The following is a 144179-nucleotide window of genomic DNA, read 5'->3' on the forward strand; positions in this document are numbered from 1 at the left end:
GAAACACAGTCTGGCTTCATGAGGAACAGACATAGTTCTAACAATGTCAGACTAGTATTAGACATACTTGACTACTCAGACTTAATAACTGAGGATAGCTTCATATCACAAATTTGTAAGTCGCTCTGGATAAGAGCGTCTGCTAAATGACTTAAATGTAAATGTAATATTATTTTTAGATTTTTTAAAAGCATTTGACACAGTAGAGCATCAGTTTCTCTTCCACTCCCTTGAGAGACTTGGCTTTGGGGATTTTTTCTGTAAGACTCTCTATGCAACTGGTAACAGCTCTATCAAATTGAAATATGGCACCTCACCTAGATTTGAGTTATAATATAATAATAGTTAAAGAGAGGAATTGGGCAAGGTTGTCCTATCTCTCCGTACCTGTTTTTATTAATCACCCAACTTCTTGCAAATTCTTTAAATAATAGTCCTGTACAAGGTATTTCCATAGTTGGTAAAGAAATTATTATAAGCCAGCTGACTGATGATACTACACTTTTTCTGAAAGACGCTAACCAAATTCCCATATCGATCAATGTGATACAATACTTTCCCAAAGCGTCTGGTCTATATCCTAACATTAATAAATGTGAACTCATACCTGTCAAAGATTGTGTGACACCTTCATATTATGGTATTCAAGTAAAAGAAGAACTTACATATTTAGGCATAACCATTACAAAGGATCAGAAGTCTAGAGGCTTACTAAATGTTAACCCTCTTATTAAAATCCCAGAAGAAGCTAAATCAATGGCTACAGAGGGACTTATCTTTAAAAGGATGAGTCCTAATAACCAAGGCTGAAGGTATCTCTAGACTAACATATGGCACTCTATCTTTATATCTTGACAGTAAAATAAGCAAGGAGATAGACCAGATGCTTTTCAACTTTCTTTGGAGAAACCGTACCCATTACATTAGGAAAACTGTTGTAAATGAACGCTTATGAGAATGGTGGACTGAATGTTCTGGACTTTACTACTTTAAATAATACTTTTAAGATCAATTGGATAAAACAATTCCTAAGAAGACCCACTTCTATCTGGAATCTTATTCCTCATCATGTCTTCTCTACTTTTGGTGGCCCTAACCTCATGTTGTTTTGCAATTATAATATTGACAAATTTCCAGTGAAACTTTCTGATTTTCATCGGCAGGTTTTCTTATCATAGTCCTTAATTTATAAACACAATTTTTCTCCACAGAGATATTAAAATGGAATAATCGGGATATATTGTATAAAAATACTTATTTGTTTTTAGAATATTGGTTCCAAAATAATATCCTATTGGTGAGCCAACTGGTAAATGTAGAGGGTCTTTTACTCAGTTATAACGAATCCTTATCACTTTACAAGGTCCCTGTAACACCTAAAGATTTTGCAATTGTTTTAGATGCCATTCCCTCAGGTGTTGCTATGTTATTCAGGAACGTGTCAAGACCTGACCCTCAGAGTCTACCTTCTATTGACCCTGTTGACTCATCAGTAGGAAAGATTTGTTTCTCTTTTGGTCCATTCAACAACAGAGCGATACAAACCTTGTTTCAATCGGGATGTTGTATCTATACCTTATGTCATGCGTTATCGGAATGGATTTATTGATAATATCTGTTGGAACGTTGATTAATGTGCACTGTCCCTGTAAAAAATATAATAAACTCACTCACTCACTCACTCACTCACTCACTCACTCACTCACTCACTCACTCAACTACTTCAGGTCTCAGAGTGAGTGATGTCACCGATTGAAACGCTATTGGCGCGCACCACCGCTAACTAGTTAGCCATTTCACATCGGTTACATGTGCAGGTCAGTCAAGTTTTTCCACCCCAATCTCGACAAACCATTTCTGTATGATCCACGCTTTGTGCACAGGGGCATTGTCATGCGGAAACAGGAAAGGTCCCTCCCCAAACTGTTGCAACAAAGTTGGAAGCACAGAATCGTGTAGAATGTCATTAAGATTAAGATGTCCCTTCACTGGTACTAAGGGGCCTAGCCTGAACCATGAAAAACAGCCCCAGACCATTATTCCTCCTCCACCAAACGTTACAGTTTGAACTATGCATTGGTGATGTAGCGTCTCCTGGCATCACCAAACCCAGATTCTTCTGATGGACTGCCAGAGGCTGAAGGACTTGTCACTGCTCCAGATAACTAATCTGTGCTTGGCATGGAATCCATTATGCTAGCTAGCTCATTTTAGGACAACTTGCCCTTTTGCCCAAAACTTTTGTTATTTCGCAATGTTATGTTTTAGTGACGTTGCTAATTATTGTCCCCGAAAATGAGGCTTTCTCACGAAATTGAATACGCGTCATCACACTCCCTCATTTGATTGGTTGAGTAGGCGGGTCTTCTGAGCCAGCAACGCGTCTTCACACTCCCTCATTCTGATTGGTTGAGTAGGCGGGCCTTCTCACTTCGTGGCTGTGGTAACTGGTGATGACCGTTGTGTTGTTGCTTCAGGAAAGGATCCTGGATTCAAGCGATTAGAAAGCCAAGGAGAAATACGGTTTGTTACCAAACTACAAGTGAAACGTGGAGGTAGCGTGTAAATGAAAACGTGGGTTGAGATTTAGTCGTCAGCTAGCCACCCGTTTTTTCCGAGATGGTTGGCGAGCCGCTAGCTAACAGCTAACGTTAGCCTGTTGCAGGCCAATTGTGATAGCGAGCTAATCTAAACTTTGCAACTAGGCTTGAATGTAACATAGTTTAAAGATTGGTAGTTCGATTTTTTTGTTGTTGTAAGAGTCAGGTAGCGAATCAATGTTTTCAACTTGAAGAGGTCAGTCCGGATGCCAAGACAAAGTCAATTCTTCTAGCCAACGTTCGCTGGCCAGCAATTTTGGTTAGTCAGTCCCACAGTTGCTGGGTGGGGCCGCAGCTAACTTGCTAAAGTTATGTTCGATAAACGACAGACCTGACAGTCTTCAAACGTTAGTAAATAAAACAATGGTGTTTTTCGGATGTGTTGAATGTTAAGATAACATTCTCTACCGCCTCTCTACAAACCGTACTAGCTATGTAATTTATCGAGCGCACTGGTTCAAGTGATAGCGAGGCAAGAAGATGCTGATGATGCTGCTCAATGCTATCATTCATGGCTTGACCACAGCACAGTAGACCAGTTACTGTACTTCGCGGCTTGATTCTTGCCAGCATCACTTATGTTGGAGCTCATGATGTCCTCTTTACTTCTGTTTTTTAAAATCGTTATTTTCTTATTTTATATTTGACCAATAAAATACATTTTTGTATGTTTGAGGTAGCTAGCTACAGTCCTTGTTAAGCTTACATTTCCTGTTGCAGAAGTCTGCATTTACATGAACACTACTTGACAAGCTTAATTTATTGGGTGTTTTTGTATGAAAATGACAATGTATGAGTTTTAAAAAGTTGCATCAACCACATTGTTATCTCAAGGTGGTTGATCAAATTTAATGTACTTCATGTAATGTGCTTTAGGCCATCTGAAAAGGAAGGCTTAGAAACCTAATTCATTATAAAGCTCAGAGACCTCCATTCATTGTCTTAAGTTGTGCAATTAAGTCAAATGTCTTAAAGTGGTCCCCGCGTTGGGTGTTGAAAGGGTCAGGTGCTGTGAATCATATGAGGGCTGATCAATGCTGTATACAGAATGGTAAAGCCTCTCTTGAAATTATCAACCTAATCTCTCTAAGAGCGCACTCTGAAGTTGGTTCGAGTTGAGTAGACAAAGGTGCATTGAATGGGGCTTTGGACCAGAAAATTATTTTACAGGCCAGGTGGTCAGGACCCTGCTAATGGCAGAGCATCCAACCTTTCTCTGTCTGGACAGTAGAGTGTGCTCTTGAGCCCTATCTGTGCCCTGCTGAACATTCATGATCAAAAACTAGCAGTGGGCCTGCTAGTTAAATGGTTTGACCTGGCAGATCAGAGCAAAGGAGCAGGTGCTATTCTCGTTGATTTGAAAGGTTAAAAAGGAGTGATCTTATTACACTTTCAGAGCAGCTCATGAAATGCAGTTGGCGAAATTGCTTCTGACCATACCCAAGTCTATATTCCAATGTGTAGCCTAACTTGGGGCTATTTAAAAAAATAACACCTGTACAAACGATGGAGTTTTCAGATTTGCCGACTGCTGTAAAATGCTGTAGGTCACCTATCTTGTTCTGAAATGCGTTTGTGTCCTACAGTGTTGGCATCATGTCAGACAAAAGCGAGCTGAAAGCGGAGCTTGAACGGAAGAAGCAACGCCTTGCTCAGATCAGGGAGGAGAAAAAAAGGAAGGAAGATGAGCGCAAAAAGAAAGAGGTAAGTACATGCTTATAAGGAGGGACTTGAAATACTGCCAGAACTAGACTGACCAAAATTGCAGTGTACATTCTGCTCAAAGTATCTGAGTAGGCCTATTTCACATTAGTGAAGTAGCTTCGATTTGCAGGGAAAATGCACAGATTCTAAGGCTAGGTTAATTGTTTTATTAAACTAGAAGTACTGAGCGACTATTGCTTTTTGAGGTGGTTTTGGTTCGAGTATTACATTTTTTTTTAAAAATGTTATGCATTATGTGGGTTGAATGCTGTAGCACCACAGAATAAACAATTAACACAAGTTGGTAGTGACTGCCCATTACTGCTTATCTCTTATTAACCTTTATTTATTCAGATTACTTTAATAAAATATTTCAGTTCTTGTGTGTATTTTTTTATTTGATGACTTAATTCGGGCTTGATCTGATTTACTGCGCATTGAGCTCACAGAAGAAGAAGGAAAAAAACGAAATACAATTAAAGTAATTGAACCGACGTCGGTCAATTAGTTGTTTAAAAAACAAAAATAACCAACATTTCAGTTAATCACCCAGCACTATAAACTAACCAAATTCAGACAACTCTCCATCAAACCCTCTATTCATCATGCTTACAGCCAGGATACTAACCAGTGTACCGGCTCTGGTTCTCTTCCAGGCTGACCTGAAGAAAGATGCCGCCCCACTGGATGACTCGGATTTGGAGAAAAAGAGACGTGAGACAGATGCCCTTCTGCAGAGCATGGGCATCACATCAGCTGATGTCCCTGTTGGTAAGAAACCATCTACCACCAGTATTAGATTTTTTAACAAATCTCTGTACATGAGCTTTTTTTACAAGTATTGAGTCTCTGGTGTAGTGTAGGCCATCTTACTATTGACTGTACATTTTTCTAAACCAAGATTTATGTGAGGATATTGTCACCAAGCTAACAGAAGGGGGCAGAATTGGTCCATAGTAGATTAATTTATATTCCCTTATGGCTGGCTTGGTCTGTCAGTGTGATAAAGAAAAGTAGGGAACTGATGTTATGAAATCAGAAAAGGTCATATTATTTTCTATGGTTTGCCATTGTTCCTTAGACTTAAATTTAAATAGTTTAAATGACATTGACATGATTATTTACTTTGTTTGTATTTTTGAATTTGACGACACACTCCACATGTCTCATCCACTTACTTTTGGTATGTTGATTGATGTGTGACTAGCTATTTCTAATACTATTGGTATTTGTCTTACTGCTGAATTTTCACTTGTGTTTTCGTAGTATATGGGGTGAAATATAAAATATTTCAATTTTTAGAACATTTTGCCGCATTTGTATTTTTTTTATACCACTTCTGGCACCCCAAAACTGACTACCTTTGCACTATTGTGAACATGCCAGCCTCTTCTCATAGTAACAGGGGATACCTGTCATTTTTTTTATTTGTACCTTTATTTAAATAGGTAAGTCAGTTAAGAACAAATTCTTATTTTCAATGACGGCCTAGGAACAGTGGGTTAACTGCCTTACTCAGGGGCCGAACGACAGATTTTTACCTTGTCAGCTCGTGGATTTGATCTTGCGACCTTTCGGTTACTAGTCCAACGCTCTAACCACTATACTATCTGTTTCACTATCTAGTCCCTCCTCCCATGTCGCCGACCTCCAAATCTGTGGGCACACCAAGCGAGGCAGGGAGCCAAGACTCGGGCGACGGGGCCGTGGGATCCAGGTACAAACACCCCCCAATCTAACGTTTTAATGTCAAAATGTGTTAGTATCTCTCTGCAAAAAGCCTTCATCCTCTAAGCACAGTGCAGCGCAGCTGTAATTTAGATTGCGATGCATGCCGGGGCTTTTATTGCAGGAATGAATGGGGAACTGTCTCTCCTAATATCTGTGTCATTTTAAAGGATTTGTGTTTCACAGGTTTGAACAGGTTTCTTCTCTATAAATCCATGTCACAGCTGGAACAGTCAATCCCATATCTAGGTTTTTAATAAGATATTGCCAGGGTTCTTACAATGAAATTTAAACTACCTTTGCATGCGTTTTACTAGACGCACACAGGTGCTTATGTAACCATTTGCCTTATAAACTATGCCTATAAACATGTCCAGTTTCGAGAACACAGTACCAGTGTTCTTCTCCAAATAACTCACAAATGCCCACCAACAATACCATTTGAAGATCACGATGACTGGCTTATGCCGAGGGTGTGCATGCTTATTTTGTTTGTGTGCTGTTGCATTAGGATGGTCCTAAATGAGCTGTAAAACAACAGGGCTGTGGAGATGCCTGGGGGACCCCTAATTAGAGCCCCGGTCCCCCTGCTGAAACTCTAGCTCCCCCAGTGTCCCATCAGAGCCAGGGAGCTCTTCCTCCACCCCCAAGGCTCTACGTGTTGCCTCGTTTCCCTCCGCAGCGTGGCCATTTCCTCCACACATGGGAGGTCATGTTTCCCCCCCGCAGGGCGCTCCCTCACATGGGATTCCGAGCCGTTGGCGTGACACAGTTCAGGCCTGACCAGCCCCTCAGGCTGCCTCATTAGACCCAGTGTCTTCACACTCTTAGGACCTGTGTCCAAGCATTTTTAAACAGATACTGTCCTTGTTTTTAAAAAATATATATTTTTAGATTCAATATGCAAGTGCCTAATAGAGGGTTCTCGTGGTAACTGTGTTTTTACCACCCTCTGCGAAAACGTCTGTGTTTCTGAAATGTCCTGAATTGAATAAAAGCTTGTTTTGTCACCTGCATTTGTCAGTATGGCCATGTTCTAGGTTCTAACTTGTTTCCCCTCTTGGTTTATGCCTCTGCTTTGTTGCACTAATGCTGCCTTGTTGCTGTGACAACTAACCAGGACTCTACACTGGGACTCTGACCCGTCTACTCTTCAGCTTCACTCTGACTCCGAGCTGGGGTACTGGAACTCTACCTTCCTCCTTTCACTTCATCCCTCCCTCAACCTCTAGCCTCGTTGCTCCTCTTGACCCTCTCGAAAGCCATGGTTTTAGATCAGGGGAGGAAAAAAAGTCATGCCGGCCTTGTGTCTCTTGGTGGCGTCTTTCTTTGACCTACAGACGCGTTGTTATCCTTCCTTTCCTTTTCCATAAATAAGTGATTATCAGAAGACAAAATCGCACATCTGCCTTAAAGGCGTCTTCGGCTTTTGAGGGGCCAATGAAAAGGCTGGAATGTGATAGTAGTACTGTTGCGTGTTGTGCCTGGGTCGCCCGGGTTCTTGTTATTGTTTCAGCTCTCCGTGGCCCTGCCGTGAGTCTGAAGGTGTGCTCTGCTTTTAGGCGTGGACCTCTGAAGCTGGGCATGGCCAAGATCACCCATGTTGACTTCCCTCCAAAAGAGACGGTGTCGTACACCAAGGAGACCCAGACGCCTGTGACGACCCAGCAGAAAGAAGGTGAGAACTCTGACCCGAGTACATAGTTACTTTTAGGATTCTGTATTTTCGGCACAACTAAAGCTGCCTGGCTCGTTGACTGCAAGGTCAGAGAGCAGTGCAGTCGATCTATCAAGGTTTCCGAAGGCTACTCTTTTTTTATTTTTTTATTATGTGTGTTGTGTCCGGCCGGCTGGCTGGGTTGTCTGATCATACGAGTGGGAGCAGGAAGTGAACACAAAGTGGAAATGATCCGACCTTACGGAGCACTGAGATGAAAGCCGTGGGAAATTGCAGGGGCCCGGGAAACATAAGAAGCCAAAGGAAAGATTAAATTCGCACACGTAGACTCACTCCTCTCAAAACCCCCCATCCTCAAACCAATAGGGCCCTGCTACAATGCATGTGCAGGATGAGAGGGCCAGGGGGAATTGGGAAGAAAGGCAGTAGATTGGGGCTGAATATGAAGCACCTCGTTCATGCCCGGCTAATGCATCTGAACCATGTCAATATGTATGTAATTGCTGCACAGCAGCTTTCATGTGGTCCTCTATGCGTATCTTCAAAAAAAGCATGTTTACCCATAACGTCCACATGTTGAGCACATGTGCCACAATATGCAATATTGTGATTACACCCCTAGTTTTTTCCCCCCTTCTAAGATGTAGTTCAGAGTGTCTCATAGGCTGAAATCTGTTGTTTACACTGCTTCATCAGAAAAACATATCAGCGACTGCTATAGAGTGCTATGTAGTCTAGTCGCTTTGTTATTTACACTGTGTGGGAGTTTAAAGATATTCATTATTTATGCTTGATGGTTTGTGTTCGGAGGTTTGGGGTGATGAACAAAGATTGATTCCCTGCACGGGTTACTTGTCTCTTCTAAGTTCCCCCTTCACACTTTAGACGGCATAGAACCCAGTTAGATCCCGGTCAGATCAATCTCCAGTGGAAACTAGCCAGAGGACTTGGTGATTTGTCATTGAGGAATGTGAAATGCAAGCGGTCTGGCTGTGAACAAATTGGGATACCCATACCCAATGAGTAAAGGATAAATAGCAAAGCTCGTTCTGTTCTGTGGAGGGAGACATAGAGACTCTGTCTTTAGGGCATTGTAACACTGTTAAACAAGGATGGTTTCTGTTGGCTGTTCAACACTAGACCCCCCTACCCCACCCTCCACTCTCTCTGCCACTCTGTAATCATTTCATCAACTCTCTCGCTTTCCTGTCTTCTCCCTTCACCCAATAGGCACATAACAAAACACACTCAGTGACATTGTGCGCTTTCGCGTCATCACTCCTGGCACTTGGTGAGGCGGGCGTCCCCTCGCCTCCTCACACCCTTCTGCGCATATTTGATGTTCGGTGTGGCGTTGCTCGCGTGCACTGATTGAGCGATTCATCATGTTGTCAAGAGGAGGCGACGGCACTGTAAACTCAAGGTCAACGGGCGGTGGCATTGGAGGAAGGTGCTGCTGTGCCAAGCTTGACAGAGAGCGAAGAAGAGAGATGACCCACCATCTCCAAAAAAAAGCACAACAAGCTGATTAGTGTTCTTTTATTTTGGGTAGGGGGGGACTGGTCCTTCCAGTTCCCATCCTCTAGAACAGGGCTCTCCAACCCTGGTCCTGGAGAGCTACCGTCCTGTAGAACAGGGCTCTCCAACCCTGGTCCTGGAGAGCTACCGTCCTGTAGAACAGGGCTCTCCAACCCTGGTCCTGGAGAGCTACCATCCTGTAGAACAGGGCTCTCCAACCCTGGTCCTGGAGAGCTACCGTCCTGTAGAACAGGGCTCTCCAACCCTGGTCCTGGAGAGCTACCGTCCTGTAGAACAGGGCTCTCCAACCCTGGTCCTGGAGAGCTACCGTCCTGGAGAACAGGGCTCTCCAACCCTGGTCCTGGAGAGCTACCGTCCTGGAGAACAGGGCTCTCCAACCCTGGTCCTGGAGAGCTACCGTCCTGGAGAACAGGGCTCTCCAACCCTGGTCCTGGAGAGCTACCGTCCTGGAGAACAGGGCTCTCCAACCCTGGTCCTGGAGAGCTACCGTCCTGGAGAACAGGGCTCTCCAACCCTGGTCCTGGAGAGCTACCGTCCTGGAGAACCGGGCTCTCCAACCCTGGTCCTGGAGAACCGGGTCGGTGTGGTTTTATCCCCAGCACTACACAGCCAATTCAAATAATCAAAGCGTGATGTTTAGTTGGTTATTTGAATCAGCTGTGTAGTGCTAGGGCAAAAACCAAAACGTGCACCCAGGGAGGGCCCTAGGAGAAACCCTGTACTAGGTTTCTAGGAGTCCAGTGTAGACACATATGTTGTGACCTGGTGGGAAAGAATCTATTAGTTACAGACGTTTCCCCATAAATCGTAAGTTCCACCAATATTTATAAAAGCAATACTTGCTGTTTTGCTTGGATGGTTGTAATTCCCACTCCGGGTCGTGCAAGGAAAGGCAGTGAATCAGGATAGTGTGTAGAAATCAAATCTAGCGGTAGCCTATATATAGAACACTGTGTTCACGCTACAGCAGTGGACTTTATGCGACGTCAGTAAGTGCTGCTTAGCTAGATGTAATTATGGACAAAAAATATATGGGGGAATTCATCGAGTGTTCTGCCTGAAGCTCTGTTTTAAAAAAGGCTTCAGGCAATACGAGAGAGAGTAGAGCGTTTGAGTAAATTTGAAATGTAATTAAATGTGATTTGTTTCAATCACTTGGATTCGGGGGAAGGTCGTAACTTTTAATCACTAAAGGAACTCAACTCAACAGCCTCTTGTTTGAAGTGGCACTCTTTTTGAACATTGTCACCTTTCGTACTCTTGGCACTTGTCGATTAGTCCCCCTTAACTGACTGTATTTGTTGAATTACATGTAGGCATAGGCTACCATTTTAACCACAGTTTCAGCATGCTCATATCAATTATAGTAGAGTTTATTCAAAGATGCGAATGTGAGAAAATAACCACAGAGATTTTATAGGGTAAAAACATTTGCTGAATCCCTATCACATCTTCACAGAAAGGTATTTTTTTCCCCTTTTTGTCTCAATCCTCTGTCTGTTGAGAGAGAGAGAGGGGTAGATACACAGAGAGAGCGAAAGAGGTAACCAGTGCTCCAAGTGTGTAAACTCAACAAAAGCCTCCTATTTCCCAGCTGATTGAACCCTGATTAACCTGCTCGTCAGAACGGCTGTGTAGGGCGACTGCTGAAATCTCCCGGGTTGTGTTGGGTCGCGGTGGCTTGGATGTATTTTCATCTGCTACCTCACACAGAAAGGAAACATACCATGGCCTTTATGCCAACGGGTCGTTGTCCCTTCAGTAAATCCCTGTCTGACACTAGTAAAAATGTGACGTAGGCCTGTGCTATGCACGTAAAGATACTCTGATGGTACTTGCAAAATACGTATACATTTGCAGCATTGTGAGTATTCTTATTTTAGCCTTTTCTTTTCGCTGGCAAATGCATGAAATAATAAATGATTAAAGGGAATGTTCTCGTATGTGATTTGTGAGCAGTTATGAGTAATGCTGTTTACTTTAGACTCGAAGGGAAGTACATTTTAATTTACGGATTGAAAAGGAACCGTGAATCCAATGAAGCCATGGTGTCCTCTGTGTTTAACACTAAGTAGGGCCTCTCTGTACTGACAGACCGTGTGCGGTCTACTCTCCACACTCCTCTACTGTAGCTAGAAAAGACCAACAGTGGACGCTGGTTTTGGTGCAACAGCCTTTAGTAAAACCGGCATGTGGAAGTCCGATTTGTGTTGTCCGTTCTGTGGATGAGACGAACACACCTGCAGTGGGGAGTGAAGGTCATTAGTTTTGTACTTGAACAACACACTGGGCCCACTTTGCTTTTGCATTAATATAGTGTCTTGACAAAGACCTGTGATTACACCCCCACCCCCAAAAAAGTGTTTCTTTTTTTAAAGTGGTACAAAAGCCATAATTGAGCCTGCTTTGAGGGGAGGTGTCGGTGTGCAGTACATGGTTGATCCGGGTGAATTCTGTTAAATGCCCCCTCCCCCTGGTTCTGCCCCCCCACCCCACTCCCTCCAGCATGGTCACCAGGATCACTAGATTTTCTCCAAATGGCCGTTTTGGCTGGCAGGTGCATTATACCCTTTATTTTCAGATTGTCCTTCCGCTCCTAATGCCTGGCAGGTTGATTGCTCTGCCTGCCTCGCCGGGGGAAAGGGCTGACGAGCGCGGCTGGGCCCAGCTGAAAGACAGTGATTACTGTTTTCCTTTAAGCCTGATTGAGGCCCTTGAAAGGAAGGATTTTAACCTTCTCCTTTGGGTTCCAGGGTATGGCCATCCATTGAAATGGCTTGTCATCAGCCCAGTTCTGTAAACTCATCAGAACACCCAATGCCCCCCCCTCCCAACCTCCATGGGAGATGGGAAAGAGAATAACTTTATATAGGCAGATGTCGTTAGGTGTCAAACATCCAGCCTGTGGGTGGTTTGAAAAAACAACAGTTAAAAAAAAATATATTTTACCAAATCAAAACTGTGTATAAAATTATAATGGACAATTCATACCGTTTCTTGACTGTGCCCAGATCACTAATTATCACCCAAATCAAAGCTATTGACAGCCAGGGAGCATAGAACATTCCCCAAATTATTTTTTTATTTTTGTTTTAGCTAAATTTGACGGTGAGGAAATATAACCAGTTTTCAATGGGGCCCTTGAGACCTTGTTGAAGGCCGACTGCGGCTCCCGGGGCAAAATGTGTTTGGCACCCCTGATTTTAGATGATCTCAGTGGAAATGGAACAGTTGTGTGCAACACTGCTGCCGTCATATATTAACTGTACCTAGAGCTCTAAAAGGTAGACAACTGTACATTTTCTCATCCACATGAATGTGTTTGTTTTAAACAATCTATTCCTGCGTTGAATGGAGAGGAGACGGCGAGGTGCTTGTTTGAGATCGGAGAGTTAGCGTGTGAAAGTCTGAGCCAGTGTGTGCTTTGCCAGCTGGTCCGGCCTACGAGCTGTATTTTTGTCGTACGTTCTCCGAGGTTGAATAGACGCCTGTGGACCCCCTGGTGGGGCGGTAATTGCACAGGCTTGCCGTTCAGAGAGACTTGTCTAGGGGCGGCCAGGCGGAAAACCTCTGTGCCATCCTCATGCCACCTTTCTGAGGCCAACAAGACAATCAAAGCAGCGCCATCTGGCTAGCACCCGTCCTGTCAGCTGGTCGGACCAATGGGAGTGGGCCTGGGCAGCTGCTCCTCGTCCTCTGTCCTGCTGACCCCAGACCCTGGCCTGGATGGAATGGGGCAACTTGTTACTGGGACATGGAGGAGATAGCTACACTGAGAAGTGCAAAAAAGAACCCTTGTTGAATAGCTGGGTCTCATTATCAGCGAGGGGGGCGACACAGCGGGGGTCTGGTCCTAGGGCCCCCCCTTCACACAAATGACAACCTCCAGTGCTTTAGAGGGACAGGTCCTTTCAGAGAGGTGACATTTGAGTTGGCAAACCTAACAAATGAGAGGCAGAGGCACATAATGATTCCATTCCCATACCCATGCTAGCCTGCTTACCATTCAGTGTGCTTGTTGAAGAGAAACTATGTTGCAGATGGAGACTAGTTGTAGACATTAGGAATGAACCAAACATTGACGCAGAATTGCAGGATCAATTGTCACTTTAAAACCATTGTCATTGAAATCGTCCGCGGTTTGTAACGTTTCTCATTAGTCACTGTCGCATTTGGCATCTTGTATAAACCATGAAATGTAAAGCGTTGCTAGTTCTTTTTATTTTTTCTTATTTTTTTCTTATGTAGTGTTGAATTGAAATCATCCACCTTTTTACCCAACAGAGGAAGACGAGGAGGAGGAGGAGGAGGAGGAGATCGCTCCACCACAACCAGTGCTTGAGATCCAAATGGAGAAACCAGACCAGAAAGAGGAGGAGGAAGGTAGGAGTTGTGGTGCGAAACGAGTAACGATTGAACTTCTTTGATGTCATCTTCATTGAAGAGTCCTACCAACCATTTTGTCGGGATTTTGACTTCCAAGTGTTGCATGATGGCCCTTTTTTTTTTTTTCTCAAATATAATTTGAATAAGACGACCCCAATCTGTTAGATGGTTCTGTATTGTTTGTCCATAACTTTTACTGTCCCTGTCTAGCACCTCCACAAGAGCTGACTGAGGAGGAGAAGCTGCAGATCCTCCACTCCTCAGAGTTCATAACCTTCTTTGACCACAGCACCCGCATCGTGGAGAGGGCCCTGTCCCAACACGTGGACGTCTTCTTCGACTACAGTGGCCGGGAGATGGAGGAGAAGGAAGGGTAGAGAAAGAAGACCTTTTTTTCCCTTCTCTCCCTTTGGCATCACTTGAATAGTAAAGGCAGAATACAGTCACTGTTTTAGTCATATGAAGGAGTGCGTTATGATTATGACTGTGACTATGCTGTTCCCTAGTGAGATCCAAGCTGGGGCCAAGCTGTTTCTGAACAGACAGTTTGTGGACGAGCGCTGGTCTAAGCATCGCGTGGTCACCTGTCTGGACTGGTCCCCTCAGGTAAAACACGCTCCCGGGTGAAGTTTGTCCGTGGTGCAGATCTAGGATCAGCTTCCCCTGACCCAATCCTAACCTTAACCATTGATGGGGAAAATGCTAAACTAACCCAAGATCAGCGTCTAGGGTGGTGGAACTTCACCCTACACCAGTAAAACACAACACTATCAGTCACCATTGACTCATCGTCATGACGCGACCTTTTCACTGACTTAGTCACTGAGTCAAAACGCCAGCAGTAGTTGTTCATGGTTTCACTGGCCCCTGTGTCTTTGTGAATCATGTCACACTGCGTCGTTGCGTGTCAGAATTCAACCACAAGTGGTTTGCTGTAAGAATAAAGTACGTTAACACATTGTTGACAGTCTTTAGCTACCTCACCACTGCCCTAAATCTGTACCATAAACACAGCACTCGTTTTTCATATTAGACATTTAGCCGCGTTCCCCCGGGAGCCCGGGAGCGTGTCGTTCACAAATTGTCACTTAGTATGAGCCCGTAATCAATTGTTTCCCCTTGTGTCTCTCTTCATTTGATCCTAGTTCTACAATGTCTTCTGACAGTGATTGAACACCGACTCATTGTTGGCCACTGCGTTGCTCAGAGGGGATATCCATTCCCTTGTGCTAAATTGTGTATTCGCCGACTGTAAACTTCAGTTGTTCCAATATGAGAAGCAGCAGAGGTTAAATGGTTTGTTTACATCTGGTAAGTGTTTGAGGGCAGGTCTTTCGAGCCTTTCTTTCCTCGGCCGTTTCTCCCTGCGTTTTTGTTTTAGTGTGCGCTGGGGTTTGTGTTTCAAAGGTCTCCAACGACTTGCAGTGGCCAACTTTACTACCGTGGTTCACTCATCTCTCTCAGAAGTCTAGTCCCCTAGTCCTTTCACATTATGCCAAGCCGTAGCATCCGAACGTTATTTACCAGACTGCGCTGTTGGGGGGGAAAAAGTTTCCCGGCCATAAATCTTGTTGGAGAAGGGGGTGGTTACGCATTCTCGTCGGCATTCACCGGCACTGCTGAGGGCAGGGGAGGCTTGTTCACATGGAGCCAAGCCTGGAGGCCATGTCTACTTCCTCTTGACATTCATTTGGGCTGATTTGTCTGTCACCAGTATCCTGAGCTGCTGGTTGCATCATACAACAACAACGAGGAAGCCCCCCACGAGCCGGACGGGGTGGCCCTGGTCTGGAACATGAAGTACAAGAAGAACACGCCGGAATACGTCTTCCACTGCCAGGTACTAAAGCCACCCAGGACCCCTCTCTCTCTCTCTCTGCCCACTCCCTCCGTTTCCTTCTGCCTCATGGGTGGCTCTCTCCCTGACGGGTGTGGCACACCGCCAACCATCCCTCCCACCTCTCTCTGTCTCTGTCTCTCTCTCTCTCTCTCCCGCTCTCATCCACATTGTGATTTCACTGGGCTGGCGTTGACCTCCTTCACATGTTAGTGAGGTGCCGGAGAAGAGCAGTGGTGCAATAGCTGGCCAGGGTGTAAGGGGCTGCAGCAGTAGTGTTGCGTGTGCTGTGCTGCGCAGGGCTGGAGTGGTTATCATGTGTACCTAAACAAGGGCCCTGTGTTCAGCAGACAGAGAGAGAGAGAGCAGCTCCTCCACTCCTTATTATCCTGCGTGCCCTGAGGTTCCCAGACCAAGACGGGTTGAGTAGAACCACATGTTGCTGCCGCCAGAGCGGATGTCGTCCCAGGCACATTGCTTCGACGAAATAAAACTGAGCAGAAGTGTGAACTCATTTTTCTCTATGCCTCCAAGTGAGAGGGGAATGTGTTTTTGAAATATATATATTTTTTCTTACCTTTTTGGAAAACAAAAAATCTACTTGGATGGATGAATGAATGAATGATTACATATGGCTAGATGTGTTTCAGGCTACAGGGAAGGTAGGGCTCAGACCAGGCAGCCAAAGACCAAGTAGAGAGACCACACATAATATACTAGCATGAATAATGTAGACATGATATATCCTGTCGTGAGCAGCCTCCAGCAGGAGGCTCTGCCATGAGGGGTGAAGTGGGAGTCATGGAAAACACAGGATAGTTGAAGTGTAAATGAAAATGAGCAGCTGGCTGTACAGCACACTGGCATCCTGCTGCGCTACCCTGAATGGCCCAGGTCTGTATATTATTTTGAGCGGGTCTGAAATAGAGGGGGGTTGATTGGAGGTGACATAGACGCACATCACCGGAGAGCTGTCACCGTTTCACCGTGCGCTCGTTGGTCTCAGCAGACGCTGACATGGCCCTGTCTCTTACGCACACTCTCTCTCTCTCTCTCTCTGTGTGCGCGCCAGTCTGCAGTGATGTCGGCCGCCTTTGCCAGGTTCCACCCTAACCTGGTGGTGGGGGGCACCTACTCGGGGCAGATCGTTCTGTGGGACAACAGGAGCAACAAGAGGACCCCCGTGCAGAGGACCCCTCTGTCAGCAGCAGCTCACACGGTATAACACGACACACTCATCTGCCAATCAACCATCACCAAAATGATTTTTATCTCAACAGTTACATTGAACACACGGTCAGACGGTCAGAAACAATGGTGACGCCGGTGTGTTGTAAACAGACTGATCGCGGGGGGGCTTTGTTCCCCTGTCTCCCCCTCTGTGCAGCACCCAGTGTACTGTGTGAACGTGGTGGGCACCCAGAATGCCCACAACCTCATTAGCATCTCTACCGATGGCAAGATGTGTTCTTGGAGCCTGGACATGCTGTCTCAACCGCAGGTAGGTACCGCCCATCACACTCCGCCTATTCTCCACACACGTCACGTCGCCCCATTTTTATAACACCAGGACCTCACTAAACCCATTTTTTGTTTCAGCCGTTTCTTTTTTTTTGGGGGGGGGGGGGTACTCTCTATTTTTGCGCTCAATTTTGTTCTTTTTAAATCAAGGAAATGAACTCTCCTAGCTGTCAATCCAACAGCTGCCGAACCCACACGTCAAATGTTAATCATTTATTTAAATTGCTAGATGAATTTTGATTATGCAGTGTGTGTTAACACCCCCACCCCCCCCACCCCCCACTCTATAGGACAGCCTGGAGCTGGTGTTCAAGCAGTCGAAGGCCGTCGCTGTCACCTCCATGTCTTTCCCCCTCGGAGATGTCAACAACTTTGCGGTGGGGAGCGAGGACGGGTCCGTCTACATGGCGTGTCGCCATGGAAGGTACAACGATATTAACCAGAAACCCCACCCACCCAGCCCCCTGCGTCCCCATTGCCTCCTGCTAGGCAGACACCTCCAGGAAAGTGAGGAGGCTTTTTAGTCCCCGGTTTGAAACAGTATTTCGTCATAGGTTCCTGCCTTTCTAGGGAGTTTTTCCTAGCCACCGTGCTTCTACATTGCTTGCTCTCTGGGGTTTTAGGCTGGGTTTCTGTATAAGCACTTTGTGACATCTGCTGAGGCAAAAAGGGCTTTATAAATACGTTTGATTTGATATGTCAAATAAATACACCCCCTCCCCCCACACTTCCCCAAGCAATATGAATCCAACACTTGATCTCCTGCTGTTTTGAGGTTTTCACTCCTACCCCAGTCATCCTGTGTTGCTTAGCTTCTGTCAGTTATGTTTGTAAAGCGAGGAAAGATATAATTTCTTCTGGAGGAGTCCTCCTTCGGAGTGAGGGAGTTTGTTTAAAGCCGGATGTCCCAAAGAGACTCAAATCTGAGGATCGTTACACAACGCTCTCGTTTGACAGAGGGTGGCCCAAGCAAACAGTCAGTGTGTCCACTTGTGAGGCGACAGAGCAGCATGGCTTGACTCGAGTGCTTCCTGCCTGCGATGGAGAGGCAAATCTCTGCTATCGCTTATGTCCCGTGTTATGCCCGGAGATCGCCGAGAGGGGGACCGTTGCTTGGTTCTGCGTTGCATGATCACCTCTGTAATTGAGGGACTAATTGAACACCTAATTCTCTAATGGTATGATACTCTCATCCCAGTTAATAACGCATAAGCATCTCTCATGCTGGGTATTTATCTCTCGAGGTAATTATCAGAGCCACAGCCTAGTAACAGCTCTGCAACATGTGGCTCTTAAGATGAAGACTGCCCCTCTCTCACCACTGAGCTGGGAATCTACATCCGTTGCACATTTAAAAGGGGAGTCCTTTCAATTGAAATGTTATTCCCGACGTAAATTGAGGCAAAAGGGGGGGTCTTGACCAAACCTTGTGTTGCTATGAAAGTCAGAAATATATGCTCGACTATTTCATGTGTATTATTTTGGTAATGATATCGCATTATATATGCTAATGTTTCATCAGGGGGAAATTAATGCAACGTGGTGTCGGCTCAGTGTTGGTGTCGGCTCAGTGTTGGTGTCGGCTCAGTGTTGGTGTCGGCTCAGTGTTGGTTTCTTATCCCCTGTGTGTTGTATGTTTGGTCCACAGTAAAGCAGGGATCAGTGAGATGTTTGAGGGCCACCACGGGCCTATCACAGGGATAGACTGTCACACAGCGACCGGGCCCGTCGACTTCTCCCACCTGTTTGTCACCTCCTCCTTTGACTGGACCGTCAAGCTGTGGAGCACCAAGGTACTGTACCGTCTCGCCACTAGAAAACCTGCGGTTACTGTTGTGCGTCCCACATGGCACCCTATTCCCTACGTAGTGCACTACTTTTGACCAGTGCCCTATGGGTGCCCTTTAGGAAGGAACATGTATGGTGAGTGTACAAAACATTAAGAACACCTTGCTCTTTCCATGACAGACTGGCCAGGTGAATCCAGGGGAGAGCGATGATCCCTTATTGATGTCACTTGTTAAATCCACTTCAATCAGTGTCGATGAAGGGGAGGAGACTGGTTAAAGAAGGATTTTTAAGCTGTGAGACATGGATTCAAAGGCCCTGAAATCTTTTGTCTTACCCATTCACCCTCTGAATGAGCAAGACAAAAGGGTTAAGTGCCTTTGAACGGGGTATGGTAGTAGGTGCCAGGCGCACTGGTTTGAGCGTGTCAAGAACTGCAACGCTGCTGGGTGTTTCACACTCAACAGTTTCCTGTGTGTATCAAGAATTGTCCACCACCAGGGTCTAAAATGTACTTTTTGGTCCATCAGCGACTATGGCAGGTAGATTTTTAAAAGTCTACCAGCCATTCAGATTTTTTTTTACATGCCAAAATATTTTTCCCCTGCAAAGGTGGGATCAAGTAACTATTATTTGAGTCACAGGGTCCGCGGTCAAGTGGAGTCCCAAGTAGAACGGGAGAAGACTTGAGTACAGTCCAAGTCATACATTCTAAGAGCAAGTCAAGTAAAAACAAAATCTATATATGCAACTACTTGTTCGATGACAAATCTTTCTGTCTATTTATTGACGCGACCAGACAGCCCTTTTCATTATTTTGTCTACAACATATCTTTAGTAGCCTATGAAATTGTAAAATAGGGACATGTAGCAGTCATAAGGGCATGAAATCAGCAGAAGGCAAGGCAGGTTGACTTGATCAGAGTGTACATACAGTATATTTACAGGTCTTGGTGATCCAATGGTGAAAGCGCCATATCATACAAAAAATACGTAGTAGATTGACCAAATATACATGACAATAGCCCAAAAGAAATAGCCTCTGTATCAGGCTTAACCTGTCCTATCTGAATGGACACAGGTAGAGGGCAAGACTGTACAGCCTCCCCCTGAGAAACCAAAAAGGACTCTGTCTAACAGGAGCTTCAACAGGTAGGCCTAGATTAAATCAGCACTGGGCCCCCAGGACCATACAATTACCCAATTTTGGCAATTACAACCAACAAAACTGGTTCTACAATGTAAAAAGCAATTTCCACATCTATTGTTACATTGGGACATTCGTCTTAATGATTTATTAATGATATTTCAACACCGTGCTTAACTTGGAACAATCGTTTTCTCTTATTCAACGTTCTGACTCCGAAGCGTGGAGCGCAGGCCACGTAGCCTATTGCAATGCTCACTGAGGTGAGCACAACAAAAATGACAGAGACGTAGGACTTATGCCGCGTTCAAAAAAAACAAAAACTGTGAACTCAGGAATATATACAAGGTCAAATCATCACGTCAGTGATCTTCAGGTTGGGCCTTTCCAGAGCTCAGACTTTCCGAGTTCCAGATTTGGAATTCCAAGTTGGATGACTGTTCAAATCGATGTCGTCCCCCCAAGTTCCCAGTTGTTTTGAATGCGGCAACAGACGCACGGAACTCCGGAAAGGCAAATATGAACAAAGGAAACCATACATTGAATTAAATAAACAGAACTTCTACCTCATGAGTCTTGCGAACGTTCATGTGCAGTATAAACTTTGCGCCCACTCAGAGCAAGGTAAGAAATGGTTGGCTATAAAATGAAAATGTATCGATAGCCTATCAAACATGAAACAGAAATGTCTACATGTTGCAATAAATGGTATGGGGATAGAATGATGAAACGCTAGTAATTATTGTATTAGATGGAATAGATTTACCAAATAGGGCCTGCATTTAAACGTGTGAAAGCAGCAGCAAACATTTTCAATAAGCGGAGAAAAAAAGCACTCTCCATTCGTATGGTGTGTCTTCGCCACAGTAATACTTAATTTTAACAACAACATTCCAAATGCAAGCTTTATAATTAAATGATACATTTCAAGCAGTTGTTACATACCAAAAAAACAGTAGGCCGATGCTAGTAATTGTTGCCCTATTGCTGGTGAGCTTGCAAAGTAAACAGTTAATATTTTTGGAGCTCCATATTTATTTAATATGGCAATTCTCTCCCTAAAATTTGATGTTTGCACTGCACCCGATCCTATAGCTGTACAAAAAATCAGCAATCTGTTCGCTAGCTCACCGACCTGTGTTGATTGACAGTTTGCTGGTCCAATCTGAGTGTCTCGTGTGCTTTTCACTAGCCAATCTGTTACAGCTTTTTATTTTTTTGCACGGTCAATGCTGCGGTTATACTGTCTCTGGCTGCGTGTAGAGTAATTCCACAAAATGAGAGACAAAACATTACCGAACCTGGCCAGACATCAGTCTCAAGTCAAAGTCTAGGCCCAAGTCTTGAGGGTCCAAGTCAAGTGTCAAGTTATTTGCTTTTCAATCAAGTTGAGTCTCAAGTCATCACATATTTTTTACTCAAGTCGGACTCGAGTCTACAACTCTGGTAAGAAGTAATGTGGTATATTGTTTCATTTCATTTTTTGTGACCGGAGTTAACCAAAATATCATAGATGAGACAAAAAACCTGCCCCTTTAAGGGGACGGGAGGTTATGTGGTAATGCGACTCTAGTCATGTTTGTGCCTGTAAGATTGAGTCTGACTTAGTAGCAGCGTTGTGTTCTCTTCCCTAGCAGTTGAAACTCAAACATAGAAAAACAACCCAGCTTGTGAACAAAACAATGTAAATAGCCAATAAACACAAGGACAGTCTCACTTCAGTAGACTTTCATTTCAACTAAATTAGGCCAACTTTTATGCCTTAGAAAAATGAATCTTTCATGTGAGCACAGCCCCCCCAGCTAGGCAATGTTGCAGGGTGAGGTGTGATAGACTATATAGGATTTGTAGTTCTTTGACTTTGTGCGATTAATTTACCAGCTTTGAAACAAAAACTGCAGAAATACTTGGAAACAGCTACTGCAGCATTTATTTTACTATAGCCAACATGACTGGTGAAATAGACATTCGCTACAACTGTGGGAAGCATTGGAGTCAACATGGGCCAGCATCCCTGTGGAACGCTTTCGACACCTTGTAGAGTCCATTCCCCGACGAATTGAGGCTGTTCTGAAGGCAAAGGGGGGGGGGGTGCAACTCAATATTAGGAAGGTGTTCTTAATTTTTGTTTGTACACTCAGTACATATGTGGTTGAATTCGGACTCCATGAGCCCCACAAAGATCTGTGTGCGTCTCTGTTTTAGCTTTAATCCAGATATTCGTATTGCGCCCGGGTCAGGTCAGAGTGGATGTGTGTTTTCACGCGCCGCCTCTGTTTTCTCTCTTCCAGAACAACAAGCCACTGTACTCGTTCGAGGACAACTCTGATTACGTCTATGACGTCATGTGGTCCCCCACTCACCCGGCTCTGTTTGCGTGTGTGGATGGAGTGGGCCATCTTGATCTATGGAACCTCAACAACGACACGGAGGTAACTTTACCTGGCACTCTTTCACATGCCCCCCCCCTTCTTTAATTTTTTTTACAAGTGTTGCAGCATCTATAGAGGGGGGGGTCCCGGACACAGATTCTTCATTGAGAATGTTTTTTAGTCTAGGACTAGGCTTGATCTGTGTCTGGGAAACCAGCCCATAGTGTCACAGATGTCAGTGAATCAGTATTGGTGTTGACAAAAAAGTTTTTTATTTCTTCTTTTTTGTAGGTTCCTACAGCCAGTACCACAGTGGAGGGGAACCCAGCCCTGAACCGCGTGCGCTGGGCCCACTCTGGAAAAGAGATAGCCGTGGGAGACTCTGATGGACAGATCCTGGTCTATGATGTTGGAGAGGTGAGTGGGTTAAAAGCTGTGCCATTTAAAATACATGGCATTCTTCATATGTTTTGGTAAGGGTAAGCTCTGTGTTGCATTCAGACATTTTATCCAGAATTGAGATATAAGCTAAATCTAAAAAGGTTTGTAAAGGTACTCCATTTCAGGCAGAATAATACAAATAAGTACTTAATATTAATAAAGTATTGAAAAAAGAAAGGCACTTCTTTGAGAGGTTCAACAGGGTTATTCCTGTTTTTTTCTCTAGTGGAGGTGAAGGGGTTCTGGTAATAGTTTATGCTCCATTTCTTCGGGCAACAATTAAGCCATTGTCTTGTCAGAGGCTAGCTATCTGAACGGAGATGTCTCCTGAGGGTCTGAGTTTCTGTGCCAGTCAGGTCAGTGAGTGGTGAGCTGCAGATAGAGAGCAGCCCCCCTGATTTCTGCCACTGACGGGTCAAGTCTCTGTGACAGTTGGAAGATTGCCAGTGATCCCCTTCCCCCTGAGTGTCCCAGCATCAACAATATGTGTTAGTATTTTCACCCATATCAATATTTTTATCCCCCCCCCCAGCAAATCGCTGTTCCACGCAACGACGAGTGGACCCGTTTTGTCCGAACCCTGGCGGAGATCAACGAGAACCGGGATGACGCCGAGGAGCTTGCCGCTCAGCGCCTCTCTGCTTGATCGACCATGAAAACGACAGTCTAGGGACCCGCGGCAGGCTTCATAATGTCAGCCTCGTTTTGATTGGAGAAAAAGGCGCAAATATCAACAGTGTTTAGGCATGTGGACATCCTTTCTTTGGAGATGTACTCTGATTTAATACACATACTTAACTTCTCCTTTGGCTGGTTAAGCACACCAGTCTGATGGGATAACTAACAGGGCTATCTATCAACCTCAGACACGACGAGAAACAAAGCCATCGTCTTACTCTGCAATACAAATCAGTTGAACTCTAGATCCATCATGCCTTAAAGGCACCGTGTCAACTCCATATGGTAGTGTTGTGGGTTTAGCTGCAGGTTCAGTTTCACTGGCCCACTCTAGTTGTTTGTGGTTACACAACCCTGAACATGTTTGCTGTCATCATGACTGATATTTGTTGTTCACTCTGTGCTTCAATGCCCATGTCCACTTCAACTGTAGTAGACTAGATCTATCACATCATTACTGCTCACAGGAATGTAGTGGTGTCATTATACTGTTAGACAGTGTTTTGCTATGTTCCTTTAACCTAGATGCGCCAAATGTCCACTTGTTTTGTAATACATCCCAAAATGTTACCACCTTTCTTCTGAATGTCTTTGTACATGACTATTGCTCTTCAACAAAATGTGACACTTAAGTTATCAGAATCTGTAGAATACCTCAGGATATAATGCTGTATTGGAAATGTGCTTGATATCTGCGGTATGGATTCAGTATCCATACTGCCTGTATGTAGTGTCGAAGAAGGGCTTCCCTTTGTGTGACCCAGAGAGCATCTTCCACATATCGTGTCATGAATCTCAGAATGTACTTTTCACACAATTAAAATGTATCCGTTGATGATTTATTTCAACAAAATAAATTACATTACAATTATTTCCCAAGACCCTGGTCATGATTTTAAAATAAATACTTTTGAGAAAAAAAAAACATGTCCTTTCAAGTCTCGTCAATCACATTTCAGAGACATCCTCACCAAAGCCTCGCTTCAAGAAACATGGTAACATCACTCCTTTTCAATGCTATAATGTCTCTCTGCTGAGATGTACAATATGTACAGGAACAGCTATTCAAAGACAAACCAAGGAAGCACTGTTCATGCGCCATTCAAAGAGTGTTTCAGATGCCCATGAATGAAGAAGAGGTGCCACTTTTTTTAAAAACCATTTTGAAAGGGATGATGGGACAAAGAAATGTAAGACGCCCTACTCAGAGTTGCAGCCATTTAGCAGTAAAGTGTTGAGAGGGAAAGACAGCCTACGAAGCTGTAGGCTCCTTTTTGGGCACTGCTGGGGCTTGGCTAACAGACAACGCACCAGAAGACTTGAACTTGGGCAGGTGTAGACCAAACTTATTCTCCACGCCAGCGAACGTGGCAGCAGCCAGACGGTAGCCTCCAACGTGGTCGGCACTTACAGGGGGAAGGTCGGAGATCCTCGACTTAGGAGTTGGCTCGGAGCCCGTGGGGCGACTGGGGGGGAGAAGATTTGGGAAGGATAATTCACATACAATGCCAGACATCCTTGTAAGTGTACTTCAGTTCACTAAAGGTGAACCAAGCAGAAATACTCACTGTCCTCCGAAGTCAATGTAGAACCATCTCTGCAAGAGTTCATAAGTCACCAAGGTTACACCAAACTGTGGCGAAGACCTGCAGACACGGGCTGGTGGGAGAGAGGTTCAAATTACAATGTGGGATTTCCCATTTTCTCTGGTATCTTTAGAGCAATTATGGGAGCCACAGAGTGCCTAATTTCCCAGTCATAAAACCGCTCATTTGAGGAGTCTGTCCCTACCTCCAGCTCCCTTCCACAGGGCCCTGAAGCCCTCCTCAGCAATGATCTTCCCAAAGCAGTCTATGACTCCGTTGTATGTGGTCTGGCCTGCGCGGGCCGCCACCTGAAGCCTGGTCTTGACGACATCGGCAGGGGTCACCAGGGAGGCAGCAGGTATACCTTAGGAGGTGTTGCACAACCCACATAATGAGGCACTCTCCCTATGCAGGAATAGTATCACCACTGACGGCAAGCAGTGCAGTACATTGGCAGGTTTAAAATAGAAAAGGAACAGAATATCCAGTCATTTACTGTTCTAGAAAGTAGATTACAATCACATTGAATATACAGTATATGATTACAAATTCTTAATTGATTTGAAGCATTTCTTTGGGGCTAGTGTCGATGCTATGTCTATAGGTTGAGATGGTGAAGTTTGTAGCTGTGGCTGTTAGTGCTAGCTACCTGCTATGGCACCAGCAGTGAGCAGCTGCAAAGGCCCAATTCTGCCCTGTTCGTCTGCAAACTCAGCCTTGGTGTGGGCGTACACCGGGAAGTAGATGGCAGAGAATGGGATGTCACGCAGAAAACAGGCTTTTGCTCCCTAGGACACACAAACGCAAAGGATTTATTACCTGTATCCCAAAATAACTAACATTGCGTTTTCATGTTACATGAAATGTAAAATGCATTTAGACCTGCCTGGATCTCTATAAGATATTTTCCCACGATAACGCTTTGAGTGCTCTAGAAAGAGATTCTATACCGAAAATACAGTACAGTATATTGCACAATGTTAATGTGGAATCATCAACATCAAATGAGTTAAGTAGTGTCGACATCTGGTCTCTTTAGTCCAGGTTCAGACTACTGTACTGAATATTCTACTGTAATTCATATTTTCCAATATGTTTGACCCATGTTTGACCCTGGTGGTGTCGAGGGTAATTGCAGTGGTTGAGGCAGCCGCTGTGGCTATGGGATCATCTGGCCTGGGAGCTCCAGTGGATTATTGTTGGCTGGCTGTGAGCCTCAGCCGACCCACAGAGGAGCCTGGCGGTGCGGTGGGTCACAGAAGAAGCCAGAAGGCCCCCAGGCAGCGCTGCTCCCCCGTGGTTTCCCCCGGGGCCCCCCAGGGAGCTCCCTCCCAGGCCCAGCACACAGTCTCTCAGACACACACTGAGACGGCATTAACATGGACCCGTGGTCTACTGGGCCCATCCACAGGGAGGAAGTCAGTCTCTTTTTAACAAGCTCCATATTGTCTGCTTCTCATTAAAATATGGACCATGAACACATTACTGGAGATGTAAGTAAAACCACAAGAACTTGGAAAGGAATAGTGGCAAAGCATAAACCCCCCTAATTTTCTGTTGGTTGTTGGCAGCCGTGGTCTCTGCATGTTAAACACTGTTTTGGAAAGACATAATATGATTGTAATAGTCAGTAGGGAATCTAGCTAGTCATCCTACTGAATACTGTGCCTGCTCACCAGAACTCTCATATAACTTGTGTAAAATGCAATATCTGCATTGTTACACAGTCATACAGTTTGTATTGTTCAACATCCCAGCAGCATAAGCTGCCCTTTGGGGTGACATCATGCAGAGGTGGTTGAGTTGGGCTGTAACAGAGGTTTTAAGAGGTGACGTGTGAGTGGCGCTGCGATGTAGAGGTCTTTACCCACCTTGTAAAGGCCAAAGAGGCCCAGGTCCCTGACCACGGTCAGGGCACCGACCCTGCGGGACGTGGTGATCTCTCCGGCCACCTGGAGACGGATCTTGACTATCTCCAGAGGGTTGGTGAAGATCACCTGGGAGCCTCCGGCCTGCAGGACACAACCCAGGTTAAGGGTGAGAAGCAACAGTACATGTCACAGAGCACCAGTAACAGCAATGTTATAAGATCTTGGGTCTCAATCCGTCGAACCACTTGAATACACTATTTCCGTCTTACTCACTTTCCATCTCACAAATAAATCTAGATTTACAATGCTAAACTTAAATTGTCAAATGAAAGTACTCACTTATAGTAATTCAACCCTTTTATTTATTTTTTAACTTGTGTCCTATGATTAAGGGGTCAGCCCATGGTGAGGATGATAATGAGTTATGGTGCCTTAGTATTTCACCCCAATAAGCATTTTCAAATTAGCTTCGTAAACTTAAACACAAAAGACACTCTTTTCTAAAGCCAATGTCGCGCTGTCAGAAAGTGGCCTTGATGGGAGCAGGGGAAACAAGCAGGCATTGAGCGAGGAAACGGTGGGGTAAGGGAAAGACAGGCGTGGTGTGAGGAGACGCCCGGCTCAAGGCTGGAAGGCCCTGACCCCGGTACCAGCCCTCTGCCCCTTCCCTCTTCCCCCAGGCACCTCCTGTAGAGGGCCTCGCCCCGCACACTTCCTCAATTCACCCCCACTCCCAGGGGAGAGCGCTGACTCACCCTGCTCTGCTCAGGGCCAAGGCAGGGACGCCCCAGGGCACAGCCCCTCTGACTCAGGCACATTTATCACCTTCTCCAAATCTAATCAGGCCCCTGGAAGCCTGGTGACACAGAGGGCAGGGCTCCTATCTGTAAACATCCGAACGCTGTCCTAAAAAAAACGCTCAGGCACGTTTAGTCATTTTCAAAGTGGAAGGGGAATATCCGCTACTCTGAAGATTCATGCATTCATCCCTCTGTCGCTATCTCCCTTATATTCTACACTTATTATTTCAGTCAGTCAGGATAACATTACAGTCCATCTCAAAAAACTAGCAGAACATTTTCCCCTTTACAACGAGGTTATTCAACCAGGGGTCCGGGGACCACTAAGTACTGCAGGGGGTCGGTCTATGAATGTTTTTATGAATATCGCTAGCAACAACAGAACACATTTTTTTCTCTTTTTACACGCCTACAGTAAAAAAGAGAAGAATGCAGGATCTTCTTTGTAATGATGTGAACTTTTTCTCTACTCCTAATATTCAGCAAATTACACTCACCGGAGTATTTGACATTGGCTTTGAAAAAGCACTCACAAATAGGCTACTAGTGTGGCAAGTTTTGCTGGCTGCTGGCTACTGCTAAGCTTTCTTGACTTGGCCATTCATTTTTTTGCCAACACATGGCTAACCAGCTAAACAGATGCTCTTTTACCAAAAATATATTTGGAGTTACCTTTCTAGCTAGTATGTTAGAGTTAGAGTTTACACGTCCTCTTCCAATTATAATGTGGGGAGGTCAAAATAATGAAACTGTCTACCAAATCTATTCATTTTAAAATGTTGATTCTTCTCCTTGCCAATATCACTCACCTAATGATAAGACAAGCTATGTGATTACTTTTTTTGGTAACATATGGTGGGGTCCCAGGGCAAGAAAAGGTTGAAGACCCCAGCTCTACAACGCAAAACCACTTTACATAAAGTCCAGGTTCATCAGACGAAGAGATTAATACTATGGGGAAAAGCTCACAAACATGAATATCAATGCTTATATAATACATTAGGGAAGACAATATTGCAGGGTGGAGTCCTGTCAAAAAAAAGCTATAGGGTGCATGCTAGGCTAGTTGTTGTACTTGTATGGTGTGTGGACCTATGGGCCCATGGCAGATCAGGCCTCAGGTATGTGCAGTCCTGTCAAACTCAATCACAGTGAGGTAGAACCAGCTCCATCCCATGGCCCTCCAGCCCTTCTTCCTCCAATTACAGGCTGACAGAGGTCATAACCCCACAGACCCTGCCCTCCTAGGCAACCTGCAGGCTCTCCTACCCACCCTGTCTGTTTCGTTTCACTTGGACTCATTTAGCAGAGAGGTAGGCCGAGGGAATTGCGCGCTTCTTAACCAATGCGCTCACCAAACGTTAGTGTGCCTAATTAGCACGCTGAGGTAAAAATAGTCCATTCACAGGCATCATTTCTCAAATTGTGCCCAATTATAGGGTTCAGAGACCAAAGAGCACCTTTCTATTCAGTCCCCCCTGCTTATTTAGGATGTCAATACACTGGCGGGAAGCTTGAATTAGAGATTACATTTATATACAATAACTCAATATCCATAATTCAAATTGAGAAGGAAAAGCTTATAATTGTAGCTTCAGATCAGTCAGAAAGAATTAAGCTAAATCTTGAAGTTGAAGGGAGTTTGAAAACCACAACAATTTCCCCCGTTCTTGGCTCCAATGTCTGGAATTCAAAATGTACACCCATGAGATGCAAATGTTCATAAAACTGAAAGAGAACATCTTACAGAATGTTTGAGTTTCAACAAAAATCTTGTTCCACTTACCCCACATTCAAGGTCAATTAGATTTATGTGAGTCAATGAAGCCGCTGCCAAGGCTTTCCTTTCGCTTTTGCATGAAGCACGAGAGTATTTTCAGCCCTCACTCTGTATGGACAGACTGTCTATAGGAAGACATCCTCGCGCCAATACTTACAGTGGCACCAGCCAGGACTTCTGCAAACAGGGGAATGGTGTTATCCTCTGTGGTGAATTTGTCTCTTACAAAGTCATTCATCTGTAAGACGAGAAGAGAATCAGACAAGCACAAGGCGCACTTACGAAGAAACAAATGCTCCAAGGAGAATGACAATGAGTACATCTGGTCACCTCTTGGATTTTTGCAAGACGTATTGTATTGTTTTGTGCGATGGTATTCATGATTGACACCCAACGTTTCCTTACTGTGCAGTGAAAGTGAAGGCACTCTAAGGGAAATGATTGTAATGACTTGCCGTGAGTTTGATCGCTTTCTCCGGGGCAACACCGATAAGCTGTGGTACGAGACCTGCAATGGATGGAGTCCGTTTAGATTACCTGACAGAGGAAGACACTGACTGGAAATGAATAATTCCATTGACAGTCCCTACAATGACATCAGCATGGTTCTTGTCTGGGTAAAATAAACAATCAATATCTCCAGGTACGGCTGATGCATCTGATGCAGCAAACGATAATGCCTCCCGTTCAAATGAACAAAAATATCAAACATGACACTGGCAGTTGTATGGGATCAGCATTGTTGTGGCCTGATCCCAGTGTGGTGTGGAACAGAGAGAGCTGTGTGGCCCTGGTGGTGGTGGTGGTGGTGGGGGGGGGCAGTGCTATAGCGCTTGATAACCACCATACTGTTTCACCGTCCGTCCTTCAGTGAGCCAGATAAAACTTCTGAAGGAGCTAGTGAGTGACTGCTCATGGTACGCAGCCAGAACACCGTCAAGCGTGTCTGTCTCTCGGTCAATCCTCCTCTCACCAGTGTGGAAAGATAAAGAGGGAGGAAGGAGGACAGAGCAGCGAGGACGAACAAAGAGCTACAGTGGCGGAGGCAGCAGTAGATGGCAGTCTTGACTTCCTTCGTCTGAGAGCCCTCTCACAGTGGGAGTGTTACATTTCACAAACCTTCAGCACCGTTATCACTACACTGGAAAACATGGATCTGACAGTACTACATGAATTCTAGTTGCGTTTTTACTCTGCGACGCTTTCAGCTAGCTAGGTAATGACAATGTGGCCCTCTTTGGAATTGGTGAATTTAGAACATGAAGGCAAATGTTTCTGCTGCTATGCAAACCATGCAGATGATGATGATGATACTGGCAGAACAACATAACTTGTTTTGGAGGACCCGATGACTATATCTAGAATTACATCATAGAAACACATTCACCAGGCTTCAGTTTATACCTCTGTAGAATCCAAAGAATCCCTCATATCGGAGCACTTTCTTGGCACAGTCGAAGCTGTTCTTGTACATGAGCTCTCCTACGAAGGAGCTGGTGGAGCGCTGGTTCTGCATACGGGTCTTCACCAGGTCAATGGGGTACACAGCCGTCGCACCCGTGGCTGCATATCACACACCATCAACAAACTGTATACACACCATCAACATACTGTACTCACACCATCAACAAACTGTATTCACACCATCAACATACTATATTCACACCATTAACATACTGTATTCACACCATCAACAAACTGTATTCACACCATCAACATACTGTATTCACACCATCAACATACTGTATTCACACCATCAACAAACTGTATTCACACCATCAACATACTGTATTCACACCATCAACAAACTGTATTCACACCATCAACATACTGTATTCACACCATTAACATACTGTATTCACACCATCAACAAACTGTATTCACACCATCAACATACTGTATTCACACCATCAACAAACTGTATTCACACCATCAACATACTGTATTCACACCATCAACAAACTGTATTCACACCATCAACAAACTGTATTCACACCATCAACATACTGTATTCACACCATCAACAAACTGTATTCACACCATCAACATACTGTATTCACACCATTAACATACTGTATTCACACCATCAACAAACTGTATTCACACCATCAACATACTGTATTCACACCATCAACATACTATTCACACCATCAACAAACTGTATTCACACCATCAACATACTGTATTCACACCATCAACATACTGTATTCACACCATCAACAAACTGTATTCACACCATCAACATACTGTATTCACACCATTAACATACTGTATTCACACCATCAACATACTGTATTCACACCATTAACATACTGTATTCACACCATTAACATACTGTATTCACACCATCAACATACTGTATTCACACCATCAACATACTGTATTCACACCATCAACAAACTGTATTCACACCATCAACATACTGTATTCACACCATCAACATACTGTATTCACACCATCAACAAACTGTATTCACACCATTAACATACTCTTCTTGGTGATAATGTTCTATGATGTTCATATATTCACAGCAAATATCTGTATCATTATTTTAACTATTTAGCAGACAGTTTTTAGGTACTAAAGATTGATTAGTATAGTATGGCTAAAGATTGGTGTTTTATTGTTTTGCTGTGGGCATATAAACAAGAAAAACAGTCATTAGGCCCAGACAGAGTATTTACTATGGAGTCTGTGGGAGAGCCGTTGTGTAAATTGTGTCTACTGTCTGAGGAGGAAGCCATGCAGCAGGTTGCCCTAAATGCAGCTCTTAGCCACAGCGGCTTGTCATGTCTTGTCTCTGACATCAAAGGCCTTGTAATGACTCGGGCTCTCAAGCATGCAGAGAGCTGACACCCTTCGTCAGCAGGAGAGGTTGAGAAAGGTCTCATCATCGCCATGGAGATGCACCATTTTCCCTCAACTGCCCATTGATCATTCAGTGCTGATCACCTTCCTCGGCTGCTGGTTCAGAGACCCACAGCCCACACAGACATAGAATCTTAGGAAGTTGCATGTTGGTTGCACACACACACACTCTCTCTCTCTCTCTCTCTCTCTCTCTCTCTCTCTCTCTCTCTCTCTCTCTCTCTCCTCTCCCTCTCCCTCTCTCTCTCTCTCTCTCTCTCTCTCTCTCAATGGCTGTCATGTCAGAGGTTCCTTGTATCAGTTCCTCCCAGTGTAATTAGACGGAGATTCCAGAGCGGTTCCGGAAGATTTGTGTCATTCCAAAGCTCCGGCTCCAAAGACAGCCTGGAGCCGCCAGTGGCACAGCAGCACAATGCGGGAGCCTCAGATCAGAGCACCTCTCCCTGCAGCACAATGGGCTGACCCGGCCCCAGGGACTCAGTGCGCCAGTCTGACCGGCTTGGGTTACCCCTCAGTGGGCCGGGGGCTCTTCCGCAGACATGTCACTCACCTCCAGCGAGTGCGCCCAGACCGAACCTGTAAGCAGACTCTGCAGCCTGGAGCAAGACAGACCGATGTGGATCCCCGTGAGCTTGCTGTGGAGGGAGAAAAGACGGGGGATCAGCACACCAGGAATGAATCGACTTCTATTAAACTGTAGTGAACCAGATACATTGTGGAAAGAGAAATGTTATGGACCACTCAACAGAGGAGGGAAGCTATGGAATGTAGACATCTCGTCGTGGTATAAGTCTTATTCATAAGCCAGTATTGTATGTCACTGCATAGACACTCTGGCTACGGATACAGTACATGGCTGTGTAGGAGAACTTTCCAGAACTAGCCATTGATTACGGTGAAGCTAGTGAGAGGTTGGAGGCTTCAAGCTCAGGCAATTTTTTCCCCAACTAAGCATGATTTTGAGTTATCTGCCTGACCTCTGGTTTTGTCCTTGATGTTGAAAGTGGAGCCCCCTTATTTTGTCTGTGGTGCCGTGTAACGGGTTAATCTCGCAAGCCCTTCCCGTGTAAAGATATGTATCTACATTCATTAATACACCGTTTTAAGTAACAGTTGGAGTGTGTCTGCCCTCCTTGGGGCAGTGAGCAACATCTCCCAGATCAGGACCATCCACCTCCCCAGCTGCTTTCACTGAAGGCCGCATGCTAATGAGGCCGAGGCCTTGATCAAAGGGTTTAAGCAACTACCCTACTTCCACAAAGGGCCAAGACCTGAGAACGCCAACATGTTCTCCCCCAAAAAAAAAAAAAAAAAAAACACATTCCAGACCTCTGAGCAGAAGTCCCGGAGCGTGAGTGGACCAAAGGCCTGACCACAGTCTGATTTACAGAACTGTGTCGTCCGTAAAGATAGGAACTTTCCCCGCCTCCAGGAGCCACATCTCTCCAGCACTCTCACTGTGCTCCTAGCCTCCTACTCTTAACCGACTTAGCCAGATAAAAGCTTCCCAGATATGTGATAGCGCCTGATGTATATGTCCACACGGAATAAAATGGGACAGGCTTTTAGAAAAAGGGAACATTGCAACAATCCATTCCTCTTTTGTACCTATAATGGGGGGGCTTTTATCCTAGGTGTCCGTAATGCACATTCACAAAGAAAGAGAAAACATCAGCACTCGGCTAATTCCATCATCAAACACTCCCTTTCGTTGCTCCCTAATGAGAAGTGGGAGGAGAAGGTATGCAGTAGATAAAAGGAAGCAAGTAAACTCTGTGTGGACAGTCAGTCGGGCAGGGTACCTGTCTTTGGATCTCAGCCAGGTGGTATGGGAGTGCGCCCTCCTCCAACGGTGCTATCCTCTCGATGTCGGCCAAGTTGAGCTTTCTTCAGAACAGCAGGGGAGAATCACAACTTTACGCCAGGAAAACCAACCCGGAGGTGATGCAAGATTTTCCACAGACATTTTACGGCCTCATAACTTGAGGTTATTGCAGCTTTAATATGCGTTTGTATACACAACAGACAAACAAAAGCTGGATATATGCCCACAACTTAAGCAGTAAACAAAGCTGTCTTAATGCCAGCGATACACAGATATTCCCCACTGGCCCAACGCATCGTAAAGTCTGTATCCATGCTTACGTTTCTCTTGTAAATCAACTGTTGGAGCCACAGTTGTAAAACTGAATGGCAATAACTTACACATTTACATCCAATAAATATTAGATGTAACTTTTTTTTTTCCATTCACAGATTCATCAGAAAAAAAGCTATTTAAAAATAAATGTGATAAATATATTGAATTCATGTGGAGGACAGTAATTCAATATTTGGCAGCGCAAAGGCCATGTTGTATGTGTGTGAGTAAAAAGTACCAAGCAGCTGTGATGTGTAACTGAGACAGGAGAGAGTTTTAAGCCTTACCCAGAATGAGCGTGGAGGCCAGAGAGCTGGTACAGGATGTCAATCTCCATTGGATTGATCTGACCAAACTTGTTGGCAGCACTAACAAACTCTTCTGTGGAACAATACAGAACAGAGGAAGGCATGTTATGTAACAGAAACCAGGCAAGGGGTCACTTGTTAAGACCAGGGATGTAGAGATACAGTGGGTGGGTAGACCTGCTGCAAGGGTATCCAACCACATCAGCAGTACACGACAAAGGTGAAAGGGCAAATATAACATAGATAACTATCAGAACAGGGTCAACTATCAACACCACAGATCTAAGGGAACAGACTAAACTCATGGCACATCATATTACAGTGTTCATTTACCTTATTTACTTAAGAGCTAAGGGGGAAATGATCTTGTGTTTCCCGACACCATTCTGTCAAGAGAGGTGAAACACCCATGATGGTACTGCACAGCCTCAGTTCATGTCAGAAATCACATTTCCTCAAATTAGGCATGAGCAGGAGTAGGCTACAGACGTAGAATCTTAATTCGATCAAACCTGTCGCAGGGGAACCTCCCTGCAAAGCAGAACACTTAAAACTTGTAGTGTTTTTGAGGTTTAAAAAGGCTTCTGAAGTTTGACATTTCCACGTACACATGTAAGACTTATTTTTCTTTCAATTTACCAACCCCTATAAAAATGTCCATGAATTACAAGCCACACAATTATTCGCATTTCCTGTTGCTGCAGGATTATTTCCTGCGGTAGCAAACTTGCTCAAATTAAATCCTACATGTGTACCTTTGGTGACGAGGGTATCCTTGTATGTGCCAGCTAGTGTGCTGTAGATCTTGCGGATCAGCTCCATGTTGTTAAGGAGGGCGTTGAAGGCATTGAAGTAGGAGAAGCTCACCATGTGGGAAGTGCTGCCTCCAGCCGCCTATGGCGAGAGGAACAGAACTCTGAGGTCTCCTCATGCATGCTGTGCCTATACAATCATCTCATGTTGAAACTGGGAGACCACAGCGATCTCTAACTCACTGAGACCAGGTTCTCCTCCACAAACGGGGTGAGCATATGGTGGCGGATGGTGGCCATGATGTCGCTGAAGTCCATGGCAGAGATGGTACCGCTCTTGCTCTTATCCTTCTGGGCGAAGGCCTGGCGGGCATGCTCCAACTGCAGCTCCTACAATGAGAGGAAAGGGTGTACGTTTGAACAAAATATCCAAAGAGCAGGCTCCTGTGACAAAGACGCATCAGATTACCTGGGATGAAATGGAACATTGGGAAAAAAAACACGACATTATGTTGGATGATGTCGGGTGCTGTTTTGGAGCATGTGGAAGCATTAGATGTGACAGTGTTAGACCCTGGCTCTTGTAATCATCGCTGTCTCTCAGGAGTCTAATAAAAACCATGTCCCCCCGGAGTCTGATCCCAGGCCTGTGCAGGAGAACAGGCAGGTGTGTCAGGAGGAGCACAGGGATGATTCAATAGGACAGCCATGCAATCAGAGGGGAAGCAGGGGGGCCACTGCCCCAGGGTCAGTACTGTTGTCAAAGCTGATCACATACTCGTAGCGGATACCTCTCATCTATATACATAACTAATTGTGCCATAACTGAATACAGTGCATAATGCTAACTTTTTTTCTATACTATACACTTTTACTCCATATCTTGTAAGAGTTGGGGATTACAAATGCAGGTACAGATGTAGGATCTTAATTCAAGACAGTTTGCTATCGCAGGAAAATAGTCCTGCAGCAACAGGAAATATTAATTATTATGTGGATTATACTAAATTGACATTTTTTTTGTAGGCGCTGATACACTTTTCGTTCGGGCAAATCAAGTCTGACACTTTAAAGTGGAAATTACAAACTTTAGAAAGCCTTTTTAAACCTCAAATATACTACAGGTTTGCATTTCCTGCCGTGCAGGAAAATTCTCAGCAACAACAGAGTGATCACATTAAGATCCTACGTCTGTACAGTACTAAGACGCTGCACTACAGATGGATACTGTAGCACATAAGACCCACATTGCAGGCACCGTTTATTTCCCATGTACACAAACAGTTACTTTTTGTTTTATTGCAGTTAGACTGGAACAATGTAACCTCCACAAGATGGCAGGACATATTCTGTTTAAAGAAAAGTGTTGTTTTGTTTATGACTCCATTAGATTGAGCTGAATCACATTCAAGAATGTGTAAGCTGGAAACAACGTTGCAAAACATTAGCAGCGAAATAACAGCTAAACCAAATGTTGATTCGAAGGAAAAGGGTCCCAAACAATAGTCCTTGATTGGTTGGTGGGAACCCTTAGTCAACCATGATCCACCGCAAACTGCTATGAGGCTTTACACACAGTAGAGTAGTGGAACCACAGCCAAGTCATTCCAACTCCCAGACCACCCAGCTTTATCTGAGCCCACAAACACCTTCCCTCCAAACCAGCTACGTCCACAGCCATACTACTAGTTTTATGGCTCATATAATACTCACATACATACCCCACCCTGTTTTGGGGATTACATATACTTGTTACAACTTCAATACGTTACATAATGGTGTGTGTCTACATAAACCGTGATAGAAGAATTGTCTCCAACATGTATGTTATCAACAACAACAAAAAACATGTATTTGTACTGTTCATATGGTGGCTGGTAATGTCCATGCCTATACTGTACCTGCAGAAACTGGGTGAACTCCAAGTAGCTGAGATTCTTCTTTCTGTCACTGCCAAAGTGGAGCCTGATGAACTCACAGTCCCAGTTGAAGGGGATGTGGTGGTGCACTGTGGTCTGGCTGAAGATGTCCCGCACATTGGCTGCCAAATGAAAGACTGATGAGTAACATCAAGAGATTGAACGAAAAACAACAACAAAAATACAGTGTTATGTCCTCATCTCATTTCTGGGAACCCACAAATCCAATCGATATGCACAGAGGGGGAATATGGCCTTGCTGACAATCCCATCGCCTTCATATTGTGTGAGTTCTAAGCATATCTAGGACACTGTTTCTGAGCACTGCCTTCATTTTCTATCGCCTTCATGGGGGCCCGTGCTGCACAATGACCATTGTAACCAATCTTTTGTCCCTGTTTTTGTGACACGCTGGATTGATTTCTCCCCCTGTAAAATGCGACTTATTATGAGGTGGTATTACCCACAGCTCGCTCAGAGCTGACACTATTCTTCTCTTAGAAGACACCTCTAGAATAGAAGCCGCAGTCTCCAGAAGACCAGTATAGAGAGACACATTAGCGCACAAACTGAATACACACTAAGCACACACGAGAGACCTAGATTTATTTTCCACACTGAAAACAGCTAAACAGCAACTTTTTTTTGCACAAGGTCCTAAGTTATACATGAGATATATGACTCTTATGTGATCCACTACTTGCATAGAAATGGGTCTTGCACAATGGGAAAGTGTGCCCATTAGTTATGACATGAAACAGACGGGATGCAACAGGACGGACATCCCCACACACCAGGTCACCGGACAACCCCGTGTACCTACCAAATGAGATGTCCCCTGTGCCAGTCTTGTCAAACAACTGAAAGGCAACTATGAAAAGGGCATCCGGGACACACAGAACCGATTCAAAGGCCAGAAACTCCTGGAAAGAGATCAGTCTGTTTGGACAAGAAAGAAAGAGTCCTATCTCAAAAAAAAAGAATTTTCTCTGCAAATCCAAAGGTACACCGGGAACCCTTAATTTGAGCACACAAATAACTGCAGCCTACCTGTATCATTTACATACAAGAGAGCAAAAGTAACAGTCGATAAAACAACCACTTTTAGATTTTGGAGCATTTTCTTTTCAAGAAAAGTTCAAGCGCTGTATAACAATGTATTTCACCCATGATTCTTACATGCTCTACAGTCTATGGTGTAGATAGGAACTTGCTGTTTAGTGGTATTTAAACGAGATGCTATCTCCAGTCTTTGACATTATGCAAATAATATGTCCACTTATCTTATCAGGTGGATATTCATTAAAACAAACAGGGGTGCTAAACAAGTTATTCAGGCCATGTGAACAACCTTGTGATGAGTCATTAACCACTTTCTCCTTGTGACTGACTTCTTTTCACCAGGCCTTGTCTATGCCAATACAGATGTAGGATCATCATTTGAGCCAGTTTGCTACAGCAGGATAATCCTGCAGTAACAGGAAATGTTCATTATTATGTGGATTATAGGGATGAAATCGTCACCGGCTTCACGAGAGAAAAAAACGCGGTGAAATTCACAACGATTAGTATTACCGTTTCAGATTGTAATGATCATTAACACCGTGTTTGGTTACCACGGGTTTGAAAAGCGCACGGGAAATATTGTCCAGCATCAACCAAAGTTAGCAACAGTCTGACGCAGGCGCAGCGTGCAACGTGGGTCTTGTTTTGTGTGAAAACATGGCGGAAGGCAGTGACATCGGCTCGGGAGATTTGTCAGCCTTCGAAAAGGACCAAATCTGAAGTGTATATATCCTGGGTTTTACAAGAGTGCTGAGGGAAACTTAATCGAAGATGGTCACCCGGTCTGCAGAACATGCAAAAAGAAATTGCTGCGAAAGGGGGCAGCACTTCAAATCTCTTGAGTCATCTTCGTGACGACCACCTACTACTTTATAGCGAATGCAAGGTTAATTAACTTTTAGCTCAATGCATGATGTGGGGACTTCGGAATGGGGGAAAATGTCATGGTTAGTCTGTCTAACTTGCTACTAGCTTGTCAATAACGTAAACTGAAGCTTTCAGTCTCACCTACTGTTGTAAAAACACTACACGTTGTTCTGCTGCTGTATGGGTCGTGTGTCTGCAGACTCTATTCTCCCATTGCACACAATAACACGTTATGTAGTTTAGTTACCCAACCAACATATTTTGTTCATTTAAAATCCGGCAGAGGCCTCCCGGGTGGCGCAGTGGTTAAGGGTGCTGTACTGCAGCGCCAGCTGTGCCATCAGATACTCTGTCGTAACCGGCCGCGACCGGGAGGTCCGTGAGGCGACGCACAATTGGCCTAGCGTAGTCCGGGTTAGGGAGGGCTTGGCCGGTAGGGATATCCTTGTCTCATCACGCACCAGCGACTCCTGTGGCGGACCGGGCGCAGTGCATGCTAACCAAGGTTGCCAGGAGCACAGTGTTTCCTCCGACACATTGGTGCGGCTGGCTTCCGGGTTGGATGCGCGCTGTGTTGAGAAGCAGTGTGGCTTGGTTGGGTTGTGTATCGGAGGACGCATGACTTTCAACCTTCGTCTCTCCCGAGCCCGTACGGGAGTTGTAGCGATGAGACAAGATAGTAGCTACTAAAAACAATTTTTCTCCCCATGAAATTGGGGAGAAAAAGGGGTAAAAATTCAACAACAACAAAAAAATCCGTCAGACGTCGACTTGGTTGTAAAAATAACCGTGATCATTTGGTCACTATAATTGTGATATGACATTTTCATACCGTTTCATCTCTAGTGGATTATAATTCATGGACATTTTTGTTGATACATTTTTGATAAGGGAAAATCAGGTCTGAAATTTCAAAGTGGAAGTTATTAACTTCAAAAGGCTTTTTAAACCTCAACTACACTATAAGTTTTACACTTCCTGAATTGCAGGAAAGTTCTCCTGCAACAAGTTCTCCTATATCTGTACATGTGACATTTTGAACCACAGTGTGTATCGCAGGGTTACATTGGATTCTTGTAGATAGTGAAACTGTCATCAAAAAATGCTCGTGTCAGTCTCAATTCCATTTCCACTGTATGATGTCTTGTAGAAACTCTCAACCCATTCTAATATCAGGGTCACTAATGATGAAAATGGTCTACCTCAGACGTCGTGGAAGTCGACTTACCCATCCTTGCTGGTGTCGGCTACTCCAGCGATCAGCTGCACAGTCTTGCGGTTGTGGTCGGGCTGGTTGTGCAGACCCAGGAAGTTCTGCACAAAGTCCCTGGGGGACATGTAATGCTCCCCGTCCTCAACCACACTGGCATGCTGAAGGGAGACAAAAGACCCAGATGAGTGTAAAACGCAAATGCTTGGAAAAATCTATATAAAATTCATACTCTTACAAAGAAAGCTCCATGCCTGGAGTCACTTTATCTTTGTGTTGTATCACTGTTCCCTCAACACCTACTGTATCTGACAACACTTACAGTAACTTTACTTCTGACAAAAATTATGTGTTCAGACAGCCTGATGCACCGTGTCTGTGTTTCTATCTTGATTTTATCGCCATGGTTATACTTTGATTCATATTATGTGCTTCTAGACATTCCATCAATGCTAGGCAAAAAGACCCTCGTTCAAAACAATCTACTTCTTGCAATTCATTGTGTTCCAGTAATGTATTTGAGTTGTTCAGTGAATAAACAGATAGAGAACTTCAGCTACTTGCTATCAAAACACTTCAATAAAGTATCAATCTGTATTATTACCTTCATAGATAGAAATTGTTATTTTTTTTTTTTTACCCACAACGACACTGCACAAGATGGAGCGTATCAAGTCATCAAAGGCAACAAAGCTTCACAAACCACTACCATGTTAAGTGTCACAATCATGTATGGAGATAAGTGCAATGCAGTATACTATATTTCATACACAATATGGGATGTTGTAAGTACAATGTAACAGATAAGTACTGGAGTGGCGTATAATGATATGTGTGACATTAGGGCTTCAGCTGTGGCATTGCAAGGGACTGCCAATATATATTTCTAAATTAAGACACAGACCGTGATAATCAAATCCATGTATAACTTTACACATAACGCGCAATGAATGCATGAACACTGCTTGGAAAGAAAAAAGCAACAGCATTTGTTTTGTTGCTGCTACGCTGCGGCTGCTGCAGAACATGCACCCCGTGCACTGGTGGTGCTAAAACTGACCTCTATTCTAGCCTTAAAAAATGAAAGGTCAGTTTTAGAGTCAGGTTTGGGTTACAAGCTGGAACAGAGATAGCTCAGGAAACACAAGCACTGCATGAACTGGCAGCATAAAGGCCAGGCTCTGGGTATACAGCCAAGCACGGAGGGAGGGAGGGAGGGAGGGAGAGAGAGAGAGAGAGAGAGAGAGGGGGGGGGGGGTAGTGAAAGAGAGCGAGAGAGTGAAAAAGAAAGGAAGAAAGAGTGAGAAAGTGAAAGAGAGAGAAAGCGACTTTTACGAGGAATGCATGAGACCACATCTCACTGCACACTCTTGAGTTAATGTTTTAAGTGAAAGTATTAATTCCAACCAATTTATTAACCCATTTATTCACTACATAATTTGCTATCAATTTGCCTTCACAGTAAGCCTCAAGTGCTTCTTGATCAGATTAGGCAGGTTGGACAAAATGGCCCCCTTTCATCCATTAATTAACCAGCTATTTCACTGTGATATGTGTATTACTAACTACAGGTGTGTATTAAAACAGCTATGCCTAATATTAATTAGAGGTGCATATTAAAAAAAGCTATGCCTAATATTAATTGGGGTGCTTTCAGAATGAATCAGTGCAGTGTTGTATGAAGAAAGAAGGAGGTCCTAAAATAGTACTAGGTCAAATAAGGAGTCCCTCCCTGGTGCTGTCTGTTGCAAGAAGCATGTTTACCCTCCAAACAATGGCCTAACAGCCTTCTGCTTGTTACTATGTGTGGCTTTGTAAAGCACAAGAACGTATGTTTGAATCTTCCAGACATCTAAAGATCCAAGCATATGTCACACCCTAAAATAAGTTAGGCAAGGAGAAATTCCTTGGTGAAGGGCATCCAGAATTAGTCCAAGTATTTGTGTGACCTTTCCTTGTAGTATTGAACAGTAAAGGCAGCACACTCAGTGTATCTCTCTCCCTCTATGTGTGTGTGTGTGTGTGTGTGTGTGTGTGTGTGTGTGTGTGTGTGTGTGTGTGTGTGTGTGTGTGTGTGTGTGTGTGTGTGTGTGTGTGTGTGTGTGAGGTAGAGAGAGTTAAATGATGGCAATAATATAATGTAATACTTTTTCAACTGTAGCTTTTCCATACTCTAGCTTTGCCATACAATCAAGTTTATAACCTTATATTATTCAAGACAATACATTAAAAGATACATGCTATTTTAATTCATCCAAGAACGGCTGCAGTTAAAGAATCCAAGAATATAAATAATGACTATTTAAGTGCCATAAAAATATTGGGTCCTCTGAATGACAGTCTTACCTTCAGAAATATAGTCCTCAGTTCATTGGAATCGCCTCTTGCGGTTGTTTCCACCTAAAACATACAGTTAGAGTCATTACATCCAGACCTTGATGATTGTGGTAATACAGTGACAGTATGAGAATTCCATAGGACGCAACGACACTGAATAGGCTACAATAGAATAAAATAATTACGGCGGTGACAGCAATCGGTTGCTTGTCTTTGAAGTTTCGATGTTTGAAAAAGCAGTAGTAGGCTACAGGACTCGTAGTCTACATTTGATTATCAGCCCTGCCACCAGCAACATAGTCGCCTTTGCCAATATAATTACTGAACCGCCTACTCGACCTTCACCACAATAAACGTGCTATACAATAAAAGTAGCGGAATAACTTCCATTAGATCAATACAAAATAAACTGTAACAAGGTAAACTTTACTCAATTCTCTCTCCAAGGCCGACGTGCACACAAAAACATGCTGAAAGATGACCATTCTGTTCCTTAAAAAAAAAAGAAGAATATATGCGTCCGCATCGGTAAGATAGCGTCCATATCCAATAGAAATAAACAGTTTAAATACAGGTTATATTCATTTCTGATAAGAAATATTGACGGAGTCACCTTGACCGCCATGCTGAGTGTGACGTCACGTTGACTAGCGGTGCAGGCGCTTGGCTACTGTAGCCTATGATTGGGATATGACAGCATGACAATATTGAGGAAGACCTTAATGACAATGTATTTTAGGCAATACTGTAGTCCCGTACTGCAGCGTCGTGGTTTGCTTGTTGAAGAGATACAGTGCAATGGGAGTGTTGCCAGCTGTCAGCAGAGTCTAGCACGATTCCTGCGCACGTGGCTCATATAAGGACATGATGCACTGCTGTGTGGTCTATATGTACCTGCAGATATTTTATAGCATGCATGCTCAACTTAAACAAATTATCAGAGGACTAAGCTATGCTAGCTGTGCAAAGTGTAAAGCGACTTTTGTGTAAAAACCTATTTACAAATTATGCTGTCCAAAATGATTATACATTTTTCATCATCTTAATGAAATGTGAGCTCGAGTGAGGTGCACTGAAGGTCAAATGTTGCATTACTATTCATGTCCATCCAGTATTCACGGACTAAGGGGATACATTTTTTTTTTATGAAGGACTTTGTGCACTTGGAATCTGAAATGTCATGAATAAATAAAATTGAAAAGGCAACTGTCGGGCTTGTCTTCTCTTTGGTGTCATTCTTTTCTTTCTCATAAAACCAAACAGTGCTTTAAAAAAAGATATTGCATAAGAATATACTTTATTATCTGCTTTGTGCAGAACCTTTGTATAATAGCGTTATGTTACCACAAGGATACAACATGTATGAAGGTTAAAGAGAGGGACACAGTCAAACCACAAATGGCAATAAAATACAAAAACAGACACAGACATATTGCACAAATTCTTGACAGACGTTTAGAAAAGACAATTCTGCTTTCAACAGAAATATTTCATAAAGGTTAGAGATCAAGCTGCATGTATTGCCTCCATACTGTTATACCATAGCACATAGCAAGAGAGTAAAAGGCGTTGTAGCCTATGCAGGAAAGGGTTATAATCTAGTGCTGTCAGAGTAGTAGGTAGGGGTAAAATAATAGTGGCTTAAACATGACTATGTGGGTCAGTCATTGGTGCTTCTGGAGGACAGAATTGCCATGCCAGGGATGATAGCACAGCATTACCACAGTTCAATGTTCAGCCATTGCACTCTCCCCCAGAGAGACCATTTATTTTATCGAGCTATCACTGTACTGTAATCCACGTTTTGAAAGACAATTTTCAAGGTTCAAATTCTTAATTGGTAGCATGGTCTGTCCTAATGAGACAATTAAAGGGCACGTTTTGTTTACTACAGAGTGCTTAGGTAAGCTATATATTTTTTGACGGTAACTTTGTGTTTTTTTCTCTTATGGTATTACTATAGGAAGAACAACTCACGCGAGGAATGTTTAATCTTATTTAAACTTTGAGTGCGTGTGATGAGGTTGGTTGTGTGGAAATCAAATACATAATAGTAATAGTTAGTGTTAAATTGTGGGGGAAAAATCTAGTTTTCATATTTTCAAAGGACTCACATTTTTAGGCTTCCAGTAGACTATGTCAGAAAAGAAAAATAATAAGAATACAATTCAGAATACAATATAATAAAACATCAGCACAGACACAGCACCAAATCATCTCATCAGTATAAAAAATAACGAGATACACTTGCGCGGAAAATAGTTTTTTTTCTTCCATCGATTGGTGATGCGCAATAGTACGTGGTTAAACTGTAGCGTGACAAAACAAATCGATGGAGAGCGAGCGATGAGAAAAGTTATGGATTTCTTCCGCATACATCAGATGCGGCGGAAACACGTGGACAAACAGGAAGTCTTCGGTGCGTATTTTCCTTGGGCCTTTGACAACAACAGAGATGCAGCAGTGTACAGAAATTACGTGTAAGTAACACATGAATATATACAACATTTAAGTGCACAAACCCCGTATTATGGTTTGTATTGCAATTTGTATGATAAATGTGCTCACCTATTTGAGTGTTCGAGGGCGATGTATGTATGTTGCTGTCACAGGCAATCGAGCTGTCATCAAGCTTGCTAACCCACTAGCTAGCTTGATAACGTTATCGGGAATCAGTGATGATGTTGTGGCTAGGGACAAGCTACCCCATTTATAGACACGAACTGCTTTAGCGCCTATTGAAGATAGTATCTTCTTTACTTTTTTTTTAAGAGCCCGACGCTCGATCTGAAAGTTAACACGCATCGCTTGCGGTAGTATTAAGGTTCGTGTTCCCACACAGGCCATATCTCAATGTTACAGGAGTTGTTGATGGAAGACGAGGCGACCACTAGCTCTGGGACACATGGGGAGCCAGAGTATTGGTTGTGCATTGTTCTGGTGGTTGGCGAAGGAAGGTAACCATACCACAATATAGCTGGCTTCACCAAAAAATGAGCCGTAAAATGTTTTATGAAACTTACTTAAAGGTAAGGAAAATAAGGGGGTAATGTTTTATACAACCGGGCCCAGGACCGTTAGAACAGTTTGCAGTTCTCCAGATGTCCCGAAAGAAACTTGCAGCAAGATGACGACAAACTGTAAATCCTCTCGAGATGACACCAGCACTTTCTGTGAATCATGCTAAGCACTCAAAATGTAAGGAGTACTTTTGTATGGCTTAAAAATTACATTATTTTCTTTAGGAATGTAGTGGAGTAAAAGTTGTAAAAATAAATATAGTAAAGTACAGATACACACAAAAATTACTTAAGTATTACTTTAAAATATTTTTACTTAAGTACTTTACACTAGTGATTCACTGATATTACATTTTCGACCAATACCGATATCCAATTATTTTCCTTGCCAAAAAAAAAAACGATACCGATAATCGATATTTAAAATTTAAGCAGCCTTTTAATGATTCTAGTACAGTTAAATAGTTAAAACACACACACGGACGCAGCGGTCTAAGGTACTGCGTCTTCGTGCAAGAGGTGTCACTACAGTCCCAGGTTCGAATCCTGTCGTGATTGGGATTCCCATAGGGCGCAGCACAATTGGCCTAGCGCCGTCCGAGTTTGGCCAGGGTAGGCCGTCATTGTAAATAAGAATTTGTTCTTAATTAACTGACTTGCCTAGTTAAATAAAGGTTACACACACACCACACTGACCAAAAAGTTATTTTGTTGGCATTTACGTATGTCCCCATTACCTAGTAAAACATTATCAAAACCAATTTCTTTCACTTACTTGCTGTGCTGTTGTTCAGTCGTTTCATTCTCATGCAGGACTTCTAAGGAACAGCGTTTGAGTCTTTGCATGTCAAACAAGATACACGTCAAATAAGCTTGTTGACCAGTCAGGACCTGAATATGACTGCATGTTACATAATAATTGAACGCGTTCATAAAAATGTACGTAGTTATTACACATTGATTACACTATCACTCGTATTTCATATGTCACAATGATTCATAGATACGTATGCTGTGATGCTGGTGAAGTTGTCTTGCGCATCTACATTGCTGGTCATAAAAAAAGATAGCCAGCTCATGGATGCAAACAATGTTCTTCCCCAAAAACATAATAAAACGACAATCGGTTTCAGTTAGCTAGTTAACTATATTAGCTAGGTGTCATCATCTAAAATAACCCAAAAATATAAGAAAGTTTTTATTTGATTAATGGTGGTCAGACCCATCTATGTGAAGCTAGCCACAATAGTGGACTTTGCGGTTAGCCTTCAAAATAAAAATATGTCATTGACAGTGATGCAAATGAATACAAATAGTATAATTTAATAGAGTATGCTAAACTGTGTTGGAATGTTATATAAAATCAACAAAAGACAATTTGTTAATTTGACAATCTGTTGAAATCACACCGGATGTGTTATACTTTAGAATTGCATTGGGGCATACTTATTTCACTGTGGATTAATTGTGGATCAATGACATGGGGTATCAGTCTACTCAGTGACACCCAGAGAACATTAGTATCATAGCTCTTATTGCAGGACTCTGAAACTACTGGGAATTGAGCCACATTTATTGTCAACCTATGTATAGAACACCCTTTTCCCGAGGAAAAACAATACTGCATGGATGTTTTGGAGTCTGAACTCTGAGAAGGACGTTGGAAAAAAATATATTGGGTATTGAGTAGACTGTTACCCCATTTCATTGATCCCCAATCCTTAGGTAAAGCTGTACAGTGCAATATGAATGTCAATACACACAATAGGCTGACTGGGGAGGTGATTTCACACAGTCACAGTCCCGTGATAAGAGCAACAACGCTAATATTTGCGTAAACTCTTCACAGTTGTGTTCTGTGGGTGTCACAGAGTAGACTGATACCCCATTTCATTGCTTCACATTCCAACCTTGTTTGACATTATCTAGTCTAAATATGGCATGATTCCATCAATTTGTAACTTTCTGCATCACTTTCAGAGGTACTTTTATTTTGAAGGCAAACTGCAAATTCCACTATTGTGCCTAATCCTTATTGTGGCTAGCTTCACAACACAACCCGGTCAGGTCGAGCCTCGCTAGCCAGATGAAGCCAGCTGGCTGCTTATAACGCTAGCTTTGGGCAACAGGGTTAAGTAGCTGGCTAGCTATTTATTTTCATGAACTGAAGTTCAATTTCAATATGAGAACAACAAGTGGCTACCTTGCTAATACTTACTCACAAGGATTCCGAAATCATTCCTAAGAATAGTGAAAATGACTGCAGTCTCTACAGGTCATTGTTTTCTGGCTGGTTGTATTGGTGCTATTTAGGTACCAAGCTTAAGCTAGCTAGCTACCCCAGAAGTTGCGGCCAAACAAATAATGCTTTTTTTACCAACGCGGTATTGTAAACACATCGTTCGTGACCAGTGTTTGCTTGTTTGCAGACTTTTTTTAGTACAGCTTTGACAGTGCTACTGATAGTAGTGGTGTCGCTTGGCTTGCACGTGCAAGTTCAAGTTCAGAGCACACAACATTCTATAATAGATCTGTGTTATTTGACGTGTCAAATTAAAAGCGTATTTAACGCATCAAATAGTATTATTGTAGAATAGTGTTGTTTGAGGTGTATCTTTTTTGACACGCAAAGACCCGAATGGCGTTCCATAGTATGTCATGAAGCTAATAGCAGTGACGCTATTAATGTGTAACTCCGGTAGGGCAGCATCTGAACAGTAGCGCCCTTGTTAACGTCACCCACGACAGAACGGTTGATTGTCAAGGGCAATGAATTCCATTATCTGGGCGTTTTAATGGATTTTGCCTTTGAGTTGACTCGCTGAAATGTTCTTACTCTTTCAAATGACTACTTGACTTATTGACTGCTCGATCCACACAGCAGACATTGTGGGCTAGGTTAGGAATGCTGTGATGCACGTGTAGCGCAAAATTTTACGTGCCGTCATTACGTCATGTACCTACGTTATATAGGTATGCACGTCAGCTTTGATATCGGTTTTTCACATACGCGTTAAACTAGACATCGGGCTGATCCCGATGTTGGCATTTTTAGCTAATATCGTCCGATTCCGAAATGTTCACCGATATATCGTGCATCTAATTTACGCCACTGTTCAGTGGACTAATCTATTGAGGACGCCACGGTCCAAGAAGGGGAGTGTGTGTAAAATGCACAAGGCACGTGTCTCTCCAGAATGCGCTCTCTCCCACCATGCCATGTGCATTCAGTGTTTCTTAACTTCATTGTGTGAATTGTTTGCCCTTTGATTGTTATCGTCTATCAATTCCCCATTACATATCCCACCAGTAGTAGCCTACATTTACCGTTAATTCCCTCATTTCTGATCTACAATGTTTGGTTGGTTACGGTTTTGCCGCTTCTCAAAGTAATTTGTTTTCACCTCAAACAGCAAGTAAACTATGTCTGTTTTTGAGTCCATAGAGAATTACAATAGCTCCTTGACGTATTTGAAACATATTTTCTGCCCTCTCCCTTTTGATAACCACTCAGCATGAAAGGGAGAAATTGTAATGCTCTGATGTAGTTCAAATAAAATACCTAATTACTTATTATCCCTTGCACAAACAGCCTACAGCTGTGTCTGTCCTGAGCTCACTGGTGCGGGAAACTCTGAGGGCCCAGAATATTTCATACAATGTTGCAAGGTTGCTAGCATGAGATAAACATATATATTTTTTTAAATATAAAGTTTCTCTGGTTAGGATATCTTGATCTCCTGCTTCTTCTTGAGTCATTTGTATGTCTTCATTATTTAATCAAATGGCACGCTTAAAGCATCAGACAATCTCAGTACATATAGTTGATTTTATTAAAACACAACTTGTATTTTTCCATATATAGAAACACTATATATGGAAAAATACAGGTTTTAACATTTCGACCAATCGATTGCTTGAAGAAAAGACAACTCTCTATTGACCAAAATTTGTTTTAGTTTGGGACAGCCCTACTGAAAAGCTGCAGATGGAAGATTGAGATGGAGCGTGCCCACAGGTCTGGAAAACATGTAACCAGCCTAGGTGACAGTTCCTGGTCAAGTTCTAGAGGTTTAAGGACAAGATGGCTGTTCTGGAGAGGGCCAAGAACTTGAGAGGAATCAACATCTTCCTCAACGAGGACTTCACAGAAGCTGTCGGCCTGAGGCGGAAAGAACTTATCCCAGCTATGAAAACTGCCAGAGAGCATGGGAGCATTGCTTACATCCACTACGACAGGCTTATTGTCCACCCTCCCTCCCAAAAGCCTTGTGAGGAATGAGATAGCCATGCCTCAGGGTCAGTAGTTTCAGCACAACATCACATGCAAATATATTGATTGATTTTGTTAAGAGGTCTATTTTCTGGGTGACCTGACGATTGACTAGTTAGCAACTAGCTCTCCATTCTGACTAATGCCTGTAATATGATCCAGGTTCATTCAGCCAACTAGAGTGCATACCAATAATGTTGGTTCTCTTACATCTACTTGTATTGATCATATCTTCACTAATACTGCAACGCTTTGCTTCAAAGCAATACCAGCTTCCATTGGCTGTAGTGATTATAACATTGTGGCATTAACAAGGGAAGCGTAAGTGCCAAAGGTTTGGCCTAAAGTAATTCATAAGAGGTCATACAAAATGTTTCCTCGATTCTTTTGTTGAAAATGTATGTTGGTCTGATGTTTATGAGGAAGTGGATTCAGGTGCAGCACTGGAAGTATTTGTATTTAAATGGCATATATTTGTAAAAAATGTCATGCCAACTGTTGACAATATACCCCATGATTGATGATGGTTCAAAGAAAGAAATGATGCAAAAGTTGTCTGCTCAGCTGATTAGTTGTTATACTCTAAATTGAGAAATGTTGTGACTCAACAAGAATAAAATATATTACCAAACAAAGATAAATACTTTGGAGTACCATTTATAATAAAACCTTTAGTTATTGCCAGTCATTTCAATGACTATTTAATTAGTGAAGTGGAAAAACTGAAATGAAAACATTGAACAGTGAACCATCATATTTTTTTATAAAGGATTTCATAATGAAAGAAAATTATTGTCTTTGTGAATTTGTTCAAGTTAGTATGGGGAGAGGTAGAAAACGATTGTTATCTATAAAAAATGATAAGCAACCAGGTATAGACAACCTTGATGAACTATTCAGAATGGTTTCAGACTACTGCCGCTCCTATTTGCCTTTTCTTTAACCAAACTTTAAAGGAGTGTGTGCGTGGAAGGAAGCTAAAGTAATTCCACTGCCTAAAATTAGCAAAGCACCCTTTGCTAGCTCTAACATCCGCCCAATCGGTTTTCCGCCTGTTCTTAGTTAACTAATGGAGAGGATTGTGTTTGACCAAATACAATGCTATTTTTCAGAGAACAAGTTAACTACTGACTTTCAGCATGCGTATCGAGAAGGGGACTCAACTTGTACTGCACTGATGCCAATGAATAATGATTGCTTAAAAGAAATGGATAATAAGATCATAGTTGGCGCCTTTGATCTTATTGATCATAAATTGTTATTGAAAAAACTTGCCATCATGGAGAGTTATTTATCCAATAGAACCCAAAGATTGTTCTTCAATAGAAGCCTCTCGAATATCAGATGTACAGTGCGGTGCCCCTCGGCAGTTGCCTTGGGCTGTTAGTCTTCTCTGTTTTTATATATTATTTGCCAATGGTCTTAAACAAAGCTAGAACGACTATCTATGTGGATGATCTCGCTCTCCATGGCAGATTTTGAGCTAAACGTTTAAACAGGTTAACAATCACAAGGCTGCCATGCCAGACGGAATACCAGGACGTGTTCTCAAAGCATGTGCAGACCGGCTGGCAAGTGTCTTCACAGACATTTTCAATCTTTACTTGTCCCAGTCTATAATCCCAATCTATTGTCCCTGTTCCCAAGAGCAACAAGGTAACCTATCTAAATTACTATCGCCCTGTAGCACTCACATCTGTAATTATGAAGTGCTTTGAAAGGCTGGTCATGACATACATCAACACCATCATCCCAGACCCACTCCAATTCGCACACCGCCCCAACAGATCCACAGATGATCTACGGATGATCCAATCTCAATTGCACTTCACACTGCCTTCTCCCACCTGGACAAGAGGGAAAATAATAATTTCAGAATGCTGTTCATAGATTACAGCTCAGCATTCAACACCATAGTCCCTTCCAAGATAGGGACCCTGGGACTGAACCCCTCCCTCTGCAACTGGATCCTAGCCTTCCTGACAGGCTTCCCCCAGGGTAGTGAGGGTAGGCAACATCACCTCCAATGCTATCACTGACCCTCAATACGATGGACCCTCAGTGGTGTGTTCTTAATCCCCTCCTTTACTTCCTGTTCACCCACGACTGCGTGGCCACGCAGGACTCCAAGACCATCATCAAGTTTGTTGACGACATGACGGTGCTAGGCCTGATCACCAACGGTGATGAGTCAGTCTACAGGGAGGTCAGAGATTGCAGTGTGGTGCCAGGACAAAAATCTCGACGTCAGTAAGACCAAGGAGCTTATATCGTGGACTATAGGTGAAAGAGGCGAACAACATGGCTGTTGTTGAGCAGGTTGAGAGCTTCAAGTTCCATCATCACTAAGGACCACATCACTAAGTACTTAACATGGTCCACACACACATCCTCAGTCGTGAAGAGGGCACGGCAGCAACTCTTCCCCCTCAGGAGGCTGAAAAGATTTGGCATGTGCTATTGAGAGCATCTTGACTGGCTGCATAACCACTTGGTATGGAAATACACCGCCCTTGACCGCAAAGCGCTAGACAGGGTGGTGCGGACAGCCCAGTACATCACTGAGGCCAAACTCCTTGCCATCCAGGTCTTCTATATCAGGCAGTCAGAGGAAGGCCTGAAAAATTGCCAAACTCCAGCCACGCAAGCCATAGACTGTTCACTCTTCAACCGTCCGGCAAACGGTACCAGAGCATCGGCTATTGGACCAACGGGCACTGAGACAGTTTCTACCCTCAAGTCATAAGACTGCCAGATAGTGGCCTCCCGAGTGGCGCAGCGGTCTAAGGCAGTGCTTGAGGCATCACTATAGACCCGGGTTTGATCCTGGGCTGTGTCGCAGCTGGCCGCTCTTGCGACTTCTTGTGGCGAGCCGGGTACATGCACGTTGACTTTGGTCGCCAGCTGTATGGTGTTTCCTCCGACACATTGGTCCGGCTGGCTTCCGGGTCAACCGAGTCCGTACGGGAGTTGCAGCGATGGGAGAAGACCGACTACCGATTGGATATCATAAAGAAATAGTTTATTTCTTTTTCTTGTCAATTTATTGTCCCAAACTATCTGCACTGACTCTTATGTTGCACTGACCCTACGCACACTCACTAGACCATATATACACTCACTAGACTATATATACACTCACACACACTACATTGACACTCACAAAACCCACACATATTCACATACAATACACACACACATACCGACAACACAAACACACATACATATGCACTCACACACACAAACACTTACACATTTGCTGCTGCTGCTACTGTTCTTTATTTTACTCGTATTGTTACCTATCCGGATGCCTATTTACTTTACCCTGCCTTCATGTACTGGTACCTCAAGTCCTGGTACCTCTGCACATTGATCTGGTACTGGTATACAGCTCCATTCTTGTGTATTTTATTCCTCTTGTGTCAATGTTTTATTTTGCATCATTGGGAAGGGGTCGTAAAGCCAGCATTTCACTGTAAAGTCTGCACCAGTTGTGATCGGCGCATGTAACTATTTTATTTTGATTCCACACTCTACATGTCATCACCCAAAGACAGTGAGCTCACTGAAATTCTAAATAAGGAGTAAGTCTGTATCACAATGGGTGATTTAATAATAAACTGCTCTTAAATACATCTTAAACTAAAAGCATTTTCAAAACCTTCTCTAGGACCAAAACCTCAACTGGAGGTTTAGGCAAGTTGAGGAAGCTTAAGGTATAACATTGGATGATCAATTATCATGGTCAAGTCATTTTGACAGAGTTTTTGGTAAGATGGGGAGGGGTATGTCTGTTATAAAAACATGTTCAGTGTTTTTTGACACAATCAACTGCTAGATGGTCAGGCTCTGGTCTTGTCCCTTCTTGATTACTGTCCGGTAATATGGTCAAGTGCAGCAAAGAAAGACCTAGAAAAGCTGCAAATGGCTCAAAACAGAGCAGCATGCATTGCCCTTCACTGCACATACAGAACTAACATCAACATGCTTGCCAGTCTTTCATAGTTGAGGGTTGTCGAGAGATTTGAACTGCTTCTTTCTCTTCTAGTTTTATAGCATGGAACTCCCTTTAAAACAACTCATGGAATTATGTGTACTGTGAGGGGGGCACACAGACACATTTTAACTTTTTTTTGGGGGGTTTGTACAATTGTTTTTTGTTGCATTGTTTCTATATTGTTGTATTTTGAATGTGACTTTTTCCTAGTGTATCAGTGTTTTGTTACTTGTCATGTTTTTTTTTGTGGACCCCAGGAAGAGCAGAGGCTGCTTCTGCAAAAACTAACAGGGATCCAAATAAATAAACAAACAATTAAGCTGGAAATGCTGTTTGTTTTGCTCCACAGGGATGAACGAAATGGAGGAGAAGTTGGCAGAGTATAAGTGTGACACCAACGAGGCAATCTGTTGAAAACTAGGTTTGTCTCATGCGTCTCCTTATTTAGCTTTGTGTGTAAACTCTTTTGTTTTAGGATTTGGAGATAGTAGCTACTTGCAATGCATTTTGTTGTTTGGTAAACGGTGCTTTAAGTGTTTCATATACATAGTGCAATATTTGATATGTTGACTGAGTATTTGCCACACCCTCTTACTCAAATAATGAAATACAACTATTTCTCTCAGTCCGTTTCGCAGAGGAGGTGGATAATGAAAGCACGACATTCCATCCAGAGTACAGCCACCAGCTTTATGGTGATGAGTGAGTATCAAACCTAATTCAGCCGGTAAGATCTGTGCATCTCATTACAGTAACTCCATGTGAACTCTACGGCTGCGTTCCACAGCTGAGGCGACGCAACAACCAATGGTTGTGTGCCACGTCATTGACTGACAAATAGCTGTAACGTACAGTATATGGTTAGCTAATACTTAAAATACCTATCCAGGCATTGTAAGATCTGTCAGGCGTCAGCAACGTCAAAAATAGCTGTCGATCGATTAATCGGAATGGCCGATTAAACCTCTCTAGGATATGTGGGACGCTAGCGTCCCATCTGGCCAATATCCAGTGAGATTGCAGAGTGCCAAATTGAAATACACAAATACTCATTATAAAAATTCAGCTTTAAAAAAAAATGTTTTAACATAGGTTCAAAGATGAACTTCTTGTGAAACCAACCACGGTGTCAGATTTTTAAAAATGCTTTACGGCGAAAGCATACCTTATGATTATTTGAGAACGTAGCCCAGCAGACAAATCATTGCAAACAGTAACCAGCCAAGTAGAGGGGGTACACATGTCAGAAATAGAGCTAAAATTAATCCCTTACCTTTGATGATCTTCATATGGTGGCACTCAGAAGACATTCATTTACTCAATAAATGTTCCTTTTGTTCGATAAAGTCTCTTTATATCCAAAAACTTTAATTTAGTTTGTTTTCTTCAGTAATCCACAGGCTCAAACGCAGTCAAAACAGGCAGACAAAAAAAATCCAAATTGTATCCGTAAAGTTCATAGAAACATGTCAAACGATGTTGATATTCAATCCTCAGGTTGTTTTTAGCCTAAATTATCTATAATATTTCAACCGGACAAAAACGTTGTCAATATAAAAGGTAAACAAGAAAGGTACTCTCTCGGGATTGCGCATGAAAAAGCTCTGTGACACGGTAGGGTCCACTCATTCAGACTTGTCTTACTCCCTCATTTATCAGAACACAAGCCTTGAAACAATTTCTAAAGACTGTTGATATCTAGTGGAAGGTATAGGAACTGCAATTTGAGTCCTAAGTCAATGGATACTGTCATGGCATTGAATGGAAAACTATAAAACCAACAAAAAAACTACTTCCTGAATGGGTTTTTCTCAGGTTTTCGCTTGCCAAATCCGTTCTGTTATACTCACAGACACTATTTTAACAGTTTTGGAAACTTTAGTGTTTTCTATCCAAATCTACCAGTTATATCCATATCATATCTTCTGGGCCCGAGTAGCAGGCCGTTTAATTTGGGCATGCTTTTCATCCAAAATTCCGAATACTGCCCCCTACCCTAGAGAAGTTAATTAGGACCGATTTCAAGTTTTCATAACAATCGGAAAACGGTATTTTTGGACACCAACTTTTTTTTACACTTTTTTTTTTACACCTTTTATTTAATCTTTATTAACGAGGCAAGTCAGTTAAGAACACATTCTTATTTTCAATGACGGCCAAGGAACGGTGGGTTAACTGCCTTGTTCAGGGGCAGAACAACAGATTTTTACCTTGTCAGCTCGGGGATTCAATCTTGCAACCTTACAGTTAACTAGTCCAACGCTCTAACCACCTGCCTCTCATTGCACTCCACGAGGAGCCTGCCTGTTACTCGACTGCAGTAAACCAAGGTAAGTTGCTAGCTAGCATTAAACTTATCTTATAAAAAAACAATCAATCATAATCAGTTTATCTAGCGTGTCCCACGTTGCATATAATCTATGCGGTGCATATTCACGAAAAAGGACTGTCCTTGCTCCAATGTGTACCTAACCATAAACATCAATGCCTTTCTTAAAAATCAATACACAGACGTATATATGTTTAAACCTGCATATTTAGCTAAAGGAAATCCAGGTTAGCAGGCAATATTAACCAGGTGAAATTGTGTCACTTCTCTTGCGTTCATTGCACGCAGAGTCAGGGTATATGCAACAGTTTGGCTGCCTAATTTGCCAGAATTTTACGTAATTATGACATAACATTGAAGGTTGTGCAATGTAACAGGAATATTTAGACTTACGGATGCCACCCGTTAGATAAAATATGGAACAGTTCCATATTTCACTGAAAGAATAAACGTCCTGTTTTCGAGATGATAGTTTAAGGATTCAACCATATTAATGACCTAAGGTTCGTATTTCTGTGTGTTATTATGTTATAATTAAGTCTATGATTTGATAGAGCAGTCTGACTGAGCGATGGTAGACACCAGTAAACATTAATTCAAACAGCACTTTCGTGCATTTAGCCAGGAGCTCTTCCCTGTGCTTCAAGCACAGGCCTGTTTATGACTTCAAGCCCATCAACTCCCGAGATGAGGTTGTTGTAACCGATGTGAAATGGCTAGCTAGTTAGTGGGGTGTGCGCTAATAGCGTTTCAAGCGTCACTCGCTCTGAGACTTGGAGGAGTTATTCCCCTTGCTCTGCATGGGTAACGCTGCTTCGAGGCCAGGTAGGGGAGAGGAGATTTTTATTGATGTATTATATTAAGTTAAAATAAGTGTTCATTCAGTATTATTGTAATTGTCATTATTACAAATCAAAATAAAACAATCAGCCGATTAATCAGTATCTGCCTTTTTTTGGTCCTACAATAATCGGTATTGGCTTTGAAAAATCATAATCGGTCGACCTCTAATCAAAACTCTGGAAAGCGGCCTAAATCTGTGTGCTGGTTGCACGACGGTGAACTGTTGAGAACTGAATTATGTGAACGCTAACTCACCTGCAGTGAGCTCCAAAACTATTGGGGCAGTGACACATTTTTGGAAATGATACAATGACTATGAGGTTAAAGTGCAGACTGTCAGCTTTAATTTCAGGGCATTTTCATCCATATCGAGTGAACCGCTTAGAAATTACAGCACTTTTTGTACATAGTCCCCCCCCATTTTAGTGGACCAAAACTATTGGGACAAATTCACTTAAAGTAGTTAAAAGTGAAGTATTTGGTCCCATATTCATAGCACGCAATGACTACATCAAGCTTGTGACTCTACATATTTGTCAGATGCATTTTCTGTTTGTTTTGCTGGTTTCAGATGTGTTATATGCCCAAAATGGAATCACTTTTCTTTTGTAAATAAGAATAGAATATGTTTCTAAACAATTTGGATGCTACCATGTTTATGGATAATCCTCAATGAATCATGATGAGTGAGAAAGTTAGGGCGCATAAATATCATTGTAACGGGTGAGAGGTTAGCATGTCTTGGGGGGGGGTATGATATGGTTCACTCGATATGGATGAAAATTACCCTCAAATTAAAACTGATAGTCTGCACTTTAACCTCACCGTCATTCTGTCATTTCAAATCAAAAGTGCTGGAGTATGGAGCGAAAAAATGCCACTGTCCCAATACTTTTGGAGCTCACTAGCTAGTTATCCACTTTGTTTTAATTGATTTATTTCCTCAGTGAGGTGGCTTTTGGATACAAAGGCCTTCAGATTCAACTGTATTACAGTGCTGGGAACCTGATCACCCTCTTCAAAGTGAAATATTCAGCCAGAGTCACAGAAAACTTTGACTGCGTGGAGGTAAATAAGTTGATTTGAAATGACTTTTTTTTATCACTTTAGCCCGAGCACAGTAACATGGGCGTTACGTTAAAAAAAGAGTGATGTTCTGTCAAACTATATTCCATTTAGAGATAGGCCCCAACTCTTATGTCGTGAGGGTTTCTCAACCACGTGACCTGCCCAGGGAAAACTCTGGATCTTCGCGAAAGCTTAGTTTTTCCCGGTCAAGTGAAAAAAAACACCCTTGGTACTCTTATCGCTCCTCTTCTGGAACTTGTCCAGTTTCCCAGCCTTCTTTAGCTCGAGGTGAGCTGTTTTGGGAGCCTTTTCTGTGGGCTGCTTTGTGCATGTTTCTGTGGGCCTTCTGGAGTGAGCCAGCACCTCCCTCTGAGTGGTGGTATTATGCAGCAGATATGTAAGAGATCTCATATTTTGTCAGACTAATCCCAGTCTATCATAGGCCCCATGGGCCATTGGTGCACTAATCCTATCCCTCCCTCTCTAAAGGGAAGGATCAGAGTTGGATCGGGTGGTCTTGGCTCATCCATTGATTTGAGTGGCTCTGTGATAGTCTGCAGGAAGTGGAATATGTCCTGCTGGGGCATGTTTCCCATAAGTGTTTTGTCAGGAGGGAGATGTATCACCGAAGGACTCGGTCCCCAGAACGAACCCAAATTACAGTTCTGAACCTCTGACCAAGTTTTCCTGGGCAGTAGCTAATCTGTATAGTGCTTTCAATTGAAAGAAATCCTAGTAAAGTAATGGTCAGTAACACTTCACTTGCTTTACACATAGTATAGCTGAAATTGCTCCATTGCATTGACACTTTGTTACATTGTAATTTATGGAGTTGAATGTTTTTTTTATTATTACAGAATATCAAGAAGAAAATGTTAACTTATTACCCGAATATAGTTACAGCATTTCTACATCTCTAGGTGTGGTAGGATAGACTGAATGTCAAGTGTTACCTGAACGTTTTCTTGTATACTCATTAAAAGTATGTCACAATGAGAAGCAATTGTCTAATTGAGTGCATAGACCGTAGTAACATTATACATGAACAAATAGCGGCAGGGAAATCCAATTGTTTTTATTAGACACAGAGCAGTCATCAGTGAAATAATTGTTTTGGATTCATTTTTCTGTAGTTTTCTTTGTTAAACATTTCCCAAACTGTCTATTCTGTTCCCAATACTAAACAGTACTCGGATGTAAAGCTGGAGAATTTCCAGCGAGGATGACGGCCAGGCCAACGTTGACCCACGAGTGTCCACCTCGTTAAGGGTTTAGTGCAGCTGGTGCGAGGGTAGAGAGTTAGGGAGCAGCAGCAGAGTTCAGGCTCCATCTGAAGAGTGTTTGTCTGTGAGTGCGTGCTCACTGTGGCTGGTTATAGTGCAGCTGGTGAGGGAGAGGAGGGGAGCTGTGGGACAGAGTTCAGCATGCAGCTGCTACTAGTCTAATGGAAGACTTGTCAGAGATCACCTTTACCCTAAACCAGCCAAACTCTATAATGATGGACTCCACACAGTCGGACATCGTTTTTTGTTCCAGTCGTTGTTTTATACTGGGTATCCACTAGTGGAAATCTGAAACGTACATCAGTTATGTATAAATCAAATATGAGCCTCGATCTAAAATGCAAAGCTGTTAATATACAAATGTTTGGATTGTCATTGCAATATGTAGCTTGCGTTTTATGTCCGCCAAAATCATTGTCAATGGAGATATTTTTTGTATGACAAAGAAAACCAATAAGAGATTTTAAGCAGATAGTGATGCAATTAAAAGTTCAATTGAATTTGGACGTTTAGCAAAATGGCACAGTTGAGTTAAAGGGTAGGGCCGGGACGATAACCGTATCGTGGTACTCCTTAGTATCACGTCAAGGAAACAAAACGCAAAAAGAAACGCAAAGTAGATTTAACTTCTTTAGGAACATGTTGGCAATAACCCGGTAATATGTTGTCATCCAGTCACGTGTATGTATTTTCCAAGCTATAGCACACAATATGTTACATACACAAGGTTTTTAAAGGACCAAAGAGTAGTCTGCTTTGCGTTTTCATTTTTGCCATGGAACAAATATTTGCGATCCTGTTGTCGCCCCGGCCCAAATAGGCCTGGTTAGTGCCTCTCTGGGTCCTGAGAGAGATCTAATTGAATTTATTTGCTCTATAGGTACATGCAAAGCCGCAGAATCCGTGCATTGTGAAGGACAACGTGATCTGATTCAGTGTTCTTTTTTTCTTCTTTTTTTTAACCTTCAAAACGTTTTCACTACTCCTAAATAAGATGTGTACACATGATCAATTATATCCCGAAGATAAAAGGCATTCGGATGGAACAAAGCGTTTCTAAAGATGCATTGTTACGTCATTTATACCGAACTATGGCTTCTTTTATTCGGGATTGTGCAATTTAGTGTCTAGTATATCGGAGAGTGCCTCGGACAATATGTCTTGTTTGTCCATGGCCTTTTACTTCTGATCCTTATTCCTCAGAAATGCAGTCCCAACAATTGCAATGGTGAAGTGGCATTCGGCTGCAGGTGCATTACTTCCAGTTGGATATTAGCTGATGTCTGAAAGGAGAGGAATTAGCAGTGTGTTGTATTAGCCTTTTGTAGTGCATTTTGTTCGGGCCTTCTTCATTTCCCCGTTTTTCTATGGCGAGCAGAAAGGGCCTCGGTATAGAACTAATGCTCATCGTGCATGTAAATGGTGTGAAAGGGCTGCTTAGCAAGTTAATACAAAGTGTTCTCATGTCAATCCTTGTGGAAATGGATACAATGCAAACATCACAGCTGAACCAACCACACATTCTAGTGAGTAAAAAGTCCAGGGGGGAGGGGAGGGTCGGGTGGGGGGGCCCTTTGTCTGCCAGGCTCTTTCATTTGATTGAGTTGCGCTCGCCAGGATTAGACGAGAGGCCTCTATTATGGATGCCCGAGGTTTGTTAAGTTGAGATCAATTCATTACATTTTATTGCCCAGTGAAATGCAGAAATACGTTATTGTGGGGGCTTCATCAAATATTCATGGTTTAACGTAAGTAGTAAATGTATTCAATTAAGTGCTCTTTCACCAAGGGGTTGGGAAGGGGGGCGGGCGTCTCTGCTCTGCTGACTGTCTTAATTGCCTAATGGTTCTCCTTTTTGTGGCACAAAAATATGTATTCTTCCACTTTAATTCCTCGTGTTCTCTGTCAATCAGGGCTGAAGCATAGCCTAATGACCGAACAGTAGGAACTGTGATTAGACATGGCAGCGGAAAAATAAATAAATAATGTCCACAGATTTCCTGATTTATTCAATTGAAGCAGTTAGTCCATAAAACTAGATGGGCTCTGTAAGGTATTTTTGTAATAAAGACCGTGGACGTGTTTAATCTATATGATCCAACTATATCAATGAACAAACGCGTACAACATTTTGAAGAAATCTGTTTATTTCAAATGCATTATTGACTTTAAAAGTTATACGATTGCAGTTTTCGTCCTAGCAAATACTTATCTGGCTTATCGGGATACTTTATTATTATTTTTTAACAGAAATGGAATATAGACACCAGGCTACTTTCCCTTATACAAGATGCTGTCGCTTTGTGTCATGTTCTAGTAAACCCTGTTGTTTCCTCCCTACAGCATGATGATGTCGAAGGGAAGATCCGGGAGATCATTCCCGCTGGGTTCAGCTGCAACACGGACGACTTCACCTCATTGTTGGAGAAAGAGGCCAACTTCAAACCCTTCGGTGCCCTGCTTCACACATACCACGTCCACAATGTGGAGGAGGGAGAAGACTTTAACTACCAGATTCACAAGGTTCACATTCTAGTCCTTGGTCCTACAATATAGAGTACTTTATGTAGTTATATACAGATAACAGTGCTTTCCATTTCGCCCATATGACTTGCAGGTTATTTCAGTGTAAGGGAGGGTGCTCTGCTTATTTATCATGACTTAGACTGTCCTCAGACCTGCTATGTGCTGTGTTCTCTAGGTGGACGTGTCGTGCCCTGGATTCCGAGACTACCATGAGCGCCTGCAGACCTTCCTCATGTGGTTCATAGAGACGGGCCAGCTTTATCGATGTGGACGACGATCGTTGGGACTTCTTTCTCGTGTGAGTGGTGCCCTCCTTAACCAACGTTACTCTCCCCGAACCCGTTCGTTGACTCATTCAGAAACAACAGGCTCCTTTGAGGCGCTCGCTACCAATTACCAGGCCAGTTTGATTATATTTTCCCTGGTTATTGGAGAATTGTTGATCTGGCAAGAGGCACCTTTTGTGTTGAAAACCCTTTTCATTCATTTTTTTCAGGGCAAGAGCTGAATTGAACACGGTTGTCTTTTGAAACACTGAATGACATCTCAAACAGTAAAAAGAGCCTCTGCCAGTGTTTTCTTTATCCTGGCACCTATTTATAGTGACAATGGGTAAATGGACTGAAGTGATGTGGAGGACCCCGATTCCCCCCTACCCCTCTTCTCCTCTTCTAAGTTGCAGTCCTCCAATTAAGTGCTTAATGTATTCAGGTTGTAGCAGGTGTACGGATCGGGACGGGCCTGGCTGCTCCAGCATGCTGACACTGGAAAAAGCATCCCAGAGAATGGAGAGGGGAAAATGGACGCGGCACTGGAGTGTGCCTGTAATTGTCCTGCTTGCCTTTTGTGTTTTATCTGCAGATTTGAGAAGTACAATAACGATGGGGAGACTCTCTTTCGCAACTGTTGGCTACATGACAGTTTATAATTACCATGTGTATCCAGACAAAACCCGACCACATGTAAGGTAATTACTAGGGGAGCACGTGCCTTCCTTTTCTTTTGTACAAAAAAAGGAGAGGAAAATTATATATTTCTCTCTCCCTAGTCTTACAAAAATCTCAAATTACTGGCTTATGTATCCAACCATCCAACCCCGCTCTGACTCATATGGGAGCCAAAATGATGAGTATCTTCAACAACAAAAAAAAGCTTTGCCTGTAAATAAGCATTTTGTTTGATGTATTGATGGACATGACATAACAATTTGTTACGTTTCTTATAATCAAGTGAAAAGGGCTCCCTCAATTTCAATTCATTAGTACAGTGCCTTAGAAAGTATTCATACCCCTTGACTTGTTCCACATTTTGCATTACAGCCTGAATTCAGAATGGATTCAATGGATTTATTTTCTCACCCATGTACACACAATACCCCATAATGACAATGAAAGCATGTTTTTAGAAATTGTAGCAAATTTATTGAAAATGAAATACAGAAATATCTCATTTACATAATTATTCACACCCCTGAGTCATACTTTGTAGCACCTTTGGCAGCGATTACAGCTTTGAGTCTTTCTGGGTAAGTCTCTAAGAGCTTTCCACACCTGGATTGTGCAACATTTGCCCATTTATTCTTTGCACAATTCCTCAAGCTCTGTCAAATTGCTTGTTGATCATTGCTAGACAACCATTTACAGGTCTCGCCATAGATTTTCAATTAGATTTAAGTCAAAACTGTGACTCGGCCACTCCAGAACATTCACTGTCTTCTTGATAAGCAACTCCAGTGTAGATTTGGCCTTGTGTTTTAAGTTATTGTTCTGCTGAAAGGTGCATTCATTTCCCAGTGTCTGGTAGAAAACAGACTGAAGCAGGATTTCCTTTAGGATTTTGCCTGTGCTTAGCTGCATTCTGTTCCTTTTTGATCCTGAAAAACTGTCCAGTCATTAACGATTACAAGCATACCCATAACATGATGCAGCCACCACTATGCTTGAAAATATGGAGTGTTGTACTCAATAATGTGTTGTATTGGATTTTCCCTGAACATAACACTTTGTATCCAAGACAAAAAGTGAATTGCTTTGCCACATTCTTTGCAGTATGACTTTATTGCCTTATTGCAAACAGGATGTATGTTTTGGAATATGTTTTATTCTGTACAGGCTTCCTTCTTTTCAATCTGTCATTTAGGTTAGTATTGTGGAGTAACTACAATGTTGTTGATCCATCCTCAGTTGTCTCCTATCACCGCAATTAAACTCTGTAAATGTTTTAAAGTCACCATTGGCCTCATGGTGAAATCCCTGAGCTGTTTCCTTCCTCTCCGGCAACTGAGTTAGGAAGGTCGCCTGTATCTTTGTAGTGACTGGGACTATCGATGCACCGTCCAAAGGTTAATAACTTCACCATGCTAAAAGGGATGTTCAATGTCTACTTTATTTTATTTTTACCCATCTACAAATAAGAGCCTTTCTTTGCAAGGCGTTGGAAAACCTCCCTGGTCTTTGTGGTTGAATCTGTTTGAAATTCACTGCTCGACCTTACAGATAATTGTATGTGTAGGGTACAGAGATGAAGTAGTCATTCAAAAATCATGTTAAACACTATTGCACACAGAGTAGGTCCATGCAACTTACTATGCGATTTCTTAAGCACATTTTTACTCCAGAACTTATTTAGGCTTGCCATAACAATTGTATTTATTTTTATTTAACCTTTTATTTAACTTAGGCAAGTCAGTTAAGAACAAATTCTTATTTACAATGATGGCCTACCAAAAGGCCAAAGGCCTCCTGCAGGGACGGTGGCTGGGATTCAAAATAAATTACATAAAAATATAGGACAAAACACACATCACGACAAGCGAGACAACACTACATAAAGAGAGAACTAAGTCAACAACATAGCATGGCAGCAACACATGACAACACTGCATGATGGCAACACAACATGGGAGCAGCACAACATGGTAGCAACACAAAACAGGGTACAAACATTATTGGGCCACAGACAACAGCACTAAGGGCAGGAAGGTAGAGACAATACATTACGCAAAGCAGCCACAACTGCAACTTCAACCCAACAAATTGGGTTGAATAATTGAATAATTTCAGTTTTTCATTTTTAATAAATTTTGGGGGGGGAAACTATTCCACTTTGACATTATGGGGTATTGTGTGTAGGCCAGTGACAAAAAAAACAACAATTTAATCCATTTTAAATTCCGGCTATAACACAACAAAATGTGGAAAAAGTCCGAAGGCCATGTACATTACTCCATGCTAACATAAATTACAAAAGTGAGCTTTTTCTTTCTCTCTCAGATAATTATCTTAACATCAAGATCTGATCAGTCATATACAAGGTTGCCTTTTTTTCTGTGAATGACGAGGGGTTTGATAGGTCTGGCTGAGAGGTCAGCAAGGCTGTTCTTTCATGTCTTTGTGTATGTTGGCCTGGTGTCCTTCTGAACAGCCAAATGCTGATCCTGCCGCCGTTCCAAGGAGAGGGTCATGGTGCCCAGCTGCTGGAGGCCATGCACAGGTTCTACTGCAATCTGCCTAAAGTACAGGACATTACAGGTGTGTGTTTGTGGGCGTGTTTAACTATACTTGTGGGGACCAGAAGTCTCCACAAGAATAGTAAACGAACAGAAATTTGACTAACTGTTAGTCCCTACAAGGTCAAATGCTATTTCTTGGGGGTTAAGGTTAGAATTAGGGTTAGGGTTAGGAGCTAGGGTTAAGGTTAGATTTTAGGGTTAGGGAAAATAGGATTTTGAATGGGACTGAATTGTGTCCCCACAAGGTTAAGCTGTACAAGACTGTGTGTGTTAATGTAAGTAACACAAAATTAGTTGATGTCTTATCATGTTTCATTTTGGGGAGGAGGCTATAACTGTGCTAGAGTTTCACATACGATTACATGTATTTACATGGTTAAATGCAAAGCCGTTACACCCGAATAATTGATTTGCGTAGGACAATTGAAATGAATTTATTTCGTATTTTACTTTATTTGCCAGGGACGATGTACAACAAAACATAAGTCTCAGAGATGAGAAATGATGCGGTGCACCAGATTCAGCTAACAGCTCATTTTGAAAATAACAAAGAAGCATCCGCTCTCCTGTCCAGCAGAGGGGCACCCCTATTTTCTTGTCTTATTTTTCTCTATTTTGAATCTGGTCTTTGAATTTTGAAATTTTTTGGATTTATTTCACCTTTATTTAACCAGCTAGGCCAGCTACTGCTGGATTTTGGTCTCTTTTTTATTAAAATTCCATGTGGCTTTAAATCCTCTCCATGTTGCGCTGTAGTGAATCTTTTTCAAAACCTCAGTGGGAGCTGGGTAAAATGTCAATGAAAGCCGCTTTCGCAGAACTGCGCTTGACACATGCAGCCACAATCATACTCTGACAATGGTGTAATTATTGGACTGTTTCAGGAATCAGTGGGATTTGAATATAAGCCTGTATTGAAAACTGTGGCCTTGGATGTCTTGGGGTGGTTGATCTGAACAGTTTGATAAAACATAAATTGACTATACCTAACATTTCATGTAATGTTTTTATTTTTAAATTGAATTTTAAGCTTGTGTCTAATTTATTGTTTTCTGTTATTTGCAGCTGAAGAACCCTCAGAGAACTACGTGAAGCTGAGAGACTATGTTCTGGTCAAGCTCTGCCAAACGCTGCCGATCATTCGCCACAGACAAGATTCCTCTGAGCTTCAGTGACGACATGGCCACAGAGGCCAGGGAGAAGTTAAAGATTAACAAGGTCAACCTCAGCTTCAACCCTAGAGCCCAGAGGAGGATACATTTGATTACTGTACTTCTCCCACTCATTAACCCAAGGCTCTCCAGTCCTAGAGGAAACATGTACCATTTTATTTAAAAGGGTAGGCACTGACTTATCTTACTGCACTTATTCTGCGTCATGTTTTCATTTTTGCCAAATGGTTGTTTCTCACTCCGCCATGGCACTTTCATGAAGCTTCAGGCACCACAGATTTGTTCAAGAAGGTTCTGAATAGCTCGACCAAGCTAAGAAATCGTCTGTCTTTTCTAGATGATTGTGGAGACAGACTGTACGGGTTCTTAAAGGCACTAATGGCCCTGTCCTGTTTTTTTCCCCCTACAGAAACACGCAAGACGAGTGTATGAAATCCTCCGACTGAGGGTGACGGACATGAGCGTTGAGACGAAAGCAAGAGATTACCGTCTGGAAGTCAAAAAGAGGCGATTTGCCCCGACCATGGTATGTTTAAAAGAAAGGACCGTAGCTTCTCCAGTGAAATGCATTCCTCCGTCCTTTTTGCAGTGTCCGCCTTGCGCTCTAGTTTCTAATCAAATGGAATGAGCAGATTGTGTCTACTGTGTAATGGCTATGTGTTTCCCAATGGACTTCATTAGTGGTGAATGGCTGTTAGTTGCACTATATAACCTGGGATCAATTCAGAGTTGATTTAATTTGATAATAGGGTGAGTCCAATATTTTTGGTATCTCAGATTGTTTTGTCAATTCTCACATAAGAACTTCATTGGGAGATGTTTGAAATGCTTTTTACGTTTGTATCACAAATCATAATAAAAGTGGCCATTTTAGGCCCTTTTTAGACCCACACATGCCTCCTGTAAGACCCTATGATATGTACATGATACAGACACCATCTTGGTTTCATTATAGTCCTTATAGTTATAGTGTGCTCTAACATAGGGAGTATGTCTAGATTCTGAAAGACATATTTGTCCAACATAAATATGAATATCTCAAAACTATCCTTTTTTTATTTGTCTTGTTTTTAGACATTGTTTGTAACAATATACTCTTCAAATGCATCACATGTCCAGAGTGGCTCTCTGTTATTTTTAATGATATAACCCATTTATACATAGAAAATGACATAGGTCGTTCAAACTCAACTCTGGAGCTCGAAGCCAGTTCTGCATTTGTTTTCATTATTCCCCTCTAATCAGGGACTGCTTTAAACCCGGCTGAACCAGGTGTGTGCAATTTTAATTATCAGGAAGAACAGAAAACCAGCAGGCTCTGGACGTCATACGGTAAGAGTTGAATACCCCTGTTGTAGGTCATTAACCAATCACAGCCCTCCTTTAGGATTGCAAATCATCAGCACAGGGAGTTCCCTTTTGAATCCATTTTCCCATTCACTGTGTTGGTGGTGCTCATAAAATGTATCTTCATAATTAGCAACGCCCACTGTGGAAATTTGATGTACTTGTATATTGTTCCAAACAATGTCTTAAAAATGAACAAAATCTAAAAGGGTCGTTATGCGATATTAATATTTTTAATGTTGAATAAATGAATGTGAACATTTGTCTTTCAGAATCTAGACATACTCCGTAAGTTAGAACACACTATAAGGACTATAATGAAACCAAGATGGTGTATGTATCATGTATGGTTCATAGGGTCTTACAGGAGGCATGTATAGGTCTAAAAAGGGCCTAAAATTGCCACTTTCATCATGGTTATCAAAGAAATGGTTTGATACAAATGTACGAGGCATTTCAAACATCCTTCCTCCCAATGAAGTTTCTATGTGAGAATTGCCAGAACAATCTGAGATACCAAAACTATTTTCCTCTGGTGTAGAACCCTAACCCTAACCCACCCATTAACTGATTATACCACGCGTTTGCAAAATATTTAGTGTTTGATGACTTATGACTACCCACAATGCATGGTTTCAGAAATGGCCAAGGATGAGGCCAAGAATGTGACACACACTTTATCTGCTTATAGAGCTACTTCTTGTTGCGTCTTGTAACTTATGTTGCAATACTTTTCTAGAATCAGGAGAACGATTATTCCCCATTTGCAGGAAAAATGTCTGGAGTACCAAAGGCTTATTATTGGAGATACAATGGAGCACTGCAGGCCTCCACAGTAGTGTTACCCCAGGATTCAGTTCTATTCAGAGCAGTGTCATTATGCAGGATTTGCATGTCATTAGGAGGGAGGAGTAACTTAGGTGGAAGTAGGTTGCTAACAGCACACATTCAAGCAGTTAAAGAATCTGCTTGCCAAATAGTACACATTTCATATTAGCGCTCTTACTGTGCTTTTTGAAATTTGATTAGACAAACTGTTACTAATTTTGTATTTCTCACCCCCCCCCTAAAAAGATTTAGATGCACTATTGTAAGTGGCTGTTCCACTGGATGTCATAAGGTGTAAGCACCAATTTGTAAGTCGCTCTGGATAAGAGCGTCTGCTAAATGACTTAAATGTAAATGTAATGTAAATGTATTTACAGGATAACATTGATTTACATATGTATGTTCCATGACATGTAATTTGAGTGTCTCGTTGAAACCCAGCAAATCAGCCGTTACAGCAGGGTTCTTCATCTGGTGGCCCGCGTGCCGAATTTGTCCCCCTCCCCGCGGGTCTTTTTATTTATTTATTTTGAAATCAGCGTTGGACATAATATACTGTAAAAAATAAAAAAAATAAAAAATGTTTTTTAAGTAAAATATTATAATAAAAAATGTAAAAACCTGGATATCAGCTCCAAGTGTTTTTGATTTTGGAAATCTGTTTCCAACTATTACCACGCCTAATAGAGAGACGCGTGATCATGTACAAATGTAAGCCGTAGAGGTAAGTTAGGTAATATGTACATGTAGGTAGGGGTAAAGTGACTTTTTGGGCTTCTTGAGGTCAATTTGCAGTCTACAAATGAGTTGTAATTATGTTCAGGCTCCCCAACCATCCGCTCAAGAAAGACTGCCCGCTGCTGAGTCTAGTTGATGATTTGACAACTGAGTCATTTAGCAGACACTCTCACCCAGAGCGACTGCATACATTTTAGTCATTTAGCAGACACTCTTATCCAGAGCGACTCACAGTAGTGAGTGCTTACATTTTAGTCATTTAGCAGACACTCTTATCCAGAGCGACTCACAGTAGTGAGTGCTTACATTTTAGTCATTTAGCAGACACTCTTATCCAGAGCGACTCACAGTAGTGAGTGCATACATTTTCATAAAGGGGGGGGGGGAGTATACTCGTTCTTGATCCCTGCATTAGAGGATTGCTGTCAGCAGTATAACCACATGTCTTGAAAAAGGCCAATATCTGCAGAGGGAAAAAGTGTGTGGTGGAAAAGGAAGTAGGAATTCCTTGGGAGACTGGCAGTTGAGTGGAGGAGAGATCTGGCAGCCAGATGCAGCAGGCCTTTTTTGTTTTCGGGGAGGTTTGTAGTTTGTAGTTAGCTCAGCGGAGTCCTCTCTGTGAATGTGTGGAGAATTTCACGTCTCTGCTCAACTTCTCTTCCCCCGATTCCCAAGAGAGTGGGAATTTCTTTTCCACTGGCCCCAAAATACATGAGTGAGGGCTCTTGGTTCATGTCCAGAAGCTGTCAGCACTCCTGCAGACTCAATTACAGAATCCTTTGCTTCCCCTCTGACTATTTGGATTTAAGACACGAATGAGATGTAGTCAGGCCTACAATATGAGGAACAATATTAACTTTCTCTTGCCAGTTGAACGTGCATTATGTAAGATGCTGCTAATTGCAATCAAAACAGTCGCATTTGCAAAATACCATACAGCATTTTTTTGTTTTGCTTCAATAAAAAAAAAACATGTTTAACACAAGCTACTAATGCAACATTTTGGGGGGGGAAACACGCCAAGGGATTTTACACAAACGCAGTGCATTAACCAGTGTTAATGTGTTTATTGCGTGCTTAGAAGAACCAGCGGGAGCTGACCAAGATGATGAGGTGTCTGCGGCCAGAGGAGCTGGCATCCCACATCAGTCAGATGGACACGGCGCTGCAGCAGGAGGTGCTGGAGAAAAGCTACCAGGAGGTGCTAGCCGAGTACCGGAGAGTCATTGAGAGGCTAGCACCGGCCTGATCCCCCCCCACCACCACCACCACCCTGGCCCCATCTCCTTCTCCTATTCCCACTGATGGTCCTAGATATACAGTAGAGGTTGAGCAGCACTGTGCAGCTGGCTGGCTGCCTGGGGAAGGCCCACTGTGTCCCGTGTGTGTAATCACGCTGTGTGAGATTTAGTGATTGATAATCATTCACAGGTGATAGGAACACCATCCGTACGGTCTGGCTGTGCAGAACATGCCTCCTTTTGATATAGAGAATAACAGAGATGGTGGTTCTTTTTTCCCCCCTCAAATATCTGTCTTGGTTTTTCCTGAAGACGTGTAGGTTTTTAAGCACTTCGTACTGAAATAAATGACATGTTTTTTTGTTGTACATTGATCAATTGGGTTGATCTATTCATTGATGCTGTTCTGAAGTGTCATTTCAGATTCACGTGTTCTACTGTTATTGGGACAATGTGTAATACTTATTGCACTGTGATGATTATTGTACCGGTAGCTACTATTGTACTGTTATTGGTACAATGTACAATTATTATTTTCTTAATGTTTTGGTAAACTACCGTATTAAACTTAATGTATTCCTAATGTTAACTGCATCCTGATTTACCAGATCAATTGTACTTTTAAGCACAGTGTGGAGTTCAACTGGGCTGAATATGCAGTTACTAATATCAGTTACTCTATTTAGTCTAATCAATTTACAGATATCATTTTGTTCAGGCACCCTCTTGTGGCTAATGCAACTTCTGATTGCCCTTTAGGCTGAGTGTTGAGCTAATGAGCGTTATGGTTTTCAATTTAAAACCTCTTTGCCTCTGCACTGCCCACTTGTCCAGAGCGCTGTGATGAATAGCCATCTCTAGATACTTTTGCACATTGATGAATAGCCATCTCTAGATACTTTTGCACATTGTCGCCAAATCAAGGTTTCCAGATTAATTCCCCCCCCTCCACTTCAGTTGTAACAGGTAAAATCTCTGAATATTTGACCAGCTCGGATTTGGATTGATTCAATCCACGCGTGGGGTGTCGTTTCACTGTCGGAGACCAGACCATGTATTGTTCTTTAATGATGTGAGTATTTAGCTATGGTAGAAGCCGAACAGACTGGTGAGAAATGGGTTTCATTTTATTTGGGGAATAGTGCTTGCTGGCATCTTGAGTTATGAGTTTGTGTTGGGACTTGTCGCCGTGCTGTTGGACGGTTTTACGTGCCTTCTGTGATGTTGTCAGAGGAGGGGGGTGCTATGGGACTGGGACCCCATGTCTCCCTCCAGACCAGACCACACAGTGATGTTTACAGAAGCCCAATTACTTCCCTAGAACTCTGCCATGCAAATCAGGGGAGCCCAGACCCTCAGTCCCTCAGTGACCCTGCCTGTAGTAGGTTATAGTGCTGGGGAGTTTAGGAGTGAATGTGGCTCAGATTGATGCAAGGCTGTTGAGATCTAGGCAGCAGGGAGCATACGAAGATATTTCTAACGGCTTGCTTGATAACATGTTACAATGACAAGTGTTGCTTTAGTGCACTCATGTCTCAAAACTGCTAACCACATTTACACTCTTGAAAAGAGATGACAAATCAGACATTTTCTATTGAACAGTAAGCATGTTTCGGTATTCGGGTGTGGTCGACGAGAGACAAGGTGGAGCTATATTCTGACCAGGGTCGATTGTATTACATACAGTTTAGGAATCAGATCTTGTCCCATGCACTGTGTTAAAATGGACCTATTGGGGTTGTTGTTGTGATAATCATGTTTAGCAAAAGAGACATCTAGACCTCTCTGTAATGTTATCGCATGTTATTCTCCTTCTGCAGTCAATCAACCATTCAGGTACAATTAATTGAAATATTAAGGGGACATACCAGGTTCACCCGGTGACGGGCCCATCTTAGGTTATTTAAAAAAAAAAAAATTATATATATCTCACTCACACACAGTTGAAGTTGGAAGTTTACATACACCGTAGCCAAATACACTTAAACTCAGTTTTTCACAATTCTTGACATTTAATCCTAGTAAAAATGCCCTGTTTTAGGTCAGTTAGGATCACCACTTTATTTTAAGAATGTGAAATAATAGTAGAGAGAAGGACTTATTTCAGCTTTTCATTCTTTCATCACATTCCCAGTGGGTCAGAAGTTTACATGCACTCAATTAGTATTTAGTAGCATTGCCTTTAAATTGTTTAGCTTGGGTCAAACGTTTCAGGAAACCTTCCACAAGCTTCCCACAATAAGTTGGGGCAATTTTGGCTCATTCCTCCTGACAAAGCTGGTGTAACTGAGTCAGGTTTGTAGGCCTCCTTGCTCGCACACGCTTTTCATTTCTGCCCACAAATGTTTTATGGGATTTGAGGTCAGGGCTTGGTGATGGCCACTCCAATACCTCGACTTTGTTGTCCTTAGGCCATTTTGCCACCACTTTGGAAGTATGCTTGGGGTCATTGTCCATTTGGAAGACCCATTTGCAACCAAGCTTTAACTTCCTGACTGATGTCTTGAGATGTTGCTTCAATATATCCACATCATTTCCCTGCCTCATGATGCCATCTATTTTGTGAAGTGCACCAGTCCCTCCTGCAGCAAAGCACCCCACAACATGATGCTGCCACCACCGTGCTTCACGGTTGGGATGATGTTCTTCGGCTTGCAAGCCTCCCCCTTTTTCCTCCAAACATAACGATGGTCATTATTGCCAAACAGTGCTATTTTTGTTTCATCAGACCAGAGGACATTTCTCCAAAAAGTATGATATTTGTCCCCATGTGCAGTTGCAAACTGTAGTCTGTCTATTTTCGGAGCAGTGTCTTCTTCCTTGCTGAGCGACCTTTCAAGTTATGTCGATATAGGACTCGTTTAACTGTGGATATAGATACTTTTGTACCTGTTTCCTCCAGCATCTCCACAAGGTCCTTTGCTGTTGTTCTGGGATTGATTGGCACTTTTCGCACCAAAGTACATTCATCTCTAGGAAACAGAACGCTCCTTCCTGGGCGATATGACGGCTGCGTGGTCCCATGGTGTTTATACTTGGGTACTATTTTTTGTACAGATGAACGTGGTACCTTCAGGCATTTGGAAATTGCTCCCAAGGATGAACCAGACTTGATGAGGTCTCTTTTTTTCTGATTTCTTTTGATTTCCCCATGATGTCAAGCAAAGAGGCACTGAGTTTGAAGGTAGGCCTTGAAATACATCCACAAGTACACCTCCAATTGACTCAAATGATGTCAATTAGCCTATCAGAAGCTTATATTCTTAGCTTCTATACATCATTTTCTGGAATTTTCCAAGCTGTTTAAAGGCACAGTCAACTTAGTGTATGTAAACTTCTGACCCACTAGAATTATGATACAGTGAATTATAAGTTAAATAATCTGTCTAAACAACAATTGTTGGAAAATGTACTTGTGTCATGCACAGAGTAGAAGTCCTAACCGACTTGCCAAAACTATAGTTATCAAGAAATATGTGGAGTGCTTGGAAAAACTAGTTTTAATGACTCCAACCTAAGTGTATGTAAACTTCCGACTTCAACTGTATGTACCAGTCAAAAGTTTGGACACCTACTCATTCCAGGGTTTTTCTTTATTTTTACTTTTTTCTACATTGTAGAATAATAGTGAAGGCATAAGCTAATATAACACACATGGAATCATGTAATAACCAAGAAATCAAAATATATTTTATATTTGTGTTTCTTCAAAGTAGCCACCCTTTGCCTTGATGACAACCTTGCACACTCTTGGCATTCTCTCAACCAGCTTCATGAGGAACGCTTTTCCAAACGTCTTTAAGGAGTTCCCACATATGCTAGGTAAACTTAAACTAGGTTTGACGACAGGTCTCATAGTCTTGGCTGTGTGCTTAGGGTTGTTGTCCTGTTGGAAGGTGAACCTTTGCCCCAGTCTGAGGTCCTGAGCGCTCTGAAGCAGGTTTTCATAAAGGATCTCTCTGTACTTTGCTCTGTTCATCTTTCTCTCAATCCAGAGAATCTTGTTTCTCATGGTCTGAGTCCTTTTGCTATCTTTTGGCAAACTCCAAGTGGGCTGTTGTGCTTTTTACTGAGGAGTGGCTTCCGTCTGGCCACTACCATAAATACCTGATTAGTGGAGAGATGGTTGTCCTTCTGGAAGGTTCTCCCATCCCCACAGAGGAACTCTGGAGCACTGTTAGTGACCATCGGGTTCATGGTCATCTGCTTGACCAAGGCCCTTCTCCCCCGATTGCTCAGTTTGGCCGGGCGGCCAGCTCTAGAAAGAATCTTGGTGGTTCCAAACTTCTTCCATTTAAGAATGATGGAGGCCGTTATGTTCATGGGGACCTTCAATGCTGCAGAAATGTTTTGGTACCCTTCTCCAGATCTATGGACAATTCCTTCAACCTCATGGCTTGGGTTTCTTTCTCTGACATGCAGTGCCAAATGTGGGAGCTTATATAGACAGGTGTGCTTTTACAAATTATGTCCAATCAATTAAATTTACCACAGGTGGACTCCAAGTTGTTGAAACAGCTAAATAATTATCAATGGAAACAAGTTTTTCGAGTCTCATAGCAAATGGTCTGAATACTTATGTAAATATGTATTTAATAATTTATATATATACACTGCTCAAAAAATAAAGGGAACACTTAAACAACACAATGTAACTCCAAGTCAATCACACTTCTGTGAAATCAAACTGTCCACTTAGGAAGCAACACTGATTGACAATACATTTCACATGCTGTTGTGCAAATGGAATAGACAACAGGTGGAAATTATAGGCAATTAGCAAGACACCCCCAATAAAGGAGTGGTTCTGCAGGTGGTGACCACAGACCATTTCTCAGTTCTTATGCTTCCTGGCTGATGTTTTGGTCACTTTTGAATGCTGGCAGTGCTTTCACTCTAGTGGTAGCATGAGACGGAGTCTACAACCCACACAAGTGGCTCAGGTAGTGCAGCTCATCCAGGATGGCATATCAATGCGAGCTGTGGCAAGAAGGTTTGCTGTGTCTGTCAGCGTAGTGTCCAGAACATGGAGGCACTACCAGGAGACAGGCCAGTACATCAGGAGACGTGGAGGAGGCCGTAGGAGGGCAACAACCCAGCAGCAGGACCGCTACCTCCGCCTTTGTGCAAGGAGGAGCAGGAGGAGCATTGCCAGAGCCCTGCAAAATGAGCTCCAGCAGGCCACAAATGTGCATGTGTCTGCTCAAACGGTCAGAAACAGACTCCATGAGGGTGGTATGAGGGCCCGTCGTCCACAGGTGGGGTTTCTGCTTACAGCCCAACACTGTGCAGGACGTTTGGCATTTGCCAGAGAACACCAAGATTGGCAAATTCGCCACTGGCGCCCTGTGCTCTTCACAGATGAAAGCAGGTTCACACTGAGCACATGTGACAGACGTGACAGTCTGGAGACGCCGTGGAGAACGTTCTGCTGCCTGCAACATCCTCCAGCATGACCGGTTTGGCGGTGGGTCAGTCATGGTGTGGGGTGGCATTTCTTTGGGTGGCCGCACAGCCCTCCATGTGCTCACCAGAGGTAGCCTGCCATTAGGTACCGAGATGAGATCCTCAGACCCCTTGTGAGACCATATGCTGGTGTGGTTGGCCCTGGGTTACTCCTAATGCAAGACAATGCTAGACCTCATGTGGCTGGAGTGTGTCAGCAGTTCCTGCAAGAGGAAGGCATTGATGGACTGGCCCTCCCTTTCCCCAGACCTGAATCCAATTGAGCACATCTGGGACATCATGTCTCGCTCCATCCACCAACGCCACGTTGCACCGCAGACTGTCCAGGAGTTGGCGGATGCTTTAGTCCAGGTCTGGGAGGAGATCCCTCAGGAGACCATCTGCTACCTCATCAGGAGCATGCCCAGGCGTTGTAGGGATGTCATACAGGCACGTGGAGGCCACACACACTACTGAGCCTCATTTTGACTTGTTTTAAGAACATTACATCAAAGTTGGATCAGCCTGTAGTGTGGTTTTCCACTTTGATTTTGAGTGTGACTCCAAATCCAGACCTCCATGGGTTGATAAATTTGATTTCCATTGATAATTTTTGTGTGATTTTGGTGTCAGCACATTCAACTATGTAAAGTAAAAAGTATTTAATAAGAATATTACATTCATTCAGATCTAGGATGTGTTATTTTAGTGTTCCCTTTATTTTTTTGAGCAGTATATATACATATATATATATATATATATATATATATATAGTATATATATAGTATATATATATATATATATATATTTCAAAGAAATAATCTAAACCTGTTTTTTTGCTTTGTTGTGGGGTATTGTGTGTAGATTGGTGAGGGGAAAAAATTATTTAAGCCATTTTAAAGTAAGGCTGTAATGTAACAAAATGTCGAAAAAGTCTAGGAATCTGAATGCACTGTATATGTATATAGTGCATGCATTTATGTGTATGCATTTTCTATGGACTTTTTCAATTAAATACGTGCTTATCATTTCTGTTGTGTTAACAAAGGCTGATTGGTGTGTGCATTGTGCATGGGCCAGAAATGAGTCTTATTATTGATGACTAGTGGACAGTATAAAGCTAGACTTTAAGTCTCTGGTTTCACCTGTTGGCATGCAGGTTGTCTGCTACATTTACCTGATGGCGCCTCCCTATCCCTCCACTGAGACAGACGGGGAGTTTTGGACCCCTCCCAGCTGTACTGAAGGGCCTGAGGAACATGATACCTGTGTTGAGGAACCCCGATGTCTAAGCCACGTCTTAGCCTCTGGATTCCCAGGAGAGTGAAAGGGAGGCATGTTGGTGCCCCCCTCCTCCCTCCCTTGTCCTCCTTATCGTGTTCCAGTCCCATTGTGCTCCCCGGTTACCCACATACCCCGAGCCCCCGTCGCCATCATTGAACCTGGTCAGTTGCTTTCTCTGCTAAATGAGGCCTCTTTAAGATAATGTTTGTTGCGCTGACAAGTAGAACCAAAACACTGTAAAATAAGCTAGGTTTGACGACCACTTTTAATTGTGTGCCAGAAAAAAAGCATGATTGCAGGTCTTTCGACTGGTTGAGATCATGCTCCTGATATGGTAATTTGCTCAAGTAAAGGATGTGATGAAAGTGGTGGTGTTGATCACAGAAGTCCCTGGAGACCACTGTGCTTGTGGCTTGCTTCACATTGTCCTTTTACATGCAACGACGGTTCAGGCAGTGCACATTGTCTTTATTTCAGTAAATTACATGTAGTTTGTGTCAGCAGAAATACAACGTCTTAAGTAAAGTTATTTGATTGGTGTTGAATGACAACGGGTGGCCCGACACCAGGTTCAATAACTGAATATTTGAAAAATACATCTGTGAAGGCTGATGGATTGCTATCCATACCTTCAGGATCTGTTTGGGAAATATTGGAAACATGTTCATAATTACATCGTTTTGTGATTACATCGGCATTGAATATGTTATCGGGATTGAACTGCCAAGACTTCGTTGGAAGCGTCCATACTGAGGGATTTAGGATATGAAGAAAGGAAAAACATGAATTGTATTGTTAAACTGAATGAATATTTGAACGACTATACAGAGAACTAGTGGTGTGCGTTGGATTTAGTCATAATGATTGACAGTGATTGAACAGCTCCAGTGCAGAACTTGTTATTTGTTTTGTCGCAAGTGATGTATGTTGGTAGTGCTGAAAATCTAAACAAGCCTTTCCTGTATCACAGCTCGATAAAGATCCAGTTTCAAACCCCAAAGACCACTTTGTCTTGACCTGGCAGCACGGCTTGAATTGGGTTCTTGTCTCTCCAATGTGCTCATTTATTATCTCTTTTTTTGGGGGGGGCTTTTTCCTCGTTTAATGTTCCACTTTTTAAATGGACTTGAACCAATGTAAACAATCAGATGCTATTAGACTGAACATGTGTGGTCATTAATGATTTGAACCGGAGTGGTGACATTTGGCTTTCATTTACTGGGGGGGGGGGGGGGGGGGGGGGGTACATGTTGCCATGTGTGGCATGATAAAATCAGCCAGGAAGTGACCTTGAAATATTAGGAATCGTGTTTGGATCTGGGGAGGAACGGCTTCCTTAACTGTACAGCCATCCAGGGCCTGAGCATTAATCTCTCAAATGAGCCGTGTTGTGGAGGAGAAGCAAATACTTGCTCAATGTAGTTTTCTAATTAAAACTGTCCCATTAGGCTGTAATTGGTGCAGCACTATCTGGAGTTATGATGGGGGGGGGGGCTAGGAGGAGTAACATTGAGATGGTATCAGGCCTATTCTGTGTTCTACAGAAGTCGCACCACAGGACGGGGCGACTCCCCTCAACTCCTGTCTTATTGCACCCTTTTATGTGTGTTTCTAATGAATCCTGGCATAAATTGAACCTGTTAGATGTCTGTGGTAAAGAGTGTTGTCCTGCATCTTCATTACTGATTGATAACAAACATTTACAGAAGTTTCCTATATGAAGGTCATAGACTTCCGTGGAGGCATAACCTAATTCTAAAATGTTTATCCTGTGTATTAAGTGAGAGTGTCAAATATAAGGAAGATCATAAACACTGACAACTGTGGTGCAATACAAATGACTTGCCTAATAACAGGCGAGACCCATCTCAGGAGACAGATTGTTAAGCACAAGTGCACTCCCTATTAAGGTGGATATGTAAATACCCAGGTCATAGGCAACACGACAGGCTATAGAGGGCAGACTGTTTGCAGAGTTCAATTGCTGTTTTTCTCATGTACTGATGTGCTCAGTTTGGACCACCGGCTTGAACCACAAGATGCGAATAAGATATTGGGTTTGGCTGCAGGGAAGTGTTACTCTGTGGGACATACTCTTTTCCATGTTTGTCTTTGGCACAACGTAGTGGGAAGTTTGTGTTAGGAAGGTGCCTAATGAAGCAGTGGCAGTCGGTGTCGTTTAAGAATAGGGAGGATGTTTCTTTTTCAAAAATGAGAATTGCCTTATTTCTACTACAGCATATTGGATGACCTGCATTCATATTCCATTCACCCAGCTCATTGTAACAGCGATAGGTTATAAAACATTTTCCCTGTACCCGTCATGAAGTGACTACAACCTAGCCTATGAATGAAAGTTCACATCGTAGGTGCGCAGGTCAAGAGAAAAAAATGGAGTAATCAAGGTGACAGACAGTGACACATTCCATGCCGCCTTGCACACTCTTGCCTGCATCTAGCTGATCTAGGGTGTAGTCATTAGTCCAACAGTTGCAAACGAGAGTTTCTATTGGAGAAGTTGAGGTTTGTTTATCCCCGTTTTGGTTCCATATGCTTCCGTTCAACACCCTAAGGTTGATGTCTGCGCCCCCACGGAAATGTAATTAGCATAATAACAAAAATCCCCATCAAAAGCTGTCAGTTTAAGTTAGAGATACTGTATCTGTTTTTTTTTTTTTGCATTGGATGTGTCTCAATCTACCGCATTTGTCTATGTCGCACTTCCGCATCTGCCCTGAAAGGTGCTAGAGCGATGTTTGTCAGACCATGAAACGTCCCGGAAGTCAGTCTTCTCACAAAATTGTCTGGAGTGTCCGAATGGTCGAGACTCATGAACACGATCGTGTTCTCTGTTTTGCCGTACGACCCCCACAAGCGTCTTGGGACTCGTCTACAGTCGATACAGCTGATCTGACAACTTCTGTCTAGAGTCCGAACAGTTTGTGCCACACACTAACATGACCCCTCTGTGGAAAGGTGTATGTATGTATGTGTGTGTGTGTGTGTGTGTGTGTGTGTGTGTGTGTGTGTGTGTGTGTGTGTGTGTGTGTGTGTGTATGATCTTTCTTATAGAACAGAGACTTCAGAACAAACTTCCTTTAGACACTCCTTCCGTGGCCTCCAACTGCTCTTAAACGCTAGTAAAACGAAATGCATGCTCTTCAACCGATCACTGCCCGCACCCGCCCGACTAGCGTCACTACTCTGGTTCTGACTTACGTGGGCAATTTACAGATGGACAATGTACAGCTGCAGCGATCGGTTAGCTGCTCAGATAGCTGATGTTTAAAGATAGTGAGGGAAATATAAGTCTCCAGCTTCAGCGATTTTTGCAATTCGTTCCAGTCACTGGCAGCAGAGAACTGGAAGGAAAGGTGGCCAAATGAGGTGGTGGCTTTGGGGATGACCAGTTAGATACACCTGCCGGAGCGCGTGCTACAGGTGGGTGTTGTTATCGTGACCAGTGAGCTGAGATAAGGCGGAGCTTTACCTAGCATAGACTTATAGATGACCTGGAGCCAGTGGGTCTGGCGACGAATATGTAGCGAGAGCCAGCCGACTAGAGCATACAGGTCGCAGTGGTGGGTGGTACATGGGGCTTTGGTAACAAAACGTATGGCACTGTGATAGACTGCATCCAGTTTGCTGAGTAGAGTATTGGAAGCCATCTTGTAGATGATGTCGCCGAAGTAGGATAGTCAGTTTTACTAGGGTAAGTTTGGCGGCGTGAGTGAAGGAGGCTTTGTTGCGAAATAGAAAGCTGATTCTAGATTTGATTTTGGATTGGAGATGTTTAATATGAGTCAACAATAATATGCCCCACCAACATTAAAGGGAAAGGGGGATGGATACCTAGTCAGTTATCCAACTGACTGTATTCAACTGAAATGTGTCTTCCACATTTAACCCAACCCCCCTGAATCAGAGAGGTGCGGGGTGCTGCCTTAATCGACATCCACGTCTTACTTTAAAACCCTCATGCCATTGCTTTGAATGGTTTGGGATGTTTGGGACCATCACGTGACGTCCTGGCGACTGGTAAAACAAATGTCTTGAAAACGTCTTACAAAAATCCTAACATGGTCCTCACCCTTCTGGAAAACCACATGAATTTCACGTAATCTTATGTGAAGTTAATGTGACAACGTGTAAAGCAACATGTGACAACATGAAACTAAACGTGACATGTGAGCACGTGTGACAATATGGTCTCATGTGAAATAAATGTGACACGCGGGGATGCACATTTCATTGTGTAATAACAGGAAACCTCTTGTGAAGTGTTTTAAGAGGTTTCAAATGTGAAATTTGTGTTGCGCATGATTGTTTTTGGTGAAATTTCACTTGCGCATGATTTCACATGTGAAATGTGATGTGTTCCAAAAACATGTGAAATGTCAAGATGTGTTCTAAATGAACGTTTTTACACTATTTCACATGAAATGTCACACGTGAAGTGTACCAAAAACACATTGTCACGTGTGAAATCGTGTTTTTCCATGCGATATGTGGTTTTTCTGTAAGGGGGATGCCAGCAACTTGAATTTCTTCACTGCTAACATGCTGACCAGACCGCTCTCTATGTGCGTCTGCCATCGCGTGCATGTTGACTTTGTCCACCCATACTAGACAGGATCAGGACATGCAGGTTCAAATATAAACATGAACTCTGAACCAACTATATTAATTTGGGGACAGGTCAAAAAGCATTAAACATTTATGGCAATTTAGCTACCTAGCTTGCTGTTGCTCGCTAATATGTCCTGGGATATTAACATTGGGTTGTTATTTTACCTGAAATGCACAAGGTCCTCTACTCTGACAGTTAATCCACAGATAAAAGGGTAAACAGCGTTAGTTTCTAGTAATCTCTTCTCCTTCAGGCTTCTTAATGTGCCTGCTATAGGCCTAAAAAGTTACGTTACTGATTACAATTTTGTACAGGTAACTAGTAACTAACAGATTACATTTAGAAAGTAACCTATCCAACCCTGGCATATGAGAACAGCAGTGTGATTCACATCAGTGCACTATGTAGATAATAAGTGATATCCGTAACGCCGTAGACGACACCACTGCTGTCATCCTTACCTCCAAGCATTTATTCAAATTGGATACTCTTGGATGCCGACAGCAGCCGCACCGTTGGAAGACATAGCTTTGACTGTAGCCTACAAAAGCCTATTCCTGCTCTTTTCCCGCGATCCACATTTGGTGTGTCATCATAGTGGCCTCTGACTTGTGGTCAGACTCGCTCAGGTGGAACAAACTTAAACTTGCGTCTTTTTTCAGTGCTGATTTGAATGTCATTGAGAACAGATTACGTTTTTTTGTAATCCCTTACATGTAACGGATTACATCTAATCCGTTACTCCCCAACCCTGTTGGCAATATACAGTACCAGTAAAAACTTTGGACACACCTACTCATTGAAGGGTTTTTCTTTATTTTTACTATTTTCTACATTGTAGAATAATAGTGAAGACATCAAAACTATTAAATAACATATATGGAATCATGTAGTAACCAAAAAAGTGTTAAACAAATCCAAATATATTTTATATTCTTCAAAGTTGCCACCCTCTGCCTTGATGACAGCTTTGCACACTCTTGGCATTCTCTCAACCAGCTTCATGAGGAATGCTTTTCCAGCAGTCTTGAAGGAGTTCCCACAAATGCTGAGCACTTGTTGGCTGCTTTTTTTTCAACCCTGCAGTACAACTCATTCCAAACCATCTCAATTGGGTTGCGTTTGGGTGATTGTAGAGGCCAGGTCATCTGATGCAGCACTCCATCATTCTCCTTGGTCAAATAGCCCTTACACAGCCTGGAGGAGTGTTTTGGATCATTGTCCTGTTGAAAAACAAATGATAGTCCCAAGTGAAAGCCAGATGGGATGGTGTATCGCTGCAGAATGCTGTGGTAGCCATGCTGGTTAAGTGTGCCTTGAATTCTAAATAAATCACAGACAGTGTCACCAGCAAAGCACCATCACACCTCCTCCTCTATGCTTCACGGTGGGAACCACACATGCAGAGATCATCCGTTCACCTACCCTACGTCTCATAAAGACACGGCGGTTGGAACCAAAAATCAAACATTTGGACTCAGACCAAAGGACAGATTTCCACCAGTCTAATGTCCAGTGCTCGTGTTTCTTGGCCCAACCAAGTCACTTATTCTTTGTGGTTTCTTTGCAGCAATTCAATCACGAAGGCCTGATTCACACAGTCTCTGAACAGTTTGTGTTGAGATGTGTCTGTTACTTGAACTCAGTGAAGGATTTATTTGGGCTGCAATCTGAGGTGCAGTTAACACTAATGAATGTATCCTCATGAGAGACAGTTTCATCAAAGCGCTTGATGGTTTTTGCGACTGCACTTGAAGAAAGTTTCATAGTTCTTGAAATGTTCCACATTGACTGACCCTCATGTCTTAAAGTAATGATGGACTGTTGTTTCACTTTGTTTATTTGACCTGTTCTTGCCATAATATGGACTTGGTCTCTTACCAAATAGGGCTGTCTTCTGTATACCACCCCTAGCTTGTCACAACACAACTGATTGGCTCAAACGCATTAAGAACAAAAGAAATTCCCCAAATTAACTTTTAACAACACCTGTTAATTGAAATGCATTCCTGGTGATTCCCTCATGATGCTGGTTGAGAGAATGCCGAGAGTGCAAGGCTGTCAAGGCAAAAGGTGGCTACTTTGAAGAATCTCAAATATAAAATATGTTTTGATTTATTTAACACTTTTTTGGTTACTACATGATTCCATATGTGTTATTTTGTAGTTTTGATGTCTTTAAAAAAAAAAATGTAACCTTTATTTAACCAGGCAAGTCAGTTAAGAACATATTCTTATTTTCTTCACTATTATTCTACAATGTAGAAAATGGTAAAAATAGAGAGAAGCCCTTGAATGAGTAGGTGTGTCCAAACTTTGGCTATACTTACAGTACCAGTCAAATCTCCATTATGCCCACAAACCTGATGGCGCAGCAGGAAGGTTGACTGACAAGTAATCAGCATACAGCAGTATACAGTTCTTTAACGTTATCACCTTAATTTAGCTGTTAAAGTACAGTAACTTGTTGTAGATTTATTGTATTTTCACCGCAACTAAACAAAAACCTCCAGGGGACCGTGACACAACATTCTAAGAATGTCCTAAAAACGTTCTTGGGGACGTCCCTGGAACATCCGGGAACTAGACAAAACCTGCCGGGGACCATCACTGTTTACATTGAATTAATGTCAGTTATGCCTTTTTATTGTATTTTAAAGTAAAGTATTCTCAATTACATTTGATACATGGGTTTTCATGTATCATGGTATCACATGTTAAAAAGTTGCATCCCCATGTTGTCACATTTATTTCACATGAGATCATGTTTCCACAAGTGCTCTTAAGTGTAGTTTCATGTTATTACATGAAGCTTCACGTTATCGCATGTTATCACATTAACCTCACATAAAATCACGTGTTCACGTGAACTTCATCTGGTTTTTTTCTGTTCGGGTTGTTCCAACTCGACAGTAAAAATATCTAAACCCCTGTTACTTTCCCCTGGTTTTATTAAGATGAGATGCCAGGGCCAGAGGCTGGGCCAATGCCATTCTGTATGCCACTCACAATAAGATCGAAGTGGGAACACTCCCTGTCTGAAACGTTCTGAAGCTCCCAGTGAATTTCCGAGCTGAACCCCGGCTTAGTAAGTAAATAGGAATGTTGCCTATGCTGCGAGAAGACGCTGACATTTGCCAGATGCTCTGTTCTCATTAGGGCCAAGTATTCCCTCTTGCGTGGCATGTGAGAAACCATATCAGACCTGCCTCGAGTGAAACGTCAGTGTTTGGACTCCAAACACTTGAACATAACAAACACTGCTTTATTATTGGCTTTGTAAACCAGAAGTGCTATTCTAGAGAAGGAATGTGTCATTTCATTGTTCATAGACATGCGAATGGTCATCCCATCCTCCCACACTTTAGCTGCCTCTCCTAGGTCTTTAAAACTTTCAGAGCTCTATATTTGGAGCCGTTAGAGACGACCACCTTGTAGGACTTCAGTTGCAGTAGCAGCTCATCCACTTGCTCTTTGTGTGTGTGAGTGGGCTGGGTTTGTATCCTGGTGGGCCCAGAGCTCCAGAATATGGAGACCAGTTCTGGCAGGAGGCTCCGTTGGAGGCATTAGCGGTGTCCTTTCTCCAGGATGCCTCCCGCTGAAAGGTGCAGCCAGACTCTGTAGAGGAGGACTGTTATTAAGGATCCATTGGCTTTTTTAAGAGCCACACAGGCTGCGGTTTCCGCCTGCCTCACTGCCGTGCCTTTTGTGTGTGTCACAAATACAGCAGCACATAGTATGGAGGAGAAGCAAAACACCATTAGTCCACAGTGGAGATGAACATGTCCTACTCAGGCCTCCATCTCTCCAGTGCGAAATCATGTATTTTTCTTACCTCGTCTGCAGGTGTTCACATGTCCAAGTCGTTTTGCCATGGAGGTTAGTAGCCATGTCAACTGGAATTACATTGTCCTAAACGATCAATACAAACAAATATTTAGATTCTCCTAGAAGTCTGAATTTGTTGGAGATTGACCTGGAGCCCTGTTGTAAGGAAACAGTATATAGAGCAGGAAGTGAAAGGAGAAGCAGGAAGTGAAAGGAGACCTCTGAGCTGGAGCCACCCACAGATCCCCTTCCTCCCCCTCCCTGCCTGGTTCTGCTGGGCTGCAGCATGGGGCTGTTGCCTGGCTCCTGTCCAGTTTCCAGCACTGTGATGGGGAGGGTCATGGAGTGCCTGACCTGGTCTCTACATGTTGGATGTTGTTATTATTAGTGCTCCATGCCCCCCGGCTGGCGGTCCCCATTGCAGTGGGTAGCGATGGGCTCTGGAGAGACTCTGGACCTGGGGAACAGCTGTGCGGGTTAGAGGCTGCAGGGGCCCCAAGCACTCCTGGCTCCCCTGGGGCCTCTGCACGGACCAGGTAGGAGGTACAGCTCTGCACTGCTATTTATACACTCTCAGTCCCACTGCACATACTCATCCTCACACCACAGCAGGCCAGGGCCAGAGGCTGGGCCAATGCCAGCTTAACAGCAACACCTCACGCCCAGCCCACTACGTTGGGAAGTTGAATTATGAGTATTCACTTTTCTGTTTTAGGAGGATGTATGATAGACTCATTTGCACACATGAGAACTGCTCTTGACATGTAATTAGGGATGAACTTGATTCATTATTTTATTGTCCTGAACATTGACACATCATTTAAGCTGAGACTATCATGGCCCTCAGACTTTTTCATTTGCATAAAAGCCACTGTTTTTTGAAACAGACAGTACACAGGTCATACGATCACAAATTACTTCTAATCCGAGAACAGTCAATGTCCTTAAATTACAGTGGGCATATTCAATGGAGACCACCTTACTATCTTGATTCGGTCTATTCCTGGCAGATCTCGAGGGGGCCTTCTCAACTGTGTAAATAGCTCTGGAAATTACGCATGCCCTTTGACTGTGTGTGTAATTATGAGCCTCTTGCAGTATTTTGCTTGGCAGCCTGAGAGGTTATCCCCTGAGGGCTGGAGACCTGGGGCTCCCTGTCTGACTGGCAGCGGTCTCCTCAAAGCCCGGCTTGTTCCCCTGCTAGCCGGGCTGCCTAGGCAGCTCTAAGCACGGTTGATCCTCTGGTGGCTGGACCCTGGGGAAGGGTGGAGGGGTGGAGAAGGCTGTCACATCCAGGCACAGCAGAGGCTCCGCTGGCTGGGCGAGGGTTGCAGCATTACAGGCCCACAGACAAACACTGTGCCTGGGTCCCTGGGAGCCCATTGCATTGCTACAGGGGTCAACAATGCTTGTCCCATTATCGTCTCCATGCGAGTGTTCCGTACCACCACTCAGCCTATAATAGGGCAAGCTCTCACCTTATCTGCGCCATAATTAGACTGTATCCATCGCATGTGTGGTTGGTGATAATGTGCTGTAATCTTTGATGGGTGTTTTATGTTCCTATTCTGGGCTCACTATTCTGAGGTGTTATAAACATCAGCTCATGATTTTAATCATTACCATCTGATGAGGTTACATAACTACTTATTTAAATGAGCGTGTGTACATTACTGAGCTGAAAATAATAGAGCATGTTTTCAATTGAAATGAGCCTTCTCAATGCATACACATCCAAATAGTACAGTGTATTTATACATCCAATAATTACACCATTTTGTTACCCTGTCACACAACGGCCAAAATACATTTTCTTTAGGTTAGTATTGTGTAAGAGCGCGTCGGATTTTGTCCTCCTTCATCTGAGAAGAATGCGGGGTCATGTAAGTAACGTGAAGAGTAGAAGGTGCAGTCTGGCCTGTCTGATGTGATTGACGATGTAGCCGTATGAAATGGCCTGTGAAGATGCAGCCTCTTTTCGGAGTCACAGCAGAGACTGTAAAAAGGGAACATGTGCGGTTTCTTCTCTGGCTTCCCACATTGTTCTCCAAGGCTCCCCTCCCACGGGCCACGGCGTTCTCTAAAACCCCAGACAAAAGTACACTGAGGGGGGGAGTAGGCGCTCAGACAATCTCTTGTGAGAATAGCCCTTTATGTAATGCTGCCAAGTGGTGTAGATTTTCCTCTGCTTTGATTGACAGAATAAAATCGTTACTGAATATTGTGTCAAGCTGGGCCTGAGACTGGAATATCAGTGGCTTGGGCGTTCATGTCTGTGGTGTTAGCCTATGGAACACACAGGGACATCTACCTCTGGATCTCTCCTCCTCCTCTACCTCTGTTATGTAGGTGTTGGTGAGGAGAAGGCAGTGTGTGTCTGTGGTCCGTGTCCTCTCAGCAGCAGCGTGGCCAGGGCTGGGGATGGATTGGGGACATGGGATCCGTCCGCCCCGTCTGTCTCAGGGCTCTGTGCTGGGGAGGATCAGCAGCTGTGTAATCAGTGCCTGGCGCTGACCCTACCTGAGCGGAAGGGCTTCTCTGCCCTCCGTCATGTCCTCCTGTCACACACCGCGAGGAGAGCGGGCCCCTGATGAACTGGTCGCGTGCAACCTCTGAGGAGCTTTGTCCTGGTGCTTGATTTACTGAGGCTACAGGTGCCAGTGGGCCTGAAATCAGAGGGTCTAGAAACGCCCCAGCAACTAGCCTGCTCTTGTTATTTTCCTCAATCATTGACGTACAGTGTCGTCATTGGTATACAGATTCACAGCCTAGTGACTGTAATTCACAATTCCAGGGACTCAAATTCTAGCGCTTGTATATTCAGTATAAAAATTGCTATTCTATATTTGTCATGGAAATGTTCACCATATCCCCATATTCCCTTCCCTGTGTTTCTATTCATAGACATACTCGGTGAATAAACCCGCTGTTGACAGAAATCGACAAAAGAGCCAACTGGATGTGGTTGAATGCGGCTCCTCATGCTGTCCCTGCTGAGAACACTAAGCTCCATATTTGCACTCGTCTTGGTGGATGATAAAAGCCTCTCCAGCCCAGGCTGGGAGTGGAGCTCCCCGTCGCTGCTCCCTCTGAGGCTGATTGGTGTGGTGATGAGCGAACGAGCGGCGTGAGCCCGGGCCAGGGGAGCCCCCACACTCTGAAAAAGGTTAAGCTGCCGGTCAGGGAGGAGATCTGCTCTGTGTTCAGGATGTTGAGTGGTGCGCTGGTGTGCTGTTAAGCCGTATGAGGCCTCGGCGGGCTCCACTCGGGCCCTGATTGGGCTTGTAAGATCACAGGCCCCCTCTCTGCCCTCCCTCAGGGCTTCTCGCCCCACATCCTCCCTGCTGATTATCACCACTGCCAGCACTGCCTCTCGTTCTCCAGCTGCTGTTCCCACTGCCTCTGGTGCTCGGGCTAATTTAAACAAGCCGCGTGGAGGGAGAGCACTTTCTCACACGGCCCAAAGAGCATTACACACTACGTTACACAGCTCCTCTCAGGCTGTGGCCGTCTGGCCTCTCTAACACCACTGCCCTTCCTGCTGCTGTTCACTACAGAGCTGGTTCACATAAACGGGTTGTTTTGTAATTGATATAATTAACAGGTCATGGTGATACTTTCCCTGGTAGAGTCTCCCGAGGTCCATTCAGACAATGTCCTGAGCTGTCGTAGAACAAGGTCGTCATCTTTCACTGCTAGAGAAATGCAGACCTAGAGGAACATCTTCAACATGTGGTCTGTGCAGGTGTTTCCTCCAGAGGGTCTGGGGATCCGTTCCTCCAGTGTTGTTAGTGTTGTTAGAGTGTTGTTAGAGTGTTGTTAGAGTGTTGTTAGAGCGTTGTTAGAGCGTTGTTAGAGCAGTGGTGGCGTACCCACCCAGTCTCAAAGGGGAATGGATATCCACAGTGTCTTCAAAGGCCAACTTAATCAACAACCGTAATAGTTGCTCTCCCCGTCTACACATTGTCAACCATATCAAGCGAAACAATTTGGTGTGTGCTGGCATTGTGTATGCAGGGGGGGTTAAATATATATTTTACACTGTGAGGGATGGAAGCATCTGAGTAATTGCCGTGTGGGAACTTGACAAATTATGTTAAGTGTCTAAATGTGGATCGAAATGAATCTTTTTTTATTTCCTACATACATTATTTGTAGCAAATCAGTTTGGGAAAAGGTGCATGACAAATGTGTATCAATACTGAACAAAAATATAAATGCAACATGCAACAATGTTTTAGATTTGGCTGAGTTACAGTTCATATAAGTAAATCAGTCAATTGAAATAAATTCATTAGGCCCTAATCTTTCACATGACTGGGTAGGGGTGCAGCCATGGGTGGGCCTGAGAGGGCATAGGCCCAAACACTGGGGAACCAGGCCCAGCCAATCAGAATTTGTTTTTCCCCACAAAAGGGCTTCATTACAGACATAAATACTCCTCAGCACCCCGCCCTTCCCCTCTGGCAATTGCGCAGGTGAAGAAGCTGGATGTGGAGGTTCTGGTCTGTGGTTGTGAGGCAGGTTGGACGAACTGCCAAATTCACAAAAACGACATTGGTGATGGCTTATGTTAGAGAAATTAACATTCAATTACCTGGAAAAAGCTCTGGTGGACATTCCTGCAGTCAGCATGCCAGTTGCACGCTCTCTCAAACCTTGAGACATCTGTGTCATTGTGTTGTGTGACAAAACTGCACATTTTATTGTCCCCAGCACAAGGTACACCTGTGTAATGATCATGTTGTTTAATCGGCTTCTTGATATGCCACACCTGTCAGGTATATGGATTATCTTGACAAAGTATAAAATGCTAACTAATAGGGAGGGATGTAAACAAATTTGTGCACATATACATTTCTGGGATATTTTATTTCATCTCATGAAACATGGGACACAGTACATGTTGCATTTATATTTTTGTGTACAGTACCAGTCAACTTTGGACACACCTACTCATTTAAGGGTCTTAACATCAAAACTATGAAATAACACATGGAATCATGTATTAAACAAAAAAGTGTTAAACAAATCCAAATATATTTTATATTCTTCAAAGTAGCCACCCTTTGCCTTGATGACAAATTTGCACACACTTGGCATCCTTTCAACGAGCTTCATGAGGAATGCTTTTCCAACAGTCTTGAAGGAGTTCCCACATATGCTGAGCATGTATTGGCTGCTTTTCCTTTACTATGCGGGTGATTGTGGAGGCCAGGTCATCTGATGCAGCACTCCATCATTCCTTCTTGGTCAAATAGCCCTTACACAGCCTGGAGGTGTGTAGGGTCTTTGTCCTGTTGAAAAACTAATCATCCGTTCACCTACTCTGCATCTCACAAAGACACGGCGGTTGGAATAAAAAATCAAACATTTGGACTCATCTGACCAAAGGATAGTTTTCCACTGTTTAATGTCCAATGCTCGTGTTTCTTGGCCCAAGCAAGTCTCTTCTTCTTATTACTGTCCTTTAGTAGTGTTTTCTTTTCAGCAACTCGACCATGAAGGCCTGATTCACGCAGTCTCCACTGAACAGTTGATGTTAGATGTGTCTGTTATTTGAACTCTGTGAAGCATTTATTTGGACTGCAATCTTAGGTGCAGTTAACTCTAATAAATGTCTTTCTTTCTTTCCTGTGGTGGTCCTCATGAGAGCCAGTTTAATCATACCGCTTGTTGGTTTTGCGACTGCATGTTTTTTTTTATTTTTTTTTTATTTGACCTTTATTTTACTAGGCAAGTCAGTTAAGAACAATGACGGCCTAGGAACAGTGAGTTAACTGCCTGTTCAGGGGCATGTGAAGAAACGTTCAAAGTTCTTGAAGTTTTCCACATTGACTGACCTTCATGTCTTACAGTAACGATGGAGTGTTGTTTCACTTTGTTTATTTGAGCTGTTCTTGCCATAATATGGACTTTGTCTTTTACAAAACATGACGATATTCTGTATACCAACTCTACCTTGTCACAAACGCATTAAGAAGGAAAGAAATTCTACAAATGATATTTTAACAAATTATATTTTAACAAGGCATTCATTTAAATGCATTCCAGGTGATTCCCTCATGATGCTAGTTGAGAGAATGCCAAGAGTGTGCAAGGCTGTCATCAAGGCAAAGGGTGGCTACTTTGAAGTATCTCAAATATAAAATATATTTTGATTTATTTATCTTTTTTGGTTACTACATGATTCCATATGTGTTATTTCGTAGTTTCGATGTCTTCACTATTATTCTACAATGTCGAAAATAGTAAAAAAAATAAAGAAAAACCCTTGAATGAGTAGGTGTGTCCAAACTTTTGACTGGTGGTGTACATCTGGTTGCCGATAACAAACATCAAGTCCATCCACGTCAACTCTCCACTGGTTGGTATCCATACCGCTAGCGGCTAGATGGATGATTGCCAACAAGCTCCAGAGCTAAGCCCAAGTATCACTTGTTATTGTGTGCCAGACAAACATTATATGATGGTCTGGGAGTGTTGAGGGGAATTGAGTCCTCTGTCAGTCCCCAGGGCTCTGGAGTCTTTCTGCTAGAGCTGCCCTGGGTCGGCCTGGGACATGGAGGGCAGACTGCTTCTGGTCCCCCACACCCCCACCATGCTAAATGGCTGCATTGTGACTGCAGACCTGCTCTCATCTTCATCGTACAATCTCTCCCCCCCGCCTCCCAGCACATAATGACCCCAGACTATGTGACGACAGGCATTGTATCCAACTGGGGCGACCACAGAGAAATTAAAGATGAAGATCGGATTCAGGGGCTGCCGCAGCTCCTATAGTTGGCGTGCCATATCCTGCCACTGGTTCAAATGAATGTAAGGTGTGTGTTTGTTTGTGTGTGTTTGTGATTTCCTACACATGTAGTAGTTAACATCAGATCAGCTGCCCAGAGCAAGAAATCAATATTAGGTTTAGCCCTGTAATTTGATGCATATCTTGGTTAACAGGCAGGCTTGGCATACAAGTCCTATTGTGATATAAAATGTTATATAATGATTCACAATAATGACAATCCCTGTAATTTCCATTATTTATTCATGTTCGCTCAGAGTGTACCTTGTCAACATCAAAGACTTGTAAGGAAAGAGAGCAGAGATCCTTCATGCAACTCCTCTCTGCAAAGGACAGATACAGTGGCAAGATAAATTTTGTGAACCCTTTGGAAATACCTGGATTTCTGCATAAATTGGTCATCAACTTTGATCTGATCTTCATCTAGGTCACAACAATAGACAAACACAGTGTGATTAAACTAATGACACACAAATACATATGTTTTCACATCTTTATTGAACAAACAGTGTAAACATTCACAGTGCAGGGTGGGGAAAGTCTGTGAACCCTTGGATTTAATAAAACTGGTTGACCCTCCTTTGGCAGCAATAACCTCAACCAAACATTTTCTGTAGTTGCAGATCAGACCTGCACAATGGTCAGGAGGAATTTTGGACCATTCCTCTTTACCAAATTGTTTCAGTTCAGCAATATTCTTGGGATATCTGGTGAGAAATGCTCTCGAGGTCATGCAACAGCATCTCAATTGGGTTGAGGTCAGGACTCTGACTGGGCCACTCCAGAAGGTGTATTTTATTTTGTTGAAGCCATTCTGTTGTTGATATACTTCTGTGTTTTGGGTCATTGTAATGTTGCATCAGCCAACTTCTTTTGAGTTTCAATAGACGGACACTCTCCTGCAAAATGTCTTGATAAACTTGGGAATTCATTTTTCCGTCGATGATAGCAAGCTGTCCAGACTCTGAGGCAGCAAACCAGTCACAAAACATGATGCTCCCTTCATCATACTTACAGTTGGGATGAGGTTTTGATGTTGGTGTGCTGTGCTGTGCCTTTTTTCTCCACACATAGTGTTGTGTTCCTTCCAAACAACTCAACTTTAGTTTAATCTGTCTACAGAATATTTTGCCAGAAGCGCTGTGGAACATCCAGGTGCTCTTTTGCAAATTTCAGATATGCAGCAATGTTTTTTTGGACCGCAGTGGCTTCTTCCATGGTGTCCTCCCATGAACACCATACTTGTTTAGTGTTTTACGTATTGTCGACTTGTCAACAGAGACATTAGCATGTTCCAGAGATTTCTGTAAGTCTTTAGCTGACACTCTAGGATTCTTCTTAACCTCATTGACCATTCTGCACTGTGCTCTTGCAGTCATCTTTGCAAGATGGCCTCTCCCAGGGAGAGTAGCAACAGTGCTGAACTTTCTCAATTTATGGACAATTTGTCTTACTGATGAACATCAAGGCTTTTAGAGATACTTTTGTAACCATTTCCAGCTTTATGCAAGTCAACAATTCTTAATCTTAGGTCTTCTGAGATCTCTTTCGTTCGAGGCATGGTTCACATCAGGTAATGCCTCTTGTGAATAGCAAACTCACATTTTTTTATTGTTTTTTGATAGTGCAAGGCAGCTCTAACCAACATCTCCAATCTCGTCTCATTGATTGGACTCCAGGTTAGTTGACTCCTGACTCCAATTATCTTTTGGAGAAGTAATTAGCCGAGGGGTTCACATACTTTTTCCAACCTACACTGTGAATGTTTAAATTATGTATTCAATACAGACAATAAAAATACAATAATTTGTGTTATTAGTTTAAGCAGACTGTGTTTGTCTATTGTTGTGACTTAGATGAAGATCGGATCAAATTTGATGACCAATTTATGCAGAAATCCAGGTATTTCCAAAGGGTTCACACCTTTGTCTTGCCACTGTAATTATCCATGCTACCATTAGCATCTCAATGCCAGAAGTGCGTTCAGCATGCATAGACCACATACGTTCACCCAAACGAGTTCTAGAAACCTATTGGGCCTACTTCTACTAGAGTCTCAATGTGTGCATGGGCAAGTAATTGCTCATTACTCATGATTGGAGTTGAGCTGCACTCAGTTGTTTAATCTTCAGGTTGGCATGACAACTGAAGAAACAGACATAAATTGTTCAGCAAAAAAAAAGCCATCAGTCTCCTCCTCTCTCAGAAGCTCAGAAGCTTCCCCAAATCAATCTTTACCCCAGTGAACAATGTGGTGTGTCACGGTATACCTGACAGGTATTCACCTCCTTTTAGCTGTACAGTCTAGCCCTGGCTCCGGCTCCGGCTCCAGCTGGGAAACTCCCTCTCTCCATTATACCAGCGCAATTTAGGAATCAACCCCAGGAACAGTGATGGCTGGCAGTGGAGTTATGAGAAGATGTTTTTCGTTTAAATAAAGCGACATGAGTATAGAAACAGGGGAACACACAGCCCATTGTGTTGCAGATAGGTCTTGGAAAGGATCCCTGTTGGTCATTGATAGGCTTGTCTTTTGCTATGAAGAAGCTCATTGATGTCCTATCCTTCCGATGAAACAGAAACAAATTACATGCAGGTTAAGGTAATGATTTGTATGGCATATGAATATAGCACATTTTAATGGAGAGAAAAATATGCATGAGTATGTATGGAAGACATAGACATGATGGACTACAAAAAATATAATATCTCAGACTATTTTGTGGTCCTTCTGTAGCTCAGTTGGTAGAGCATGGCGCTTGTAACGCCAGGGTAGTGGGTTCGATCCCCGGGACCACCCATACGTAGAATGTATGCACACATGACTGTAAGTCGCTTTGGATAAAAGCGTCTGCTAAATGGCATATATTATTATTATATTATATATTATTTAACATTTCAAGTTCCTGATATAAAGTACATTGGAAATAAAAACTTGAGATGGTTCAGATTGTATCAGTCATTTAAAAATACAAATATTTTATTTTATTTTGGTAGACCTCAAGTTCAACCATTTCCTTTCCTTGGATGAAGGTCTTTTTGCATCACTACCACCTCTGTTTTTACATGAAAACACCAAAAGAGCAGACTGACCTAGGAGATAACATCTTGGGTCTCAAAGGACGATTAAAAAGAAATTGGACTAAATTGTTTCTAATTTTATGTCGTCTACTTTTTCTGTATGTTTATCTTGTTCGTGGTTTCTCGGAAACTCCCACTTTCTGAATTGCTACAAGTGTTTTTGTTTTTTATGCCTCTGGATTTCCAGACCGCCACTTCAGGCTGGAGATGTTATCAAGAATGATGTCAGTGTGACTATTTCTCTCTCTCATACACATTCATACACATAGAGTCAGGGCGGCAATTCTTCAAGAAAAATAATTGAACTCAGTCAGGGTCTCAATTTACTGTTGAGAGTTAGAATGGAGGAATACACAAGGTGAATTGTCTAAACGTGGGTGCGGCAGTTTTCATCTTGTTATATGTCACTCACTGACAATCACTCAATTAGCCCATGTCAGTTAAAACATTTTAGATTGGTAAATTAGTCTAGTTAGTATAAACAGCTATCTAAACTTGCAGCAGGCTAACCGTGGCTGACCACCAGGCGGCCCCCGTTGATTTTCCTAGTCACTCTCACTCAGATATCATTTTCACCTAGCATAAGTGGTGGTAAAATGTGTAGAATAGCAGGAAATTAGCTTCAAACTTCCTCCCCTCCACATGGCAAAATGTGTAGAATTTCAGGAAATGTGCAGTGAAACTGCATTAAGAAAAAATCAAGTTCTGTAAAGCAAACATATTTGTTTACCTTGTGTTCATAAAATACTTCTTCTGCTAACAGATCCCTCTGTACATATTCAATTATCCATTTTTAATCCCGGTGCTGAGTTAACGTGTAGCGGCTAACAGGCTATGCGTTTGTAGATCGACTGAGGGGAACGAAGGTACAGCAAACCAATGTGCTGTTCTCCAAATGCCCTTTTAGAGTTTTTAAATTATATAGCAATGCAGTATTTGAGCTTCAACTTTCTAAACATGTATTGGACCAGACCTCACTAAAAACTCAGACCCTGGCTATACATAACATAGCCTACATAGGTCAAGCTTTGATCCACTTTGATCCAGTTCTTGAATTGCCAGTAGCGGCAGGAAAAACAGTAAATTGAAAACGAGGAATGCACAGAGGGGTGTACTGTTTACTTGTACGCCGGCAGCTGGTTAGCTACTCCCTCTGCTGCCCCCCTTTTCAATTCCAGCCAGACCCCAGGCTCAGGCACAAACTGGGGGCTGAAATACTGTGTGCTGGGATCAATGCAGTCCTGAGTGAAATGTCAAACGCGTCCCTGCTATGTGTCAGGCTGTGGAGGAGTCGTAATGGTTATTGATCCGCTGTGCGCTTAATGCAGAGCTCCCTCGCCACTCTATGGGCCAGCTGCAGCAGATAGATATGTATGAGATGAGCGAGAACGGAGAAGATAGAAAAGAAAGAGCCTACCGTTCCCCCCCTTCCATCCCTCCCTCCTTCACTGCGGATTGATCTTCCTCTTCCTGCTGATTCTGACTGGGGTCCGTCATTATCTTCCTCTGTCATTAGGCGCTCCATTGACAGCCTTGGCCTGTCTGTGTCACTCTATTGAGACAGCAACACTTTTGCCTCACAGTGCTCTTACGTTTATTAAAATCCCTGACAGGCTAGCTGGCCTCTGAGTGCATTAGGGACACCTTAACCCTTGCTGCTGGTGAGCTTTCTCTGGATAGATGCCCAAGCTTGAAGAAAACTGTGGAATGATTAGTAAACACGCTAACCTCAGGAATGGATTTGATAATAGGGTACCTGTCCTTGTGACAGTGCAAAGGTGTAGATGGTGTGGTTTCCATTGCGTGATAGGATAAGATGACTAAATATCGTAGTTCAAAGTCAAACCACCTGTCCAACCATCCAGAAGGGTTACTGACATTGCAGTGGTGTTTAGTTGGTCTTGATGATTACACCCGTCTAGGAATTACATGTGTGCATGAACTTGTGTGTAAAGCCATTTTTGATGCATGAGAATCTTTCCACAAAATGACAACTGATGATTGTATCATACAGGGACAGTTCCTTTGTTTCCTTCACTGTGAGTCAACCATTGATCTCAATCGTCAATTAATGTCAGGCAAGCAGAATGTTACCGACCCCTCGAGATGTTTGTGTTTTGTTCGTGTGTCAGACAAATAAACCCTGCTAGTGGCGGCAGGTCGTGTTACAAGTCAGCAGTGGCCTGGAATTAATATCATTGTCTTTTGATTTACCCCCATTGGCCTCATATAGTAGCTATATGAATGATATGTGCTTTCAATTTAAACATAGAAGTCATCAATGGCAAAAGAAACCAATATACCACCTCTTCGCAGCCCATAGAGGAAATAATGTACGGCTTCAAGGCTCTCTTATTTCTTTCAATTGTGAACATTGTGAACGTCACTGTTTTCATAGGCTTTTTATTTCCGCATCGCTGCTTGAATATGCTTTAGTGCCATTCTCTGTTTCGGGCCTATCACCATGGCAACCTGACAAGTTGTAGACATTTCTGGTGGCTGCCAGGAGAAGCGCTGCTGGGGGGGCTGCATGGAGATGCTTGGCTATGCTGGGAGCTGAGTGTTGTTGGCGGGACGCGGCTATTGGCGCCTATGAGCTGGACACCCCCTCTACATGTCACCGGAGGCACAATCAGGTGGGACCAGGGGGTCCCTGACTGGCTGGCCATGTAGCACACAGGCTGCTCAATGGGCCAGAAGTTATTGGGGGGTTGGGATGAAGCTGATGACATGGCTGGTGACAGGAGACTCATCATTTGAGTGTGATACAAGCATTTGAGCTGCCAGGCTGTAATGTTGCTCGCCTTGCCTGGAAAGATTTATCCTAGATTGCAGGGCCTAAGGGGTCAGCAGCTATACATGTGGGAACAGTTTAAGCTTTGTCTGAATAAATTGCAGTTTTGTGGGGGTATACTAACATCCCAAAAATGGACAACATCCAGGTGTCAGCTAGTCAGCAAAAATAATAAGAAACACTAATCTACCATTGATAGCAGTGGGATAGTTATTGCTCAATCACACAATGTGATGTAACAGTTGGTTTTAACAGTTTTATAAAATGTTCATAATTATTTAGTAGGGTACAATGTTTGGAGCAATACATTCTCCAAACATTGTATTCATAGATCAAATGTTCAGTCTAGACAGGGCAATGTGGCTCTGAGGAGAGCACGCATTTACTTATTCCAATTCATATTTTGAGTGCTTCCATTTCTCTAAATTGGTTGAATTTGCTTTGTGCATCATGCATTTCGTCTCAAGCATTTTTACAAAGAATAAAGGTAGACTGTATGAAATAATGATTTCTTAAATTCAGAAGGTACACCGTTATCAAGATGTATGTTGACCATTCGCTGTAGCACAGAGATTGAAATTATAGGCTGGCTCCTGCTTGTCAAGAATCTTTTCTATCTTTGCTGTGGGGAGGAAATGTTTAATCCGACCCCCACTGAGAGACAAAAAAAGTAATGCACATCTCACTGTCTCTCCTGTCTGCCAGCGTGATGAAAGAGGTTTTTTGTTGAAAAGGGAGAGTTTACAGGCAAGGGAACATCATATTTATGAACACCCGGAGTTTAATGCACTCTACAACACTGCCATTCCTGTGTTCCATTGAACACAACATGTTCTGCTAAATGAAGAAAAGGAAAAGCAACAAATTATTCCTCAGGCTTTTTCTATCAAGCCTCCTGCATTCATGGCAGTCTAAAGGGAATGTCAGTCGCCCTGCCTCTCAGAGATGTAATTATCCTTTTCCTCTCACAGAACAACAACTGATAGCCAGCGACTGGGGTGCATTTGCAGGAGCTGAAATTTCGTCAATAGGAAGGAGAAAGAGGTTTAATTTTCAGGCAGCTGCAGATCTACTTTTTTTTATGTAGTTATTCTCAACGGTCATTTGTCTACATACGTTTTTGTGTACGTCCGTGTGTGTGAGGGAGAGAGTTTGTGTGTTTACATATGTCTTTGTTTGCTAGCTTTTGAGGGGTGTATTTATCTGACCCTACATTAACCTATTTATTTATAGTCCTATACTTTCTTACAGTCACCTCTTTTTGTTGTCGCCATTTCACACTCTATATTGTCCAAGTAATTTCCCTTTCAGCATCTCTGTTTTTTTTACCTTTCAGAAAGAGCTCTGAATGGAAGGAAAATTATCACAATTACTCATATAATTGAGCCGTCTTTGTAGCAAGTGAAGCTTCAGTAGCCTTTTTCCATCAGCCAAAATGGTTTCATTATATGTGTTTTTCATATTCCCTGACATGGGGCTTCACTGAGGGCCTGGCACGTGGATGAGATGCAGAGGGAACACTGTGAACCATTAAGGTCACAGTAGGAATAATTATCCCAGCTATGGAAAGAGCATCTAGAGCCTTTTCTCTTCCCCAGCACAAATGCACCGTCCACTGCTTTTAGTCACAAAGAACTTTCTAACAAATGGAGCTTCCACCTACTACTTATACAAAGAAGAGAGGGGGAGAGTAAGAGACTTGTATCAACATGACAATTTTCCATCATTAAGACTAATGACAGGCACGGACTGTGGGGATCAAGGGGAACACAAAAAAGGGAGCGCATTCAGGTGTTGGGTGAGTGCTGACCTCCTTCCTCTCTTTTTTAGCGACTTCAATCTTTAGAAAAACTAGAAAGAGGAGCCAGACGAAGGCACAGAGGCAGCTGAACTTCAGGCAGCAGCCGAGTCCTCCACGGAAAATGACTTAATTGGGAAATTTGCATGTTTCCCATTTGTGAGGACATTAATTCAATGAGACATACATTTGCACACATTTAATTAAGCATTGTTTTAACATGGGTCACAGAAAATTCAACAAATTGTTGACCCCGTCACATTATCCTGTGTATGATTTGCCCCTCTCCTAAAATGAAAGAGCTTTCACTTTGATTCAGTTAATTAAGATCATGAAAACGCCACAGTTAATCACATTTCACTCCCAATGGCTCTCTTTATGGACAATTCTTGGATTGATTTGGACCTCCAATATAGCTTTTTTTTATGTCAGAGAATATCATAATGTTTTACGAAAGTATGGAGCTAGATGTATTCGTTTAACTTATTTCGTTCCAAGTGCGGAATAGGCCTTTGAACAACGCCAATATGGTGCCTGTATGCGCCAATATGGTACCTATATGAACCCTCTTCTTAGAAAACCTCTTGAAAAAGACGGAATATGGGAAGTCAGTCAACGTAGTATTTCTCAGTGTGCAGGTGTCTGTTACTTGCAGTGTCTGGAGACAATTATCTCTGGCTGATCTTTCAAGACTGATGTGGTACTCTGCTAAAATTCCACCAGACAAGGCTGGCAAATACTCAGCCATGTAAGAAAATAACAATGAAAATATTGTCTAAAAGTAACATTATATGCTTGGGAAAGTTTAAAATCACATCCTCTAAAGCCCGAATGAACAACCTGCATATTTATTTAACCTTTGACATGCTATTTCGTGTGTCATTTTCTCAAAAAGAACAACAAAAAACATAACAACAGTTGAGCAGTTGAGACCCTGACTATTTCAAATACGTATTTACAGAGACAGTGTTACCACTTTGAGATTTTAAGGGTCGTGCAGTGCTTGTTTGGTGTTATTTTATTCTTGATTGGAGTTGATCTAACTCGACATCGGGAAGTGCCTCAGACAGACGCGTGATGTACGAGAAGAAGCTCAGACTGACCCAGGCCACAGTGGTGATTGCTGGGTTTTGATTCACCCAGAAGCAACAAGTCCAACTTGGCTGGCTGTCCCTCTAGAGCACTGGCTCAAAACAGGAAACAACTCCCCCTAGCTCAGTCAACAAATGTCAAAGAATAGAAGTATGAGTTTACAAGATAAATGAATGAAACATGCATCATCTTGTATAAATATCATTCGTGTTCCTAGTTTCATAAACCACTGGGACTGAATCCAAACCTATTGATTGTTAATGGTAATGATAATGGAATTTAACAAGAATTTCTGCATGTTCTGCTCTCTTGTTCACTCACAGTGACTCCCCTGACAGTTCTGATGAGTGAAGGTACACTGCACCGAATCCCAACTCCTTCCACATATTGTCATCTTTCGATACACTTACTTATACAGTTTGATATTTGAGAAGCTGTAAATAATGTATCATGCCTTCTGTCTGAAGTAACTGAAATAAAGGACAATTGATAGCTAGAACATTGTTCCATTTATTCTAAGAATATTTAAAACTCAGAAATTGTATAATTGCTATAATTTCATAACATCTTTGCATTTTTATAAAGACATCGTGACTTCTCAACACAATAGTCAAGCAATTGTTCAATTGTATTGCATTTGAATTTCATTTATAACATAATGCAGTATCTATTTACAGAGTGGGAATGAGTAAATCCAAATCAATTAACTGTTTGATGCTACATTGAACGGGAAAATTGACCTCTAAGGTTGACTTAATTCGTGTAGTTGGTGCCCAGCGAAGCAGCAAATTACAAGGCAAAGACCTCCAAGCGCAGAGGAGAAGCTGAAGGAAATGCCATCCAGAGGACCTGGGTGGATTGATCATATTGTTAAATAAATATTTGTTTATCAACAGATTGTTTTAGACATCAGACAGATATCAATCACATGTTAAAGTAGTTGGTACTCTGATAAAGACGCATTCATGAATTATTGCCGATTTGAGAGAAATATAGTCATTTTGTCTTGCTATTATTGGCAAATAGATCAAGTTCATGTAACGTAGATGATACTGTTGAGTTTATTTTTATAAAATGTTGCACGCTTAATGAATACAATATTAATTGGCGACAAAAGTAATACAAGCATGACAAATGAATACAACAAAGTAGTTTGTTCAGAGCAGTCTCTGATATTCCTAGCCTACGGTGTGGATATGTTTCCACGTAGTACCTCCACGTGTAAACAGAAAGATGATGCACAGAACAGTGTACTGCACATCAAATTACATGCATTGCAACAAGAAGCAATATTTTCGATAAAATAGAACCAAAGTGAGAAGGTTTAGAAACAGGATATGTTTCTCACCTCTTTCCTTTAACATGGATATTCTGCAGATATCCATAGTGTCCCTCTGTCCAGCATGTTATCGTGGCAATGTTGTTGCTAAATGATCTGTTCAAAATGAACTGGGCATTATGTAGTCCGAATTTATAGAGCATTTTACAACATTCCTCAGATATTCTTCATAATAAAGTGTCACCTCGTGAAAACCACATGTACAACTGCAATGGATGGCCATCTTCGAGAGTAATGTGATTCATAGAATATGAATGGCTAAGTCATGGCTAAGTCTTGCCATGGATAGCGTGTGTCCCTCCAACATAGAGGAAATTAAATAAAACGGAGTATCCTGTGCCACCAACAACAGTAATTAATCATTGACATTTACTCACATTTACCCTGGGCCTTACAGTCTGAAGCAACAGAATAACAGAATGAGTCTGGCAAGCTCATAGGTGCAGAGAATATTAATTTGAGAAACATTATTTTTTTCCAGAGCCACAGCATTAACATTTGGCGACTGTTAAAATGTCGTTTGGAAGGGACAGTTAGTGAGCGTTTTCCACCAGGGGGCTGAAATGAGGTCTGTGACACTTCAGGCCCTGTCGCCTTCACCCTTAGCACTGGCTGCTAACCCTCATGTGAAGTGCAGCAGGTGTTAAAACACACTCTGCCATAGAGCTACTCACTGCTAATGAGTCCTGTCTCCTTAAATTCTCTGGTCCACTGATGCTTCCATGCACATGGGCTTTATTGTTAGCGTAGGCCAGTTAGAGCAATGGCATGATTACATCCGAAGATGAAAAAAATCGTGTAAGACTGACCATTACAAGGTACCTCCACCTGGAGGAGCCACGAATGTAAAGGCATGTCATGCTGCAACCATGTCATGCTGCAACGAATTTCAATGTGTACAATATGTTACGAATTTGCAAAACGTATGATATATGAATTCCTAGTCACCTAACTTCAGCTAGGTGACTAACGCTAACATTGGCTAGATGGTTAAAGTTAGCTAGGCTGGGGGTCAAGGTTAAGGTTCGGGTTATGTTATTAAGATTAGGGGAAGGGGAAGCTAACATGCTAAGTTGTTGCAATGTTGCTAATTAGCTAAAGTAGTCCGTGATGAGATTCGAACACACATCCTTTGAGTTGCTAGAGGTTCGTTCCACCCATCCCACTTGAACAACTTTTGTTTTCGTCAACTCTCTGATGTAACCATACCAAACATAACATATCATACTAATTTGAATGTCCCGGATTTATCTTTACTATGTTATGTCTCGTCTATGACCAAACGCTTCTCCAAGTCAGCAGTGTCCTTAAAAGCTGTGATTTTCAATTTGGAATTGCATTTAGTCTGATTGTAATAATAGCATGGAACACAATTTGGTATTCTATTGTTCTGTATTATTCTTAATGGAAAATATAGGTTGAAAAGAATTAATTAAATCGTTACATGAAATGCTAATTCATATTTGCCCTGTTCGAGAATTGAGGATTTTGTCAAAACAAATATTATTGTAAACAAAGTTAATTACAATGCCATTTGAGAAAGACTATATATCTACTGGTAACGACTTGATATGCATGTTGTTATATTTAAATATCAGCAGGCCTATGTTTTAGATTGGGTTACTTGACATTTTCTTCAGTGAAACTGTATTCATGTGATTATTTATCTTTTGTCGTGCTTTTCCTTGGAATTAAATACATTTTAAATCTGTTAATGGTCTGAAATGTAGGCCTATTGCTCAGAACACGCATGTTCATCTTTAGAATTCCAGTTTGCAGATACTATAATCGGGGGAAATAATGACAGTTATCAGTCGCACCCACCAAGTGCCCATAAAAATCTGTCCTCTGTTCTGGAAGATGATAATTATTGGTTGTACTATTATCATTTTCGCTGTAGATAGAGGATACCTTTAAGTATTTTTCGAATGTAATTCCAGATATAAATGACTTGAAATTGGGCAATTTTAAATGAGAGAAGTGCAGTTTTCCTTATAAGCCTTAATATTTTATAGAATTCTTCAAATCCAGAGATCCACTGTCAGACGCACATCGCAGACTAGATATTGCTCACCATAATGTTAGCGCTCGCATTTTCAAAACACATTTTTAAGTTGCTTGTTCTGCTTCGAGTTCAATTATGCAATTAGGTTGATAATCACAGTGACGGAATTTAACTACCTTTAATTTGTTATTCAGGTGGGTATTTTGAGCTGCCGGGGAACCGGCTAGTTGTGATTTTGGTTTCAGATCGTCTACAGCAGACGGACTCTATAACGTACATTGTACAATAAAATGAAGATTTGGATACTTTTTGCTTCTTCGTCACCCTGAATGAGTAGTACGCAATGGATATTGGGGATGTGCGTTCTTTTTCCTCACATGATTATCGATTAAGTAAGTGCAAATAATGCCTAATCGCTGTTAACTTAATCTCAGTGCTGATTGAAATGTGGAGCCCATTTGTTCTTACTGTATAGCTACTGTCAACTCAACTGACCAACGTTCATACATGCCCTGTTATATGGATCAGCGTGGGTTTTTGACGGGGGGTTTTCTCTCCGGAAACTGAGCCAATAACAAAGGGAAACAGCCTACTCTTTAGTCAGTCGTCAGTTCAGTTAAATCAAACGTGCTCGGGAAAATCATTGTTCAACGTCTATGGTCTTAATGGAAAACTGTCCACACCCCCCATCAACCTGGCTGGGGATTAAATTAGTTGAAGGAGGCTATGTTAAATGTTAGGTTTATTTACGATTAAATTAGCCTACATTATTATGTTACAGAGTAAATCAAAATGTTTAATTGAACTTGATGTGTTTTGAATTTCACGACAAAACATGATGCCGACGGATTTACCAACTGCTGCGGTAAATGGTGGCTGTTGGCTGTTGGGCAAAATATTGTATAGAGGAGATGATATATAGGGCTGCATGACTCCATATTTAATACGGTATTATATCAAGTATATAATTCCCATTAATGGCAACTGAGAATGAATACTTTAGTTATTGTATTGCGAGAGCTGGGCAATAAATTGATCAGCCAAAGGTCACCCAATCCGTGTTCCAGCAAAGCTATTGCATAATGTAGGCCTAATCCTAATGAAAATGTACTGGACAAGAATTTGGAAATGGGTGACTTTAATTTGAAAATAAGTTAAAATAAATGAAATATAATCCCACCATTGTCAAAACAAAACCTGTTAAAATATGACACTTATAAATAATGTCTTAACACTGCTGCCACATCAGCCTCAAATGAACGACACATTATGTTTCATTCGTTTTGTTTGATTACCCACACATTAATCATTTGGGGATTTGCTAGTTGTGTAGTGTTTTACATCGGTTGACAATCTAGCTAATTAGATACAAAGATGATTGTTTTGTAAATTGATAACGCACGTTCATGGTCACCATGATGTACCCCGCATCAAAAACGACTCAGGGCAAACATAACGGTTTGTTAAGTTAAAGGATTCCTGGAGGCATTTTGTTTTTGGTCATGAAATGATTGCACAATAAAATGCTGGAGAGATGTTGCATAGACAGCCCAATAGGAATCTGGTTTTACAATTATTACGTTTAAGGTGTTCATTTTCACAACAATATATTTACGCACGTAGCATAGGCTAGACTAGTCATTGCTTTAAATGCATAAATTCAACCAGGACTTCTTTGCTCAGATAATTGAGACCACGAGCTATTGCAAGTGTTAAATAAATGGCTAATTATGCGTATGAAAATTAAACATCACTGTTATGCTAATTCAGCTCGCTTCAGCTGTGGCTCAGAGCACTTGAGACTGGCATGTAATCAAACGGACCTGTAAGATATACATCTGTGCATGTGAACACCAAAAGATGCTGGCAATAATGAGCCAATCTATAACGATTTTTCAGGAGATATCGAAATAATATCTAATGCGAAATAAAACGTCGTTTTTCTGTTAAATAGTACGCCTCAAAGCTACACTTAAATGTGTTCATACTGCTATTTATGAACATACATCTTTGTTGTTGTAGTGTGATTAATTTGGATGAAACAGTTCTTAGATAATAACACTATGCAAACTGTTTCTTAATGTTTAAATGAACAGCAGGCCTATCAACATAACATGATCTATCCGTAGCCTATGTGTGATCGATCACAGAATAGGCTATTTCTTTACAATTTGATTATTATTATTATTATCAAATAGGCTAGATTTAATTGTGTGTTGTTTATTTTAAAGCAGACATTTTGGATGTTAGTGTTTATTTTGCTTATACCTTTCCCTGCTACCTAAGCACTTAAAAAATACATCTCAGACCTGAATCTGCAGGTCTTGTTGTTTTTCTTGAGTTTATCAGGTCCTTCGGACACAACCCCAGGATCGCCAATAGGCATCATTCTTGGATAGAGTGGACCAATCAGCGACCGCCTTTGATGAATATTCATGAATCCCTGATTCAAACCTTTGAGCGAGTTTGTCTAGACCACTGCATCATGCCTAGACTTTTCACAGAGACAAACTACATTTTCTTATGAATGGAAAGAGAAAAAATCAGTACAGCTTAAATTGGGATCCATCCTTCACTGAGATCATAGAAGAAAACAAAAAAGGAAGAGGAGAGATCCGCCAGAAGAGATGACAATGACTACAATACCAGAAAGTCTTAATAGCCCTGTCTCAGGAAAAAACGTTTTCATGGAATTTGGGCCACCGAGTCAACAAATGTCGCCTTCCTCAATGTCTCACGGACACTATTCCATGCACTGTTTACATTCTGCGGGTCATACGCAACACGAGAGCTCGTACAGTCCAGCCTCATCATTTCCTAGATCTTTAGGTTATCCATACGTTAACTCCGTCGGCAGCCATTCCTCAAGTCCATATCTCAGTACAGTGCAGTCGTACCAAAACAACTCGACACTAACACAGACACGGTTAGAAGATACAGGTAAGATTTATACTTCCTCCCTTTCGGATCTATAATGTTCTTGGAATATGTTGGTTTGTGTTTTTCGGTCCGCAAACACGCTTTGGATTGAAAAAGCAACCCAGATGTCGGGGTATTAGGCTCGGTAATTATTTATTGCGTAATGCTATAAACAATGTATGCAATTAAGGGTAATTATACCTAAACTACAGCCTGTAAAACGTGCACTGTGATACTCATTGCTGTGCAGCAACGTTGGCGAGCTGTCTCCTGAGTAATTTTGCTATTGTCTCCCCTTCTCAGCACAAGAGACAGAGAAGAACACAGTTGTAGAAGGCGGAGAGGTGCGGTTCAATGGGAAAGGGAAAAAGATTCGCAAACCAAGGACTATCTATTCCAGTTTGCAGCTACAGACTCTAAACAGACGATTTCAACAAACTCAATATTTGGCACTGCCAGAGAGAGCCGAGCTCGCAGCTTCGATGGGACTCACGCAAACACAGGCAAGTCAACGTTTGCTTTTACTTTCATTTCCTTAGGCCTAATGCTCGCAGTTTAATGTACTTCTGACCACGTTAAACAATAGGCCACCAAGTGGTTACATGTATGCTCTGTTTGTTTGGGTTATAGACAACTTGTTGTCCTCATGTTTGACAAAAAAAAAGTGTTTTTTTATGGAATGTTTCGGATTGATTATCATCATGCAGATGTTCTATGAAAAAGCTTACAAGTATTTCGAGGATTGGCTTTTAAAATAAGTATAATAAATAGCTACGCAGAATTATGTTTTGCCGATTTATTTTTCATTTTATTCTTCATAGCTTTTCAATTTGGCCCATAATGGCAAAACCATGTTCAGCAAGCATTTCCTCTTGCATTCAATTATTTATTTATTTTTAAATAAAACGGGAAAAATGTAGATGCCCTGGACTTTCTGGGAATAAATATAGGCTTTTACATTCCAAGTCCAAATGGTGCGTCACTGTCGCCTGGTCTCGAGTTCATGGAAATGGCCCAACTAGCCAATCTTAATCACATTGGTTGTCTCTCTCTTTTCAGGTAAAAATTTGGTTTCAAAATAAGCGATCGAAGTTCAAGAAACTGATGAAGCAAGGTGGTGGCACGATAGACACGAACGCTTTAGCCCAGTTTAATGGTCACGGACCTACGACTGGATCTCCGGTAGCACCAGTTTGGAACTCACCGACCACCGTGAAAACATCCGTGGGTGCACCAGGGTCTTACATTCCAAGTTATACCTCATGGTATCCAACTGCACACCAAGAGTCTATGCAGCAACCGCAACTCATGTGAACATAACTGTGAGCTGATAGACCTGTCCCGCCCTATACTGCCATGGCCCATATCAGGAGATTTTGGGTCAACAACCCAGCGTGGCCTTGCACTGGCCCGCTGTAGCCATGCACAGATGTAATCCGGAGTTTGCTCTCAAAGTTGCCAGATGACATATTGGCCTCTTCATACCGAACGACGGCACAGAGAATAGCCTGGGAGCCGAGAGACTGAAAAGGGCACTGTCTGCGCCCAAGGGCAAGAAGTCCTGTCATGTCCACGACAGATACCGGAAATTGTTTTGACAAATGGTTCCTCAAGCTGCTGTTATTATCTTTTGTGAAATTTTAATAGGCTATGTGTTAGACGAAATATATTTTGCTGTAACAAGTCAGTGAGAGTATATTCATGTATACTATGTTTGGTTTTAAGATTGGCTACATTTCTTATCCCAATGATGATAAAAATAGGCCTATGAAGCCGTGTATTACCAAGGCTTATCAGATGTAGGCTAGGCCTCTACAGCTCCAACAAAGGTCAACATGGTGATTTGACCATGACCTTAAAACCTAGCCTTTAAACAGACAAACCCCCATTGGTCTATGATGTAACTTTGACCAACGAATGTAGGCCAATCCAATGAATCATTTCAAAAATAGCCTCGTCATTTTTATCTGCATGGAATCGAATCTTCAGTCCGTTCCTTAGTTTTCACAGCCCGAGTTGCCCGCGCCCTTTGCGCATGCTACCATGCTGTCTTTGTATGTTAATTTAAGTTAAATTATTTCGGGTTTTTTCAATGTCTGTGTCTTTATTTAATATGCAGTGTGTTTGACTTATGAAACGACAACAACGTGTTGTTAATAAAACGTTTAAATGATGATTGGCTGCTTGAGAAGAGCATTAACGTGATCCCGATGATAAAGATATGGTTTGTCATTGTTTGTTATGTGTTGAGCGGTTGGATGTACATAAGGACAATATAATAGGCATTTTTCAGCTTTGGTTTGTGCTGTAATCTATATGTTGTGAAATAGGATTTTTTTTAAATAGGATTTTTTTTTTTTTTACATGTGTTCATTAAGATGAATGTGTTTAGCAATCTAGAAATATTTAGTTTTGTATTGATCACTTTAATTTATTGCTTTGTTTTATGGAAGTTGTGTACATAATGTTGAAAACAGTAAAGCTATGATTTAAAAGGCCAGTATAACGTGTCAGACTCCTTACCGGCCATTTGTTGTAGGCCACAACTTTCACATTTCCATGCAAGTCCATGTAGGCCTGGGATATGACATGCAGCTATCTCTTCAGAACTTATATTTAAAACTAATACAGAGGTAAGATACAGTGTGGTAAAATAACGCCTATATGGTTATTCCTTTTCATTAGTCTACAATGTGCAGCCTTGGCCGTATAGCCTACATGTGATTACGCACAGGCGTTCAGCGTTTCCACATTTTAGTCCCTAGGGTAGGCCTATCAGTTTATCATAATCTCTTACTGTGAGTGCTGGATATAGCCATGCTGAAAACGTGTCAATTCAAACCTGACCTGATTAATGATGTTAGTTTCTATAACATTGTAATTCCTTCAACAATATAGTGCTTGTTTCTTTTCGGTTTCGTTTAGCCGCTATAAGCTCCTTTTAAGTCTTCTGTGGTTCCAACAAACACTGTTTTCATCGATGAATAGAGGAGAGAGCAATGGGGTGTGTTAAGTGAATAATTGGGCGAGAGGCAGGTGCTGCAAAAAGACTGGTTGGTAGAGGAGGTGGGGGTGGGGTTTAAATGCAGATAAGTAAAAGTGAAAAGTTCAAAGGGGCTCTTGTTTGGGTTTGATGATTTAACTGCGCTTTTACAGAAAATTCTGAAGCACCCGATGAGCTGAGGAAAGGACCAATTGAGGGAAAACAGTACAGGCCTACTGGAGACAATAGACTGCCAATATCAACCCGTGCATGCACCATTCAGATATACACTCATTCCAGTTGTCTATTTCATAAATACAAGACCTATATATCCTATATTTCAAATATACAAAATAAAATATATACTTCAGAAAAAACTGAGTGTTATGTTCTTGAAGTTGTTAATGACAAAACAAAATATTTTCCATAAGTGCGTGTATAGAGCATTCCTCATGAATATTAAAATGCGAGTGTTTAGTAATTAAGGTGACAAATGTGTGACCCGCAGAGACGTTCTAATGTTTAGCCGGCTTGGCCAGAGCATAAAAGGCACCGGCCATCCCTTGAGAAAACCACAGCAATAATGTTGCTAACTCACGGCCACAAATTGCCCTTAAAGTTCACGCATAGACAGATCATCCATCTGCTTGCCTTTACTTATTGTTTGATTTATTTTCAATACAATGAGCAAGATAACAACCTGATCACATTAATGTTACTATAACTTTGGCATTTATGCTATTATTGTTATTATTATTATTTAGGGAAAGGAGCAGAAATATGTGTTGGTCTTGGTTTAATCTTGTCACCAGGTTATCGTTAAATCAACTAATTGGGCCTATTATTGCATAGCAAATCATTATAATTGTAATGACCAATTATATTATTGGCTAGCCTATGTGTGCCTTTAACTCTTTTCTCTGTGTAAAAATGAATCTTTATGTTTTCCCCATTCACTTGGTATTAGTAGTCCTATATAGGCAACTTTATGAGGAGTATAGCCTGGCAATAATCAACCTGAAAATGCTAGAGTGAGGCGTCTGCAACATAAATATACTCTCGCTCTCCCTCCGAAAGGCGCAGCTGCACGTCCAAGAGGTTCAGTGCTATTTCACTGTATTCTCCTCTTGATTACGAGCCGAGCCCATCAAACCCAACATAATTACAGTAATTTGCCCTTATTTATTCTAATGCAGTTTCCCATCTCTGGGGTAATTATGAGCAATTTTTTCGCACGGGGAATATTTCAGCGTTAACAAAAGAGACACTAAAAGAAATTTGCTGCGCAATGAAAATCGTGAAATAGGTGAGCTGCTGCCTCTCCGCTGTTCCCTTACATGTAAGGCTGGCAAATTGCTTGCAGGTGTATAGCACGGGATTGTCTATGCGAAGAGGGTTCAAAATTAGCAAAGCACAATGTAAGAGTAATGAAGGCAGTGGCTAAATTACAGCAAGAGAGGAGGCTTATTCTATGCCAGGTCCCTACCAAATCCATAGGCTACAGTACCCATTTCCTAATGTAAATATAGAATCAGTAATAGCATGGTGAGTATTGTCTCCGGAAGATTAATCGAGAATCCTTGTTTTTTTCTCCCATTTTTTGTACACGTTTTTATTAATAAAAAAACCCAGTGGGTTCGATTCCCGGGACAACTCAAACGTATGCACGCAGTTCTGTAAATCGCTTTGGATAAACGCGTCTAGACGCGTATGACAATAAAATAACTCGTTACAGATAGTATATTATGGACAAAATAATGACGTTGTTTGAAATTTGTGCAATTTCTATGCTTTCAAGTTGTCTAGAATAGGCTAGAACACATTACAATTCGACATGCGTGCATAATTTTGTCATTTCCAGAAATGAAATGTATGACAACTATGCTCCAATTAAATAGAACATAGATTTGTAATATTTCAATGAATAGGCCTACAATGAATTACTAACTACATATCCGTTTGATTGTTATAGCCTAATCGTGATGTCTGTATTAAGCTATCAATTAGGTCTAATGGAATCTTGGTGAATACTAAATAGGCTACCCCCCCCCAAAAAAATGTTTTAACATCAAATCTAAAAATATATAAAATAACGCTCCATAGGCTATATACTTACCGTAATCTCTAAAAAAGGAAGCCCGCATAGTCTCTTTTTGACAGGATTCAAATATTCCCTGATTTCGATAAAGGCAGATAAATGAAAGTAGCATTGAATCCCATAAACTGTTGCCCATGAAGTGTTAAGTGCTATAACAGCACAGCTCGGAATATGACTGAACATTTCTGCTTTATTTCCCCTTTTTATAGCTGATGGAAAAAATAGTAGATTATTAGCATAAATGTTTACTCCTCATTACGCTGATGACATTGTGCACTCGAGATCTTGGTAATCTTTGGGAAAATTATGAGCAATTTTTAAAAATGTAAAGCAGCAGTTACCATGCAATTCAGGCTAATTCTGCGTAGGCTCCACACGGATATAATTATCGCCGAGTCAAGATGGTATGCTAAAACCTATGCATTGATATTCCAATTTATTATGTACATACAACTTTGACAACGTTGATGCTTGAAATAGCCTGAAATTGTTTTGTGCAAAAAATTACAGCCCATATTAGGACATCTAAAATTGCGAAGAATTATATAGTAATTGCAGGCTTTCAGATCGGAAAGCGCCAGAATGCTCAAAGTAGAGCAAATGTGGATGTGATTACAGATCAGGGTATAAATTAGGATAGGGGGTATGGCATTTTCAAGTTGCCTACAGGATTCCGGAAGTATAAAGCCACATCATTTCTTATCGGCGAGGATGAGACATGGATGCAGGGCGCAATAAGAAAAATACACATCATTGTGATTGTCATTAACCATTGTTTGCTCGAGACTTACTTTTATTTGACATATATGCACTTTAAGCACCAAATAGACAGAGAAAAAATGTTTAATCTGTCAGATTTTCTTTAATTGATCCCGTGCGTAATGGCTACATAGGCGTATAAGTGAACATTATTATTCGTGTGTAGACAAAGACTAGAAAATGCTGCAATGTCAGCTAAAGGCATGTGTTCTGAGGACCTTTCTGAAGCAGATGAATTAGTGCATGCCTTTTATGGAGATTATTGTTCCATCCAAATGTCTATAAAGGGAGACCGTCAAAGCCAACGTGAGTATGAGCACGCACATTACGCTCATCACTTGCGAAATAGGTAAATCTTACTAAATGTAAAGTACCACTTGTTAAGCATATTTAAGCATGTATTTATCCAATATATATGTATCTATATATTCACCGCAGTCTTCAATCAAATGTGTATTATCTTGTTTCTTGTTGCACAGGCCCACTCAACATGTGGTAGGCCTGCTATCCCGAGGGACTCCTCATATCAAGATAAAGCAACGACAGCCCCAGGGAGAATGTTCCATCTTGTAATGTGGCAATCACTGACAAGGTACATCCTTATGCAAAACGATTCCACGTTATGTGGCTTATGATCACTCAACCATAAAAAGCAACGGGACGACGTGATGATCAAACCTAGCAAACGCTCGTGCATTTGGGATAGATAGGCCTTCAAAGCTGTCTTTTACATCCCTTTAGAGAACAGAGGGAACACAATATAAATAAACGTAATAAAATGTTTATTTTACGTCTAAAAAAATGCAGATTTGATCCTTATCCAGATTTTATCCTTACATTTCAAAACAGAGGATAGGCCTACAAAACAGAGAATAGGCGCGGCAGGTAGCCTGGTAGTTAGAGCGTTGGGTCAGTAACCAAAAGGTTCCTGGATCGAATCTCCGAGCTGACAAGGCAACTGCCCCTGAACAGGGCAGTTAACCAACTCTTCCCCGGTAGGCTGTCATTGTAAATAAGAATTTGTTCTTAACTGACTTGCCTAGTTAAATAAAATGCCCACTATCTGGAATGTATTTCAAAACTTGGCTGAGATAAAGTAGATAACATTTAGCTAAGAATACGATCGTATAAATAAATAAAAATGTGTTTACCAGCCTAGTCTACGATGGGAAAATCTAGCCTGCAATGAGAACCGATGAGAGAGGCCTTGTGTTGTGTGAGTGAACACCATGTGAGAAATGTTTCCATGTTGTTTAGCTTCAGGCGGTCTTGGGTCTAGTTTTTTGATTGGACTGAGTTCATAAAACGTCTGGAGAGCGGCGCTCTGACTCCAGAGAGTCTGAGGGGTTGAGCTCAGTCATACGCCTTCATCTTCTCTTTTGCATGCCACGGCGTGTTGCGTGCCTTTGAATACTCCAACGCTCTCTGCGCCCCCGGCAGTGTGTCTCGGCTCTGTTAATCATCTTGCCTCTATCAAGTTCCCAGAACCATACCCAGCTAGATTTAACGCGTCTATAAAACATGAATTAAGAAGACGAAACAATTTGCAGCTAATAAATAATAAATGCATAACCAAATGGTGGTATTTTAATATGGTTATGACTTAAGCTACGTCGTTCAAAAAGCTTGTCGAGCCCATACCTGCGACGTTCATCAAATGTTGTGAGCTACGTTGAAAGATTTACAAGGGTCAGGAACATGTCTTTGACTGATGGAGAACTCTTCTGGCGCCGTGGTATTAAATGGAGATGGAGTAGGGTTCTTCTCTCAGTAGGCTAAATAAGAAAGCTCCATTGAAGTATGCTTATTGATAGACTATAAAGACGCAAAGAACCGGGCTAAGCTTCAATGCAAAAATAAATCCACTCCTCACTTAGTATACACATTTCTTAAAATTGAGAAAAACACCATGTACACAGAACACATTTTATTTAAATAACGTCTTATCATATTATAAAAGAAACACTGCTAACCATAAAAATAAATTAAAGACAATATACCATCAAAATGTTATACAAGTTCATTATGAATATGGGACAATCAGTAGCTTACGAAAGATTTAGAAGGTATTTGGCCCTAATAACAAGAAAAAAATGACAGGACTTAATATGAAAAGAATGTTATGAAATCTGCTCAGACGAATTCTGACACCGTACAAAATAAATCAAGAGTAAAGAATAGGCCCAATAGAAATCTGAGTGCATGTAAAACATTGATCTCATCATACAACAAAACGGAGGTCATTTTCAAAAGGCACGATACAGTTGCAAATTGTGCTAGATGTGACAGTTGTTTACATCCTGCAATCAACGTTTTACTTGCACTGATGCAAAAGTAACGCCCGCGCTAAAAGAAAGCAACTTACTCTGTGATTGCTCTGGATATTAGTGGTTCATACATTTTATCCATTAAAATAAACTAAATAAATAAATACAAAAATAACTGTACAAATCTGTAGTCTGCCATTTGCCGGCGTGAGGACTCTGACCATCTGAATTACACTGGCACCTATACATTAAGTTGGCCAACGTTGCGCGTAAAGTTCGCTTTGTGAGGTCTGTGAAAATGTATCATGAACTTAAAAAAAAAAGTTTCACCAGTATTCTCCGAGTAAGAGTCAATTGTATTAAAATATTGTCCCAGCGCTCAAGACGGAGTTGTGATGGTTCTGGACACGCGGGACAGACTGAAGATGCGTTGCAGAGTTCGTTGATGAGTACCAAGAATAGTTTGCCAAGAAAGAAGGCGCAGTCGTATTTGGAGGGCTGTTGCTCTGAGGTAAACTGGAGTTTACATGGTTCATTATTTGATTTTGTGGAAAGTCCCAGGCATTGGCGGGTGGAGAGTTACACTGGGGAGACTCGATGGAGGCCACATGTTGCTCAGGGGGGATTTCTCCACTTTTCCACAACTTCTTGAACTTGGAGCGACGGTTCTGGAACCAAATTTTCACCTGAAAAGGAACTCTGTTACTATTGTTCTAAACCTAAAGCTTACTTCAAAACGTATCCTAACAAGAGACAAACCATACACAACAAATGCTGGATAAATATAAATAGCAGTCCAAAGTAAAAATGTTATGCTTATATAAAATATGTAGCTAGCCATAATATTCAGATTGTCAAATCCCCCATCCCCAGAAACTGGGATGCAATTGCAGAGTTGCACTAACCTGGGTTTGTGTAAGGCCCATTGAGGCTGCCAGCTCGGCTCTCTCCGGTAAAGCCAAGTACTGTGTCTTTTGGAATCTCCGTTGAAGAGCGGCCAGTTGGAAGCTTGAATAAATAGTTCGAGGTTTTCTGACCTTCTTCGGTTTTCCGTTAACCATTCGGATTTCAGGTTCACTTTCTTCTTTTTCTGAGAAATAAATGTACGAACAATTATTAAAAATGCATACCATTTTTGATCTTAGTAGAATTTACATGTAATATTTTACGAATAGGAAAACATTGCGATTTTATTTACCTGCATCCGTTAGAGTCGGTGAAGAACTCGAACCGTAGGAGCCGTAGGTGCCATAAGTGGAGTTGAAACCAAGATCGTATGATTTGTTATTGTATTGAACGCTGCTCATACCACTGCTGTGGTACTGGTAAGTTCCGAGTTGGCCATATGGAGACCCTGCACAGTGTCCAGGCTGTTGGCTATTGTAAAAGCTGCTGTCCGTCGCCGTCGATACTGGTAGAGTTGGTGATTCCTGCGATTTGTGCAAGCTGTGGTAACTGTTCGAGGTAATCTGGTTCGAATGCATGTCTGTATTTAGACTGTCAAAAACTCCAGTCATTTTATCGGCAAAGTCGCGCAAGTAGATGTGGTTGAAGCAATGCAATTGAACACGTCAATTAGAAAATAATGATTAAACGAGTTGAGTGTAAAATGTCATCCCCATGAACTTTACCTAAAAACGACGAAGGTGTGTCCCTCTCTCAGTGTTCTGTGATTGTCTGCTATAGGAGGCTAGCGGGCGGGCCTTTATCCAGTATCACGTGGGAGGCAGAGCTGGTATTTCCGAGGCAGCCAATGAGTACTGTGTGCATGTCTGACAACTCCACAGATTTTCAGACTCCACCATTTACTTATCCCGCTTGTTTGCCCTGCACCGATTGACAAATGTAAAACATATTTAACAATATATCGTAAACTAAACTTCTAAAGCAGAGGCTATAGAAAATGTGATAACACATGTTTGTACAATATGACATTTAGCAGTTATTTATCTGTTATAGAGAGAGACCTGCTATTTGATAAACCTTCTGGAAGTCCAAACAGCCCCTGTTAATTCCGAACATGAGATACGTGTGTAAATGTGCGTTTTGCGTCTACTTATATGACGTCACACTTTACGCATTAGACCCTAAGGGAGTTCAAATTCTATTTATATGGTTCAAGATTGTATTTGTTTTAAAGGATTTCAAAGACAAATGTTTTATTTTACAGGATCATATTTCAACGATAAGTATAGGACATAATGGCATCTGTGCGCCACCTGTCTGCACCCAAAAAGAAACATTCAAAAGAAAAGACCAACACACAAACACACACGAACACGCACCCCGCCTTCTTAACATTTTAGGCTTCTACTCACCAGATTGATGTATGCCTAAACGTCACTGCAATGAACATTTGAGGATGAGAGGATGTCAGACCCTGAGAATTTTCTCTTCACCTTTTGGTTTTGGGCTTTTGGGTTTTGGTCTCCCAGAGGGCCTGTAGCCCTCTGGGAGACCGTCATGGTAGGCTAGCGTCCTCATGTGGTGGCAGAATATAGATTGTGAAGATTTTCTCGTTGAAACGGGGATGCCTGAGATAATTTATAGATTAAGTGGGCTAGTGTAGGTTTACTGAACTACCAGTTTAGCGACCTCCAAAAACGGCACCCACTTCGAACCCTATAGGCCTACTAGAACGAGTTACCTACACGGGGAAGAACGGTAGAAGAGACAAGGATGTTGGGGGATACCGCATCGCAGAAGCGATGCAAGTTTACATGCAGAAGCAAGTTTCTATCCCCATCTTGGTCAACATTTCTTGCGGCACTTGCAGGTCCTTTTCCACTGCAAGATGGCAGCATGTTCACCCTGTTGGCCCAAAGACATTTACTGCACTTAAACATTTAACATTTTTTAGGTGGGGGGTTCTTCAGTCATGTTTTATCGAATGTATACGATATTTTAGCTCTGTAAACACATCTCAGCAATGTAAAAATATATATATATGTCTTGTTTTCCCAGAGAACATGACTGAAGTGTCAGCCTCTTTCTCTATTTGAAGTGATACCTATTCTGTCCTCTAAAATGGACATTAACATATCTTCTACCCCGGTGAGAAGACTATTTCGACTATTTATACACTTTTCACCAGGCAGCGTGACATGATCGTGAGTGACATTGATGCAAGCGTAAACATTGTTCTCTGTTGCTACAACTGCATTCACCTTCATCGTGGTATAAGAAATATACCATAGTAATATAGTGGGTGGGTGGTACAGTACAAATTAAGAGTTTATTTCCAAAACGTTATATAAAAAAATATATATATATTTATTTTTTTATCAGAAATGATTTCTTATGGGTACGTTCATGTGTGTGTAAAATATTGCAAATGTTTTATTCATAGATTTTAGATGTGTGTGAAATAATTGTTTTGTTGTTGCAGAACGCTATATATCCATTGTTTAGCTGGAATTGTTTTATTTACTTAACCCTTATTTTACCAGGTAAGCTGATTGAGAACACATTCTCATTTACAGCAATGACCTGGTTCCACCCTAGAGTTGATGTGGTAGGAAACTCCTGGTTTCTCATTCCGGTTTGGGCCACAACCCTCCGGCGACCGGTTCTTCTATACAGAACCATGAATATTTCGGAAATGTAACCAGATAGAGACTTCTCATCTTTTTCCCGACTTAGGGGAAATAGATATTACTGTATTGAATTATTATTTTAACCATTTTTTAAATATTGATGTCACAGATCTATCATTTGTTTATGAAAAAAGTAGTTATTTGTTGCATTTGACTGTGGTAAACCTAGCAGGTCTACTTATTTATCTGAGAGTGAGGTGGATATATAGCATTTAGTAAAAAAACATGATTATTTATCTCTCTGAAATGAAACCATCAAGTGATAGATTTTAAACAAATACATGCATGTCAACCCCATTCCATAATTAGATAGAGAGAAAACACACTAATCTCTTTCATAATTTCTTTAAACATCCAAAGCTAATTGACCAACATTTCTGAAAATGTATATATGGCGTTTTGGAATGAAACTCTTCAAATCATTCTGTTCTCTTGATGAGGGCACTCCACACCTCTATTACGAACTCATCTTGGTTGATTACATATGTGTCCTTTCAAAGACAACAACACCTGGCAAGCAACTCACATTGCTATACCATTTGTGTCCTATCTGAGAACTGATGCATGAGGACATTAAGACAGCAATAAGATGACAAATAATATTGTCAATCCTTTTTATGCATTGTTTTGGTTGTTTAGAGTGGCCCAAACATGCCCTCTAGGGGTCAGTATCATCTAATTTAGTCAACAGATTCTTGAAATAATGTCTTCTGTTTTATTGTACACATTCCAAATGCCCTTGATATACAGAACACCCCATGTATCACAGCATTTCACGTTGATATGAGACTATGTGGACATGATCATAAAAGTAAGGTTTTGGCTATGTACAGTATATTATATGAGGTTCAGTATAAAATGTATTGAGACTCCTTCTCTTGTTGCCCTTACCACAGTAACATGGAGATATGCTTGTGAAGAAATGAAACCATGAGCGTACAGCAACAGTTGCAGTTCTTAATTTGTAAATCGGGAGGTGCCGGAAGAAAAAGTGAGCACAAGGGGCCTCTAGGTGACACCGTGGTCTAGGGCACTGCATCGCAGCGCTAGCTGTGCCACCAGAGACTCTGGGTTTGCGCCCAGGCTCTGTCGCAGCCGGCTGCAACTGGGAAGTCTGTGGGGCAATGCACAATTGGCCTAGCGTCGTCCGGGTTAGGGAGGGTTTGGCCGGTAGGGATATCCTTGTCTCATCATGCACCAGGGACTCCTGTGGCGGGCCGGGCGCAGTGCATGCTAACCAAGGTCGCCAGGTGCACAGTGTTTCCTCTAACACATTGGTGCGGCTCGCTTCCGGGTTGGATGCGCCCTGTGTTAAGAAGCAGTGTGGCTTGGTTGGGTTGAGTTTCGGAGGACGCATGACTTTCGACCTTCGTCTCTCCCGAGCCCGTACAGGAGTTGTAGCGATGAGATGGTAACTACTAATAATTGGATACTACGAAAAAGGGGGTAAAACATTTTTTTTTTATACAATTGAGCACGAGAAGGGGGATCTCCGAGGTACCGGAAAGCATAAGAACAAAAATACAATAATATATAATATAATATATGCCATTTAGCAGACGCTTTTATCCAAAGCGACTTACAGTCATGTGTGCATACATTCTACGTATCCGGTCTACGGTCCCGGGAATAAACTTTATAATAAAGCATTGCATGAAAACTATTACGGTCTACAAAGGGAAACCCAGATGCGAGCTGCCCAGTGACGCAAGCCTACCAAACGAGCTAAATTACTTTTATGCTCGCTTTGAGTGAAGCAACATTGAAGCATACACAAGAGCACCAGCTGTTCTGAATGACTGTGCGATAACGCTCTCGGTAGCCAATTTGAGCAAGAACTTTAAACAGGTCAACATTCACAAAGCCGCAGGGCCAGATGGATTACCAGGACGTGTACTCAAAGCATGCATGGACCAACTGGCAAGTGACTTCACTGACATTTGAGTCTGTAATACCTAGATGTTTGAAGCGGACCACCACAATCCTTGTGCCCAAGGAAGCGAAGGTGACCTGCCTAAATGATTACCACGCCGTAACACTCACGTCGGTAACCATGAAGTGCTTTGAAAGGCTGGTCATGGCTCATCAACAGCATCCTCCCGGATACCCTAGACCCACTCCAGTTCGCATACCGCCCCAACAGATCCACAGATGACGCAATCTCAATCTCACTCCACACTGCCCTTTCCCACCTGGACAAAAGGAACACCTATGTGAGAGTACTGTTCATTGACTACAGCTCTGCGTTCAACACCATAGTGCCCACGAAGCTCATCACTAAGCCAATGACCCTGGGACTAAACACCTCCCCTGCAACTGGATTCTGGTCTTCTTGACGGGCCGCCCCCAGGTAAGGGTAAGGGTAGGCAACAATACGTCTGCCACGCTGATCCACAACACTGGGGCCCCTCAGGGGTGTGTACTTAGTTCCCTCCTGTACTCCCTGTTCACCCACGAGTCGTGCCAAACACGACTCCAACACCATCATTAAGTTTGCTGATGACACAACATTGGTAGGCCTGATCACCGACAACAATGACACAGCCTATAAGGAGGTCAGAGAACAGGCAGTGTGGTGCCAGGACAACAACCTCTCCTTCAATGTGAGCAAGACAAAGGAGCTGATCGTGGACTACAGGAAAATGTGGGCCGAACAGGCCTCCATTAACATCAACGGGGCTGTAGTGGAGCAGGTTGAGAGAATCAAGTTCCTTGGTGTCCACATCTCCAACAAACTATCATGGTCCAAACACACCAAGACAGTCGTGAAGAGGGCACGACAAAACCTTTTCCCCCTCAAGAGGCTGAAAGGATTTAGCATGGGTGCCCAGATCCTCAAAAAGTTCTACAGCTGCACCATCGAGATGGTCCTGACCGGTTGCATCACCGCCTGGTATGGTAAGGCGCTACAGAGTGTAGTGTGTGGGCCAAGCTTCCTGCAATCCAGGACCTATAGAATAGAAGGTGTCAGAGGAAAGACCATAAAATTGTCAGACACTCCAATCACCCGAGTCATAAACTGTTTTCTCTGCTACCACACGGCAAGCGGTACCAGAGCGCCAAGTCTAGGACCAAAAGGCTCCTTAACAGCTTCTACCCCCCAAGCCATAAGACTGCTGAATAATTGATCAAATGGCCACCGGACTATTACATTGACCCCCCTCGTTTTGTACACTGCTGCTACTCACTGTTTATTATCTATACATAGTCACTTCACCCCTACCTACATGTACACTGCTGCTACTTGCTGTTTATTATCTATGCATAGTCACTTCACCCCTACCTACATGTACACTGCTGCTACTTGCTGTTTATTATCTATGCATAGTCACTTCACCCCTACCTACATGTACACTGCTGCTACTCGCTGTTTATTATCTATGCATAGTCACTTCACCCCCACCTACATGTACACTGCTGCTACTCTCTGTTTATTATCTATGCATAGTCACTTCACCCCCACCTACATGTACACTGCTGCTACTCTCTGTTTATTATCTATGCATAGTCACTTCACCCCCTACCTACATGTACACTGCTGCTACTCTCTGTTTATTATCTATACATAGTCACTTCACCCCTACCTACATGTACACTGCTGCTACTTGCTGTTTATTATCTATACATAGTCACTTCACCCCTACCTACATGTACACTGCTGCTACTTACTGTTAATTATCTAAACATAGTCACTTCACCCCTACTGTCACGTTCTGACCTTTATTTTCTGTGTTTTGTGTTTAGTTAGTATGGTCAGGGCGTGAGTTGGGTGGGCAGTCTATGTTTGTTTGTCTAGGTTTTGGGAATTTCTATGTTTCGGCCTAGTATGGTTCTCAATCAGAGGCAGGTGTCATTAGTTGTCTCTGATTGAGAATCATACTTAGGTAGCCTGGGTTTCACTGTGTGTTTGTGGGTGATTGTTTCCATAGTCTCTGTGTATGCACCAGATAGGACTGTAATTTGAGTTTTCACGTTTTCTTGTTTTGTTAGTTTGTTCATGTGTACCTTAAAGCATTAAAGAAGTACCATGGAAAATTACCACGCCGCGTATTGGTCCTCTGATCCGTTTCGCCTCTCCTCTTCGGAAGAAGAGGAGGAAACTCATTACAGAATCACCCACCACAATCGGACCAAGCGGCGTGGTAAAGGACAGCGACGACAGCAGCAGCAGCAACAACAACAGCGGCCAGCATCAGAGCTGAATCTGGACTACACAACTTGGGAGGAGATAGATAGGTGGGCGGTCGACCCAGGGAGAGTGCCGGAGCCCGCCTGGGATTCGATGGAGCAATGCAAGGAAGGTTACAGGAGAATGAGGTTGGCGAAGCCAGCACGGCAGTGCGACAGGTACGAGAGGCAGCCCCAAATTTTTTTTTTTTATTATCTAATCCATAGGGGCACACGAGGTGTGGTACTAAGCCAGGTAGCAGACCTGAGCTCACTCCTCGTGCTTATGATAAGCAGCGCATTACTGGTCAGGCACCGTGTTATGCGGTTGAGCGCACGGTGTCGCCAGTGCGTGTCCATAGCCCGGTGCGCTATAGGGCAGCCCCCGAGAGTGCCATGCGAGTGTGGGCATTGAGCCAGGGCGTATGGTGCCTGCTCAGCGGGTCTGGTCGCCGGTACGCAGTCTTGGTCCAGGTTATCCTGCGCCGGCTCTGCGTGCTGTGTTTACCCCTACCTACATGTACACTGCTCCGGGGCGCTGGGAGGGTGCAGTGCGTCCTCTGCCTGCGCTCCGCTCGTACCGGGCAACTGTGGGAGTGGAGCCTAGGGGAGAGGTGCGTGTAGTAAGCACTAGATCTCCCGTGCTTACCCACAGCCCGGTTCAACCTGTGCCTGCACTCTTGAGGGTCCGGGCTCGAGTAGTTGTCCAGCCTGGGGAAGTGGTGCCAAGGTTGCGCACCAGAGCTCCAGTGCTCCCCCACAGCCCGGTCTTTCAGGCTCCTCCTAACACCAAGCCTCTGAAAGTCTCCCCAGCCTGGTAGTTCCTGTGGCAGCCCCACGCACCAGGCTGTCTCTCAGTCTCCTCCCTGCAGGTGCTCCCGCCTGTCCGGGCGCCGCTGCCGGAGCCTCCCGCCTGTCCGGGCGCCGCTGCCGGAGCCTCCCCCTACCTGTCCGGCGCCGCTGCCGGAGCCTCCCGCCTGTCCGGACCTCCCGCCTGTCCGGCGTCGCTGCCGGAGCCTCCCGCCTGTCCGGCGCCACTGCCGGAGCCTCCCGCCTGTCCGGCGCCGCTGCTGGAGCGTCCCGCCTGTCCGGGCGCCGCTGCCTCCTGTAGCAGCTCCACGCACCAGGCTGTCTCTCTGTCTCCTCTCTGCAGGTGCTCCCGCCTGTCCGGCGCCGCTGCTATACGGAGCCTCCCGCCTGTCCGGCGCTGCTGTCGGAGCCTCCCGCCTGTCCGGCGCTGCTGCCGGAGCGTCCCTATGCCTGTCCGGCGCCGCTGCTGGAGCGTCCCGCCTGTCTGGCGCTGCTGCCGGAGCCTCCCGCCTGTCCGGCGCTGCTGCCGGAGCGTCCCATAGCCTGTCCGGCGCCGCTGCTGGAGCGTCCCGCCTGTCTGGCGCCGCTGCCGGAGCGTCCCGCCTGTCTGGCGCCGCTGCCGGTTTATTATCCCTCCTGTCCGGCGCCGCTGCCGGAGCCTCCCGCCTGTCCGGCGCCGCTGCCGGAGCGTCCCGCCTGTCTGGCGCCGCTGCCGGAGCCCCTCAGCCCAGAGGCGCCAGAGCCCCTCAGCCCAGAGGTGCCAGAGCCCTGTCCCTCTGTCCAGAGCCCCTGTCCCTCTGTCCAGAGCCCCTGTCCTCTGTCCAGAGCCCCTGCCCCTCTGTCCAGAGCTTCTGCCCCTCCTACCCGAGCTGCCCCTCTGTCCAGTGGGGTCATTGAGAGGGGTTGCCATGGTTCCTGTGGGCACAGAACCAGATGGTATGAACATCTTGGGCCTGGTTCTCTTTGCCATGGTGTTCGGTGTGGCACTGAGGAAGCTGGGAGAAGAGGGGGAGGAGCTCATACGCTTCTTCAACGCTTTCAATGAAGCCACCATGGTGCTGGTGTCCTGGATCATGTACACGTCCTGTTCGGCATCATGTTCCTGGTGGGAAGTAAGATAGTGGAGATGGAGGATGTGGTTCTGTTAATAAGGCGGACAAAGACAATCGTGAAGTGGGGTCCGCGTCCCGCGCCAGAACCGCCACCGCGGACAGACGCCCACCCAGACCCTCCCCTATAGGTCAAGGTTTTGCGGCCGGAGTCCGCACCTTTGGGGGTACTGTCACGTTCTGACCTTTATTTTCTGTGTTTTGTGTTTAGTTAGTATGGTCAGGGCGTGAGTTGGGTAGGCAGTCTATGTTTGTTTGTCTAGGTTTTGGGAATTTCTATGTTTCGGCCTAGTATGGTTCTCAATCAGAGGCAGGTGTCATTAGTTGTCTCTGATTGAGAATCATACATAGTGGCCTGGGTTTCACTGGGTGTTTGTGGGTGATTGTTTCCTGTCTCTGTGTATGCACCAGATAGGACTGTAATTTGAGTTTTCACGTTTTCTTGTTTTGTTAGTTTGTTCATGTGTACCTTAAAGCATTAAAGAAGTACCATGGAAAATTACCACGCCGCGTATTGGTCCTCTGATCCGTTTCGCCTCTCCTCTTCGGAAGAAGAGGAGGAAACTCATTACACCTACCTACATGTACACTGCTGCTACATGCTGTTTATTATCTAATGCATAGTCACTTCACCCCCACCTACATGTACACTGCTGCTACTTGCTGTTTATTATCTAATGCATAGTCACTTCACCCCTACCTACATGTACACTGCTGCTACTTGCTGTTTATTATCTAATCCATAGTCACTTCACCCCTACCTACATGTACACTGCTGCTACTCACTGTTTATTATCTATACATAGTCACTTCACCCCTACCTACATGTACACTGCTGCTACATGCTGTTTATTATCTAATGCATAGTCACTTCACCCCCACCTACATGTACACTGCTGCTACTTGCTGTTTATTATCTAATGCATAGTCACTTCACCCCTACCTACATGTACACTGCTGCTACTCTCTGTTTATTATCTAATGCATAGTCACTTCACCCCCACCTACATGTACACTGCTGCTACATGCTGTTTATTATCTAATGCATAGTCACTTCACCCCCACCTACATGTACACTGCTGCTACTTGCTGTTTATTATCTAATGCATAGTCACTTCACCCCCACCTACATGTACACTGCTGCTACATGCTGTTTATTATCTAATGCATAGTCACTTCACCCCCACCTACATGTACACTGCTGCTACTTGCTGTTTATTATCTATACATAGTCACTTCACCCCCACCTACATGTACACTGCTGCTACATGCTGTTTATTATCTAATGCATAGTCACTTCACCCCCACCTACATGTACACTGCTGCTACTTGCTGTTTATTATCTAATGCATAGTCACTTCACCCCTACCTACATGTACACTGCTGCTACTCTCTGTTTATTATCTAATGCATAGTCACTTCACCCCCACCTACATGTACACTGCTGCTACATGCTGTTTATTATCTAATGCATAGTCACTTCACCCCTACCTACATGTACACTGCTACTACTTGCTGTTTATTATCTAATGCATAGTCACTTCACCCCTACCTACATGTACACTGCTGCTACTCTCTGTTTATTATCTAATGCATAGTCACTTCACCCCCACCTACATGTACACTGCTGCTACATGCTGTTTATTATCTATGCATAGTCACTTTACCCCTACCTACATGTACACTGCTGCTACTTGCTGTTTATTATCTATGCATAGTCACTTTACCCCCACCTACATGTACACTGCTGCTACATGCTGTTTATTATCTATGCATAGTCACTTTACCCCTACCTACATGTACACTGCTGCTACTTGCTGTTTATTATCTATGCATAGTCACTTCACCCCCACCTACATGTACACTGCTGCTACTCTCTGTTTATTATCTATGCATAGTCACTTCACCCCCACCTACATGTACACTGCTGCTACTCTCTGTTTATTATCTATGCATAGTCACTTCACCCCCACCTACATGTACACTGCTGCTACTCTCTGTTTTTTATCTATACATAGTCACTTCACCCCTACATACATGTACACTGCTGCTACTCTCTGTTTATTATCTATACATAGTCACTTCTCCCCTACATACATGTACACTGCTGCTACTCTCTGTTTATTATCTATACATAGTCACTTCTCCCCCACCTACATGTACACGGCTGCTACTCTCTGTTTATTATCTATACATAGTCACTTCACCCCTACCTACATGTACACACACTGCTGCTACTCTCTGTTTATTATCTATACATAGTCACTTCTCCCCTACATACATGTACACTGCTGCTACTCTCTGTTTATTATCTAATGCATAGTCACTTCACCCCCACCTACATGTACACTGCTGCTACTTGCTGTTTATTATCTAATGCATAGTCACTTCACCCCTACCTACATGTACACTGCTGCTACATGCTGTTTATTATCTATACATAGTCACTTCACCCCCACCTACATGTACACTGCTGCTACATGCTGTTTATTATCTATACATAGTCACTTCACCCCCACCTACATGTACACTGCTGCTACATGCTGTTTATTATCTATACATAGTCACTTCACCCCCACCTACATGTACACTCCTGCTACATGCTGTTTATTATCTATACATAGTCACTTCACCCCCTCCTACATGTACACTGCTGCTACTCTCTGTTTATTATCTATACATAGTCACTTCACCCCCACCTACATGTACACTGCTGCTACATGCTGTTTATTATCTATACATAGTCACTTCACCCCCACCTACATGTACACTCCTGCTACATGCTGTTTATTATCTATACATAGTCACTTCACCCCCTCCTACATGTACACTGCTGCTACTCTCTGTTTATTATCTATACATAGTCACTTCACCCCCACCTACATGTACACTGCTGCTACATGCTGTTTATTATCTAATGCATAGTCACTTCACCCCTACCTACATGTACACTGCTGCTACTTGCTGTTTATTATCTATGCATAGTCACTTCACCCCTACCTACATGTACACTGCTGCTACATGCTGTTTATTATCTATACATAGTCACTTCACCCCCACCTACATGTACACTGCTGCTACATGCTGTTTATTATCTAATGCATAGTCACTTCACCCCCACCTACATGTACACTGCTGCTACTTGCTGTTTATTATCTATACATAGTCACTTCACCCCCTACCTACATGTACACTGCTGCTACTTGCTGTTTATTATCTAATCCATAGTCACTTCACCCCCACCTACATGTACACTGCTGCTACTTGCTGTTTATTATCTAATGCATAGTCACTTCACCCCTACCTACATGTACACTGCTGCTACATGCTGTTTATTATCTAATGCATAGTCACTTCACCCCTACCTACATGTACACTGCTGCTACTTGCTGTTTATTATCTATACATAGTCACTTCACCCCCTACCTACATGTACACTGCTGCTACTTGCTGTTTATTATCTAATCCATAGTCACTTCACCCCTACCTACATGTACACTGCTGCTACTTGCTGTTTATTATCTAATGCATAGTCACTTCACCCCTACCTACATGTACACTGCTGCTACTTGCTGTTTATTATCTAATCCATAGTCACTTCACCCCTACCTACATGTACACTGCTGCTACTTGCTGTTTATTATCTAATGCATAGTCACTTCACCCCTACCTACATGTACACTGCTGCTACTTGCTGTTTATTATCTAATGCATAGTCACTTCACCCCTACCTACATGTACACTGCTGCTACTTGCTGTTTATTATCTAATCCATAGTCACTTCACCCCTACCTACATGTACACTGCTGCTACTTGCTGTTTATTATCTAATGCATAGTCACTTCACCCCTACCTACATGTACACTGCTGCTACATGCTGTTTATTATCTAATGCATAGTCACTTCACCCCCTCCTACATGTACACTGCTGCTACATGCTGTTTATTATCTATGCATAGTCACTTCACCCCTACCTACATGTACACTGCTGCTACTCTCTGTTTATTATCTAATCCATAGTCACTTCACCCCCACCTACATGTACACTGCTGCTACTCACTGTTTATTATCTATACATAGTCACTTCACCCCTACCTACATGTACACTGCTGCTACATGCTGTTTATTATCTAATGCATAGTCACTTCACCCCCACCTACATGTACACTGCTGCTACTTGCTGTTTATTATCTAATGCATAGTCACTTCACCCCTACCTACATGTACACTGCTGCTACTCTCTGTTTATTATCTAATGCATAGTCACTTCACCCCCACCTACATGTACACTGCTGCTACATGCTGTTTATTATCTAATGCATAGTCACTTCACCCCCACCTACATGTACACTGCTGCTACTTGCTGTTTATTATCTAATGCATAGTCACTTCACCCCCACCTACATGTACACTGCTGCTACTCTCTGTTTATTATCTAATGCATAGTCACTTCACCCCCACCTACATGTACACTGCTGCTACTCTCTGTTTATTATCTAATGCATAGTCACTTCACCCCCACCTACATGTACACTGCTGCTACATGCTGTTTATTATCTATGCATAGTCACTTTACCCCTACCTACATGTACACTGCTGCTACTTGCTGTTTATTATCTAATGCATAGTCACTTCACCCCTACCTACATGTACACTGCTGCTACTCTCTCTTTATTATCTAATGCATAGTCACTTCACCCCCACCTACATGTACACTGCTGCTACATGCTGTTTATTATCTATGCATAGTCACTTTACCCCTACCTACATGTACACTGCTGCTACTCTCTGTTTATTATCTAATGCATAGTCACTTCACCCCCACCTACATGTACACTGCTGCTACATGCTGTTTATTATCTATGCATAGTCACTTCACCCCTACCTACATGTACACTGCTGCTACTTGCTGTTTATTATCTATGCATAGTCACTTCACCCCCACCTACATGTACACTGCTGCTACTCTCTGTTTATTATCTATACATAGTCACTTCTCCCCTACATACATGTACACTGCTGCTACTTGCTGTTTATTATCTATGCATAGTCACTTCACCCCCACCTACATGTACACTGCTGCTACTCTCTGTTTATTATCTATACATAGTCACTTCACCCCTACATACATGTACACTGCTGCTACTCTCTGTTTATTATCTATACATAGTCACTTCACCCCTACATACATGTACACTGCTGCTACTCTCTTTTTATTATCTATACATAGTCACTTCCCCCCAACCTACATGTACACTGCTGCTACTCTCTGTTTATTATCTATACATAGTCACTTCACCCCTACCTACATGTACACTGCTGCTACTCTCTGTTTATTATCTATACATAGTCACTTCACCCCTACCTTCATGTACACTGCTGCTACTCTCTGTTTATTATCTATACATAGTCACTTCTCCCCCACCTACATGTACACTGCTGCTACTCTCTGTTTATTATCTATACATAGTCACTTCTCCCCCACCTACATGTACACGGCTGCTACTCTCTGTTTATTATCTATACATAGTCACTTCACCCCTACCTACATGTAAACACACTGCTGCTACTCTCTGTTTATTATCTATACATAGTCACTTCACCCCTACATACATGTACACTGCTGCTACTCTCTGTTTATTATCTATACATAGTCACTTCACCCCTACATACATGTACACTGCTGCTACTCTCTGTTTATTATCTATACATAGTCACTTCACCCCTACCTACATGTACACTGCTGCTACTCTCTGTTTATTATCTATACATAGTCACTTCACCCCTACCTACATGTACACTGCTGCTACTCTCTGTTTATTATCTATACATAGTCACTTCACCCCTACCTACATGTACACTGCTGCTACTCTCTGTTTATTATCTATACATAGTCACTTCACCCCTACCTACATGTACACTGCTGCTACTCTCTGTTTATGATCTATACATAGTCACTTCACCCCTACCTTCATGTACACTGCTGCTACTCTCTGTTTATTATCTATACATAGTCACTTCACCCCCACCTACATGTACACACACTGCTGCTATTCTCTGTTTATTATCTATACATAGTCACTTCTCCCCTACATACATGTACACTGCTGCTACTCTCTGTTTATTATCTAATGCATAGTCACTTCACCCCTACCTACATGTACACTGCTGCTACTTGCTGTTTATTATCTATGCATAGTCACTTCACCCCCACCTACATGTACACTGCTGCTACTCTCTGTTTATTATCTATACATAGTCACTTCACCCCCACCTACATGTACACTGCTGCTACTTGCTGTTTATTATCTAATGCATAGTCACTTCACCCCCACCTACATGTACACTCCTGCTACATGCTGTTTATTATCTATACATAGTCACTTCACCCCCTCCTACATGTACACTGCTGCTACTCTCTGTTTATTATCTATACATAGTCACTTCACCCCCTACCTACATGTACACTGCTGCTACATGCTGTTTATTATCTAATGCATAGTCACTTCACCCCTACCTACATGTACACTGCTGCTACTTGCTGTTTATTATCTATGCATAGTCACTTCACCCCCACCTACATGTACACTGCTGCTACTCTCTGTTTATTATCTATACATAGTCACTTCACCCCCCACCTACATGTACACTGCTGCTACTCACTGTTTATTATCTATGCATAGTCACTTCACCCCCTCCTACATGTACACTGCTGCTACATGCTGTTTATTATCTATACATAGTCACTTCACCCCCTACCTACATGTACACTGCTGCTACATGCTGTTTATTATCTATACATAGTCACTTCACCCCTACCTACATGTACACTGCTGCTACTTGCTGTTTATTATCTATGCATAGTCACTTCACCCCCACCTACATGTACACTGCTGCTACTCTCTGTTTATTATCTATACATAGTCACTTCACCCCCCACCTACATGTACACTGCTGCTACTCACTGTTTATTATCTATGCATAGTCACTTCACCCCTCCTACATGTACACTGCTGCTACATGCTGTTTATTATCTATACATAGTCACTTCACCCCCACCTACATGTACACTGCTGCTACATGCTGTTTATTATCTATACATAGTCACTTCACCCCTACCTACATGTACACTGCTGCTACTTGCTGTTTATTATCTATACATAGTCACTTCACCCCCACCTACATGTACACTGCTGCTACTCTCTGTTTATTATCTATACATAGTCACTTCACCCCCACCTACATGTACACTGCTGCTACTCTCTGTTTATTATCTATACATAGTCACTTCTCCCCTACACCTACATGTACACTGCTGCTACTCTCTGTTTATTATCTAATGCATAGTCACTTCACCCCCACCTACATGTACACTGCTGCTACTTGCTGTTTATTATCTATGCATAGTCACTTCACCCCCACCTACATGTACACTGCTGCTACTCACTGTTTATTATCTATGCATAGTCACTTCACCCCCACCTACATGTACACTGCTGCTACTTGCTGTTTATTATCTAATGCATAGTCACTTCACCCCCACCTACATGTACACTGCTGCTACATGCTGTTTATTATCTATACATAGTCACTTCACCCCTCCTACATGTACACTGCTGCTACTCTCTGTTTATTATCTATACATAGTCACTTCACCCCCACCTACATGTACACTGCTGCTACATGCTGTTTATTATCTATACATAGTCACTTCACCCCTCCTACATGTACACTGCTGCTACTCACTGTTTATTATCTATGCATAGTCACTTCACCCCCACCTACATGTACACTGCTGCTACTTGCTGTTTATTATCTAATGCATAGTCACTTCACCCCCACCTACATGTACACTCTGCTACATGCTGTTTATTATCTATACATAGTCACTTCACCCCCTCCTACATGTACACTGCTGCTACTCTCTGTTTATTATCTATACATAGTCACTTCACCCCCTACCTACATGTACACTGCTGCTACATGCTGTTTATTATCTAATGCATAGTCACTTCACCCCTACCTACATGTACACTGCTGCTACTTGCTGTTTATTATCTATGCATAGTCACTTCACCCCCACCTACATGTACACTGCTGCTACTCTCTGTTTATTATCTATACATAGTCACTTCACCCCCACCTACATGTACACTGCTGCTACTCACTGTTTATTATCTATGCATAGTCACTTCACCCCCTCCTACATGTACACTGCTGCTACATGCTGTTTATTATCTATACATAGTCACTTCACCCCCTACCTACATGTACACTGCTGCTACATGCTGTTTATTATCTATACATAGTCACTTCACCCCTACCTACATGTACACTGCTGCTACTTGCTGTTTATTATCTATGCATAGTCACTTCACCCCCACCTACATGTACACTGCTGCTACTCTCTGTTTATTATCTATACATAGTCACTTCACCCCCACCTACATGTACACTGCTGCTACTCACTGTTTATTATCTATGCATAGTCACTTCACCCCCACCTACATGTACACTGCTGCTACATGCTGTTTATTATCTATACATAGTCACTTCACCCCCTACCTACATGTACACTGCTGCTACATGCTGTTTATTATCTATACATAGTCACTTCACCCCTACCTACATGTACACTGCTGCTACTTGCTGTTTATTATCTATGCATAGTCACTTCACCCCCACCTACATGTACACTGCTGCTACTCTCTGTTTATTATCTATACATAGTCACTTCACCCCCACCTACATGTACACTGCTGCTACTCTCTGTTTATTATCTATACATAGTCACTTCTCCCCTACATACATGTACACTGCTGCTACTCTCTGTTTATTATCTATGCATAGTCACTTCACCCCCACCTACATGTACACTGCTGCTACTTGCTGTTTATTATCTATGCATAGTCACTTCACCCCCACCTACATGTACACTGCTGCTACTCACTGTTTATTATCTATGCATAGTCACTTCACCCCCACCTACATGTACACTGCTGCTACTTGCTGTTTATTATCTAATGCATAGTCACTTCACCCCCACCTACATGTACACTGCTGCTACATGCTGTTTATTATCTATACATAGTCACTTCACCCCTCCTACATGTACACTGCTGCTACTCTCTGTTTATTATCTATACATAGTCACTTCACCCCTACCTACATGTACACTGCTGCTACATGCTGTTTATTATCTATGCATAGTCACTTCACCCCTACCTACATGTACACTGCTGCTACTTGCTGTTTATTATCTATGCATAGTCACTTCACCCCCACCTACATGTACACTGCTGCTACTCTCTGTTTATTATCTATACATAGTCACTTCACCCCCACCTACATGTACACTGCTGCTACTCACTGTTTATTATCTATACATAGTCACTTCACCCCTCCTACATGTACACTGCTGCTACATGCTGTTTATTATCTATACATAGTCACTTCACCCCCTACCTACATGTACACTGCTGCTACATGCTGTTTATTATCTATACATAGTCACTTCACCCCTACCTACATGTACACTGCTGCTACTTGCTGTTTATTATCTATGCATAGTCACTTCACCCCCACCTACATGTACACTGCTGCTACTCTCTGTTTATTATCTATACATAGTCACTTCACCCCCACCTACATGTACACTGCTGCTACTCTCTGTTTATTATCTATACATAGTCACTTCACCCCCTACCTACATGTACACTGCTGCTACATGCTGTTTATTATCTATGCATAGTCACTTCACCCCTACCTACATGTACACTGCTGCTACTTGCTGTTTATTATCTATGCATAGTCACTTCACCCCTACCTACATGTAAACTGCTGCTACATGCTGTTTATTATCTATGCATAGTCACTTCACCCCCACCTACATGTACACTGCTGCTACATGCTGTTTATTATCTATGCATAGTCACTTCACCCCTCCTACATGTACACTGCTGCTACTCACTGTTTATTATCTATGCATAGTCACTTCACCCCTACCTACATGTACACTGCTGCTACATGCTGTTTATTATCTATACATAGTCCCTTTACCCCTACCTACATGTACACTGCTGCTACTCTCTGTTTATTATCTATACATAGTCAAATCTCCCCTACCTACATGTACACTGCTGCTACTCTCTGTTTATTATCTATACATAGTCACTTCTCCCCCACCTACATGTACACTGCTGCTACTCTCTGTTTATTATCTATACATAGTCACTTCTCCCCCACCTACATGTACACGGCTGCTACTCTCTGTTTATTATCTATACATAGTCACTTCACCCCTACCTACATGTACACTGCTGCTACTCTCTGTTTATTATCTATACATAGTCACTTCACCCCTACATACATGTACACTGCTGCTACTCTCTGTTTATTATCTATACATAGTCACTTCACCCCTACCTACATGTACACTGCTGCTACTCTCTGTTTATTATCTATACATAGTCACTTCACCCCTACCTACATGTACACTGCTGCTACTCTCTGTTTATTATCTATACATAGTCACTTCACCCCTACCTACATGTACACTGCTGCTACTCTCTGTTTATTATCTATACATAGTCACTTCACCCCTACCTTCATGTACACTGCTGCTACTCTCTGTTTATTATCTATACATAGTCACTTCACCCCCACCTACATGTACACTGCTGCTACTCTCTGTTTATTATCTATACATAGTCACTTCTCCCCCACCTACATGTACACTGCTGCTACTCTCTGTTTATTATCTAATGCATAGTCACTTCACCCCTACCTACATGTACACTGCTGCTACATGCTGTTTATTATCTATGCATAGTCACTTCACCCCCACCTACATGTACACTGCTGCTACTCACTGTTTATTATCTATACATAGTCACTTCACCCCCACCTACATGTACACTGCTGCTACTATTATCTATGCATAGTCACTTCACCCCCACCTACATGTACACTGCTGCTACATGCTGTTTATTATCTATACATAGTCACTTCACCCCTACCTACATGTACACTGCTGCTACTCTCTGTTTATTATCTATACATAGTCACTTCACCCCCTACCTACATGTACACTGCTGCTACATGCTGTTTATTATCTAATGCATAGTCACTTCACCCCTACCTACATGTACACTGCTGCTACTTCCTGTTTATTATCTATACATAGTCACTTCACCCCCACCTACATGTACACTGCTGCTACTCTCTGTTTATTATCTATACATAGTCACTTCACCCCCACCTACATGTACACTGCTGCTACTCACTGTTTATTATCTATGCATAGTCACTTCACCCCCTACCTACATGTACACTGCTGCTACATGCTGTTTATTATCTATACATAGTCACTTCACCCCTACCTACATGTACACTGCTGCTACATGCTGTTTATTATCTATACATAGTCACTTCACCCCTACCTACATGTACACTGCTGCTACTTGCTGTTTATTATCTATGCATAGTCACTTCACCCCCACCTACATGTACACTGCTGCTACTCTGTTTATTATCTATACATAGTCACTTCACCCCCACCTACATGTACACTGCTGCTACTCTCTGTTTATTATCTATACATAGTCACTTCACCCCTACCTACATGTACACTGCTGCTACATGCTGTTTATTATCTATGCATAGTCACTTCACCCCTACCTACATGTACACTGCTGCTACTTGCTGTTTATTATCTATGCATAGTCACTTCACCCCTACCTACATGTAAACTGCTGCTACATGCTGTTTATTATCTATGCATAGTCACTTCACCCCTACCTACATGTACACTGCTGCTACATGCTGTTTATTATCTAATGCATAGTCACTTCACCCCTCCTACATGTACACTGCTGCTACTCACTGTTTATTATCTATACATAGTCACTTCACCCCTACCTACATGTACACTGCTGCTACATGCTGTTTATTATCTATACATAGTCACTTTACCCCTACCTACATGTACACTGCTGCTACTCTGCTGTTTATTATCTATACATAGTCACTTCTCCCCTACCTACATGTACACTGCTGCTACTCTCTGTTTATTATCTATACATAGTCACTTCTCCCCTACCTACATGTACACTGCTGCTACTCTGTTTATTATCTATGCATAGTCACTTCACCCCCACCTACATGTACACTGCTGCTACTCTCTGTTTATTATCTATGCATAGTCACTTCACCCCCACCTACATGTACACTGCTGCTACTTGCTGTTTATTATCTATGCATAGTCACTTCACCCCTACCTACATGTACACTGCTGCTACTCTCTGTTTATTATCTATACATAGTCACTTCACCCCTACCTACATGTACACTGCTGCTACTCTCTGTTTATTATCTATGCATAGTCACTTCACCCCTACCTACATGTACACTGCTGCTACTCTCTGTTTATTATCTATACATAGTCACTTCACCCCCACCTACATGTACACTGCTGCTACTTGCTGTTTATTATCTATGCATAGTCACTTCACCCCTACCTACATGTACACTGCTGCTACTCTCTGTTTATTATCTATACATAGTCACTTCACCCCTACCTACATGTACACTGCTGCTACTCTCTGTTTATTATCTATACATAGTCACTTCACCCCTACCTACATGTACACTGCTGCTACTCTCTGTTTATTATCTATGCATAGTCACTTCACCCCCACCTACATGTACACTGCTGCTACTTGCTGTTTATTATCTATACATAGTCACTTCACCCCCACCTACATGTACACTGCTGCTACTTGCTGTTTATTATCTATACATAGTCACTTCACCCCTACCTACATGTACACTGCTGCTACTCTCTGTTTATTATCTATACATAGTCACTTCACCCCCACCTACATGTACACTGCTGCTACTTGCTGTTTATTATCTATACATAGTCACTTCACCCCTACCTACATGTACACTGCTGCTACTCTCTGTTTATTATCTATACATAGTCACTTCACCCCTACCTACATGTACACTGCTGCTACTCTCTGTTTATTATCTATACATAGTCACTTCACCCCCCACCTACATGTACACACTGCTGCTACTCTCTGTTTATTATCTATACATAGTCACTTCTCCCCTACATACATGTACACTGCTGCTACTCTCTGTTTATTATCTATGCATAGTCACTTCACCCCCACCTACATGTACACTGCTGCTACTTGCTGTTTATTATCTATGCATAGTCACTTCACCCCCACCTACATGTACACTGCTGCTACTTGCTGTTTATTATCTATGCATAGACACTTCACCCCCACCTACATGTACACTGCTGCTACTTGCTGTTTATTATCTATGCATAGACACTTCACCCCCACCTACATGTACACTGCTGCTACTTGCTGTTTATTATCTATCCATAGTCACTTCACCCCCACCTACATGTACACTGCTGCTACTCTCTGTTTATTATCTATACATAGTCACTTCACCCCTACCTACATGTACACTGCTGCTACATGCTGTTTATTATCTAATGCATAGTCACTTCACCCCTACCTACATGTACACTGCTGCTACTTGCTGTTTATTATCTATGCATAGTCACTTCACCCCCACCTACATGTACACTGCTGCTACTCTCTGTTTATTATCTATACATAGTCACTTCACCCCCACCTACATGTACACTGCTGCTACTCACTGTTTATTATCTATGCATAGTCACTTCACCCCTCCTACATGTACACTGCTGCTACATGCTGTTTATTATCTATACATAGTCACTTCACCCCTACCTACATGTACACTGCTGCTACATGCTGTTTATTATCTATACATAGTCACTTCACCCCTACCTACATGTACACTGCTGCTACTTGCTGTTTATTATCTATGCATAGTCACTTCACCCCCACCTACATGTACACTGCTGCTACTCTCTGTTTATTATCTAATGCATAGTCACTTCACCCCCTCCTACATGTACACTGCTGCTACTCACTGTTTATTATCTATGCATAGTCACTTCACCCCTACCTACATGTACACTGCTGCTACATGCTGTTTATTATCTAATGCATAGTCACTTCACCCCTACCTACATGTACACTGCTGCTACTTGCTGTTTATTATCTATGCATAGTCACTTCACCCCTACCTACATGTAAACTGCTGCTACATGCTGTTTATTATCTAATGCATAGTCACTTCACCCCTACCTACATGTACACTGCTGCTACATGCTGTTTATTATCTAATGCATAGTCACTTCACCCCCTCCTACATGTACACTGCTGCTACTCACTGTTTATTATCTATGCATAGTCACTTCACCCCTACCTACATGTACACTGCTGCTACATGCTGTTTATTATCTATACATAGTCCCTTTACCCCTACCTACATGTACACTGCTACTACTCTCTGTTTATGATCTATACATAGTCACTTCTCCCCTACCTACATGTACACTGCTGCTACTCTCTGTTTATTATCTATACATAGTCACTTCTCCCCTACCTACATGTACACTGCTGCTACTCTCTGTTTATTATCTATGCATAGTCACTTCACCCCCACCTACATGTACACTGCTGCTACTCTCTGTTTATTATCTATACATAGTCACTTCACCCCCCACCTACATGTACACTGCTGCTACTTGCTGTTTATTATCTATGCATAGTCACTTCACCCCTACCTACATGTACACTGCTGCTACTCTCTGTTTATTATCTATCCATAGTCACTTCACCCCTACCTACATGTACACTGCTGCTACTCTCTGTTTATTATCTATGCATAGTCACTTCACCCCCACCTACATGTACACTGCTGCTACTCTCTGTTTATTATCTATACATAGTCACTTCACCCCCACCTACATGTACACTGCTGCTACTTGCTGTTTATTATCTATGCATAGTCACTTCACCCCCACCTACATGTACACTGCTGCTACTCTCTGTTTATTATCTATACATAGTCACTTCACCCCTACCTACATGTACACTGCTGCTACTCTGTTTATTATCTATGCATAGTCACTTCACCCCTACCTACATGTACACTGCTGCTACTCTCTGTTTATTATCTATACATAGTCACTTCACCCCCACCTACATGTACACTGCTGCTACTTGCTGTTTATTATCTATGCATAGTCACTTCACCCCTACCTACATGTACACTGCTGCTACTCTCTGTTTATTATCTATACATAGTCACTTCACCCCTACCTACATGTACACTGCTGCTACTCTCTGTTTATTATCTATACATAGTCACTTCACCCCTACCTACATGTACACTGCTGCTACTCTCTGTTTATTATCTAATGCATAGTCACTTCACCCCCACCTACATGTACACTGCTGCTACTTGCTGTTTATTATCTATACATAGTCACTTCACCCCCACCTACATGTACACTGCTGCTACTTGCTGTTTATTATCTATACATAGTCACTTCACCCCTACCTACATGTACACTGCTGCTACTCTCTGTTTATTATCTATACATAGTCACTTCACCCCCCACCTACATGTACACTGCTGCTACTCTCTGTTTATTATCTATACATAGTCACTTCACCCCTACCTACATGTACACTGCTGCTACTCTCTGTTTATGATCTATACATAGTCACTTCACCCCTACCTTCATGTACACTGCTGCTACTCTCTGTTTATTATCTATACATAGTCACTTCACCCCCACCTACATGTACACACACTGCTGCTACTCTCTGTTTATTATCTATACATAGTCACTTCTCCCCTACATACATGTACACTGCTGCTACTCTCTGTTTATTATCTAATGCATAGTCACTTCACCCCCACCTACATGTACACTGCTGCTACTTGCTGTTTATTATCTATGCATAGTCACTTCACCCCTACCTACATGTACACTGCTGCTACTCACTGTTTATTATCTATGCATAGTCACTTCACCCCCACCTACATGTACACTGCTGCTACTTGCTGTTTATTATCTAATGCATAGTCACTTCACCCCCACCTACATGTACACTCCTGCTACATGCTGTTTATTATCTATACATAGTCACTTCACCCCCTCCTACATGTACACTGCTGCTACTCTCTGTTTATTATCTATACATAGTCACTTCACCCCCTACCTACATGTACACTGCTGCTACATGCTGTTTATTATCTAATGCATAGTCACTTCACCCCTACCTACATGTACACTGCTGCTACTTGCTGTTTATTATCTATGCATAGTCACTTCACCCCCACCTACATGTACACTGCTGCTACTCTCTGTTTATTATCTATACATAGTCACTTCACCCCCACCTACATGTACACTGCTGCTACTCACTGTTTATTATCTATGCATAGTCACTTCACCCCCTCCTACATGTACACTGCTGCTACATGCTGTTTATTATCTATACATAGTCACTTCACCCCCTACCTACATGTACACTGCTGCTACATGCTGTTTATTATCTATACATAGTCACTTCACCCCTACCTACATGTACACTGCTGCTACTTGCTGTTTATTATCTATGCATAGTCACTTCACCCCCACCTACATGTACACTGCTGCTACTCTCTGTTTATTATCTATACATAGTCACTTCACCCCCACCTACATGTACACTGCTGCTACTCTCTGTTTATTATCTATACATAGTCACTTCACCCCCTACCTACATGTACACTGCTGCTACATGCTGTTTATTATCTAATGCATAGTCACTTCACCCCTACCTACATGTACACTGCTGCTACTTGCTGTTTATTATCTATGCATAGTCACTTCACCCCTACCTACATGTAAACTGCTGCTACATGCTGTTTATTATCTAATGCATAGTCACTTCACCCCTACCTACATGTACACTGCTGCTACATGCTGTTTATTATCTAATGCATAGTCACTTCACCCCCTCCTACATGTACACTGCTGCTACTCACTGTTTATTATCTATGCATAGTCACTTCACCCCTACCTACATGTACACTGCTGCTACATGCTGTTTATTATCTATACATAGTCCCTTTACCCCTACCTACATGTACACTGCTACTACTCTCTGTTTATGATCTATACATAGTCACTTCTCCCCTACCTACATGTACACTGCTGCTACTCTCTGTTTATTATCTATACATAGTCACTTCTCCCCTACCTACATGTACACTGCTGCTACTCTCTGTTTATTATCTATGCATAGTCACTTCACCCCCACCTACATGTACACTGCTGCTACTCTCTGTTTATTATCTATACATAGTCACTTCACCCCCACCTACATGTACACTGCTGCTACTTGCTGTTTATTATCTATGCATAGTCACTTCACCCCTACCTACATGTACACTGCTGCTACTCTCTGTTTATTATCTATACATAGTCACTTCACCCCTACCTACATGTACACTGCTGCTACTCTCTGTTTATTATCTATGCATAGTCACTTCACCCCTACCTACATGTACACTGCTGCTACTCTCTGTTTATTATCTATACATAGTCACTTCACCCCCACCTACATGTACACTGCTGCTACTTGCTGTTTATTATCTATGCATAGTCACTTCACCCCTACCTACATCACCTGTATGATTCACAGGAGATCTAGTGAGAACCTGCCTAGGCCACTCCCAAAGTTGGGCACTGCTGCTACTCTCTGTTTATTATCTATACATAGTCACTTCACCCCTACCTACATGTACACTGCTGCTACTCTCTGTTTATTATCTATACATAGTCACTTCACCCCTACCTACATGTACACTGCTGCTACTCTCTGTTTATTATCTAATGCATAGTCACTTCACCCCCACCTACATGTACACTGCTGCTACTTGCTGTTTATTATCTATACATAGTCACTTCACCCCCACCTACATGTACACTGCTGCTACTTGCTGTTTATTATCTATACATAGTCACTTCACCCCTACCTACATGTACACTGCTGCTACTCTCTGTTTATTATCTATACATAGTCACTTCACCCCCACCTACATGTACACTGCTGCTACTTGCTGTTTATTATCTATACATAGTCACTTCACCCCTACCTACATGTACACTGCTGCTACTCTCTGTTTATTATCTATACATAGTCACTTCACCCCCACCTACATGTACACTGCTGCTACTTGCTGTGGAGGATTCTGTACTACACCTCCCCTGAGGCTCCACTCCCACAGTTCCCGGTACGAGGAGCGCAGGCAGAGGACCGCACTATTATCTATACATAGTCACTTCACCCCCACCTACATGTACACTGCTGCTACTTGCT

The 144179-nt window shown here is 42.5% G+C and overlaps 4 protein-coding genes, 1 long non-coding RNA gene and 1 pseudogene across 13 annotated transcripts; 4 read left to right on the plus strand and 2 right to left on the minus strand.

The window, feature by feature from the left end:
- The first annotated feature begins 2399 nt into the window (after positions 1–2399).
- Positions 2400–24298, plus strand: LOC118386040 (dynein, cytoplasmic 1, intermediate chain 2a). 6 transcript variants are annotated; one of them, XM_035773409.1, is made up of 17 exons: positions 2400–2523; positions 4187–4304; positions 4961–5075; positions 5931–6021; positions 7153–7212; positions 7595–7710; positions 13534–13632; positions 13846–14008; positions 14142–14241; positions 15350–15475; positions 16545–16691; positions 16860–16973; positions 17284–17417; positions 18642–18786; positions 22220–22360; positions 22592–22717; positions 23274–24298. In XM_035773409.1, exons 2-17 carry the CDS (start codon positions 4197–4199, stop codon positions 23385–23387), a joined length of 1899 nt encoding a protein of 632 aa, XP_035629302.1. In that variant the 5' UTR covers positions 2400–2523; positions 4187–4196; the 3' UTR covers positions 23388–24298. The 6 variants fall into 6 exon arrangements, with proteins under 6 accessions (XP_035629302.1, XP_035629306.1, XP_035629301.1 ...); XM_035773408.1 differs by having other exon boundaries at positions 2434–2574; XM_035773411.2 differs by having other exon boundaries at positions 2434–2555.
- LOC118386039 (electrogenic aspartate/glutamate antiporter SLC25A12, mitochondrial-like) lies at positions 24245–43688 on the minus strand. Of its 4 annotated transcripts, none has more exons than XM_035773404.2 (18): positions 43536–43688; positions 42932–42985; positions 40604–40746; positions 38267–38382; positions 37426–37565; positions 35768–35914; positions 35528–35666; positions 34752–34845; positions 34127–34211; positions 32875–32959; positions 30861–31019; positions 29912–29964; positions 29614–29694; positions 26877–27017; positions 25655–25793; positions 25211–25369; positions 24988–25078; positions 24245–24885 (listed from the first exon to the last, which is right to left on the minus strand). In XM_035773404.2, exons 1-18 carry the CDS (start codon positions 43545–43547, stop codon positions 24672–24674), a joined length of 2052 nt encoding a protein of 683 aa, XP_035629297.1. In that variant the 5' UTR covers positions 43548–43688; the 3' UTR covers positions 24245–24671. The 4 variants fall into 4 exon arrangements, with proteins under 4 accessions (XP_035629297.1, XP_035629298.1, XP_035629299.1 ...); XM_035773405.2 differs by lacking the exon at positions 43536–43688 and adding an exon at positions 43353–43421; XM_035773406.2 differs by lacking the exon at positions 43536–43688 and adding an exon at positions 43108–43175.
- A 1502-nt stretch (positions 43689–45190) lies between these two features.
- LOC118386042 (uncharacterized) lies at positions 45191–51004 on the plus strand. Its single transcript, XR_004826146.2, has 2 exons — positions 45191–45402; positions 49902–51004. It is a non-coding gene; the product is annotated as an uncharacterized LOC118386042 (long non-coding RNA).
- Positions 51005–52265: 1261 nt separating this feature from the next.
- LOC118385803 (histone acetyltransferase type B catalytic subunit-like) lies at positions 52266–71681 on the plus strand (annotated as a pseudogene).
- A 30809-nt stretch (positions 71682–102490) lies between these two features.
- dlx1a (distal-less homeobox 1a) lies at positions 102491–110609 on the plus strand. The gene is made up of 3 exons (XM_035773414.2): positions 102491–108130; positions 108413–108612; positions 109169–110609. The coding sequence occupies exons 1-3, from the start codon at positions 107818–107820 to the stop codon at positions 109421–109423; spliced, it is 768 nt and encodes a 255-aa protein (XP_035629307.1). The 5' UTR covers positions 102491–107817; the 3' UTR covers positions 109424–110609.
- A 5252-nt stretch (positions 110610–115861) lies between these two features.
- Positions 115862–117922, minus strand: LOC118386480 (homeobox protein Dlx2a-like). Its single transcript, XM_035774209.2, has 3 exons — positions 117415–117922; positions 117122–117306; positions 115862–116902 (listed from the first exon to the last, which is right to left on the minus strand). The coding sequence occupies exons 1-3, from the start codon at positions 117731–117733 to the stop codon at positions 116576–116578; spliced, it is 831 nt and encodes a 276-aa protein (XP_035630102.1). The 5' UTR covers positions 117734–117922; the 3' UTR covers positions 115862–116575.
- Between the last annotated feature and the right edge of the window lie 26257 nt (positions 117923–144179).

The sequence above is a fragment of the Oncorhynchus keta genome, chromosome 7 (genome assembly GCF_023373465.1).
Source record: "Oncorhynchus keta strain PuntledgeMale-10-30-2019 chromosome 7, Oket_V2, whole genome shotgun sequence".
In the NCBI taxonomy this organism is placed as follows: Eukaryota; Metazoa; Chordata; class Actinopteri; order Salmoniformes; family Salmonidae; genus Oncorhynchus; species Oncorhynchus keta.

Excerpts from the sequence above, each read along its gene's own strand:
- LOC118386040 (XM_035773408.1), top strand. Across the intron at positions 7,213-7,594 it reads CACTCTGACTCCGAGCTGGG|GCGTGGACCTCTGAAGCTGG; the intron begins GTACTGGAACTC and ends CTCTGCTTTTAG. Across the intron at positions 7,711-13,533 it reads GACGACCCAGCAGAAAGAAG|AGGAAGACGAGGAGGAGGAG; the intron begins GTGAGAACTCTG and ends TTTACCCAACAG.
- LOC118386480 (XM_035774209.2), bottom strand. The coding sequence starts at position 117,733 with ATGACTGGAGTTTTTGACAGTCTAAATACAGACATGCATTCGAACCAG. Across the intron at positions 117,307-117,414 it reads ACCGACTCTAACGGATGCAG|AAAAAGAAGAAAGTGAACCT; the intron begins GTAAATAAAATC and ends TTTATTTCTCAG. Across the intron at positions 116,903-117,121 it reads TGGGCCTTACACAAACCCAG|GTGAAAATTTGGTTCCAGAA; the intron begins GTTAGTGCAACT and ends GTTCCTTTTCAG.
- LOC118386039 (XM_035773404.2), bottom strand. Across the intron at positions 40,747-42,931 it reads TGAGGACTATATTTCTGAAG|CATGCCAGTGTGGTTGAGGA; the intron begins GTAAGACTGTCA and ends GTCTCCCTTCAG. Across the intron at positions 27,018-29,613 it reads AAGTCCTGGCTGGTGCCACT|GCCGGAGGCTCCCAGGTGAT; the intron begins GTAAGTATTGGC and ends TGTGTCCTGCAG.
- dlx1a (XM_035773414.2), top strand. The coding sequence starts at position 107,818 with ATGACAATGACTACAATACCAGAAAGTCTTAATAGCCCTGTCTCAGGA. Across the intron at positions 108,131-108,412 it reads GACACGGTTAGAAGATACAG|CACAAGAGACAGAGAAGAAC; the intron begins GTAAGATTTATA and ends TCCCCTTCTCAG. Across the intron at positions 108,613-109,168 it reads TGGGACTCACGCAAACACAG|GTAAAAATTTGGTTTCAAAA; the intron begins GCAAGTCAACGT and ends CTCTCTTTTCAG.